We start from the raw sequence: 144,179 nt of genomic DNA, 5'->3' as shown, positions 1-144,179 counted from the left end.
AAATGAGAACGAGAAGGGTAGCCCAGGGTAGTGCAGTTCCCTTACTTGACCTAAGCTTCACTTTCCTCATCTGTAAAGCAGTAATAATACTCTAATAGCCTGCATAGAATGCCCTCTGTATCCATCGGTTCTGCATTCGTGAATTCAACCAACTGGGACAGAAAATAGTGGGAAAAAATGCATCTGTACTGAACATGCTCAGTATGTTATTTTTTTAAGCAATAAACTATAATGACTATTTACATAGCATTTACATTGTGTTAGGTATTATAAGTAATCTAGAGATTATTTAAAGTAGATGAGAGGATGTGTGTAGGTTATTTGCAAATACTATGCCACTTTACATTAGTGACTTGAGCATCTGCAGATTTTGGTATCTGTGGAGGCTGGTGGGGGTGGGTGTGTGTCCTAGAACCAGTCCCCCATGGATACTGAGGGACAACTGTACTTCACTGGATTGTTTGAGGATTAAATTACAAAAAGAATGCTAAATGCTTAGTATACTATCAGGCATAATATATACTATAGTTAGAACTCAACAAATGTGGACTATTATTATTATTATAATGATTACTTATTTTTTCCTTTATATCTGTCCATCCACCATCACAGAAATCAATGGCATCACATCACCTAACTCTCAAGCAAGAAACCAAAATTATCATAGTTACAGTCCTTTGCTTTTATTTTTTCTTCTTCTTTTTTTCAGGTCAACTGTGAGCAGGAACTTTTGCTTGTTTAGACAATCAACTTGTTGTTAAACTACAGCACCAAATTTTGAGTGTCTCGCAAATTAGCCTCCCTTTCTTCCTACAATAACATCCTTACTTTGGGACTAGGTCATATGTGACCTTAGTTATTGCATGGACTTTGTATGATAAATAGTAGACTAAATTCTTAAGTGAAATGGCTAGAATTACAAAGCTTCCCTTGAATGTTATCAAATAACATAATGGTCTACCATCCTTGACATACAAAAATGATAAGCTGTCAGCACGGTATAAATTTTGAGTTGTTTATGGAAGAAGATGTGATGTAATTTTAGTGCTCTGTAGTATTGAATGCTTTATACATATGGGATGCATTATCAAAGCAACTAGCCAGTTATGGAGGCAGCAAACATGGACACAACAACATTTTCATTAAAAAAAAGGCCGGGCGCGGTGGCTCAAGCCTGTAATCCCAGCACTTTGGGAGGCCGAGACGGGTGGATCACAAGGTCAGGAGATTGAGACCATCCTGGCTAACACGGTGAAACCCCGTCTCTACTAAAAAATACAAAAAACTAGCCGGGTGAGGTGGCGGGTGCCTGTAGTCCCAGCTACTCGGGAGGCTGAGGCAGGAGAATGGCGTGAACCTGGGAGGCAGAGTTTGCAGTGAGCTGAGATCCGGCCACTGCACTCCAGCCTGGGCGACAGAGCCAGACTCCGTCTCAAAAAAAAAAAAAAAAAAAAAAGTTGGCCTCAAACCCATAAGCTATGAATCCCCAAGTTATCTGTGTGCATGATTTTCCTGGCTGTTCTCCAGGTCCTATTCCAATTTCTTACTACATTTTTATTATGGGCACATTCCCAACACTCACACTTGGTCTTCTGCCTTATCCATTGCTAATTTCTTCATTGCCTCCTTTTAATCAACCACCTCTTTTCTCTTTATTACTTAGCCTTTCTTGCCTTCACAACTTACTTATTACAAACTAGCATATAAAAGCCTAGGCAGACCAGGCACGGTGACTCACATCTGTAATCCCAGCACTTTGGGAGGCTGAGGCAGGTGGATCATCTGAGGTTAGGAGTTCAAGACCAGCCTGGCCAACATGGCAAAACCCCATCTCTACTACAAATACAAAAAATTAGCTGGGTGTGGTGGTGTGCACCTGTAATCCCAGCCACTTGGGAAGCTGAGGCAGGAGAATGGCATGAACCGGGGAGGCGGAGGTAGCAGTGCACTGAGATCATGTGCCATTGCACTCCAGCCTGGGTGAGAGAGGGAGACTGTGTCTTATGAAAAAAAAAAAAAAAAAGCCTAGGCAGACCTATGAGCCTTCCCTATCCACCCTAGTAGCCGAAGACAAAGGGCATAAACTCGGGAGTTCTAGGGCACCACTCACCACAGGTTCCTCTCCATACTACCATGGCTGATGCTCTCTGGAAAGCACCACCTCCCAGCAGGAGGCCAACCAGCACAAAAATAAAGCACTAAACCACCAAAGCTAAGAATCCCCACAGAGTCCACTTCACCCCCCTGCCACCTCAACTGGAACAGGTGCTAGTATCCATGGCTGAGAGACCAACAGACAGTTCACATCACAGGACTCTGTGATAACTCCCAGTACCAGCCTGGGGCTGGGTAGACTTGCTGGGTGGCTAGACTCAGAAAAGAGATAACAATCATTGCAGCTTGGCTCATAGGAAGCCAGATTCATAGGAAAGGGGGAGAGTACTACATCAAGGGAATGCCCCATGGGACAAAAGAATTTGAACAACAGCCTTCAGCCCTAGACCTTCCCTCTGACAGAGCCTACCCAAATGTAAGGAACCAGAAAACAGTCTGGTAATATGACAAAACAAGGCTCTTTTACACCCTCAAAAAATCACACTAGCTCACCAGCAATGGATCCAAACCAAGAAGAAATCCCTGATTTACCTGAAAAAGAATTTAGGAGGTTAGTTATTAAGCTATTCAGGGAGGCACCAGAGAAAGGTGAAGCCCAATGTGAGGAAATCCAAAAAAAAGATACAAGAAGTGAAGGGAGAAATATTCAAGGAAATAGATAGCATGAAGAAAAAACAATCAAAATTTCAGGAAATATCGAACACACTTATAGAAATGTAAAATGATCTGGAAAGTCTCAGCAATAGAATTGAAAAAGTAGAAGAAAGAAATTCAGAACTCAAAGACAAGGTCTTTGAATTAACCCAATCAAACAAAGACAAAGAAAAAAAGATTAAGAAACTATGAACAAAACCTCCAAGAAGTCTGGGATTCTGTTAAACAACCAAACCTAAGAAAAATCAGTGTTGCTGAGGAAGATGAAAAATGTAAAAGTTTGGAAAACATATTTGGGGAAATGATTGATGAAAACTTTCCTGGCCTTGGTGTAGACCTAGACATCCAAATACAAGAAGCAAAAAGAAAACCTGGAAGATTCATCACAAAAGGATCATTACCTAGGTAACATTATCATTGGTTTATCTAAAGTTAAGATGAAGGAAAGAATCGTAAGAGCTGTGAGACAAAAGCACCAGGTAACCTGTAAAGAAAACCCATCAGATAAACGGCAGATTTCTCAGCAGAAACCCTACAAGCCAGAAGGGTTTGGGGCCCTATCATCAGCCTCCTCAAACAAAACAATTATCAGCCAAAAATTTTGTATCCAGCAAGATTAAGCATCATATATGAAGGAAAGAGACAGCCTTTTTCAGACAAACAAATGCTGAGAGAATTCACCACTACAAAGCCACCATTACAAGAACTGCTAAAAGGAGCTCTAAATCTTGAAACAAGTCCTGGAGACACATCAAAACAAAATCTCTTTAAAGCATAAATCACACAGGACCTATAAAACAAAAATACTATTTAAAAGGCAAAGCCCAAAACAAAAAAAACCAAGGTACACAGGCCACAAATAGCACAGTGAATGCAACATTACCTCACATCTCAATACTAGCATTGAATGTAAATGGCCTAAATGCTCCACTTAAAAGATACAGAGCTGCAGAATGGATAAGAACTCACCAAATGCTGGGCACGGTGGCTCATGCCTGTAATCCCAGCACTTTGGGAGGCCAAGGTGGGCAGATCATGAGGTCAGGAGATCGAGACCATCCTGGCTAACACAGTGAAACCCTGTCTCTACTAAAATACAAAAATCAGCTTGGTGTGGTAGCATACACCTGTAGTTCCAGCTACTCGGGAGGCTGAGGCAGGAGAATCACTTGAACCTGGGAGGCAGAGGTTGCAGTGAGCAGAGATCATGCCACTGCACTCCAGCCTGGGCAACAGAGCAGGATTCCATCTCAAAATAATAATAATAATAATAATAATAATAATAATAATAAATAAAAATAAAAAAGAACTCACCAACCATCTGCTGCCTTCAGGAGACTCATCTAACACATAAGGACTCACATAAACTTAAAGTAAAGGGGTGGAAAAAGGCATTTCACACAAATGAACACCAAAAACAAGTAGGGGCAGCTATTATTATATCAGACAAAACAAACTTTAAAGCAACAGTGGTTAAAAGAGGCAAAGAGGGAGATTATATAATGGTCAAAGTCCTTGTCCAACAGGAAAATAACACAATCCTAAACATATGTGCACCTAACACCAGAGCTCCCAAATTTATAAAGCAATTACTAATAGACCTAATAAATGATATAGACACCAGCACAATAATAGTGGGTACTTCAATACTCCACTGATGGCACTAGACAAGTTGTCAAGAGACAGAAAGTCAACAAAGAAACAATGGATTTAAGCTATACCTTGGAACAAATGAACTTAACAGATATATACAGAACATTTTTTTTTTTTCCTGGGTACCAAATTTCTTTATTTGAAGGAATGGTACAAATCAAAGAACTTAAGTGGATGTTTTGGTACAACTTATAGAAAAGGTAAAGGAAACCCCAACATGCATGCACTGCCTTGGTGACCAGGGAAGTCACCCCATGGCTATGGGGAAATTAGCCCGAGGCTTAGCTTTCATTATCACTGTCTCCCAGGGTGTGCTTGTCAAAGAGATACTCTGCCAAGTCAGATTCGGGTGCTCCCATCTTGCGCAAGTTGGTCACGTGGTCACCCAATTCTTTGATGGCTTTCACCTGCTCATTCAGGTAATGTGTCTCAATGAAGTCACACAAATGGGGGTCATTTTTGTCAGTGGCCAGTTTGTGCAGTTCCAGTAGTGACTGATTCACATTTTTTTCCAAATGTAAAGCATACTTCATTGCATTCAGCCCGCTCTCCCAGTCGTCATAGTCTGGTTTCTTGATATCCTGAAGGAAGACTCGGCCACCTCGTTGGTTCTGCAGCTTCATCAGTTTCTCAGCATGTTCCCTTTCCTCATGAGATTGGTGAAGAAAGTATTTGGCAAAGTTCTTCAAAGCCACATCATCGCGGTCAAAGTAGTAAGACATGGGCAGTTAAATGTAGGAAGCGTAGAGCTCCAGGTTGATCTGGCGGTTGATGGCGGCCTCTGAGTCCTGGTGGTAGTTCTGGCGCACCTGCGAGGTGGACGTGGTCGTCATGGGGGAGGCTAAGGACAGGTGGCGGCAGCGGTGGCTGCGTGGCACTGGAGTGGCGGTGGGGGTCTTGGGGTGGTCCGAGGACGCGGTGAAGAGGTAATGGAGGGCTGGCTATGGGAAGCCTGCCGGGATGGGGGACGAGCCCTGGGTTCCGTCCAAGCACTGTTGAAGCAGGAAACCTCCACGACTCTCCGCCAAGAACGTCTCAGAACATTTCATCCAACAACCTCAGAATACACATTCCATTCAACAGCACATAGAACTTTCTCCAAGATAGACCATATGATAGGCCATAAAACAAGCCTCAATAAATTTAAGAAAATTGAAATTATATCAATCACTCTCTCAGACCACAGTGGAATAAAACTGGAAACCAACTCCAAAAGGAACCTTCGAAACCATGCAAATACATGTAAATTAAATAACCTGCTCCCAAATGAGCATTGGGTCAAAAACGAATGGAAATTTTAAAATTCTTCAAACTGAACGACAATAATGACACAACCTATCAAAATGTCTGGGATACAGCAAAGGTGGTGCTAAGAGGAAAGTTCATAGCCCTAAACGCCTACATCAAAAAGACTGAAAGAGGCCGGGTGCGGTGGCTCAAGCCTGTAATCCCAGCACTTTGGGAGGCCGAGACGGGCGGATCACAAGGTCAGGAGATCGAGACCATACTGGCTAACACTGTGAAACCCCGTCTCTACTAAAAAATACAAAAAAACTAGCCAGGCGAGGTGGCGGGCGCCTGTAGTCCCAGCTACTCCGGAGGCTGAGGCAGGAGAATGGCGTGAACCCGGGAGGCGGAGCTTGCAGTGAGCTGAGATCCGGCCACTGCACTCCAGCCCCGGCGACAGAGTGAGACTCCATCTCAAAAAAAAAAAAAAAAAAAAAAAAAAAAAAAAAAAAGACTGAAAGAGCACAAACTGACATTCTAAGGTCACATCTCAAGGAACTGGAGAAACAAGAACAAACCAAACGCAAACCCAGCAGAAGAAAGGAAATATCCAAGATCAGAGCAGAACTAAACAAAATTGAAACAGACAAACAAACAAATACAAAAGATAAATGAAACAAAAAGCTGGTTCTTTGAAAAGATAAATAAAATTGATAGATCATTAGCTAGATTAACCAAGAAAATAAAAAATGAAGATTAACTGAGAAAAGAAGATAGAAAATCCAAATAACCTCAGTAAGAAATGAAACAGGAGATATTACAACTGACACTGCTGAAATACAAAAGATCATTCCAGGCTACTATGAACACCTTTATGCACATAAACTAGAAAACACAGAAAAGATGGATAAATACCTGGAAAAATATAACCCTCCTAGCTTAAGTCAGGAATAATTAGGTACCCTGAACAGATCAATTACAAGCAGTGAGATTGAAATGGTAATTTAAAAATTACCAACAACAAAAAAGTCTAGGACCAGATGAATTCACAGCAGAATTCTATGAGGCATTCAAAGAAGAATTGGTACCAATCCTTTTGACACTATACCATAAGATAGAGAAAGAAAGAACCCTCCCTAATTCATTCTATGAAGCCAGCATCACCCTAATACCAAAACCAGGAAAGGAAGTAACCAAAAAAGAAAACTACGGACCAATATCCCTGATAAACATAGACGCTAAAATCCTTAACAAAATACTAGCTAATTGAGTCCAACAGTGTAAAAAGATAATACACCATGAGCAAATGGGTTTCATACCAGGGATGCAGGGATGGTTCAACATACACAAGTTAATAAATGTGATACACCACATAAACAGAATTTAAAACAAATCATATGATCATCTCAATAGATGCAGAAAAAGCGTTTGACAAAATCCAGCCTCCCTTTATGATTAAAACTCTCAGGAAATCGGCATACATGGGACATACCTCAATGTAATAAAAGCCGTCTATGACAAACCCATAGCCAACATTATACTGAATGGGGAAAAGTTGAAAGCATTCCCTCTGAGAAATGGAGCAAGACAAGGTTGCTCTCTCTCACCACTCCTCTTCGACATAGTACTGGAAGTCCCAGCCAAAGCAATCAGACAAGAGAAAGAAAGGGCATTCAAATTGGTAAAGAGGAAATCAAACTGTCACTGTTCGTTTACCTTGAAAACCCTAAAGTCTCCTCCAGAAAACTCCTAGAACCAATAAAAGAATTCAGCAAAGTCTCTGGATACAAGATTAATGTACACAAATCAGTAGCTCTCCTATACACCAACAACGACCAAGCGGAGAATCAAATCAGGAACTCAACTCCTTTTACAATAGCTACAAAAACAAAAACAAACAAAAAACTTGGGAATATACTTAACCAAGGAGGCGAAAAACTTCTACAAGGAAAACTACAAAACACTGCTGAAATAAATCATAGATGACACAAACAAATGGAAACACATCCCATGCTCATGGATGGGCAGAATCAATATTGTGAAAATGATCTTACTGCCAAAAGCAATCTACAAATTCAATGCAATCCCCATCAAAATACCATCATCATTCTTCACAGAATTAGAGAAAACAATCCTAAAATTCATATGGAACCAAAAAAGAGCCTGCATAGCTAAAGCAAGACTAAGCAAAAAGAACAAATCTGGAGGCATCACACTACTTGATTTCAAACTATATTAAAAGGCCATCGTCACCAAAATAGCACAGTACTGGTATAAAATGGCACATAGACAAACGGAACAGAATAGAGAACCCAGAAATAATCCCAGATACAGTCAACTGATCTTCGATAAAGCAAACAAAAACATAAAAGTGGGGAAACGGATACCCTTTTCCACAAATGGTAATAATTGGCTAGCCACATGTAGGAGAATGTGGGATAATTAGCTAGCCACATGTAGGAGAATGAAACTGGATCCTCATCTCTCACCTTATACAAAACTCAAGATGGATTAAGAATTTAATCTAAGACAAGAAACTGTAAAATTACAGAAGATAGCATTGAACAAACGCTTCTAGACATTGGCTTAGGCAAGGACTTCATGACCAAGAACACTAAAGCAAATACAATAAAAAAAAGATAATTAGCTGAGACTAATTAAACTAAAGATCTTTTGCACAGCAAAAGGAACATTCAGCAGAGTAAACAGCAACCCACAGAGTGGGAGAAAATATTCACAATCTATACATCTGACAAAGGACTAATATCCACAATCTACAATGAACTCAAACAAATCACTAAGAAAAAAACAATCCTATCAAAAAGTGGGCTAAGGACATGAATAGACAATTATCAAAAGAAGATATACAAATGGCCAACAAACATATGAAAAAATGCTCAACATCACTAATGATCAGGGAAATGCAAATCAAAACTACAATGTGATACCACCTTACTCCTGCAAGAATGGCCATAATAAACACATTAAAAAACAGTAGATGTTGGCATGGATGCAGTGATCAGGGAACACTTCTACACTGCTTGGTGGGAATGTAAACTAGTACAGCCACTACGGAAAACAGTGTGGAGATTCCTCAAAGAACTAAAAGTAGAACTACCCCTTGATCCAGCAATCCCACTATTGGGTATCTACTCAGAGGAAAATAAGTCATTGTATGAAAAAGATACTTGCACACACATGTTTACAGCAGCACAATTTGCAATTGTAAACCAACCCAAACGCCCATCAATCAATGAGTGGATAAAGAAACTGTGATTGATATATATACATATATATATTTCTCAACATATATAAATATATATACATATTTTGCAACACATAAATATATATCTCAACATATATAACTATATTTATCGACATATATAAATATATATATTTATCAACATATAAATATATATATGTTTCTCAATCATATATATGTGATGGAATACTACACAGCCATAAAAAGGAATGAACCAATGGCATTTGCATCCACCTGGATAAGATTGGAGACCATTATTCTAAGTGAAGTAATTTAGCAATGGAAAACCAAATATTGTATGTTCTCACTGATATGTGGGAGCTAAGCTATGAGGATGCAAAGCCATAAGAATGATACAATAGATTTGGGGAACTTGGGGGTAAGGGTGGGAGCGGGGTGAGGGATAAAAGACTACAAATAAGGTGCAATGTATATTGCATGGGTGACGAGTGTACCAAAATCTCACAGATCACCACAAAAGGATTTATGTAACCAAATACCACCTATACCCCAATAACCTATGGAAAATTTTTAAAAAAATAAAATAAATCCCATTTTCTCAATTTCAAGGAATGCCCAATTTTCCCAATTTTAAACTCAACCTAAGAAAAAAATTCCCTGGGGAGGACCAAACTTGATCCACTAGGTAATAACTCTTACTCAACCTCATTGCTTCATGAAATCTCCTTTCTCCCTGCCCCCGCCAATCCCCCTACTCCACCCCAGGCTACGTTCTTGGCACTGATCTTATTCCAAGGACTGGGCCAGGCCCATGGGTACACACACACAAACACACACACACACACAGCCTAGGCATTTACATCAACTGCATCAAAAGAGATAATCCCATATTTTAGGAAATGGAAAGTTATTCTCATAGTGACAAAGGTAAATCACGTAACCTTTGGATTTAATTCACTTACTTCATGACTTACTTATCAGGCTTCAGTTATGTGTGTACCCAGTAGTATGTTAAGGGGCTGAGAAGGATGAGGAGGTGCAAAGAGTACAAAAGAAGAAAACAAAAACCTAGGAAGCTATAGTCCTGCTTTTCAAGGAACTTGAAATCTCTGGTGAAAAAAGGCATGCGGGGGGGGGGGGCGGAGCAAGATGGCTGAATAGGAACAGCTCCAGTCTCCAACTCCTAGCGCGAGCGACACAGAAGACTGGTAATTTCCGCATTTTCAACTAAGGTACTGGGGTCATCTCACTGAGGAGTGCCGGACAATCGGTGCTGGTCAGCTGCTGCAGCCCGACCAGCGAGAGCTGAAGCAGGGTGAGGCATCGCCTCACCTGGGAAGTGCAAGGGGGAAGGGAATCCCTTTTCCTAGCCAGGGGAACTGAGACACACAACACCTGGAAAATCGGGTAACTCCCACCCCAATACTGCGCTTTAAGCAAACGGGCACACCAGGAGATTATATCCCACACCTGGCCGGGAGGGTCCCATGCCCACAGAGCCTCCCTCATTACTAACACAGCAGTCTGTGATCTAACCACAAGTCAGCAGCGAGGCTGGTGGAGGGGCGCCCGCCATTGCTGAGGCTTAAGTAGGTAAACAAAGCTGCTGGAAAGCTCGAACTCGGTGGAGCTCACAGCAGCTCAAGGAAACCTGCCTGTCTCTGTAGACTCCACCTCTGGGGACAGGGCACAGATAAATAACAACAAAAAAGCAGCAGAACCTCTGCAGACACAAACGACTCTGTCTGATAGCTTTGCAGAGAGCAGTGGATCTCCCAACACGGAGGTTGAGATCTGAGAAGGGACAGACTGCCTGCTCAAGTGGGTCCCTGACCCCTGAGTAGCCTAACTGGGAGACATCCCCCACTAGGGGCAGTCTGACACCCCACACCTCACAGGGGGGAGTACACCCCTGAGAGGAAGCTTCCAAAGTAAGAATCAGACAGGTATACTCGCTGTTCTATCTTCTGCAACCTCTGCTGCTGATACCCAGGCAAACAGGGTCTGGAGTGGACCTCAAGCAATCTCCAACAGACCTACAGCTGACGGTCCTGACTGTCAGAAGGAAAACTATCAAACAGGAAGGACACCTATACCAAAACCCCATCAGTACGTCACCATCATCAAAGACCAGAGACAGATAAAACCACAAAGATGGGGAAAAAGCAGGGCAGAAAAGCTGGAAATTCAAAAAATAAGAGCGCATCTCCCCCTGCAAAGGAGCGCAGCCCATCGCCAGGAACGGATCAAAGCTGGTCAGAGAATGACTTTGACGAGATGAGAGAAGAAGGCTTCAGTCCATCAAACTTCTCAGAGCTAAAGGAGGAATTACGTACCCAGCGCAAAGAAACTAAAAATCTTGAAAAAACAGTGGAAGAATTGACAGCTAGACTAATTAATGCAGAGAAGGTCATAAACGAAATGACAGAGATGAAAACCATGACACAAGAAATACGTGACAAATGCACAAGCTTCAGTAACCGACTCGTTCAACTGGAAGAAAGAGTATCAGCGATTGAGGATCAAATGAATGAAATGAAGCGAGAAGAGAAACCAAAAGAAAAAAGAAGAAAAAGAAATGAACAAAGCCTGCAAGAAGTATGGGATTATGTAAAAAGACCAAATCTACGTCTGATTGGGGTGCCTGAAAGTGAGGGGGAAAATGGAACCAAGTTGGAAAACACTCTTCAGGATATCATCCAGGAGAACTTCCCCAACCTAGTAGGGCAGGCCAACATTCAAATTCAGGAAATACAGAGAACGCCACAAAGATACTCCTCAAGAAGAGCAACTCCAAGACACATAATTGCCAGATTCACCAAAGTTGAAATGAAGGAAAAAATCTTAAGGGCAGCCAGAGAGAAAGGTCGGGTTACCCACAAAGGGAAGCCCATCAGACTAACAGCAGATCTCTCGGCAGAAACTCTACAAGCCAGAAGAGAGTGGGGGCCAATATTCAACGTACTTAAACAAAAGAATTTTCAACCCGGAATTTCATATCCAGCCAAACTAAGTTTCATAAGTGAAGGAGAAATAAAATCCTTTACAGATAAGCAAATGCTTAGAGATTTTGTCACCACCAGGCCTGCCTTACAAGAGACCCTGAAGGAAGCCCAAAACATGGAAAGGAACAACCGGTACCAGCCATTGCAAAAACATGCCAAAATGTAAAGACCATCGAGGCTAGGAAGAAACTGCATCAACTAACGAGCAAAATAACCAGTTAATATCATAATGGCAGGATCAAGTTCACACATAACAATATTAACCTTAAATGTAAATGGACTAAATGCTCCAATTAAAAGACACAGACTGGCAAACTGGATAAAGAGTCAAGACCCATCAGTCTGCTGTATTCAGGAGACCCATCTCACATGCAGAGACATACATAGGCTCAAAATAAAGGGATGGAGGAAGATCTACCAAGCAAATGGAGAACAAAAAAAAGCAGGGGTTGCAATCCTAGTCTCTGATAAAACAGACTTTAAACCATCAAAGATCAAAAGAGACAAAGAAGGCCATTACATAATGGTAAAGGGATCAATTCAACAGGAAGAGCTAACTCTCCTAAATATATATGCACCCAATACAGGAGCACCCAGATTCATAAAGCAAGTCCTTAGAGACTTACAAAGAGACTTAGACTCCCATACAATAATAATGGGAGACTTCAACACTCCACTGTCAACATTAGACAGATCAACGAGACAGAAAGTTAACAAGGATATCCAGGAATTGAACTCATCTCTGCAGCAAGTGGACCTAATAGACATCTATAGAACTCTCCACCCCAAATCAACAGAATATACATTCTTCTCAGCACCACATCGCACTTATTCCAAAATTGACCACATAGTTGGAAGTAAAGCACTCCTCAGAAAATGTAAAAGAACAGAAATTATAACAAACTGTCTCTCAGACCACAGTGCAATCAAACTAGAACTCAGGACTAAGAAACTCAATCAAAACCGCTCAACTACGTGGAAACTGAACAACCTGCTCCTGAATGACTACTGGGTACATAATGAAATGAAAGCAGAAATAAAGATGTTCTTTGAAACCAATAAGAACAAAGATACAACATACCAGAATCTCTGGGACACATTTAAAGCAGTGTGTAGAGGGAAATTTATAGCACTAAATGCCCACAGGAGAAAGCAGGAAAGATCTAAAATTGACACTCTAACATCACAATTAAAAGAACTAGAGAGGCAAGAGCAAACACATTCAAAAGCTAGCAGAAGGCGAGAAATAACTAAGATCAGAGCAGAACTGAAGGAGATAGAGACACAAAAAACCCTCCAAAAAATCAATGAATCCAGGAGTTGGTTTTTTGAAAAGATCAACAAAATTGACAGACTGCTAGCAAGACTAATAAAGAAGAAAAGAGAGGAATCAGATGCAATAAAAAATGATAAAGGGGATATCACCACCGACCCCACAGAAATACAAATGACCATCAGAGAATACTATAAACACCTCTACGCAAATCAACTAGAAAATCTAGAAGAAATGGATAATTTCCTGGACACCTACACTCTCCCAAGACTAAACCAGGAAGAAGTTGAATCCCTGAATAGACCAATAGCAGGCTCTGAAATTGAGGCAATAATTAATATCCTACCAACCAAAAAAAGTCCAGGACCAGATGGATTCACAGCTGAATTCTACCAGAGGTACAAGGAGGAGCTGGTACCATTCCTTCTGAAACTATTCCAATCAATAGAAAAAGAGGGAATCCTCCCTAACTCATTTTATGAGGCCAACATCATCCTGATACCAAAGCCTGGCAGAGACACAACAAAAAAAGAGAATTTTAGACCAATATCCCTGATGAACATCGATGCAAAAATCCTCAATAAAATACTGGCAAACCGGATTCAGCAGCACATCAAAAAGCTTATCCACCATGATCAAGTGGGCTTCATCCCTGGGATGCAAGGCTGGTTCAACATTCGCAAATCAATAAACGTAATCCAGCATATAAACAGAACCAAAGACAAGAACCACGTGATTATCTCAATAGATGCAGAAAAGGCTTTTGACAAAATTCAACAGCCCTTCATGCTAAAAACGCTCAAGAGATTCGGTATTGATGGAACGTACCTCAAAATAATAAGAGCTATTTATGACAAACCCACAGCTAATATCATACTGAATGGGCAAAAACTGGAAGCATTCTCTTTGAAAACTGGCACAAGACAGGGATGCCCTCTCTCACCACTCCTTTTCAACATAGTGTTGGAAGTTCTGGCTAGGGCAATCAGGCAAGAGAAAGAAATCAAGGGTATTCACTTAGGAAAAGAAGAAGTCAAATTGTCCCTGTTTGCAGATGACATGATTGTATATTTAGAAAACCCCATTGTCTCAGCCCAAAATCTCCTTAAGCTGATAAGCAACTTCAGCAAAGTCTCAGGATACAAAATTAGTGTGCAAAAATCACAAGCATTCTTATACACCAGTAACAGACAAGCAGAGAGCCAAATCAGGAATGAACTTCCATTCACAATTGCTTCAAAGAGAATAAAATACCTAGGAATCCAACTTACAAGGGATGTAAAGGACCTCTTCAAGGAGAACTACAAACCACTGCTCAATGAAATAAAAGAGGACACAAACAAATGGAAGAACATACCATGCTCATGGATAGGAAGAATCAACATCGTGAAAATGGCCATACTGCCCAAGGTAATTTATAGATTCAATGCCATCCCCATCAAGCTACCAATGAGTTTCTTCACAGAATTGGAAAAAACTGCTTTAAAGTTCATATGGAACCAAAAAAGAGCCCGCATTGCCAAGACAATCCTAAGTCAAAAGGACAAAGCTGGAGGCATCACGCTACCTGACTTCAAACTATACTACAAGGCTACAGTAACCAAAACAGCATGGTACTGGTACCAAAACAGAGATATAGACCAATGGAACAGAACAGAGTCCTCAGAAATAATACCACACATCTACAGCCATCTGATCTTTGACAAACCTGAGAAAAACAAGAAATGGGGAAAGGATTCCCTATTTAATAAATGGTGCTGGGAAAATTGGCTAGCCATAAGTAGAAAGCTGAAACTGGATCCTTTCCTTACTCTTTATATGAAGATTAATTCAAGATGGATTAGAGACTTAAATGTTAGACCTAATACCATAAAAACCCTAGAAGAAAATCTAGGTAGTACCATTCAGGACATAGGCATGGGCAAGGACTTCATGTCTAAAACACCAAAAGCAACGGCAGCAAAAGCCAAAATTGACAAATGGGATCTGATTAGACTAAAGAGCTTCTGCACAGCAAAAGAAACTACCATCAGAGTGAACAGGCAACCTACAGAATGGGAGAAAATTTTTGCAATCTACTCATCTGACAAAGGGCTAATATCCAGAATCTACAAAGAACTCAAACAAATATACAAGAAAAAAACAAACAACCCCATCAAAAAGTGGGCAAAGGATATGAACAGACATTTCTCAAAAGAAGACATTCATACAGCCAACAGACACATGAAAAAATGCTTATCATCACTGGCCATCAGAGAAATGCAAATCAAAACCACAATGAGATACCATCTCACACCAGTTAGAACGGCAATCATTAAAAAGTCAGGAAACAACAGGTGTTGGAGAGGATGTGGAGAAATAGGAACACTTTTACACTGTTGGTGGGATTGTAAACTAGTTCAACCATTGTGGAAAATAGTATGGCAATTCCTCAAGGATCTAGAACTAGATGTACCATATGACCCAGCCATCCCACTACTGGGTATATACCCAAAGGATTATAAATTATTCTACTACAAAGACACATGCACACATATGTTTATTGTGGCACTATTCACAACAGCAAAGACTTGGAATCAACCCAAATGCCCATCTGTGACAGACTGGATTAAGAAAATGTGGCACATATACATCATGGAATACTATGCAGCCATAAAAAAGGATGAGTTTGCATCCTTTGTAGGGACATGGATGCAGCTGGAAACCATCATTCTTAGCAAACTATCACAAGAACAGAAAACCAAACACCGCATGTTCTCACTCATAGGTGGGAACTGAACAATGAGATCACTTGGACTCGGGAAGGGGAACATCACACACTGGGGCCTATCATGGGGAGGGGGGAGGGGGGAGGGATTGCATTGGGGAGTTATACCTGATATAAATGATGAATTGATGGGTGCTGACGAGTTGATGGGTGCAGCACACCAACATGGCACAAGTATACATATGTAACAAACCTGCACGTTATGCACATGTACCCTAGAACTTAAAGTATAATAAAAAAAAAAAAAGAAAAAAGGCATGCATGTGTTATACAACGATGGTAATTGACAGTTAACTTTTATGAGCAGCTCACTATGTGCCAGCCAATGTATACGTTATTATTTTCTAATCCTATATTGTGTATATTAGTTATCCATCACTCCATAACAAATTACCACAAAACTTAGTAACTTAAAACAATAAATATTAATTATCAGTTTCCGTGGATGTGGCATTTGATATAATTTGCTAAGGCTACAGACACCTGAAGGATTGACTGGGGATAGAGAATACACTTCCACAGTGGCTCACTCACACAACTGGCAAGTTGATTATGGCTATTGGCAGGAGGCCTCAGTTTCTCCCCATGTGGGCATCTCTAGAGAGATGCTTAAGTGTCTTCATGACATGGTAGCACATGGTACCACATTCTAAGCAAATTATTGTATGGCTTTTGAATATATTCATTCTAGTGAATATGTAGTATCTCATTGTGGTTTTTTTACCACAATTTTTGTTTTAATGTTTATATATTTAGGGGATACAAGTGCAGATTTCTTTTTTTTTATTATACTTTTTAAGTTCTAGGGTACATGTGTACACGTGCAGGTTTGTTACATATGTATACGTGTGTCACGTTGGTGTGCTGCACCCATTAACTCGTCATTTACATTAGGTATATCTCCTAATGCTATCCCCCCACACTCTCGCCACCCCATGACAGGCCTGGTGTGTTATGTTCCCCATCTTGTGTCCAAGTGTTCTCATTGTTCAAGTCTCATCTATGAGTGAGAACATGTGGTGTTTGGTTTTCTGTCCTTGTGATAGTTTGCTCAGAATGATGGTTTCCAGCTTCATCCATGTCCCTACAAAGGACATGAACTCATCGTTTTTTATGGCTGCATAGTATTCCATGGTGTATATAAGCCACGTTTTCTTAATCCAGTCTATGATTGATGAACATTTGGGTTGGTTCCAAGTCTTTGCTATTGTGAATAGTGCCACAATAAACATACGTGTGCATGCGTCTTTATAGCAGCATGATTTATAATCCTTTGGGTGTATACCCAGTAATGGGATGGCTGGGTCAAATGGTATTTCTAGTTCTAGATCCTTGAGGAATTGCCACACTGTTTTCCACAATGGTTGAACTAGTTTACAGTCCCATCAACAGTGTAAAAGTGTTCCTGTTTCTCCACATCCTCTCCAGCACCTGTTGTTTCCTGACTTTTTAATGATCGCCATTCTAACTGATGTGAGATGGTATCTCATTGTGGTTTTGATTTGCATTTCTCTGATGGCCAGTGATGATAAGCATTTTTTCATGTGTCTGTTGGCTGCATAAATGTCTTCTTTTGAAAAGTGTCTGTTCATATCCTTTGCCCACTTTTTGATGGGGTTGATTTTTTCTTTTTTTTTTTTTTTTTTTGAGACAGAGTCTTGCTCTGTCGCCCGGGCTGGAGTACAGTGGCCAGATCTCAGCTCACTGCAAGCTCCGCCTCCCGGGTTTACCCCATTCTTCTGCCTCAGCCTCCCGAGTAGCTGGGACTACAGGCGCCCGCCATCTCGCCCGGCTAGTTTTTTGTATTTTTTAGTAGAGACGGGGTTTCACCGTGTAGACCAGGATGGTCTCGATCTCCTGACCTCGTGATCCACCCGTCTCGGCCTCCCAAAGTGCTGGGATTACTGGCTTGAGCCACCGCGCCCGGCCGATTTTTTCTTATAAATTTGTTTAAGTTCTTTGTAGATTCTGGATATTAGCCCTTTGTCAGATGGGTAGATTGCAAAAATTTTCTCCCATTCTGTAGGTTGCCTGTTCACTCTGATGATAGTTTCTTTTGCTGTGCAGAAGCTCTTTAGTTTAATTAGATCCAATTTGTCAATTTTGGCTTTTGTTGCCATTGCTTTTGGTGTTTTAGTCATGAAGTCCTTGCCCATGCCTATGTCCTGAGTGGTATTGCCTAAGTTTTCTTCTAGGATTTTTTATGGTTTTAGATCTAACATTTAAGTCTTTAATCCATCTTGAATTAATTTTTGTATAAGGTGTAAGGAAGGGATACAGTTTCAGCTTTCTAAATATGGCTAGCCAGTTTTCCCAGCACCATTTATTAAACAGGGAATCCTTTCCCCATTTCTTGTTTTTTGTCAGGTTTGTCAAAGATCAGATGGTTGTAGACGTGTGGTATTATTTCTGAGGGCTCTGTTCTGTTCCATTGGTCTATATCTTGGTTTTGGTACCAGTACCATGCTGTTTTGGTTACTGTAGCCTTGTAGTATAGTTTGAAGTCAGGTAGCGTGATGCCTCCAGCTTTGTTCTTTTGGCTTAGGATTGTCTTGGCAATGTGGGCTCTTTTTTTGTTCCATGTGAACTTTAAAATAGTTTTTTCCAATTCTGTGAAGAAAGTCATTGGTAGCTTGATGGGGATGGCATTGAATCTATAAATTACCTTGGGCAGTACGGCCATTTTCATGATATCGATTCTTCCTATCCATGAGCATGGAATGTTCTTCCATTTGTTTGTGTCCTCTTTTATTTCATTGAGCAGTGATTTGTAGTTCTCTTTGAAGAGGTCCTTCACATCCCTTGTAAGTTGGATTCCTAGGTATTTTATTCTCTTTGAAGCAATTGTGAATGGGAGTTCACTCATGATTTGGCTCTCTGTTTCTCTGTTATTGGTGTATAGGAATGCTTGTGATTTTTGCACGTTGATTTTTTATCCTGAGACTTTGCTGAAGTTGCTTACCTGCTCAAGAAGGTTTTGGGCTGAGACAATGGGGTTTTCTAAATATACAATCATGTCATCTGCAAACAGGGACAATTTGATTTTCTCTTTTCCTAACTGAATACTCTTTATTTCTTTCTTCTGCCTGATTGCCCTTGCCAGAACTTCCAACACTATGTTGAAAAGGAGTGGTGAGAGAGGGTATCCCTGTCTTGTGCCAGTTTTCAAAGGGAATGCTTCCAGTTTTTGCCCATTCAGTATGATATTAGCTGTGGGTTTGTCATAAATAGCTCCTACTATTTTGAGATACTTTCCATCAATATCTTGTTTATTGAGAGTTTTTGGCATGAAGTCTGTTGAATTTTGTCAAAGGCCTTTTCTGCATCTATTGAGATAATCATGTGGTTTTTGTCTTTGTTTCTGTTTATATGATGGATTACGTTTATTGATTTGCATATGTTGAGCCAGTCTTGCATCCCAAGGATGCAGCCCACTTGATCATGGTGGATAAGCCTTTTGACATGTTGCTGGATTCCGTTTGCCAGTATTTTATTGAGGATTTTTGCATCGATGTTCATCAGGGACATTTGTCTAAAATTCTCTTTTTTTGTTGTGTCTCTGCCAGGCTTTGGTATCAGGATGATGCTGGCCTCATAAAACGAGTTAGGGAGGATTCCCTCTTTTTCTATTGATTGGAATAGTTTCAGAAGGAATGTTACCAGCTCTTCTTTGTACCTCTGGTAGAATTCGGCTGTGAATCCATTTTGTCCTGGACTCTTTTTGTTGGTAGGCTCTTAATTATTGCCTCAATTTCAGATCCTGTTTTTTGTCTATTCAGGGATTCAAATTCTTTCTGGTTTGGTCTTGGGAGGGTGTATGTGTCCAGGAAAATATCCATTTCTTCTAGATTTTCTATTTATTTGCCTAGAGGTGTTTATAGTATTTTCTGATGGTAGTTTGTATTTCTGTGGGGTGGGTGGTGATATCCCCTTAATCACTTTTTATTGTGTTGATTTGATTCTTCTGTCTTTTCTTCTTTATTAGTCTTGCTAGTGATCTATCAATTTTGTTGATCTTTTCAAACAGCCAGCTCCTGGATTCATTGATTTTTTGAAGGGTTTTTTTGTGTCTGTATCTCCTTCAGTTCTGCTCTGATCTTGGTTATTTCTTGTGTTCTGCTAGCTTTTGAATATGTTTGCTCTTGTTTCTCTAGTTCTTTTAATTGTGATGTTAGGGTGTCAAATTTAGATCTTCCTGCTTTGTCTTGTGGGCATTCAGTGCTATAAATTTCCCTCTACACACTGCTTTAAATGTGTCCCAGAGATTCTGGTATGTTTTGTCTTTGTTCTTATTGGTTTCAAAGAACATCTTTATTTCTGCCTTCATTTCGTTATGTACCCAGTAGTCATTGAGGAGCAGGTTGTTCAGTTTCCATGTAGTTGAGTGGTTTTGAGTGAGTTTCTAAATCCTGAGTTCTAGTTTGATTGCACTGTGGTCTGAGAGACAGTTTGTTATAATTTCTGTTCTTTTACATTTGCTGAGGAGTGCTTCCAACTATGTGGTTAATTTTTGAATAAGTGCCATGTGGTGCTGAGAGGAATGTATATTCTGTTGATTTGGGGTGGACAGTTCTGTAGATGTCTATGAGGTCCATTCGGTGCAGAGCTGAGTTTAATTCCTGGATATCCTTGTTAACTTTCTGTATCATTGATCTGTCTAATGTTGACAGTGAGGTGTTAAAGTCTCCCATTATTATTGTGTGGGAGTCTAAGTCTCTTTGTAGGTCTCTAAGGACTTGCTTTATGAATCTGGGTGCTCCAGTATTGGGTGCATATATATTTAGGATAGTTAGCTCTGCTTGTTGAATTGATCCCTTTACCATTATGTAATGGCCTTCTTTGTCTCTTTTGATCTATGTTGGTTTAAAGCCTGTTTTATCAGAGACTAGGATTGCAACCCCTGCTTTTTTTTGTTTTCCATTTGCTTGGTAGATCTTCCTCCATCCCTTTATTTTGAGCCTATGTGTGTCTCTGCCTGTGAGGTGGGTCTCCTGAATACAAGACACTGATGGGTGTTGACTATCCAATTTGCCAGTCTGTGTCTTTTAACTGGAGCATTTAGCCCATTTACATTTAAGGTTAATATTGTTATGTATGAATTTGAACCTGTCATTATGATATACCTGGTTTTTTTGCTTGTTAGTTGATGCAGTTTCTTCCTAGCGTCAATGGTCTTTACAATTTGGCATGTTTTTGCAGTGGCTGGTACTGGTTTTTCCTTTCCATGTTTAGTGCTTACTTCAGTAGCTCTTGTAAGGCAGGCCTGGTGGTGACAAAATCTCTCAGCATTTGCTTGTCTGTAAAGGATTTTATTTCTCCTTCACTTAGGAAGCTTAGTTTGGCTGGATATGAAATTCTGGATTGAAAATTCTGTTCTTTAAGAATGTTGAATATTGGCCCCCACTCTCTTCTGGCTTGTAGAGTTTCTGCCGAGAGATCTGCTGTTAGTCTGATGGGCTTCCCTTTGTGGGTAACCCGATCTTTCTCTCTGGCTGCCCTTAAGATTTTTTCCTTCATTCCAACTTTGGTGAATCTGACAATTGTGTGTCTTGGAGTTTCTCTTCTTGAGGAGTATCTTTGTGGTGTTCTCTGTATTTCCTGAATATGAATGTTGGCCTGCCTGTCTAGGTTGGGGAAGTTCTCCTGGATAACACCCTGAAGAGTGTTTTCCAACTTGATTCCATTCTCCCCGTCACTTTCAGGTACACCAATCAGATGTAGATTTGGTCTTTTCACATAGTCCCATATTTCTTGGAGGCTTTGTTAGTTCCTTTTTACTCTTTTTTCTCTAAACTTCTCTTCTCACTTCATTTCATTCATTTGATCTTCAATCACTGATACCCTTTCTTCCACTTGATCAAATCTGCTACTGAAGATTGTGCATGTGTCACATAGTTTTTGTGCCATGGTTTTCAGCTCCATCAGGTCATTTAAGGTCTTCTGTATGCTGTTTATTCTAGTTAGCCATTCGTCTAATCTTTTTTCAAGGTTTTTAGCTTCTCTTCGATGGGTTCGAATGTCCTCCTTTAGCTCAGAGAAGTTTGTTATTACGGATCATCTGAAGCCTTCTTCTCTCAACTTGTCAAAGTCATTCTCCATCCAGCTTTTTTCCACTGCTGGCGAGAAACTGCATTCCTTTGGAGGAGAAGAGGCACTCTGATTGTTAGAATTTTCAGCTTTTCTGCTCTCATTTCTCCCCATCTTTGTGGTTTTATCAACCTTGTTCTTTGATGATGGTGATGTACAGATGCGGTTTTGGTTTGGATGTCCTTTCTGTTTGTTAGTTTTCCTTCTAACAGTCAGGACCCTCAGCTGTGGGTTTGTTGGAGTTTTCTGGAGGTCCACTCCAGACCCTGTTTTCCTGGGTATCACCAACGGAGGCTGCAGAACAGCAAATATTGCAGGACAGCAAATGTTGCTGCCTGATCCTTCCTCTGGAAGCTTCCTCTCAGAGGGTCATCTGGCCATATGAGGTGTCAGTTGGCCCCTACTGGGAGGTGCCTCCCAGTTAGGCTACTTGGGGGTCAGGGACCCACTTGAGGAGGCAGTCTGTCTGTTCTCAGATTTCAAACTCCATTATGGGAGAACCACTACTCTTTTCAAATCTGTCAGATAGGGAAGTCTGCAGAAGTTTCTGCTGCCTTTTGTTCAGCTATGGCCTGCCCCCAGAGGTGGAATCTACAGAGGCAGGAAGACCTCCTTAAGTTGTGGTGGGTTCCACCCTGTTCAAGATTCCTGGTCACTTTGTTTACCTACTCAATTCTCAGCAATGGCAGACGCCCCACCCCAGCCTCACTGCTGCCTTGCAGTTCGATCTCAGACTGCTGTGTTAGCAGTGAGCGAGGCTCGTGGGTGTGGGACCCTCTGAGCCAGGTGCGGGATATAATCTCCTGGTGTGCCATTTGCTACGACCATTGTAAAAGCTCAGTATTAGGATGGGAGTGTCCCAATTTTGCAGGTACGATCTGTCACAGCTTCCCTTGGCTAGGAAAGGGAATTCTCCAACCCCTTGTGCTTCCCAGGAGGCGATGTCCCACCCTGTTTCGGCTCACGCTCCATGGGCTGCACCCACTGTCCAACAGGCCCCAGTGAGATGAACCCAGTACCTCAGCTGGAAGTGTAGAAATCACCCGTCTTCTGTGTCGCTCATGCTGGGAGCCGTAGACTGGAGCTGTTCCTATTCAGCCATCTTGGAACCTCCCCAGAAGAGGCAAGTATAGATTTCTTACATGCATATATTGTGTAGTGGTGAAGTCTGGGCTTTTAGTGTACCCATCACCCAAATAGTGAATATTGTGCCCAATAGGTAATTTTCCAACCCTAACCCTCCTCCTACCCTCCCACCTTCTGTAGTCTCCAATGTCTAATAGTCCACACTGTATATCCATAGGTACCCTTTGTTTAGCTCCAACTTATAAAAGACAACACGCTGTATTTGATTTTCTGAGCTATTTCACTTAGGATAGTAGCTTCAAGTTCCACCAATGTTGCTGGAAAAGATATAATTTTATTATTTCTTATGGCTGAGTAGTATTCCATGCTATATATAAAATACATTTTCTTAATCCAACCTTCTGTTGATGGACACAGTTTGATTTCATCCTTGTTATTCTGAATAGTACTGCAATAAAGACATTAATGCAGATATCTTTTTGATATAATCATTTCTTTCCATTTGGACATATACACAGTTGTGGGATTGTTGGATTGAATGGTACTTCTATCCTTAGTTCTTTAAGAAATCTCCATACTGTTTTCCATAAAGGTTGTACTAATTTACATCCCTACCAATAACGTATAATTGTTCCCTTTTTTCTACATCTTTGCCAACATTTGTTGTTTTGACGTTTTAGTAATAGCCATTCTGACTGGTGTAAGATGGTATCTTATTGCGGTTTTCAGTTGCATTTCTCTGATGATTAGTGATGTTAAACACGTTTTCTTATGTTCTTTGGCCACTTGTATGTTTTCTTTTGAAAAATGTCTGTTCATATCCTTGCACAATTTTTAATGGGATTATTTGCTTTTATCTTGTTGAGTTATTTGAGTTCCTTGCAGATTATTGATATTAGTCCTCTGTTGTATGCATAATGTGCAAATATTTTCTCCCATTCTGTAAGTTGTCTGTTTACTCTGTTTGTTGTTCCTTTTGTTTTGCAGAGGTTTTTTGTTTAATCAAGTCCCATTTGTCTATTTTTGTTCTTGCTATGTTTGCTTTTGAGGACTTGGTCATAAATTCTTTGCCTAGGCCAATGTCCAGAAGAGTTTTTCCCAGATTTTCTTTGAGGATTTTTATAGTTTCAGGAATTACATTTAGTTCTTTAATCTATCTTCGTTTAATTTTTGTTTATGGCGAGAGGTATGGGTGGTTTCATTCTTTTGCATATGGCTATCCAATTTTCCCAGCACCATTTGTTGAATAGGGTGTCCTTCCCCCAGTGTTTATTTTTGTTGAGCTTGTCAAAGATCAGTTTGTTATAGGTATGTGGCTTTATTTCTGGGTTCTTTATTCTATTCCATTGATTCTTTTTTTTTTTTTTTTCAGACAGAGTCTCGCTTTGTTACCAGGCTGGAGTGCAGTGGAGTGACATCGGCTCACTGTAGCCCCAGCCTCCCAGGCTCAAGCAATTCTCATGCCTCATCCTTGCAAATAGCTGGAATTACAGGTGTGTGCCACCATGCCCAGCTGATTTTTTTTATTTTTATTTTTTGTAGTAGAGACGAGGTTTCACCATGTTGACCAGGCTGGTCTCCAACTTCTGGCCTCAAGTAATCCACCCTCTGCCTTCCAAAGTGCTGGAATTACAGGCGTGCACCACTGCACCCAGCCTATTCCATTGAGGTATGTGTATTTACTTACACCAGTACCACACTACTTTACTACTTTGGTGACTATAGCCTTGTAGTATAATTCAAACTGAGTAATGGATGCCTTGAGCTTTGTTCTTTTTGCTTAGGATTGCTCTGGCTATTCAGGCCCTTTTTTGGTTACATATGAATTTTAGGATTGTTTTTTATAATTCTGTGAAAAATGACATTGGTAATTTGATAGGTATTGCATTGAATCTGTAGATTACTTTGGGGACTATGGTCATTTTAACAATGTTGATTCTTCCAATCCATAAGCATGGGATGTTTTTCCATTTGTGTAATCTACAATTTCTTTCATGAATGTTTTGTAGTTCTCCTTATAAAGATCTTTCACTTCCTTGGTTAAACATATTCCTAGGTTTTTTTTTTTTTTTTTTTTTTTTTTTTTTTTTTTTTTTGTAGCTACTCTAAATAGGATTGCCTTCTTGATATGGTCCTCAGCTAGATTATTATTGTTGTATAGAAACACTACTGATTTCTGTAAGTTAATTTTGTATCCTGAAACTACTGCCTTCATTTATCAAATCTAAAAGCTTTTTTGGAGGAGGCTTTGGGGTTTTCTAGATAGAAGATCATATCATCAGCAAACAGGAATAATTTGACTTCCTCTTTCCAATTTGGATGCCTTTTATTTTTTTCTCTTGCCTGATTCACCTGGTGAAGACTTCCAGCACGAAGTTGAATAAGAGTGGTGCAAGTGGGCATTCTTGTACTGTTCCAGTTAGAGGAAATGCTTTCAATTTTTCTCCACTAAGTGTTATGTTGGCTGTGGGTTTGTCATATATGACCTTATTATGTTAAGGTATGTTTCTTCTATGCCTAGTTTGTTGAGGATTTTTATCATGAAGGGATGTTGAATTTTGTTGAATGCGTTTTCTGTATCTATTGAAATGATCATATAGGTTTTTGTCTTTAATTCTGTTTATGTGATGTATCACATTTATTGATTTGCATACATTGAACCATTCTTGCATTCCTGGGATAAATCCTACCTGATCATGGGGTATTATCTTTTCGATATGCTGTTGGATTTGATTTGCTAATATTTTGTTAAGGGTTTTTGCATCAATGTTCATCAGGGATACTGGTCTATAGTTTTCATTTTTTGTCGTGTCCTTGTCTTGTTTTGGTATCAGGATGATACTGACCTTGTAGAATGAGTTAAGGAAACTTCACTCTTCCTCTATTTTTTGAAATAGCTTCAGGAGAATTAGCAATAGTTCTTCTTTGTATATTTGGCAGAATTTGGCTGTGAATCCATATGGTTCTGGGCTTTTTCTGTTGTTGTTGATAGATTTTTTATTACTGATTCAATCTCACTACTCATTATTGTTCTGTTTGTTCAGGAGTTCTGTTCTAGTTGAATCTCAGAAGATTGTATGTTTCCAGAAATTTACCCACTTCCTCTAGGTATTCTAGTTTGTGGGCATATAGTTGTTCATAATAGCCTCTGATGATCTTTTGTATTTCTGTGGTATCATTTTAATGTCTCATTTTTCATATCCATTTGTTTATTTGGATCTCCTCTCTTCTTTCTTGGTTTAGCTAGTGACTTATCAATTTTGTTTACATTTTCAAATAAGCAACTTTTCATTCATTGAGTTTTTTGGTCTCTATTTCATTTAGTTATGATCTAATCTTCATTATATCTTTTCTTCTGCTAACTTTGGGTTTGGTTTGTTCTTGTTCTAGTTCCTTGAGATGTGACACTAAGTTGTTATTTTGTAATCTTTCTACTTTTTGGATGTAGACATTTAATGCTATAAACTTCCCTCTTAGGATTGCTTTTGCTGTATCCCACAGGTTTTGGTATGTTGTGCTTTCATTTTCATTCATTTCAAATTTTTAAAAAAATTTACATCTTAATTTCTTTCTTTCTTTTTCAGACAAGGTTTCATTCTGTCACCCAGGCTGGAGTGCAGTGGTGCGATCACAGCTCACCACAGACTCAACCTCCTGGGCTCAAGCAATCCTTCTGCCTCAGCCTCCTGGGTAACTGGGACTATAGGTGCACATCACGATGCCCAGCAAATTTTTAAAAATTTTCTGTAGAAATTGGGTCTTACTATGTTGTCCAGGCTGGTTTTGAACTCCCACAGGGCAGTGGGTATTGTCCTGTGTGTGTGTAGGAGAGCCTGGTTTCCCTGCCTGTTCTTGGCTGGGCAGCAGCTGCAGCTGCATCAGTCTGAACTCAGCCTAAGGGCAGGATGTAGCCCAACATTAAACTCAAAATGGTGCCTTGGGTCTGGGACCAGAGAGGGTAGGGCACGTTCCAGGCAAGCAGTGTGGGCAAGAAGCTGTGGGGAAATGCAATCCACTCACATCTCAGTCACACAGCAGCCCACTGCAGGGCAGTGGTATTGTCTTAGATATGTATAGGAAAGCCTAGTTTCCCTGACCCTCCTTGGCTGGGTTCATGTCTCAGTCTCAACGGCAGCCCACAGAAGGGTGGTAGGGACTCTCCCAGAGGTGCGTGAGAGCACTTGGTCTCCCCTCTCCCTTTTTGAAGTAGTGCAACAGCCACAGCCATGTCTGTAGATCCCTGGTATCTAGACTATCAAAATAATGCCTGACTGAGGCTGTTCTAGTCTCAGATGCCTGTAGGATTCCATCTGGATTTCTTTTCTGGAGCAACATCTCTGTGCAATTTTAGGCAGCTCCATATATCAAGCCCGAGGTCCTAAGTTGGTTGGGGTTTTCTTGCATAGCCAAGATCATAAAAGCTCTTTTTGGAGTATGGAGCCCTAGGGATTTCTCTCTTATTGTTTCCCGGCATCGGGGAGCCTCTCGGAGCTCTCAGTCAGTCCCCAAAGCCTCTTCTTACTTACTTCTGGTGCTTCCCATCACTTCTCTGGTGAGTCCTAGCATTCTCTACTAGACAATCTCTTTAAAATATATCTACTTACTCTTCTGGTTCCTCTCCATAAAAGAGGCACATACTACCTGTGTTTAGTCAGCCATCTTCTCATTGTAGTTTTAATTTGCATTTCTCTAATGACTAATGATTTTGAACATCTTTTGAACAGATGGCTAATTTGCCATCTGCATATCTTATTTGGTGAAGTGCACAAATCTTTCATCTATTTGCACCTGGGTTGTTTGCTTTCTTTTATTTAATTTTGAGAATTCTTTTCATATTCTAGATACAAGTCCTATATATGTGATTTGCAAATATTTTCTCCCACAGAAGGATAATCCACTGTGTGGCTTATCTTTTCATTCTCTTAGTAGTATGTTTCGAAGAGGAGTAGATCTTAGTTGCTTTTTTTTTGGGGGGGGGGAGGGTCTCACTCTGTCACTCAGGCTGGAGTGCAGTGGCACAGTCATAGCTCACTGCAGCCTCGAACTCCTGGGCTCACATGATTCTCTCACCTCAGCCTCCTGAGAAACTAGGATGAGAGGTCCATGCCACCACGCCTGGCATATATTTTTATTTTAAGTTGTTTTTAGAGATAGAGTCTGATTGTGTTGCTCAGGCTGGCTGTGAACTCCTGGCCTCAATCAATCCTCCCACCTCAGCCTCCCAAAGAGCTGAGATTACAGGCATGAGCCATCATGCCTGGCCTAGATCTTAGTTTCAATGGAGACCGATTTATTAAGGTTTTCTTTTGGTGTGTGAGTGTGTGTCTTGCTTTTGCTGTTGAATCTAAGAAATTTCAAGGCTACCAAGATTTTCTCCTCTATTTTCTTTTACAAGTTTTATCGTTTTAGCTCTTACATCCAGAACTATGATCTATTTCAAGTTAGTTTTTATATGTGATGTTAGGTTTTTTGTCACTGTTAGTTTTTACTTATTAATATTTCTCTGTGATCTTATCCTATGTGTACATAAAGAGCTTCCTTTTGTTTTTCCAGGTACAACAGCAGGTTCTTTTCTGATTCCTCAAAGTCCTGCATGGGGTGGAGGCAGAGATAGAAGAGAATGTAAACACTGGGTTCCACCTGCTGGAGCTTAAGGGAAGACCCCTTACCCAGATAGGGACTGACTGGAGTGGTGGAAGGGAACAAGGTGAAAGGTAGGGGTCCTGGTGAGAGAAAGCAGGGGGGCCTGAGAAAACAGAGGAAGGTAGTTGAGAAATGTTCTCTTGTATGCTCTTTAAGAAAAGCAAATGCCCCTCCTTTTTTTTTTTTTTTTTGTCCCAGAAAGCACGTCTCTTTATCTAGAATTAGGTCATGTGCCCACTCCTGAAACAGTAGCTATGACCAAGGGATGAGATTTTTTCCAATACTCAGGTCTGGCTTGCATGTGCCATTCCCAGGGCCAGGAGTGGAGTCAGAATCCTCAAATGACATGCTATACATGAGGAGGGCGTCCACACTCAAGTAAAATTTGGATGGATACCAAGAGAAGGGGTTACGTTCCCTTCTCACAATGCCTCATAGTTCAAGCTCATAGTTCAAGTACAATGGGCTTTTAGAGTTTGCCATACTGTTCTCCCACCCCAGCCTCCCTCACCCTGGTCTCTCTGAGGAGGGGTCTTTTACTTCTCTGAATGACCTGTGGTATTGATTTTCTGTATTTTTCAAATTTTCAATCATCCTACTTGTTAATTTACTTTCTGCAGATACTGTCATTGCCCTGCTGTGCTGTCTTCATTCCTCACAGTTCCCTAACACAAAGCTGTGGTGTTATCAGACTTTCACTGAAGGTTTGGGGTCCCAAAGAGGATTATAACATAGCACAAAACTCAAAATTGAACATGGATTATGTCATTATCATTATCCAAAAGTTCCCTGACCAAACTCATTTTAAGGACTGCGGTAATTTAAAAGGATGTCTACAAATTAGTTGATACTTCTTTATTCAAAAGGTGGAGCCTAATTCCCCTCCCCTTGAATGTGGGCTAGGAGTTAGTGACTCACTTTTAACAAATAATGTGTGGCAGAAGTGAAGATATTTGACTTCTGAGGCTAGGTCATACAAAGGATAAAGCTTCTACCTGGCTCATTCTCTTTAGGAGCACCCTGGGGGAAGCCAGCTACCATGGAATGAAGGTACTCAAGCAGCCCTGGGAAAGAACCAAGTGAAAAGAAACTGGGGCCTCCCACCAATACCCAGCATCAACTTGCCAGCCATGCATGCCATCTTGGAAAGATATTCCCTAGTTTCAGCTAAGATTTTAGCAGACTATAACCCCAGCTGACATCTTGATTGCAACCTCATGAGAAGATCCTGAGTCTAGAGGTAACCAAATTCTTGACCCACAGAAACTGTGAGAGATAATAATGCTTATTGTTATTTTAAGCCACAAAGTTTTGGAGTAATTTGCTATGTAGCAACAGATAAGTAATACAGTGAGTCTCTCATGGGCTGTTTTCTTCCGTCTTATCTGCCATCTTGCCTTGATCCTTCCTCTTTTTTCATCTCTTTTTCTTTTTTCCTTGCCAGAGCTCCCCAAACCCAGTCTCTAGAGGGAATGCTCAAAATTACTGTATTTCACTTTGCAGAGTAATTTAAGTCTTCTTGGTTTAAATATCTCCCATCTAGGTTAAACCCAAGGGATTCCATCTTTTCAGACCAAACATATCTGTTAAGGTCTAAAACAGATATTCTGTCTTCCTACCAGGCCCAGTGGCATCAGGTCCAATCAGACCACTGCCAGCTTGCCCTAATAGAAGTATATATAGGCAAAGTACTATAAGAGCAAAGAATAAGAAGCATGTAAGCTGACTTGGGGGCTCATGGAGGAGGTAATATTTGAGCTGAGTTTTTAAGGATATGTAGGAGTTCATTTGGTAGAGAAGTGAATGAAAGTTACACAGAGTAACAGCAAGTAAAAAGGCTCAGAGTTGAGAAAAGTTATAATCAATGCTGAGAACTTTAAATATGTAAGGGTTCTGGGTGATAACATCTATTAGTGAGCTTGGAAGCTGTTGGGGGCTAGATCATATCAGGCATTGAAAGTCACATGCAGGAGACTACAGGCAACATAAATCCCTGATTCACTGACTTAAAAATAAGAACAATAAGGAATTTAGTATTTCAAATAATAAGCACAAGGTGAGACTGCTCCAATGTCTTAATTTAGCAGCTTGATGATGTTATCAAGAACCCAGTTTGCTTCTGTATTTCTATTCTGTTATCCCCAATCTTGTACCCCCATGATTATAAGATGGTTACAGCAGCTCCAGGCATCATGTCCTTAAGATTACACCTGGACAGCCTGGGCAACATGGTAAAACCCCATCTCTCCCAAAAATACAAAAACCTAGCCAGGTGTGGTGGTGTGTGCCTGTAGTCCCAGTTACTCAGGAGGCAGGAGGATTGCTTGAGCCTGGGAGGCAGAGGTTGCACCACCACATTCCAGCCTGGGTAACAGAGTGAGACCCATCTCAAAAACAACAACAACAAAAAGATCACACCTGGAAGTAGAAAGGGGGCCTTCTCTTCTTTCTCTCTCATTATATAAATTTTTTTTTAAGAAATGGGATCTTGCTATATTGCCCAGGCTGGAGTGCGGTGGCTACTGATAGGCACAATCATAACACGCATCTGGAGAAAACTGCAAATATAATTGTAAGGCAAGGCTTTAAAGAGCAGTTAAAAACTTGTTTTGAAATACAGGTTTCTAGAATTTGTTTCAACATGTTGAGTTACAGCAAATGAAATAGAGAAATAGTCTCAATACTTTTTAATTTGCCCTGGTGACTGGAAACCTTAGAACTCAGCCTTATGAGCTGTTAATCAGATAAGCACTGCAGGTTTTCGCAAAGAATCATGCTTGACAAATGCTTGAGGGCATATGGATTTATTGAAGGAAGTATTGTCCAAACCAGACTGACAAAATTTTACAAAGAAAATAGAATTTTAAAATGTTGGGATTAAAATGTAGATATTATTTGAGCATGGTGGTGTGCACCTGTAATCCCAGCTACTCGGGAGGCTGATGCAGGAGAATCACTTGAACCCAGGAGGCAGAGGTTGCAGTGAGCCGAGATGACGCCACTGCATTCCAGCCTGGGGGACAAAGCGAGACCCCTTCTCAAAAAAAAAGGTAGATTTTTTTCTGTTTTGAGATGTAGTTATGAAATGTAAATTAGAGAATGTTTCAATGAACTTTTGAATTATAAGTTAATATAGTTTATAAACCATATGAATTAAGTACTATTTTAAAAATAGATAGGAATTATACTTCCACTCAAAACACCTTGAACTCCTGGCCTCAAGAGATCCTCCTACGTCAGCTTTCTGAGTAACTGGGATTGCAGCTGCATGCCACCACACCCAGCCCCATTATGAAAAATTTTCATTGACTTATATCTGTATTTTTTTTCTTTCAATAACTTTGCTATGAATGTATCTCTTTTTAAGATGAAGAAAACTTTGCCTAGAAATGTCTTCCCTCCTCCCTGGCCATTCTTCGCAACAGCTGATTTCCCTTTCATATTATTAGCTAAAATTGTATCATATGCCCATTTAAACCAATATTTTGTGAGGGTATGGGCCCACCATGATTGACTTAGACAATCGCAGTTTACCTCCTGGGACTGAGGTTGGAGCCTAGCACCCTTCAAGAACATGGTCAAGCATATTCAGTGTGGTTACTTGTCAAGTTAACAAGGTAGAAGAGAGAGCCTACTTCTGGAATAGGCCATCAGTGGGATCTCCCACACCATGCTAAGGAATTTGGACTATATCTCATTGGAATAAGAAACTACTATGGGATCACAGGATGGGCTAAAAAAAATAATAATAAGGAACTTCTGGAATAGGCTGTCAGTGGGATCTGCCACACCATGCTTAGGAATTTGGACTATATCTCGTCAAAATAAGAAACTACTATGGGACCACAAGATGGGCTAAAATAAATAAATAAATAAGGAATTAGTGAAGGATTTAAAATCAGGAAGTAGCATGATGAGATTTCCCAATGGTAACAGAATCAAGGGGCACTCAGGAGGGGCATGGGTCTGGAGGCAGGGCCACCAGTTGGAAGGCTTCATTAGAAGATCTTGGAGAGGATTTTAGGCACTTGAATTAAGCACCCCTAATGACCATTGGATGGAAAAGGAAAAAGAAATTTAGAAAGAAGACATTCTAGGATGATTCCCATACAGGTTCCTGCTCTGGTGAATCACAGGGTATTTTGTCAAAATGGAGAATATGGATGGAGGAGATTTGGGTGGATATGATGAGAGTGGAGAGATAATGCGTTTATTTGGGACAATGGGGTGCCTGAAAGACAGGTGAAGAGAGATGGGTAAACTTGGAAGGGAGACTGTAGACCACAAGACACTCCTTCAAATTCCTTTAGAGGGTAGGGTAGAATGGAGTGTGGAGGCAAGGAGAATCCACAAGGGGAAATGAAGCAAAGCAAACAACTAGCACCTAATATAGGAACTGTTGGGCTGATTTTGCTCAGGGCTGGGCATCAAGCACACCTGGAGAAAATTGCAAATGTAACTGTAAGGCAAGCCTTTAAAGAGCAGTTAAAAACCTGTTTTGAAACATAGGTTTCTACAATTTGTTGCAACATGTTGAGTTACAGCAAATGAAATAGAGAAATAGTCTCAGTGCTTTTTAATTTGCCCTGCTGACTGGAAACCTCAGAACTTAGCCCTATGAGCTGTTAACCAGATAAGCATTGCTGGTTTTTGTAAAGAATTATGCTTGACAAATGCTTGAGGGCATATGGATTTATTGAAGGAAGTATTGTCCAAACCAGACTGACAAAGAAAGTTTTACAAAGAAAATATAATGAAAAGATGTTGGGATTAAAATGTAGGTCTTTTCTGTTTTTTTTTTTTTTTTTTTTTTTTTTTTTTTTTTTTTTGAGACGGAGTCTGGCTCTGTCACCCAGGCTGGAGGGCAGTGGCCGGATCTCAGCTCACTGCAAACTCCGCCTCCCAGGTTCACACCATTCTCCTGCCTCAGCCTCCCGAGTAGCTGGGATTACAGGTGCCCGCCACCTCGCCCGGCTAGTTTTTTGTATTTTTTAGTAGAGACGGGGTTTCACCGTGTTAGCCAGGATGGTCTCGATCTCCTGACCTCGTGATCCACCTGTCTCGGCCTCCCAAAGTGCTGGGATTACAGGCTTGAGCCACCGCGCCCGGCGGTCTTTTCTGTTTTATGATGTAGTTATGAAATCTAAATTAGAGGATGTTTCAATAAACTTTTGAATTATAAGTTAATATAGTTCATAAACCATGGGAATTAAGTACTATTTAAAAAATAGGAATTATACTTCCACTCAAAAACACCTATTTTGTGGAACACTAAAGTTCGAAATATATAGATAGATAGATTAGACTTAGAACTCACAGAAGGCAAATTCAAGAAATTTAAAAAAATTACTCCAAAACATTATGTTAGTTCTTTCCATATTTATTTTGTTCTAGGAACTGAACTGGGTCCTGAAATAATAAAAATATCTGTATAATGTGGTTAATCCCAACTTTATGCAACTATTCTATTCAATGTGATTTCTAGGGGTCCAGATAAAATATAACACTTGAGGCAGAGTGGGAATTGAGGGACAGAGAAAAAAAAACTGAGAACTGAGAATTGAAGAAGAAAGGCAAATTAGGAAGTTCAATCAGGTTAGGAGAGTAGTGGAGCAAAAAAAATGAGTCATAAGAACTGAATATAGAAACTGGACAATGGCTAGATCTTATACGACAATTAGAACTCTGACCCACAACCTCTACAGCAACCAGCCCAGGATAATCAGGACTTGGTCAATGACTCAGTTTCCCTGTTTTTTGCCTCCTCCTTTCTTCAACTCAGCACCCACTAAAGACAGCCAAATATGCCACCTACCCCAAACCAATCGCATAAGAGACACTGCTTTTGTCAGCCCACCTCCAGCTTTCCCATGCTAATACCCTCAAGTCAGAGCATACATGAAACCTTCCCTTTTTGTTCACTGCTAATCTTTCCTGGCCAGGTGCAGCTGCTCATCCCTGTAATCCCAGCACTTTGGGAGGCTGAGACAGGAGGATTGCTTGAGCCCAGAGTTCAAAACCAGACTGGACAACACAGTGAGACTCCATCTCTACAAAGAATTAAAAAATACAAGCCAGGCATGGTGGCACGTGCCTGTAGACAGAGTTCAAGACCAGCCTGGACAACACAGTGAGACTCCATCTCTACAAAGAATTAAAAAATACAAGCCAGGCATGGTGGCACGTGCTGTAGAGCCAGCTACTCAGGAGGTTGAGGTAGGAGGATCACTTGCTCGGGAGGTCGAGGCTGCAGTGAACCATGATGACGCCACTGCACTCCAGCCTGGATGACAACAGAGTGAGACCCTGTAGGTAAGTAAGTAAGTAAGTAGTTTTCCTAATGTCCTGACAGGCTTTGAGTCTGCCAAATGCAAGTGATGGTGACTGACTCCCTTGTCATAGCAAGCTTTGAGTAAATAAAGCATTTGGGTGGTCTTCCCCAATCCCCCCCACATTCATTTATTTGCTTATTAATTATACATCAGTTGTGTTTTATCTGCCAGACAGTGGCCAGTATTGGGAATATGTGGAAGCAGATAGTCCTTGCCTTCAAGGATATTCTGTCTAGTGGGACAGACAGACAGACAGACATATACATATAATTGTAATTCAATGTGCTAAGTGAAACAATAGGCATGTATAAAGAAGGTATAGTAGGTCAAGCAGGACTTTTAGGGGAAGGTGACCCTTAAGAGGAGTGGTAAGGAATGAAGTGGAGGTGATTTGGCTAAGGGCCGGGCCGGTTATTCAAGGCAGGTGGAGGGGCAGAATGAGCAAAACAGGGCGGGTTGCTGGAGCGTGGTAAGGAAGGCAAGTAGCGGCAGAGGACGCCGTAGGGCCGATTGTGCGGCGCAATGCAAGTGCCACGTTGGAAAGAGCTTGGACTTTATGCCTTCCTCCTGGAAATGAGATAACGGCTGGTGTAAGCAAGCAAGAAACACACACACACACTCAACGCGCGCGCGCGTCGTTTCCTTTGTGTTACTGTAAGGTCAAGGAGGGCGGCGACACAGAAACTCATGATGATTGGCATTAGTAGACATTCAGTGAATGAATGAATAGACATAAGGCTTTGGTGTAAACGAATGAATGAATGGACATAAGCACTTTGGTGTAAACGTCATTGTCTTCAATGTATGTTTTTCTCACGGGGCAAGACAATGAGGTCGGGGCATCAGTTTGGGAGGTGATAGGGAAGGTTTAAGGTGGGAGAACTGCCATTCTGGTAGGGAGGGTTAGTGGGCACAAAACCAACAATAGGTTATGGGCAAGGGATGCGCTTCCGTCGCGAACACCCCGAATCCCACCCAACGGAGGTACTCTGTCCCGGGAGCGGCCGTGGAGAAAGCAACCGGCCGAGAGTTCGCGCCCCTGGGAGGGCAGCGAGTGCAGGACCGCCCAGCGCCACTCACCTGTGAGCTCACCGCGGGCCCTGCAGGCGGAGCCTCGGTACGACGCCTTTCCGATTGGGCGCGGCTCAAAGTCCCGGGGCGGGCATTAGAGGCCAACTGGTCTAGGGGATTGGCCACCCTGGCGGACGGACGTGCTGCTGACGGAGCTGGTTCGCCCCTGGTTCGGCTCGTGAAGAGCCGGCCCCTCTCTGTGGGTCTTCTGTCAGTCATTGGCTCCCTGCGGTTTCCTTGGGGACGTGGCGCCGCCGCCGGCCCGGGCCCTCCTTCCGGCTGGGCAAGGGGCCGCGGGCATCAGCTCGGGACTGAACCGAGCGGTGCCGAAGGAACCGGCGGGCCGCTTGATCCCGTGAGTGTGGGCGCGAGAGGGCTGTGGGACCCGGAGGGACGGGGAGAGGAAGCGGGACCCACACCCCGCCACCTGGGGACGACCGGTTCCTAGAGGACAGAGCTGGCCCACGAGAACGCCCCGCTCCCAGGATGCCTGGGTGGGGTCCCCTGGGCCTGAGGAACCAGAGCAGACGGAGTGGGAGCCTGGGGAGGAGGTGGGAGCCGTGGAATTTCCGTGGAGGTCTTGTCTCGTGGGCTCGGTCGGACAGAAGCCTGAAATCAAATCTTTCTAGGCTGCAGACGTAGGAGATGCCTGGGACAAGGAGGCCACCTTCTCAGGGCAAAAGAAAAAGGTGACAGGCGTTGAGACCACCGAAAGGAACCCATGGCTAGGTAAGGCTGTACACTTTCTCTCCGGCTGGGAGCACGGCAGAGGATGGCAGGCAGGTTGGGGGGCCCTGGGAGGCTGTCCCAAGTGAGGTTTGCCCTGGAGCTGCACTTGGACTTTGTATCCTGGTCAGTTGGATGCAGAGATGATCAAAGTTGTATTATTGCGAGGGCTGATAAATAATAGTTTCTAGCCCGTAGCCCGGGGTGGTGGAGTGAGTCGGCTTGCTCAGCTCTGTAAAGTACAAGGTTGTAACATTGATTCAGATTTGCATCTGAGCAAGGCTAGGTGCCATTTGACGAGGTTAAACAAAGAAGTTTTTTGGTTTTTGTTTGCAATGAACTTTAAAAGCAGACAGACCGAGGTCCTTTTGAATCAATATAGAAAGTGAACTTCACAGATGAATACACTTATCCATACATTATAATACCCTGAAGCTTTTAAAAAATATTAATATGGATCTACATGCACCAATAAGGAACAGTTATCAAATAAAGTGGGGGACAGATGTAGAACAGCAGGTATGGTGGACTACCATTTGTTTAAAACCGAGGGAATGGATACACACACACACACGTACACACACAGATATATTACTGTAAATATATCGGTGTATATTATGCTTGTGTATCCGTAGAATATCCCTGGAAAAATACACAGCAATGGCCGGGTGCAGTAGCTCACGCCTGCAATCCCAGCACTTTGGGAGGCCAAGGCAGGTGGATCACCTGAGGTCAGGAATTCAGGACCAGCCTGGCCAAGTAGAAACCCCTCCTCTACTAAAAATAACTAAAAATACGAAAATTAGCCGGGCGTGGTGGTGGGCACCTGTAATCCCAGCTCCTGGGGAGGCTGAGGGAGGAGAATCGCTTAAACCCAGGAGGTGGAGGTTGCAGTGAGCCGAGATTGCACCACTACACTCCAGCCTGGGCAACAGTGCAAGACTCCATCTCAAAAAAAAAAAAAAAAAAAAATTACACAGCAACTGGGTAGCAATGGTTGCCTCTGAGAGAGAGATTGTGGGGTCAGGGCAATAATCACTTTTCACTATACAATATATCCTTTTAAACTGTTTGATTTGTCTTTTGCTATGTGCATATATAATCTGATAAAACATTTAAAAAATCAGTTAAATAAATTTTCTGACCATCCTGTTTCTTGACAGCATTCTTGGTTGGGAATATTGTAGTTGCTGAGATTCTCCAATGTTATGAGGTTGCCCAGGGAGACTGGTGATCTTTTCACTAACATGAGATTAAGTCTTTGAATTGCACTCAAAAGTGCAGTTTGGAAAAAGGGCAGATAAGGCTTTTCTGATTTATATAGTAGAAGCACCATGAACTTCCAAAATTAGAGATGAAAAGAACGTTTAGACTTCTGTTGGCATGGATTTTTGGGGCTTTTATCCAATTTAAAAACGATTTTTAAGTACTCAATTGTAGAAATGTTTCAGACTCATTAATGTTTGTCTAATTTCAGGATCAGTTTTTCCTACCTCTGCCCAGCCTCCTGGTACTTCACTGTACCCACAGTGAGTCCATTTGTCCGTCAGCGGGTAGCATTCCTGGGACTCTTCTTCATATCCTGTCTCCTTTTACTTATGTTAATCATAGACTTTCGACATTGGAGTGCTTCATTACCACGAGATAGGCAATACGAAAGGTGAGTCAGCTTTAGATTTTGGCACTGAAGTCATAAATATTTTCATAAGCCGTTTAACACATTACTAACTTTGACCCTTTTGGGTGATACTGTACTTTTATTAGTAAAATTGCATGCCATTTATTACATAAAGAAGATCTTGAGCCCCATTTTGGCAATGTTCAGTTTGGTAGAGGAATACTGATACTGCATGAAAGGCATCTTTCTATTTTCTTGTTTTGGTGGGCTGAAACTTATTGTGTGTATACATATTTAGGACTGTAATATACCTTTATGAATGGACCCCTTTATCATTATTAAATGATTCTCCTTATCCTTGATTATATACTTTGCTCTGAAATCTACTAGTCTGGTATTACTATAGCTACTCCAGCTTTCTTTTGATTAACATTAGCATGATAGATATTTCTTCTATAGTTTTAGTTTTAGCCTATTGGTGTCTTTATATAAGTGGGCTTCTTGTAGTCAGTGTTTGGTTGAGTCTTGTTTCTTAATCCAGTCTGACTATCTCTGCAGTTAATTGGGGTGTTCAGGCCATTTACATTTAATCTGATTATTTAGTATGTTTAGTTTTAATCTTGCTATTTGTTTTTCATTTGTCACATTCGTTCTTGTTCTTTTTCCTCTTTTTCCCTCTTCTTTTCAGTTGAGTACAGTTTTTATGGTTCCATTTTATCTCTCACGTTGGCTTATTATATATAACTTTTTCTTTTTTTTAGTGGTTAAAGTTTATAGTGTCATCTTTAATTATCACAATCTTCCTTCAAGTAATATTACTCCTCTTCACATCTAGAACAAGAACCTAACAACAGTATTCATTCCTCCCTTCCTTTTGGTCTTTGTGCTATTGTCATATATTTTATTTCTACATGTTATAAGCTCCACAATATATTGTCATTATTTTTGTGTTAAATAGTCAATTATCTTTTGAAGAGATTTTCAATATAAGGGAAAAAAAGGCTTATATATTTAACCATATTGTTGCCTGAAAGGGTCATATAAGCAAAGTGACCCTTGAATGCTGAAGGGACTGAGAAACCAAAGGAGGAGGCAGGCAAATTGTTCATTGGTATTGATTGATTTATTGAGGGAACTTGCAGACAGAAGCATGGTCCTGGGTAGCTGCAAGACAGGTAGATCTGCATACTGTTACTCCCGAGACCCAGGGCTTATATAGTACAGGGAGACGGGATATGCACCCTGTGCAAGACAATTAAAGACAGCCCTCCAGAACAGGCAAGAATGCTGCATGTGCCATATCCTGTCATTTGTGTGCCAACACCAAGGTTGACATGTTCTTACACTAGTAAATAAAGCAGGAATCAAGAGGCATTTACGGGACTGGGGCTAGTCAGAAGTTAACATGGCAGATTAGCATCCAAGATGGAGTCACTTTTGTCTATATTTACCATTTCTGGGCTGCTTCATTCCTTTGTGTAGATCCATGTTTCCATCTGGACCCATATTTCCATATTTGCTTTTACCTCAAGAACATTCTCTAGCATTTCTAGTACAGCAAGTATGTGGGTGATAAATTCTTTCAACTTTTATATGACTGAAAAAGTCCTTATTTTGTTTTCCTTTTGAAAGAAATGTTCATTGGGTATAGAACTCTAGGTTGATCATTTTTTTCCTTTCATTACTTTAAAGATGATGCTTCACTATCTTTTGGCTTGCATTCTTTCTGAGATGTCTGCTGTCCTTTTAATCTTTGTTCTCTCTGTATAGAATGTGTCTTTTTTTCTCTGAATACTTTTAGAATTTTCTGTTTATCACTGGTTTTAAGCAATTTGATTGTGATGTGCTTTGATGTTGTTTTCTACATGATTTTATTTATTTATTTCTTTGTTTTTGAGACTGTCTCGCTCATCTCCCAGTTTGGAGTGCAATAGTGAAATCATAGCCCACTGCAGCCTCAATCTCCTGGGTTCAAGCTATCTTCCTGCCTCAGCCTCCCAAGTAGATGGGACTACAGGCATATGCCATCATACCTGGCTAATTTTTTTTTTATTTTTAGTAGAGGTGAGGTCTCGCAGTGTTGCTTAGGCTGATCTCAAACTGCTGAGCTCAACCTATCCTCCCACCTCGGCCTCCAAAGTGCTGGGATTACAGGCATGGGCCACCATGCCCTGCTTACATGATTCTTGTGCTTGTGATTTGTTGATTCTTGGATCTATGGATTTGTAGTTTTAATCAAATTTGGAAACATTTTGTCCATTACTTCTTCAGATTTTTTTTTGTTCTTCCCTGCTTTTCCTCTGGGGACTCCAGTTACATGTATATTGAGCCATGTGATGTTTTCCCACAGCATACTGATGTTCATTTTTTTTTTTTTTTTCCCAGTCTTTTTTCTCTCTGTTTCATTCAGATTTTTTTTGCTGCTTTCAAACTTGTTAGTAATTTTTTTCTGTAGTGTTTAATCTACTGTTTCATCCAGTGAAAGTCTGACATCTTTTTTCACAGATAGTACATCTGAATTATTGGATATACTTTTAGCTATACCAGTTGCACAGAAGGTCTATATTTCTTTATAGCAGTGATTCATTTTGCTATTTTTTTGAGATTAGTTTTTGATGAAGCTACAAAGTTAAATAATGGCATGTTATGTTCATCATCTTCAACATGATTTTCTTATTTAAAAAATTTTTTTCTTTAGAGACAGTCTCACTCTGTCACCCAGGCTGGAGTACAGTGGTGTGATCATAGCTCACTATAACCTTCAACTCCTGGGTTCAAGCAATCCTCCTGCCTTGGCATCTCAAAATGCTGGGATTACAGATGCGAGCCACTGTGCCTGGCCTTATTTTTAAAATATTTACGTTTTCTTTTTCTTTTTTTTTTCTTTTGAGACAGTCTTACTCTGTTGCCCAGGCTGGAGTGCAGTGGTGCTATCTCGGCTTACTGCATCCTGTCTTCCGGGTTCAAGTGATTCTCCTGCCTCAGCCTCCTGAGTAGCTTGGACTACAGGCACATGCCACCATGCCTGGCTAATTTTTTGTATTTTTAATAGAGACGGGGTTTCACCGTGTTAGCCAGGATAGTCTTGATCTCCTGACCTTGTGATCTGCCCACCTCAGCCTCCCAAAGTACTGGGATGACAGGTGTGAGCCACCATGCCCGGCCTAAATTTTCTTTTTATTGCTTCTCAGATATGTATTAGTTAAGAGGCTTTGGGCTGCAAATAGCAGCCCACATTGACTTAAACAATAAGAATGCTCACATACTTGGAAGTCCAGGGGTAGAGGGACTACAAGTTCAACACTGGCTAACAGGATGAGAGGCTGTGTCTCTCCTGTCTATTTTCCACAGTGTCAGTTTACTTAATGGTTGAAAAACAGCAGACTGCCAGGCATGGTGGCTCATGCCTGTAATCTCAGCACTTTGGGATGTGGAGACAGGTGGATTGCGTAAGCTCAAGAGTTCGAGACCAGCCTGTGTAACATGGCAAAACCCTGTCTCTACAAAAAAAAATACAAAACTTAGCCAGGCATGGTAGCATACACCTGTAGTCCTTGCTTCCCAGGAGGCTGAGGAGGGAGGATCACTGGAGCCTGGGGAGGTAGAGAATGCAGTGAGCTAGGATCACGCCATTGTACACCAGCCTGGGTGACAAAGTGAAACCGTGTCTCAAAAAAAAAAAAAAAAAAAGAAGAAGAAAAACAGCAGACAGTAACAACCAGGGCAACATATACATTCACTCATGTCGCATAGGAGACAGAAAGGCTTTCCATGACTCTCTTCTAAGAATGGAGAAGAGCTTTGCCGGAAACCTCTAACGACCATTTCCTGGAATCTTTTTTGGTCAGAATTGGGAACACATGCCTACTCTCCTTTTTATTTCTGGATTCTGTCCCCAGATTTTCTCATTTCCCTTTCACTTTGGTCATTAATTAATTCATTCATTCAACAAAAATTTCAGCAGCCACTATGTGCAGACGATAATAGGCATCAGACACCAGATACAGAGACTTTGGCACATTTTCTCAAGAAACCTGTGTTTTCAGCCTTGCCTTCTTCTAGCAACCCTATTCATTTGTATTTTTGGCTTTCTTTTCTTTTTTTTTTTTTTCTCTTTTTAAATGTTACTGAAATAGAGATGGAGGTCTCACTATGTTGCCTAGGCTGGTCTTGAACACTTGGGCTCAAGTGATCCTCCTGCTTTGGCCTCCCAGAGTGTTGGGATTACAGGCATGAGCTACCATGCCAGCCTCGACTTCTTCCTCCTTTGAGAAGAGGAAACACTGTTTGGATGATTATAGTAATCAACCTGCCCTTAAGAAATGTACTAAATCCATAATTTGAGTTTGTTTAATGCTTATGGAATTTTCTTGACAGACCTGCACATAGTTTCTCACTTGAAGACAACATGCTCTAATTATGGAATTCCATGTAGGTTAGTTAATATGGCTAAAGACAATTAGGGAGTGAATGGTGAGCTGTATGGCTGGAGAGCTAGATCAAACTGAGTCTGTTAAGTTATTTTAGAGGGTTTAGACATTACCCTCAGGGCAGAAGGAAGGCTTTGAAAGGTTTTGAAGAGTGAAAAGATTGGAACTGCTTTTTAATTTTTTTTTTTTGAAACAGAGTCTCACCCAGGCTGGAGTGTAGTGGCGCTATCTCGGCTCACTACAACCTCCGCCTCTCAGGTTCAAGCAATTCTCCTGCCTCAGCCTCCCAAGTAGCTGGGATTACAGTCATGTAGCACTATGCCCAGCTAGTTTTTGTATTTTTAGTAGAGACGGGGTTTCACCATGTTGGCCAGGCTGGTTTCAAATCGCTGGCCTCAAGTGGTCCACCTGCCTCGGCCTCCCAAAGTGCTGGGGTTACAGGCATGAGCCATCGTACCCAGCTGGAACTGCTTCTTAAAGAAAGCTCACTTTGGTGGGATTGTGGAAAATGAATTGGAGAGGAATAAAAAAGAAAGCAGGGAGAGTAATTGGACTAGAGATGCTCCTTGACTTATGATGGGTTATGTAAATTGAAATATCGTAAGTTGAAAATGCATTTAATACACCTGTCCTAACAAATGTCATAGTTTAGCCTAGCCTACTTTAAAGGTGCTCAGAACATTTACATTACCCTGCTGTTGTGCAAAACCACCTAACAGAAGGCCTATTTTATAATAAAGTGTTGAATGTCTCGTGTAATTTATTGAATACTGTACTAAAAGTGAAAAACAGAATGGTTGTGTGGATACTCATGGTATACTTTCTACTGAATGTGCATCACTTTTGCACCATCATAAAGCTGAAAAATCATAAGTTGAACCATTGTAAGTCAAGGACTGTACCTCAATAGAGAGATGATTGTGGTCTGAACTTGGGTGGCAGCAAGAGGATGGAGAGAGGTAAAAGCTTTTAAATGTATGTGGGAGGCAGAGTGATCTGATAATTCTTGTCTATCATTGTATCCCAGGTGGTCAGTGCCAATAAATACTTGGTGAGTTGAAATAATTGAAACAAATAGACTTGTATTTTTTTCCTTATTGTGAACACATATCCATATTGCTTCTGGAAAGAGAAAGTAGGAGGTTTGCATCAGAACTAGAATTTATTTGATACAAAAAAAGTAAATTTAGAGAGATGGGGTGTTAGTAAGGATAGAATCCAAAACTGTTTTTTTTTTTAAATAAACTTTTTTTAGAGCCATTTTAGTTTTACAGCTCATTTGAGCTGCAGGTGCAGAGATTTACCACATATTCCCTGACCCTACACATGCACAGCAGGGCTGTTTTTGAGAATAATACATGCGTTAGATGTGTGGTTTTTTTTTTGTTTTTTTGTTTTTTTTTGAGACGGAGTTTCGCTCTGTCGCCCAGGCTGGAGTGCAGTGGCGTGATCTGGACTCACTGCGAGCTCCACCTCCCGGGTTCACGCCATTTTCCTGCCTCAGCCTCCGGAGTAGCTGGGACTACAGGTGCCCGCCACCACACCCAGCTAATTTTTTGTATTTTTAGTAGAGACGGGGTTTCACCATGTTAGCCAGGATGGTCTTCATCTCCTGACCTCATGATCCATCCACCTCGGCCTCCCAAAGTGCTGGGATTACAGGCGTGAGCCACTGCGCCCGGCCGAGATGTGTGTTTTAATCAACTGTTTTTCTGGCATGTGCCACATAAGACATGCTCCAATATTTTCTTCAGACTTAATACATATCTTATATCCGTTTATTCATTTATCTGTTTACTTATTCAACAGTTACTGAGTGTCTACACTGTAGTATCAAATAGGGTAGTCACTACCCACAAATGGTTAATTAAATTTAAATTAACATGAAATGAAACAAAATTCAGTTCCTCACTTGGACTGGGCACATTTCAAATGCTCAGTGGCCACATGTGGATATATGGGATGGTGTAGATAGAGAACATTTTCATCATTTCACAGAGTGCTGTTGACAGTGCTAAGTGTGCCACGTTTTAATTTCTGCTGTGGATGCTGGGTAATTGTTAAAATTTATTAATTTTTCAGACAGTCATGTGTTATATAATGATCGAGATATGTTCTGATACATGCATCATTAGGTGATTTTATCATTGTGTAAACATCATAGAATACTTACACAAACCTAGATGGTACAGCCTACTACACACCTAGGCTGTGTGGTGTATATGCTCTTAGCCTGCTAACCTGTACACGTTACTGCACTGAATACTATAGGCAACTGTAACACAATGGTAAGTATTTGTGTATCTAAACATATATAAACATAGAAAAGGTACAGTAAAAATATGGTATAAAAGATAAATTGGGTCTGGTATGGTGGTTCAAGCCTACAGTCCCAGTACTTTGGGAGGCCGAAGTGGGTAGATCTCCTAAGCCCAGGAGTTCCAGACCAGCCTAGGTGACATAGTGAAACCTCATCTCTACAGAAAATTTAGAAATTAGCTGGGTGTAGTGGTGCATGCCTGTAGTCCCAGCTACTTGGGTGGCGGAGGCAGGAGGATCACTTGAGCCCAGGAGGCCAAGGCTTCAGTGAGCCATGATTGCTCTGCTGCACTCCATCCAGGGCAACAGAGCAAGACCCTGTCTCAAAAAATAATAATAAAATAAATTGTACACCTGTATAGGGCACTTACCATGAATGGAGCTCACAGAACTGGAAGGTTCTCAGAGTGAGTGAGTGGTGAGTGTGAAGGCCTGGGACATTACTGTAGACTTTATAAACACTGTACATTTAGGCTACACTAAATTTATTTTAAAGTTATTTAAATTTTTTTCTTTCTTCAATAATAAATTAACCTTAACTTGCTGTAACTTTTCCACTTTCTAAACTTTGAAATTTTTAAAAACTTTTTGACTGTTTTGGACTAACACAACTTAAAACACAAAAATATTGTAAAGCTGTAGGGAAATATTTTCCTTATAATATTCTTATTCTATAAGCTTTTTTCTATTTTTAAAAAATTTTAATTTGTTTTCCTTTTAAAACTTTTTTGTTAGAAATGAAAACAGAAACACACACATTAGCCTAAGCCTGCACAGGGTCAGGATCATCAAGACATCATTAATAGGAATTTTTTCAGTTCCTTTATAATCTTATGGGACCACTGTTGTACATGTGGTTTGCTGTTATCTGAAACGTCATTATGCAGTGCATGACTGTGTAAGAGGAACTTCTAGCATGTATACATAGTGTACAAGACACTATGGTAAACTGTTCTTAAATGTTCTGTTTAATACCTTTCCTTTTTCATATTCATGTTTAATGTTGTTCACTTTTTGGTAGCCTCACTGTTATCTTCATTGTGGGTAAAATTTTGTCTGGTTGAACTGTTGTCTGAAGAATGTCTTTTGTAGCTATTGAAAGGTGGTGCCTTCATGTTCCTTTACCATCTGGAAATAACTGAATGAGAGGTTCTGTGTCAGCAATTGGCTTGGTACTGGCCGTCCATAGGTGTGTCAATTCTGTTTAATTAAAGCAAGTCAAAGAGAGGCATTACTTTTGGTTAGAATGTTCTTTAGCATATACAGATGAAATGATTGGGTTCTTATGTGTAATAGAACAGTTCAGAGATTTTTTTATGGTGAAATTGAAAGCATTTATTCACGTTTAGTTTATGATTTATAGAGTGACTCAAGCCATCCTCCTGCCTCAGCCTTCCTAGTATCTGAGATTATAGCTGCATGCCACCATGCCTGGCTAAATTTTTTTTATTTTTTTTTATTTTTAGAGACAGGGGTCTCACTATGTTGCCCAGGTTGGCCTTGAACGCCTGACCTCAAGCAGTCCTTCCACCTCAACCTCCCAAAGTTCTGGGATTACAGGCATGAGCTACTGTGTCTGTCCCACATTTATTCAGTTACTTGCTTTTTTTTTTTTTGGAAACACGGTCTCACTTTGTCACCCAAGCTGGAGTGCAGTGGTGTGATCATAGCTCACTGCAGCCTCAACCTCCCAGGCTTAAGCAAAATCCTCTTACCTCAGTCCCCCTAGCAGCTGAGACCAAAGGCAAACACCACCGCACCCAACTAATTTTTATATTCTTTGTAGAGATGAGGTTTCGCCATGTTGCTCAGGCTGGTCTCGAACTCCTGAGCTCAAGCAAGCCACCCACCTTGGCCTCCCAAAGTGCTGGCTTACAGGCGTGAGCCACCACACCCAGCCTATTTATTTGATCTTAATGGTGTTTGTAGTGTTTTGAGCAGGACTTTAAATTATAGATGTTCCTGACTGCTCTGATTAATCTTGTTAGGAAGTAAGTAGTAATCTTACAATATACTTTTCTGGGTATGTATTACTATCATCAGTCATGCATAGCTACTTTAACTGTAATATCATTACATTTGGTTCTGAACTTTGAACAGAGTTGAAGAGTATGATGACATTCAGCAAAGAATTAGTAGCCCCATACTCATGGGGGCTACTTCAATTGACTTTTGGCCCATCACTGAGCTCTGTTTGAACTCTAAAGTGGTGTAATTAGTTTTGATTTTGTAAGCTAGGTAATGATTTGCTCAGTGACAGCTCTAATGATGTTAATGCTTTCAGGATAATGGCAGTGAAAAGCCATTGTCTTCCAATTCCACCTTAGGTGATATATTTGTGGGTAACTTTCTTTTCATTGACTCAGCAGTGACTAGAAGGAAATCATGTTTCTTAAACAGAGGGGGTGTGTGTGTGGGTATGGTATTGGGGTGAGTATGTGTGATGGTGAATCAGACCTCTTTGGGAAAGGTGGATGTGAGGGATGCGAAGGTTTTTGAGACTTTTCTCTTGGGCTTTTGGTCCTCTTTAGAGATTGGCTAGTGTGGCATCAGTAAAACAGGAGGGTTCAGCAATGTAAGTAATTGACCATGATGGCTAAGGCCACGACTACAAATTACATATGACAAAAAAAAAAAAAAAAAAAAAAACTATATATGAAAAAATGCAGGAAAGGTCTGGTGATCCATTCATGTTAGGAGCCTAAATAGAGGAAGGCTTCTAGTTGGTTAAAAGTGTAAGAAGCCTGATTAGGTCATAAGAGGTCAGAGTTCCAGAAAAAGGTAATATGGTTACTGCCCAGAGGGGAAAACTGTTCTTTAGTTACTCATTTGTATGCACAATGAGAAAAATGGAGACTTTCCACTGCATAAATGCCATTTAGGCCTATCTTCCACTCTAGTGATCTAAGGTCAGCTGACATTTTAGCCAAAGCACACATAGAGACTTTGAAAGGAAGAGAAAGAAAAGTTGAGTTGCACCAAAACTGGAGCTGTAAAGTTGCTTATTTTGGCAGGAATCAGAGAGGATAACAAGATACTTTGTTTGGAAAGCAATTAAAACTTTCCAAGAAAGAGACCAGTTGATTTTGAGTGGAGCTGTACAAAGACATGGAGGAGTTAACAGACCAACAGCTCCATTTTGTGAGCTCTAGGACCAAACCAATCAATACTATTTGATACATGTTTTGGGCAGAGAAACCTGAGAAACACTGTGACACTGTCAAGGTACTATAGATAAGGTACCTATTCTTGAGAAATTTATGGTCTAAACAGGTACAGCAAGCAAATATGAAAGAAATCGTAGGGGCTTATACTGAAATATAAACAGAGAATATTGATGTCCACATTTTAGAACAGAAGGAAGAGGCCTTTTCAAATCATTGTAGAAATTACCAGTCAGCATTGTTGAGTAGAGGCTTTTTAAGAACTGAGAAGCCATGTCCAAGGAGACAGGAGAGGGGAAGGAGTAGGTAGAGAAGCAGATGGATGTTAAAGAGAAAAGGAAGGTTGTATTAGAGCAGTAGTTCTCAGAGTGTTTAGTGGCCCTTGGAGGGTCTCTGAGACACATTTGGGAGTCTGTGAGGGTGAAACTATTTTTATAATAATACTAAAATGTTATTTTGCCTTTTAAAACTATGGTTCAAACATATAAAATTTACCATTTTTAAGTGTACAGTCAGTAGTATTAAGCATATTTACATTGTTGTGAAACAGATCTCCAGAATTTTTTCATCTTGCAGATCATAACTCTGTACCCATTAATGAATTCTCCTTTTCACTCTCTTTCCAGCCAGCTGCTGGTAACTACCATTAAATTTTCTGTTTCTACTTTAGATGCCTCATATAGGTGGAATCATACAGTACTTGTCTTTTTGTGCCTGGCTTATTTACTTAGCATAATATCCTGAAGATTCATCTGTGTTGTAACATGTGACAGGATCTCCTCCTTTTTTGGGGGGGGGGGAACTACATTTCTTAATTTTTTTTAATTTAATTTTTTTAAATTTATTATACTTTAAGTTCTAGGGTACATGTGCATAACGTGCAGGTTTGTTACATATGTATACTTGTGCCATGTTGGTGTGCTGCACCCATCAACTCGTCAGCACCCATCAGTTCGTCATTTATATCAGGTATAACTCCCAATGCAATCCCTCCCCCCTCCCCCCTCCCCATGATAGGCCCCAGTGTGTGATGTTCCCCTTCCCGAGTCCAAGTGATCTCATTGTTCAGTTCCCACCTATGAGTGAGAACATGCGGTGTTTGGTTTTCTGTTCTTGTGATAGTTTGCTAAGAATGATGGTTTCCAGCTGCATCCATGTCCCTACAAAGGATACAAACTCATCCTTTTTTATGGCTGCATAGTATTCCATGGTGTATATGTGCCACATTTTCTTAATCCAGTCTGTCACAGATGGACATTTGGGTTGATTCCAAGTCTTTGCTATTGTGAATAGTGCCGCAATAAACATACGTGTGCATGTGTCTTTATAGCAGCATGATTTATAATGCTTTGGGTATATACCCAGTAGTGGGATGGCTGGGTCATATGGTACATCTAGTTCTAGATCCTTGAGGAATTGCCATACTGTTTTCCATAATGGTTGAACTAGTTTACAATCCCACCAACAGTGTAAAAGTGTTCCTATTTCTCCACATCCTCTCCAGCACCTGTTGTTGCCTGACTTTTTAATGATTGCCATTCTAACTGGTGTGAGATGGTATCTCATTGTGGTTTTGATTTGCATTTCTCTGATGGCCAGTGATGATGAGCATTTTTTCATGTGTCTGTTGGCTGTGTGAATGTCTTCTTTTGAGAAATGTCTGTTCATATCCTTTGCCCACTTTTTGATGGGGTTGTTTTCTTCTTGTAAATTTGTTTGAGTTCTTTGTAGATTCTGGATATTAGCCCTTTGTCAGATGAGTAGATTGCAAAAATTTTCTCCCATTCTGTAGGTTGCCTGTTCACTCTGATGGTAGTTTCTTTTGCTGTGCAGAAGCTCTTTAGTTTAATTAGATCCCATTTGTCAATTTTGGCTTAAGTTGCCATTGCTTTTGGTGTTTTAGACATGAAGTCCTTGCCCATGCCTATGTCCTGAATGGTATTACCTAGGTTTTCTTCTAGGGTTTTTATGGTATTAGGTCTAACATTTAAGTCTCTAATCCATCTTGAATTAATTTTCATATAAGGAGTAAGGAAAGGATCCAGTTTCAGCTTTCTATTTATGGCTAGCCAATTTTCCCAGCACCATTTATTAAATAGGGAATCCTTTCCCCATTTCTTGTTTTTCTCAGGTTTGTCAAAGATCAGATGGCTGTAGATGTGTGGTATTATTTCTGAGGACTCTATTCTATTCCATTGGTCTATATCTCTGTTTTGGTACCAGTACCATACTGTTTTGGTTACTGTAGCCTTGTAGTATAGTTTGAAGTCAGGTAGCGTGATGCCTCCAGCTTTGTTCTTTTGACTTAGGATTGTCTTGGCAATGCGGGCTCTTTTTTGGTTCCATATGAACTTTAAAGCAGTTTCTTCCAATTCTGTGAAGAAACTCATTGGTAGCTTGATGGGGATGGCATTGAATCTATAAATTACCTTGGGCAGTATGGCCATTTTCACGATATTGATTCTTCCTATCCATGAGCATGGTATGCTCTTCCATTTGTTTGTGTCCTCTTTTATTTCACTGAGCAGTGGTTTGTAGTTCTCCTTGAAGATGTCCTTTACATCCCTTGTAAGTTGGATTCCTAGATATTTTATTCTCTTTGAAGCAATTGTGAATGGAAGTTCATTCATGATTTGGCTTTCTGTTTGTCTGTTACTGGTGTATAAGAATGCTTGTGATTTTTGCACACTAATTTTGTATCCTGAGACTTTGCTAAAGTTTCTTATCAGCTTAAGGAGATTTTGGGCTGAGACAATGGGGTTTTCTAAATATACAATCATGTCATCTGCAAACAGGGACAATTTGACTTCTTCTTTTCCTAACTGAATACCCTTTATTTCTTTCTCTTGCCTGAGCAACTAATCTTTAAGAAACGCTACTTGTTGAATTTTAGTATAGTATCAAAGAAGAATATTCAGGATGATCTGAAAGGGCTGTTTAATACTCCTCCTGTTTCCAACAGTGTGTCTGTGTGAGGCTGGATTTTCACACAAATGCTTCAATTTGTGTGAAAATTGAAAATTTTCAATTTTCAATATTGTTTTGATATATTGTAACAGATTGAATACAGAAGTAAATGCGAGAATCTAGGGTCTTCTGTTAGTTTGACTATTAAACATATTTGCAAAATTATAAAACAATGCCACTCTTCTATTTTTTGTTTTAGAAGATATGCTTATTTTTATAAAAATATATTTATATGTAATGAATTTATTTTATTTAAATGAAATAAGTACTTAACATTTTTATGTTTTATTTTCTAATATAGTAAATATAGATAGATATAACCTATATCTACGAAAGCTCTTTGGGGTTCAATAAGCTTTAAGATTATAAAGGAGTCCTAAAGCCCCCAAATTGAGAACCAGTGCACTAGAGAAAAGTTATTCATTATGCAGAAGGGGATGGGATTCAGAATCTTGCAAGAGACAAGCAGAGTGGGTGGTTTTCAGAGAAGGGAAGCAGGAAGATTCTGTGAAGCATGTGAAATAGAAAGATTGCTGTAATTGGAAATGAAAAGTCACTTTGGAATGGGGGTGGATTATCTTGCCTGTTTCTTTTTTATCTTTGGCCTCTTGTGAGGTCAGTATTTGCAAGAGTTCTGTGACTTGAACCCAGACTTTTGCCCAGCTCTCCTGTGATAGAAGTGAGCTGTTGCTAGTTGATTGGTGGATTCTAGCCCAGTTAAGCCCAGTGATTTGATTAGAATGGGAAGATATGTGGTGAAATGGAATCTTTAGGATTAGAAACTTTGTGTTTTGTAACAGATTTTTACCATCTGCTTCATTTCCCTCAACTCACTACTATTTCAGATCCAGAAAAAAGCTACCTACCCCTACTCTCAGTAATAATTAACAACATTATACTGAAGCTTAGTTACCTGCTCTTCTCTTTTTTAAAAAAAAATGTATTTTGCATTGTAGTATAGGAAAGGTACTCTACTTTTTAATTTCAGAATTATTTCTACATGCTCTTCTTTTTATCAAGTTTGCTTTTCTGCCCAAATAAGGAACTGTGTGGTTTGTCTAACAATGTGAAATCACCAATAAACACTGGCTAGATTGGTTTCAGGAGCATGATGTATGGTTTATTATTCTGATTGGGGCTGGGTTTACTGTGAAGCTAATGATCCCTATACCTTAAAGCCCTTCACTTACATGGGCTTTTTTTCTATTTGTAATGCTGAATCTTGTTTTTAAAAGAAGGCTTTCCAAATTTTGTTAGCTTCAGACATCACAAAAACTGGTTCTGAGGGGTTCTGTGTAAGAGCCTTGCAGATCTAGGAGTTGGCTTTAAAGACAATGTTGGATGAGCAGAGCAGATAACTTTTTTTTTTTTTGAGACGGAGTCACGCTCTGTCACCAGGTGAGAGTGCAGTGGCATGATCTCGGCTCACTGCACCCTCTGCCTCCCAGGTTCAAGCGATTCTCCTGCCTCAGCCTCCTGAGTAGCTGGGATTACAGGCTCCTGCCACCATGCCTGGCTAATTTTTGTATTTTTTGTAGAGATGGGGTTTCACCATGTTGGCCAGGCTGGTCTTGAACTTCTGACCTCAGGAGATCCACCCACCTCAGCCTCCCAAAGTGCTGGGATAACAGGTGTAAGCCACCATGCCCGGCCAAGTGCTCAGAAGTATTTTAATCAACTCTTAGTCTTCTTTATTTTCTGAACTTTTAAGCCTTTTTCCTCAGAGTCATCTACTATTTGCTTTCCCAATGATTATTCTGTTAACAACAGCGGCAGCACAGTTCTGCTATGTGTATGATCTCTGTGAGGGTAGATACCCTTCACTCTCCTTGTCTTACAGATGAGAAAACAGTCTGAGAGGAGTTTATTAACTTGCTTAAGGTCACACAGCATAGAAAGCAATAGAGCTAAGATTCAGACCTTGATGTGTTTCATGGAACACCTTTACTTGTTTCATCTTCCTTATGTCAGCCAGCCAGATATCTTGGAATGAGAATCTGAAAAAATTCCAACACAAAATACTAATGTCCTAGGGGCCAGGAAGAATTATGTTTTTAAAGTGTAATTTATTTTTTAAACTTGGTGGTAGGTACACAGGCATTTGTTTTATTGTTATTCTTTATACCCTATACATGTTTTATGATCATTCTTTTTATATTTATAAAATATTTAGGCCAGGCGCAGTGGCTCACGTCTGTAATCCCAGCACTTTGGGAGGCTGAGGTGGGCGGATCATGAGGTCAGGAAATTGAGACCATCCTGGCTAACACGGTGAAACCCCGTCTCTACTAAAAATACAAAAAATTAGCCGGGCGTGGTGGCGGGCGCCTATAGTCCCAGATACTTGGGAGGCTGAGGCAGGAGAATGGCATGAACCCAGGAGGCAGAGCTTGCAGTGCGTCGAGATTGCGCCACTGTACTCCAGCCTGGAAGACAGAGCAAGACTCCATCTCAAAAAAAAAAAAAAAAAAAAAAGAAAAAATATATATCTATAAGATTGTAGAAAAGAATAATTACTGTTTTTATGAATTACATTTTTAGTTAATGAAATTCTAGCAATATAAATACAAAACAAAAAGCAAAAAAGCAAAACCAAAAAGTCCAATCAAAAATATCACCACTCAGGCCAGGCGCAGTGGCTCATGCCTGTAATCCCAGCACTTTGGGAGGCTGAGGGAGGAGAATCGGTTGAATTTGGGAGGCAGAGGTTGCAGTGAGCTGAGATCGTGCCAGTGTGCTCCAGCCTGGGTGACAGAATAAGACTCTCTCAAAAAACCAAAAAAACAAAACAAAACAAAATCACCTCCCAGAAACACATTACATGAGAAATCGTTCCACAATATTCTGGATGCATCTATACAGAAAGAAAAAAAGTGATTAAGATTGTCTCAGTTATCTAGTGTGTGTAACAAGCTACCCCACAACTTAATGGCATATAACAAAAAAATAGTTATTTATTCAGGCCTACAAGCTCTAATGCTTGAAAAAAGATTGCTACCTCAGCCAGTTTCAGAGCTGCCCCCACACACGGGGACATCTTTTAGTCATCTAATTTCAGTGGCCTCTAGGCAAGCGAACCAGCTATTGTCTCAGGCACATCAGTAAATCTGTCAATATTGCTTCACTTATTGGTTAGGACTGGTAGTCCCATGCGCCTGGCACATGTAGGCACTTAATGAAGATTCCTGAACAAATGAAGTGAGGGTGCCTTTCATGGACCTGACTGCTTAGCACTGATTTCTCTTTTTGCCTGACTTAGGTATTTGGCTCGAGTAGGGGACCTTGAAGCTACTGACACTGAAGACCCAAATCTGAATTATGGACTTGTTGTTGACTGTGGCAGCAGTGGTTCCCGGATTTTTGTTTATTTCTGGCCAAGACATAATGGGAACCCCCATGACTTGCTGGACATCAAACAGATGAGAGACCGCAACAGCCAACCAGTGGTTAAAAAAATCAAGCCAGGTACTCATCACATCAGAATATATTTTGTCAATCTCTTTTAAGGCATGAAAGAGGACAGAAAAGAAGGAGAAAGCAAGCTACCCTTTTCTTCTTGAGAGTCTGGATAACGGGAGGGATGTCTCATTCATTGTCACCCCCTACCTCTCAAATAAATAATGTTTAGGACCTTAAGGAGAACCTTATAGGGTATCAGTTTCCTGAGTCTTATGTGAGCTGCTTTTTAAAGAAACTTTTTTGTTTGTTTGTTTTAACTTAAGGAATCTCTGCAATGGCAGACACTCCAGAACATGCCAGTGATTACCTTCGTCCTCTGCTGAGCTTTGCTGCTGCTCATGTGCCCGTGAAGAAGCACAAGGAGACCCCCCTTTACATCCTCTGCACAGCAGGCATGAGGCTTCTCCCTGAGAGGTGAGATGCAGCATCCAGAAAACACAGGAAAACGGTGGCATGAGAGATGAAAGGCCAGTTTCATGCACTGTCCTCTGTGGTTCCCTGGTCTATATCCCTAAACCCAATTATGACACAGTCATTCATTCCCAACTTCATGTCATTTGCTGCTTTGGGATCAATATCTATCTGGGATGACTATAGTGATTCTTAGTTTGGATTGAGGGTTGGGAGTAGTGGCGATGGTAATAGATTTGGATCATTAGGCACATAGAGAACATAATTAGAGAATGAATTAGGAGGAGGGTCACCTGATGACCTTGATACCTAGGGACTAATTGGAGATCTCTGATAGGAACACTACTTTCTCTGTAACTCTGCCTAGAACCCTGGCGATAACTGGGGAGTCCCTCCTCTTGCTGCTCCTGCAGAGCTCAGTCTCCGTTGCCTTACGCCAGTTTTCTCAGCCCCAGCCAGTCACGTCATTTCCACTTGACCTTGGCAATTCAGCCTGACACCTTGCCACTTGATCCCTCTTCCTGCATTAGAGATAGAGGAAGAGAAGTCTGTATTTAAGCCAGTCTCCTCCTTGTTTGTGATTTCTCTCCTTTGGTACCACCTTGACCTGTCCATACTTATATAGGCCTGAGGTAAGAATGAGCTCCCTGAACTTTTTTTTTAAAATGATTTTTTATTTTATTGTGGTAAGAACACTTAACATGAGATCTACCCTCTAACCAGATTTTTTTTTTTTTTTTTTTTTTGAGACAGGGTCTGCTTTGTTGCCCAGGCTGGAGGGCAGTGGTGTGATCACAGCTCACTGCAACCTCTGCCTCCCAGGTCCAAGTGATCCTCCCACCTCAGCCTCCTAAGTAACTGGGACTACAGGTGGGGACCATCACACCCAGCTAATTTTTGTGGACCCAGGGTTTCACTATGTTGCCCAGGCTGGTTTAGAACTCCTGAGTTCAAGTGATCCGCTTGCCTCACCCTCCCAGAGTGCTGGGATTACAAGCGTCAGCCACCATGCCCAGCCCAACACATTTTTAAGTATGCAATACATTATTGTTGACTATGTGTACAGTGTTGTACAGTGGATCTTCAGTGCTTATTCATCTTGCTTAACTGAAATGTTTGCCTATTTATTTCCTTTAGCATTGTCCTTAGCGTTCATCTGCCTTGTCACATATTGCAGAATGCCCTTTTTTATTTAAAAAAGTCTAAATAGTATTCCACTGTGTGTATATACCATGTTTTCGTTACATATTCATCTGTCAATGAATATTTAGGTTGTTCCCATGTCTTGGTTATTGTAAATAATGCTTCATTGAACATGGGAGGGCTCATATCTCTTTGAGATCCTGATTTTAAATCTTTGGAATAATTAGCCAGAAGTAGGAATGCAGGATCATATGACAGTTTAATTAGTTATTTATTTATTTACTTTTTGAGACAGGGTCTCACTCTGCTGCCCAAGCTGGAGTGCAATGGCATGATCTCGGCTCACTGCAACTTCCACCTCCCAGGCTCAGGTGATTCTCCTACCTCAGCCTCCCGAGTATCTGGGACCACAGGCATGCGCCACCATGCCTGGCTAATTTTTTTTTTTTTGAGACAGAGTCTCGCTCTGTCGCCCGGGCTGGAGTGCAGTGGCCGGATCTCAGCTCACTGCAAGCTCCGCCTCCCGGGTTTACGCTATTCTCCTGCCTCAGCCTCCCGAGTAGCTGGGACTACAGGCGCCGCCACCTCGCGCAGCTAGTTTTTTTTTTTTTTTTGCATTTTTTTTAGTAGAGACGGGGTTTCACCGGGTTAGCCAGGATGTTCTCGATCTCTTGACCTCGTGATCCGCCCGTCTCGGCCTCCCAAAGTGCTGGGATTACAGGCTTGAGCCACCGCACCCGGCAGCCTGGCTAATTTTTTGTATTTTTTTGTAGAGATGGGGTCTTGCCATGTTGCCCTGAATGTTCTTGAAGTCCTGGGCTCAAGCAGTCTGCACGTCTCAGCCTCCCAAAGTGCTGAATTACAGGTGTGAGCCACCGTACCTGGCCTCTATGTTTAATTTTTTGAGGAACCTCTGTACTGTTTTGCAGAGTTGCTGTACCATTTTGCATTCCCACCAACAGTATGCAGAGTTTCCAATTTCTCCACAGCCCTGCCAACACTTGTTGTCTTTTGTTTTTTGGATAACAGCCATCCTGACAAGTGTGAGGTGATATATCATCGGGGTTTTGATTTGCATTTCCCCGATTACTAGGGATGTTGAGCAACTTTTCATATTCCTGTTGGCCATTTCTGTGAATAGAGAAATGTTTACTCAAGTCTTTAGCCCATTTTTACATTGGGTTAATAGGGTTTTTGCTGTTGAGTTGTAGGAGTTTCTTAAATGTTTTAAAGATTAACCCCTTACCAAATGTATAGTTCGCAAATATTTTATCCCATTCTGTAGCTTGCCTTTTTACTCTGTTGATTGTTTCTTTTCCTGTACAGAACTTTTTAGTTTGATATAGTCTTACTTGTTGATGTTTTATTGCCTGTGCTTTTGCTGTCATATCAAAGAGACCATTGTCAACCTTAACTTTAGAATTCATCCTCCTGGAATGTTCATGGTCTCATAGGCATCAGGTGTTTCCTTATTAGCTTAAATATTTTCCCTTGGTCAATAGCAGTGTTTTTTTTTTTTTTTTTTTTTTTTTTTACAACGTTTAAATTTTATAGTTGGCTTTCTTTCCTTAAAACAACAGCAAACAACAAAAACCTCAGCCATACATGTAGGGCTCCACGGCTTATGTCAGACATGCAGACAACATAACATATAGCAGCAATGCTTCTTTCAGTGGACTTTTTTTCACAGTTACTGGTTTACTGACTGGTTTACTGTCGAGAAGCAGATTATTTATATAGCCATTTGTCAACATGAAAGGTTTTTTAGTTCCCTTATTGCCCCATACATTTCAGTCTTTAAAAAATTTTTTGTTTTGTTTTTACTTATTTGTAAAACCAAACTTTAAATATTGTAACTGCAACCTTACCTCCTTAAAGGAAATCTTAAAAATGAACAAAACAAAACAATACAACTTACAACCCTGCTACCCTATCAAAACTGTTTCATTTTGTTGTTTTCCTTCCTCTTTGTTCACATATATGTAATTTCCACAAAGTTGCAATCATACTGTGCATGCAATTAAGAATTTTTATGTGACATGGGTGATATTCATATTGTTCAAAAATTTTAGAAACCCTGGGAAGAATATACATGACACAAGAGCAGGTGCCCCATTACAAAGTCTATGAAAGGCCAAGGAAAGGGGAGGGAGGCCAGAGAAAAAGCTGACTTGGAGGTTAAAAAGGCAGAATTGACCAGCTGAGCTGGGCAGAGGAACCCACTTGGTAGTTTGGCTACCTTCAGTGTGTTTGGAGCAAAGGAGATTGTTGCCTCACCTCCTGGCACTGTTCAGTATTACCTCTGTCAAAGAAGTTTCCATCCAAATAAAACCCACTGTGTAGCTTCACCTTATTTGTCTAAGATGTTAGTTGTCAATGTGGAAACTCTGAATATTAACATTTATTGTATCTTAAGAGTTTTTAAAGAAATTTGCCTTTTTTTTTCTTTTTCTACTTGTTTTCTGGTCACCTCTCTAAATAATACATCTGTTCTGGGCTTATGAAATAATTGCTGCTTCTAAGTCCAAGCTAATTGTTGGCATAGATGTGACTATCAGCACAAAAATCTGTTTTGTGTGATTAATGCTTTGCTAATTTATTAGCATTTGTAAGCAGATTCAAAATAGGGTTGAATCACTTAGACTATATTTTTAATTTATTAGCATTTAGTTTTATTTCTTTGCCAAAGGCCTGGACAAACAGAATTTTTTCTACCTCCCTTTTATTTTGCAGTTTTAAAAAAATCCCTTAAAAATTACAATATAATACAAGGTGGTGTTTAATAAAATAATAATTTTTGTTTTAGGAAATTTCACATGTGTATAAAAGTAAAGAGAACAGTGCAGTAAATCCCCATTTACCCACCACCCAGCTTGAACAATTATCAGCATTTTGCCATTTTAAAAGCATTTTAAATAAAGAAACTATATTGAATTTTAGAAAATGAAAGCTTTATCCTGTCACTGTGTATACGTGAAGAATGATTTGGGTTTTTGTTTTTTTTAGCATAAATGGAATCACATTATACATACTGTTTTGTAAAATGTATTGGACATCTTTTATTTTTTCATGTCTATACATGTAGATATAAGTAGACTTCATTTTTTTTAACATCTGTATAGCATTACATTACATGGCTGTGCCATAAGTTATTTAACCAATCCCTATGATATGGTATTTCCAGTTTTTCATTGTTATAAATAATTTTCATCATTATAAATAATGCAGTATTTTTCTTCTTTATTTTCTTGTCTGATGATTTCCTTGGAATTAATTTCTAAAAGTATGACAGCTGGATCAAAGGTTAAACACATTGAAACATTTTGAAACATGGTCCTGGATTGCCCTTTAGAAAGGTTGTACTAGTAATTTATTTATTTACTTAGTGAAGATGGAGTCTCCCTCTATCATACAGGCTAGAGTGCAGTGGCATGATCTCTGCTCCCTGCAACCTCCACCTCCCGATTCAAGTGATTCTGCTGCCTCAGCCTCCCAAGTGGGATTACACGTGTCTGTGACCATGCCTGGCTAATTTTTGTATTTTTGGTAGAGACGGGTTTCACCATGTTGGCCGGACTGGTCTCAGACTTCTGACCTCAGGTGATCCACCTGCCTCAGCCTCCCAAAGTGCTAGGATTACAGGCATGAGCCACTGCACCTGGCCTGTACTAGTAATTTGCATAGCTAACGGCAACATATGTTGGTGCCCATTCTTCCATATCATTGCCAAAACCAGCGAACCCTATCTTTGAGGATTTTAGAAGCATATCCAGTAGGGACAGAAGAAGACCCATTCTTGGTCCCCATTTGAAATTCTTATTGGAAGAATTTAATATGTATAACAATAAACTTTTGAAGAAACTATACTTGACATTATATTGGAAGATTATTACTTCAAATATAGATCTTCACTTTGAAGTGCTAACAACAGTCTTCATCAAGTAGTACTGACAACTGTCTGAGCCAGTAGAATATTTTTGTAATGAATAATTTTTTAATCCAAGATAATTTATCTTATTTTAACTAACATTTTCTCTAGATTCATATTACTTCTACCTTTGTTTCTTTGCTTTCCTTTGCTTGATAATACTGATTACATGCTTAAAATGTTAGAGGAAAGACAACCCTATAGATACGAAGTTTCAAATGTTTTCCCCAAATTGGAAATGTTGTTATGTCCTCTGGATTTTGATCCTGAGCTAGGGTTTTCAAATGGTAAGATTTTGACAATGAAAACAAAATCAACCCTTGAAATAAGGAAAAGGAGATTAAAAAGTTAATTGTGGCTGGGCAAGGTGGCTCACGCTATAATCCCAGCACTTCAGGAGGCTGAGGCAGGTGAATCACCTGAGGTCAGGAGTTAGAGACCAGCCTGACCAACATGGTGAAACCCCATCTCTACTTAACTAATTAATTAATTTACGAGACCATCCTGGCTAACACGATGAAACTCCATCTCTACTAAAAATACAAAAAATTAGCTGGGCGTGGTGGCACATGCCTGTAGTCCCAGCTACTCAGGAGACAGAGGCAAGAGAATCACTTGAACCAGGGAGGCAGAGGTTGCCTCCCTGGAATTAATTCCTCCCAGGAATTAATTTTGTAAATTAATTCCTTAATTTACGAAATTCGCCAAGGGTGGTGGTGCACGCCTGTAACCCCAGCTATTTGGGAGGCTGAGGCAGGAGAATCACTTGAACCTGGGAGGCAGAGGTTGCAGTGAGCCGAGATCGCACCATTGTACTCCAGCCTGGGCAACAAGAGTGAAACTCCGTCTCAAAAAAAAAAGTTAATTGTTAGCTTATGTAAAGGATTATATTAAAACTTGTGGAACCAACAGTACCTCTTGTGTGGTAATGTGAAGCATTGTTTCTGTGTTGTGTAAGATTTGAGGATGAGATTGTGTTCCTTAATTTAACATCTTTGTTTTACAGGGTGAGGAATAATGTAATTACTTCAATTTTATAGGTTATGCAACTTGGCTGCAGTTTCCTGTGGCGTATTTGTACTCAGCCTGTGAGAGTCATAGAACCATAGTCTCATAGTCTCATCTTTTAACACTCTTTGAATAATAACATCGTATAAGGGGAAAGTATCACTATTACCATGTTGCCTTTTAGGTAGGAGGATATACCTCGAGGCAGTTTAAACTTTTAAAATCAAAGGCGATACCAAAAAGAAGCAGGGCTGGACGAGTAGATGAGGTAGGTGAACAGTGAGGTCACGACAAGGCTAAGTAGAAGGACAAGTTGAGGCAGTTTATGAGAAGAGAGTTTAGTGACTAACTTTGGGATTTTTTGTTCTTTCTTGCAGGAAGCAGTTGGCTATCTTGGCTGACCTAGTGAAAGATTTACCACTGGAGTTTGACTTCCTCTTTTCACAGTCTCAGGCAGAAGTGATCTCTGGGAAGCAGGAAGGTACTGGGCCTTAAGGGGTGCAGCTGGTTCATCTCTAAGCCAACCACGGCACAGCCTCTCTAACGGGTGTTTAGAATTATTCTATATATCTGATTTTAATTTTTCTGCCAATAATTTTCTTGATTCTGCTATATAGTTGATTCGATTATTTGCATATTTTGCATTGGCATCTGTTTTAGAGTGCTCCTTCTGGAAGTCAAAAATGTGTATCTCTTTTTAACTTAGTCCTGTGTTTATAAGAATGTATTAGTATTTAATGATTTCAACTGGATATTTGGTTAGCTAACTATACTTTTGAAAACATATATCGTTCTAGGAGTTGTATTGAGTTTGTCAAAGTCAAATGTAAAGTAAATTATTAAAGTAAGGAGAAACTTTAATTTCAAGGGATGATCAGAATGAGTTACTTTTGTTTTGTTATGCCTTCATTGCAATTACTATGCAGTATTGATAATTCCCTGGAATCTCACACTATTGGGTTTGTACTTTTAGAGTGAGTATGTGTTCTCATGTAGCCAAATGTGGCCAGTTTGATGAATTATATTTCCGTTTCTTATAAACGAGAAGGAGGTCTTATATGTCTTCTAGTTGCAGACATATACATGGGAAAAGATTTACCTTTTAAAATTTCAGTATTGCATTTTTCAGTTGTAAAATTTCTATTTCGATCTTCTTAATATTCTATTTCTTTTCTTTTCTGTTTCTTTGCTGAGACCTTCTATCTTTCCATTCATTGTAAGACTGCTCATATTTCTTGGTTATATGGTTGCTCTAATATCTTTGATAATTCCAATATATGTGTCATCTCAGAGTTGGCATCTTTTGGTTGTCTTTTCTCTTGTAAGTTGAGATTTTCCTGGTTCTTTGTATGCCAAGTATTTTTATATTCTAACCTGGACGTTTTGAATATTACATTATGAGACTCTGGGTCCTATTTCAATCAAAGAGAACATTGTTTTTTTTATTGTTTTAGGAGACAGTTGATCTCGAGTTCTGACCTGCTTTCTGTGGGCCGTGATTCTTTTTTCTTTTTGAGACAGAGTTTCATTCTTGTTGCCAAGGCTGGAGTGCAATGGTGTGACTTCTGCTCACTACATTCTCTGCCTCCCAGGTTCAAGCGATTCTCCTGCCTCACCCTCCCAAGTAGCTTGGATTATAGGCATGTGCCACCACGTCCAGCTAATTTTGTATTTTTAGTAGAGACAGGGTTTCACCATGTTGGTTAGGCTGGTCTCAAACTCCTGACCTCGTGATCCACCCGCCTAAGCCTCCCAAAGTGCTAGGATAACAGGTGTGAGCCACTGTGGCTGGCCCGTGAGATCATTTTTCTTTTCTTTTCCTGTTTTTTTTTTCTTTCTTTCTTTTTTTTTTTTTTTTTTGAGACAGAGTCTCGCTCTGTTGTCCAGGCTGGAGTGCAGTGGCATGGTCCGGCTCACTGCAACCTCTGCCTCCCTGGTTCAAGTGATTCTCTTGCCTCTGTCTCCTGAGTAGCTGGGACTACAGGCATGTGCCACCACGCCCAGCTAATTTTTTGTATTTTTAGTAGAGATGGAGTTTCATCGTGTTAGCCAGGATGGTCTCGATCTCCTGACCTCATGACCCACCCGCCTCAGCCTCCCAAAGTGCTGGAATTACAGGCGTGAGCCACTGCATCTGGCCTGTTAGTTCATTTTTCAAAGCTTTGGCCACTGCTATTTGGATTTGTCTCATATGTCAGCTAGTGGCTAATCTGGAACCTGGGCGGTGACCTAGCCTGTAGTTCAGTTCTCAGAGCTGTTTGTATATTGTTTAGGGTCAGATCCATGTGTTTGTAGCTTGGAGGTGAGCCCAGGGGTTCATACACAACTTTGCTCCCTACTATCTGTGATCCCCCTGACATTTTCTGGTTCCTTGGAGCTCCCTTTCATGATCCTCCTGTCAGAATACCAGGGCTTTAATTTGCCCACTCTCTGCCATGCACTTCTCATGATTGCATCTGCATCCAGGGACAAGTAGTGGGAGGACAGAGGGAGACAAAATAAACAATAGGATTTGCCTCATACTCTTGAAGCTACAGCTTCTCTGGTCAGAGAAAAGAATTCAAAGTCCTCAGAGTTTTAGGTACCTGCTCAACTTCTACTTCTGTTGCTTGAGGTTAGAGAGAACAAAATAAGAAAGAAAGAAAAAAAAAAAGCAGAGATTTCCCCTATTTTCTCTGAACTTTTGCCATTCCTTTTTCTGTTCTTTGGACCAAAAATGAGTTGAAGTTCCTCTATTCACACCTGGTGTTTACTTTCATGTTTCAAGCTGCTCTTGAGTCTAGATGAGGTAATATCTGAGGGGGAAGAAATGGGACACTCACTACTGGCTTGGTAGTAGTTTAAACCCTGGTCTCTTTCCCGGTGTCCTCATTATCATTTACTTTCAGAGTTTGCAGAAAGCTACTCCATGCATTCTATCTAGAGTTTATATTTGTATTCAGTGGGGAGACAAGATTGCCCAGAACTAGAACTCCAAGGTTTACATTTTTTTCTTTTTTTTCAATATCTTCATGACATTCATACGATTTGTATTTCCTAAACATTTGTTACACAATTAATTTCTATTCATTGAGGAAATTTAGAAGATGCAAATAATTTTAAAAGGGAAAAAAAATCACAAGATGAAAGATTTGAAATTCCTACACTGAGAGTATGTAATAAAATACCATGATTACTTTCTCCAAGAAAAAGAGGAAAGAGAAGCCCTAAGGGAGAGGTGTATACATGGCATAGCAGTAGAGAATTAAGTGAGGGCTTTTATATTTCTTACTTAGGGGTTTATGCATGGATTGGAATCAACTTTGTTTTGGGAAGATTCGACCACGAGGATGGTGAGTAATATGTCTTTTTATGACAATTTACCTAAGGGCTGAAGGTTTAAGTTATAACCCATCAGTAGCATGTAAATGCAATTTTTGAGTTTTCTTTCTTCAGACATAAAATGCTTCATTTTCCAGTCCTAATTTGCTTTCTTTTATTTCTCTTTAACTTTTTAATATGGAAAGTTTCAAACATTCACAAAAGTAGAATAATAAAATGAACCTCCATGGACCCATTACCCAGACTCAATATTTACTAATGTTTTGCCATTTCTCCCCCATCTCCTCCCATGTATCAAAGGTTTTTTTTTCTCATTGGATGTTTTAAAAAGCAAACCTCAGACAGGTAATTTTTATTTTCATGTATGTCAGTGTGTATCTACAACAGATAACGAGTTTCAAAATGAACAAAAAATATATCCATAATGCCATTTTTAAACTTAACAGAATTAACAATTTCTAATATCATACAATACTCATCTAATACCCTACCTAGGTAAAGATTTTCCTGATTTTCTCAAGAATGTTTATTTGTAGTGGGCTTGTTCAAATCAGAATCTGAACAAGGGTCATACATTGCATCTGGTTAATATGTCTCTTTAGTCTCTTTTCATCTATAATGCTTGATCTTACCACCTCACTCCCCTGCCTTTAAAACCAAGAAAAAATTGGATCCTCTGGTAGAAAGAATTTGCCACATGCTGGATTTGATTGACTGCATCTTTGTGGGGTTAACGTGTTTTCTTTAACATGTTTCTTATCCCCTCACATGTTCTTTAAACTGGAGGTCAGATATAGATGTTTGATTAGACTCAGATCCAATTCCATCTAAATCACAGAAGGTGCTGTGTGTTTCCTACTACTCACATCAGGAATTTTGTAATGTCTGGTTAACTTACTTTTTGTTATGCTCAGACTGATCAGGTACTGAGGGTTCAAGTATTATCAGCCTGATCTAATTTAGTATTAAAATTCCTTATCTGCCTTTCATGGAATGGTTGTAATAGCCAATTGTGATCATTGCTTAGATATGTTTTTCATTAGAGATTGCAAAATGTTGATATTTCTAATTCTGTCATTCCTTCTGCATTTAACAGCTAGAATTTTTATGTAATGAACTTTGCTTGAAGAACTCTTTGGTTACCCTGACATATAGTTCTTATGGGAAAGAATAAATTCTTGATTATTTTTATTTATCACATTTCTGAATAATGAGTTGGTGTCTAGCAACTTCCAAAGCTAACCAGTGAAAAAAAAGTTTTAATTATTATTATGAACTCATGGATTTTAATATATTAGATGCATCAGAGCCCATCACATTGTTACTATTTTTAGGAGCATCTTTAGGTTGGCTCCTGTATCCTTTTAATATGACCCCAGTACTCTTTTATATTCCCCTTGCTATCTGGTACAGCAATGTATTCCACGGTCATCTTGTATACTTTCTACCCTAGACCTGGCATTGACCTGTTTTTATTTGTTTTTTTTTTTTTTTTTTTTTTGAGACGCTCGCTCTGTCGCCTAGGCTGGAGTGCAGTGGCCGGATCTCAGCTCATGGCAAACTCCGCCTTCCAGGTTTACGCCATTCTCCTTCCTCAGCTTCCCAAGTAGCTGGGACTACAGACGCCAGCCACCTTGCCCGGCTAGATTTTTGTATTTTTAGTAGAGACGGGGTTTCACCGTGTTAGCCAGGATGGTCTCGATCTCCTGACCTCGTGATCCACCCATCTCGGCCTCCCAAAGTGCTGGGATTACAGGCTTGAGCCACCGCGCCCGGCCTTGGCCTGTTTTTAAAAGACCCCTGGTTTCTTTTAGTAAAAGATGGTATTTAGAGATTATTGGTCCAGATACCACAGGTGGTCATTACTCCTGGGATATCATTGCTTCTAGGCCTTTTCAGTGAACAGAGCTAGGAAATACATATTTTTTAGAAACAGAAAAATAAATCGTGAGTTCATAGTCATATTTCTGACTCATATTTAAGATTATAGGGTGTTATTAATTATCTGATTTTTATACCTATATCCTTTTTGTTCTGTTATGCTGAATCTTTGTTCCTAAAGATATTGACATAAACATTTATTTGTTTTATTCCACAATGTATTTCATATATATATATATATATATATATATATTTTTTTTTTTTTTTGAGACACAGTCTTGCTCTATCGCCTAGGCTGGAGTGCAGTGGCATGATCTTGGCTCACTACAACCTCCGCCTGTTGGGTTCAAGAGATTCTTCTGCCTCAGCCTCCCGAGTAGTTGGGATTACAGGCATGTGGCACCATGCCCAGCTAATTTTTGTATTTTTAGTAGAGAAGATTTCACCATGTTGGTCAGGCTGGTCTTGAACTCCTGACCTTGTGATCTGCCCGTCTCGGCCTCCCTTCATAATTTTTAAATAATAAAACCAATAATATTGTTAACAAATAAGACTACTGGGATATAGCTTAAGACATTTGCTTTTGTGCTTAGGCTATATCCCACTAGGGATACGTAGTCAAAATGTCATGTTAAGTAATTTGCAAGAATTATTCTTTGTGCAATATACAGTTGATTCAGTTGGTATACTTGTTTGCTTTCTATTTTTTATTTTGAGACAGGTTCTCTGTCACTGAGGCTAGAGTTCAGTGGCACGATAATAGCTTACTGCAGCCTCAAACTCTTGGGCACAAATGATCCTCTGGCCTCAGCCTCCGGAGTAGCTGGGTCTACAGGTGTGCATCACCATGCCCAGCTAATTTAAAAAAAAAAAAAAACTTTTTTTATGGGAATGTCTCACTATATTGCCCAGGCTGGTCTTGAAGTTCTGGGCTCACGTAATCCTCCCACCTTGGTCTCCCAGAGTGCTGGGATTACAGGTGTGAGCCGTGGTTTCAAATTTTTAAGGGATTGCTGTTTTGGGGGTTCGACTTAATTTTGTTTTTTAATTACTAGAGCCTTTTTGTTCTCTTATTTATTTCAGAATCAGATGCTGAGGCTACCCAGGAATTGGCAGCAGGACGGAGAAGGACAGTAGGGATACTGGATATGGGAGGAGCCTCTCTCCAAATTGCTTATGAAGTTCCTACCTCAACCTCTGTCCTTCCTGCAAAGCAGGTACTTTAGCTTTTAGGGAAATTTAGCTGCTAGGAATGCTAATATTTGAGAAGGAAGGACACTGTCTTTGGACTTAGACCAACCTGCCTGGCTCTAAATATTTGTTCAGATACTTGCTAGCTTGCGTTATCTTGAGTAGGTTACCTCTCTGAGCCTCAGCTTCCTCCTGTGTGAAAAAGGGATAATAATAGTATCTACCTCATAAAGTTGTGAGGATGAAATAATACCACGTTTGTAAAGCATTTAGCAAACTGCCCAGCATATGATAAGTGTTCGATACATTTTAACAATTATAACTATACTAGGTGTCTCCTGCCATTGCCTGAGGATAAACATGATAATGCATTTACATTCTGGAGCACAATGTTTGATACATATCCATTGTTCAATAAATGTTATTCCCTTTCCCCTTACTGGTGATTCCATTCTGGGGCTTCTAATAATCCTTACCCCACTAGAATGTAAAGAATGTCTTTTGAGATTCAGAGGTTCTAAGATGGCCGAATAGGAACAGCTCCAGTCTACAGCTCCCAGTGTGAGTGACACAGAAGACAGGTGATTTCTGCATTTCCAGCTGAGCTTTGAAGAGAGTAGTGCTTCTCCCAGCACGGAGTTTGAGATCTGAGAATGGACAGACTGCCTCCTCAGTGGGTCCCACTGAGTAGCCTAACTGGGAGGCACCTCCCAGTAGGGGCTGACTGACACCTCACACGGCAGGGTGCCCCTCTGAAACGAACTTTCTAGAGGAATCATCAGGCAGCAACACTTGCTGTTCTGCAATATTTGCTGTTCTGCAGCCTCCACTAGTGATACCCAAGCAAACAGGGTCTGGAGTGAACCTCCAGCAAACTCCAACAGACCTGCAGCTGAGGGTCCTGACTGTTAGAGGGAAAACTAACAAACAGAAAGGACATCCACACCAAAACCCCATCTGTATGTCACCATCATCAAAGACCAAAGGTTAATAAAACCACAAAGATGGGGAGAAACCAGAGCAGAAAACCTGAAAATTCTAAAAATCAGAGCGCCTCTTCTCCAAAGGAACGCAGCTCCTCGCCAGCAATGAAACAAAGCTGGATGGAGAATGACTTTGATGAGTTCAGAGAAGAAGGCTTCAAACGATCAAACTTCTCCGAGCTAAAGGAGAATGTTCAAACCCATCACAGGCCGGGCGCGGTGGCTCAAGCCTGTAATCCCAGCACTTTGGGAGGCCGAGACGGGCGGATCACGAGGTCAGGAGATCAAGACTATCCTGGCTAACATGGTGAAACCCCGTCTCTACTAAAAATACAAACAACTAGCCGGGCGACCTGGCGGGCGCCTGTAGTCCCAGCTACTCGGGAGGCTGAGGCAGGAGAATGGCGTGAACCCGGGAGGCGGAGCTTGCAGTGAGCTGAGGTCCGGCCACTGCACTCCAGCCTGGGCGACAGAGCGAGACTCCGTCTCAAAAAAAAAAAAAAAACCATCACAAAGAAGCTAAGAACCTTGAAAAAAGATTAGATGAATGGCTAACTAGAATAGCCAGTGTAGAGAAGACCTTAAATGACCTTATGGAGCTGAAAACCATGGCACAAGAACTACATGATGCATGCACAAGCTTCAGTAGCCAATTTGATCAACTGGAAAAAAGGGTATCAGTGATTGAAGATCAAATGAATGAAATGAAGTGAGAAGAGAAGTTTGGAGAAAAGAGTAAAAAGAAATGAACAAAGCCTACAAGAAATATGGGACTATGTGAAAAGACCAAATCTACATCTGATTGGTGTACCTGAAAGTGATGGGGAGAATGGAATCAAGTTGGAAAACACTCTTCAGGATATTATCCAGGAGAACTTCCTCAACCTAGAAAGGCAGGCCAACATTCAAATCCAGGAAATACAGAGAACACCACAAAGATACTCCTCAAGAAGACCAACTCCAAGACACATAATTGTCAGATTCACCAAAGTTGAAATGAAGGGCAGCCAGAGAGAAAGGTCGGGTTACCCACAAAGGGAAGCCCATCAGACTAACAGCAGATCTTTCGGCAGAAACTACAAGCCAGAAGAGAGTGGGGGCCAATATTCAACATTCTTAAAGAAAAGAATTTTCAACCCAGAATTTCATATCCAGCCAAACTAAGCTTCCTAAGTGAAGGAGAAATAAAATCCTTTACAGACAAGTGAATGCTGAGAGATTTTGTCACCACCAGGTCTGCCTTACAAGAGCTCCTGAAGGAAGCACTAAACATGGAAAGGAAAAACCAGTACCAGTCACTGCAAAAACATGCCAAATTGTAAAGACCATCAGTGCTAGGAAGAAACTGCATCAACTAACAAGCAAAATAACCAGGTAACATCATAATGACAGGTTCAAATTCACACATAACAATATTAGCCTTAAATGTAAATGGGCTAAATGCTCCAGTTAAAAGACACAGACTGGCAAATTGGATAAAGAGTCAACACCCATCAGTGTGCTATATTCAGGAGACCCACCTCACGGGCAGAGACACACATAGGCTCAAAATAAAGGGATGGAGGAAGATCTACCAAGCAAATGGAAAACAAAAAAAAAGCAAGGGTTGCACTCCTAGTCTCTGATAAAAAAGGCTTTAGACCAACAACGATCAAAAGAGACAAGCCCATAACATAATGGTAAAGGGATCAATTCAACAAGCAGAGCTAACTATCCTAAATATATATGTACCCAATACCGGAGCACCCAGATTCATAAAGCAAGTCCTTAGAGACCTACAAAGAGACTTAGACTCCCACACAATAATAATGGAAGACTTCAACACTTCACTGTCAACATTAGACAGATCAACGAGTCAGAAAATTAACAAGGATATCCAGGAATTGAACTCAGCTCTCCACCAAGCAGACCTAATAGACATCTACAGAACTGTCCACCCCAAATCAACAGAATATACATTCCTCTCAGCACCACATGGCACTTATTCAAAAATTGACCACATAGTTGGAAGTAAAGCACTCCTCAGCAAATGTAAAAGAACAGAAATTATAACAAATGGTCTCTCAGACCACAGTGCAATCAAACTAGAACTCAGGAATAAGAAACTTACTCAAAACCGCTCAACTACATGGAAACTGAACAACCTGCTCCTCAATGACTACTGGGTACATAATGAAATGAAGGCAGAAATAAAGATGTTCTTTGAAACCAATGAGAACAAAGACAAAACATACCAGGATCTCTGGAATACATTTAAAGCAGTGTGTAGAGGGAAGTTTATAGCACTAAATGCCCACAAGAGAAAGCAGGAAAGATCTAAAATTGACACCCTAACATCACAATTAAAAGAACTAGAGAAGCAAGAGCAAACACATTCAAAAGCTAGCAGAAGGCGAGAAATAACTAAGATCAGAGCAGAACTGAAGGAGATACAGACACAAAAAAAACCCTTCAAAAAATCAATGAATCCAGGAACTGATTTTTTGAAAAGATCAACAAAATTGATAGACCACTAGCAAGACTGATAAAGAAGAAAAGATAGAAGAATCAAGTAGACATAATAAAAAATCATAAAGGGGATATCACCACTGATCGCACAGAAATACAAACTACCATCACAGAATACTATAAACACCTCTATGCATATCCATTTCTTCTAGAAAATCTAGAAGAAATGGATAAATTCCTGAACACATACACCCTCCCAAGACTAAACCAGGAAGAAGTTGAATCCCTGAATAGACCAATAACAAGCTCTGAAATTGAGGCAATAATTAAGAGCCTACCAACCAAAAAGAATCCAGGACCACACAGATTCACAGCCGAATTCTACCAAGGGCACAAGGAGGAGCTGGTACCATTCCTTCTGAAACTATTCAAATCAATAGAAAAGGGGGGAATCCTCCCTAACTCATTTTATGAGGCCAGCATCATCCTGATACCAAAGCCTGACAGGAACAAAAGAAGAGAATTTTAGACCAATATCTCTGAGGAACATCGATGCAAAAATCCTTGATAAAATACTGGCAAACTGAATCCAGCAGCATGTCAAAAGGCTTATCCACCATGATCAAGTGAGCTTCATCCCTGGGATGCAAGACTGGTTCAATATACGCAAATCAATAAACGTAATCCATCATATAAACAGAAACAAAGAGAAAAACCACATGATTATCTCAATAGATGCAGAAAAAGCCTTCAACAAAATTCAACAGCCTTCATCTTTTTTTTTTTTTTTTTTTTTTTTTGAGATGGAGTCTCGCTCTGTCACCCAAGCTGGAGTGCAGTGGCCAGATCTCAGCTCACTGCAAGCTCCGCCTCCTGGGTTTACGCCATTCTCCTGCCTCAGCCTCCAGAGTAACTGGGACTACAGGCGCCCGCCACATCGTCCGCCTAGTTTTTTTTGTATTTTTTTAGTAGAGACGGGGTTTCACCATGTTAGCCAGGATGGTCTCGATCTCCTGACCTCGTGATCCGCCCGTCTCGGCCTCCCAAAGTGCTGGGATTACAGGCTTGAGCCACCGCGCACGGCCAACAGCCCTTCATCTTAAAAACTCTCAGTAAACTAGGTATTGATGGGACGTATCTCAAAATAATAAGAACTATTTATGACAAACCCACAGCCAATATTATACTGAATGGGCAAAACCAGAAGCATTCCCTTTGAAAACTGGCACAAGACAGGGATGCCTTCTCTCACCACTCCTATTCAACAGTGTTGGAAGTTCTGGCCAGGGCAATCAGGCAGGAGAAAGAAATAAAGGGTATTCGATTAGGAAAAGAGGAAGTCAAATTGTCCCTGTTTGCAGATGACATGATTGTATATTTAGAAAACCCCATTGTCTCAGCCCAAAACCTCCTTAAGCAGTTAAGCAACTTCAGCAAAGTCTCAGGATACAAAATCAATGTGCAAAAATCACAAGCATTCCTATACACCAATAACAGAGAAACAGAGAGCCAAATCATGAGTGAACTGCCATTCACAATTGCTTCAAAGAGAATAAAATACCTAGGAATCCAACTTACAAGGGATGTGAAGGACCTCTTCAAGGAGAACTACAAATCACTGCTCAATGAAATGAAAGAGGACACAAACAAATGGAAGAACATTCCATGCTCATGGATAGGAAGAATCGATATCATGAAAATGGCCGTACTGCCCAAGGTAATTTATAGATTCAATGCCATCCCCATCAAGCTACCAATGACTTTCTTCACAGAATTGGAAAAAACTACTTTAAAGTTCACATAGAACAAAAAAAGAGCCCACATTGCCAAGACAATCCTAAGCCAAAAGAACAAAGCTGGAGGCATCACGCTACCTGACTTCAAACTGTGCTACAAGGCACATTTAATAAATGGTGCTGGGAAAACTGGCTAACCACATGTAGAAAACTGAAACTGGATCCCCTCCTTATGCCTTGTGCTAAAATTAATTCAAGATGGATTAAAGACTTAAATGTTAGACCTAAAACCATAAAAACCCTAGAATAAAACTTAGGCAATAGCATTCAGGACATAGGCATGGGCAAGGACTTCATGACTAAAACACCAAAAGCAATGGCAACAAAAGCCAAAATTGACAAATGGGATCTAATTAAACTAAAGAGCTTCTGCACAGCAAAAGAAACTACCATCAGAGTGAGCAGGCAACCTACAGAATGGGAGAAAATTTTTACAATCTACCCATCTGACAAAGGGCTAATATCCAGAATCTACAAAGAACTTAAACAAATTTACAAGAAAAAATCAAACAACCCCATCAAAAAGTGGGCAAAGGATATGAACAGACATTTCTCAAAAGAAGACATTTATGCAGCCAACAGACACATGAAAAAATGCTCATCATCACTGGCCATCAGAGAAATGCAAATCAAAACCACAATGAGATACCATCTCACACCAGTTAGAATGGCAATCATTAAAAGGTCAGGAAACAACAGGTGCTGGAGAGGATGTTGAGAAACAGGAACACTTTTACACTGTTGGTGGGACTGTAAACTAGTTCAACCATTGTGGAAGACAGTGTGGCGATTCCTCAAGGATCTAGAACTAGAAATACCATTTGACCCCGCCATGCCATTACTGGGTATATACCCAAAGGATTATAAATCATGCTGCTATAAAGACACACGCACACGTATGTTTATTGTGGCACTATTCACAATAGCAAAGACTTGGAACCAACCCAAATGTCTATCAGTGATAGACTGGATTAAGAAAATGTGGCTCATATACACCATGGAATACTATGCAGTCATAAAAAAGGATGAGTTCATGTCCTTTGTAGTGACGTGGATGAAGCTGGAAACCATCATTCTGAGCAAACTGTCACAAGGACAGAAAACCAAACGCTGCATGTTCTGACTCATAGGTGGGAACTGAACAATGAGAACACTGGACTAGGATGGGGAACATCACACACTGGGGTCTGTTGTGGCGGGAGGGATAGCATTAGGAGATATACCTAATGTAAATGATGAGTTAATGGGTGCAGCACACCAACATGGCACATGTATACATATGTAACAAAACTGCATGTTGTGCACATGTACCCTAGAACTTAAAGTATAATAATAAAAAATTTTTTAAAAATGTATTTTGAGGGAGAAGTTTCATTCTACACAGGTACTTTTTGTATACCCGTTATGTACACCTGTTATGTGCACCTGTTTTGTGCAAGGAATAGACAACATTATGTACAAGGAATAGACAAGTTAATTTCACTGTCCCTAAAAACTTATCATTTATCTGTCAGTGGAGACAGCTTGTGATATCTGGGAGACTGTAACAGTGCTTAACTTGATCTAAACCAGGGCTTCTCATCCTTGGCACTCTTGACATTTTGGGTCAGATAATTCTTTGTCATCAGGGGTTATCCCATGCATCATATGATATCTCTTTCCTCTACCAGATGTCAGTAACAACCCTCCCTCTTCCAGTTGTGACAATCAAAAGTGTCTCCAGACATTAGACATTGCCAGATGTGTGGGGCAGAGTGGACATTGCCCATCATTGAGACCATCTGGTTTAAACAGAGAGCTGTGGCAATATGGGGACTGGCAGGGCCAACTTGGTTTGCAAAGTTGAATGGGAGCCATTCTGACTTCATGGAAGGTAAAGTATTTACCTGGGCCTTGGAGGAGAGTAGGCTTTTTTGTTTGCATAGTAGAGGCTGAGAGAAGGCCACCTGCATGGTGGGAACACTATGTACAAAGGCACAGAAAAAGCAGCAGAGAGGCCAGAATGTCCAGGGAATGACGAATAGCCTTTTACAGTATAGGATTTTCAGGTGTGCTAGTAGTTAAGGCTGGGAAGATAAGATTGAGCTAAATCATGAGCAGTATTGAGTGCTATCATAGGGGGACTGGCTTTTATTTCCATAGATAGTGGAAAACCACCAAAGGTTTTTGAGTGAGGCAGTCACATGGGCCTCAGTTTCATCATTTATAAAATAATTAAACGTGAAGGTCCTTGCCAGCTCTGAATTTTGTGACGATGTTAATTGTGTGGCTGTGATCTGATCTGTTTTTTGTAGTGAAAGAATTTTTGTGTCAGTAGGAGAAAGAATATAGGTCACAGAACCTTGAGTGAGTTAGACAAAGTAAGTGGAAACAAAAGGGAGGGGACAGATTTCAGGGGATAGTTTGGAGTGAAAAACCAATGTAATTGAGCGACTGATTGTGGTGATGTGAGTAGGGTGGGAGGATGGCCAGCAGTGCTGAGGATCTATCCTAGATAACCAGAAGACTGAGGAACCCATTCACTGAGAGAACAGCCACAGGGGTAAAGGCAGGGGTGATATTAAGCAAACAGTATTGTCCTGAGAGATCTGGATGAGAACATCTATCTGGTCTTCTAGTTCAGAAGTTGTAAAACTAATGACTTCGATTTTGGGTATGTTGAATTTAAGATACCCAAGGAACATATGTGTCAGAATATCCACAGGACTATTGGAAATGTGAGTTTAGCAGTCAGCAGAGAATTTCATGCTGGGGTTGGAAATGTGGGGGACTAACTAGGTTGTGATACTTTTTAGTCTATATTTGTCAGTATGTATTCAACAGGTAATACAAAGGCATGGTTCTGATACTAAGAAATAGGTGACAAGTGGCACTGGGGCTTCAAATCTTAAATGACTTCTGTGTGTGTGCAGATTTAGAAAGCAACACTGTTACGGAAAGCAACACTGGTACAGAATGCATACTTGTAAGCAACAAATTAGATTTACATATAGCAGGCAGGCATGGTGGCTCATGCCTGTAATTCCAGCACTTTGGGAGCTGAGGCGGGTGGATCACCTGAGGTCAGGAGTTTAAGACCAGCCTGGCCAACATGGTGAAACCCTGTCTCTACTAAAAATACAAAAATTAGCTGGGCATGGTGGTGTGCACCTGTAATCCCAGCTACTCAGGAGGCTGAGGCAGGAGAATCGCTTGAACCTGGGAGGCAGAGGTTGCAGTGAGCCGAGATCATGCCACTGCACTCCAGCCTGGGTGACAGAGTGAGACCCTGTCTCAAAAAAAAAAACCGAAAAAAAAAAATTACATATGGCAATATAATGGCTCTTCAAGATGAATCCTAGCACTTGGTAAAACTGAAAGAAACTATGAGACAATGCACTAGCATTTAAAACATTTTAAATAATCCTGAATGCCTAATATCTTTTTTTGTACAATTCACAAAGTTATATACACTCACAAGGTTGTGTAGCCACCACTATTGAATTCCAGAACATTTTCATCACCCTAAAAAGAAACCTTATATTCACTCCCTACTCATTTCCCATTAGCAGTCACTCCTCATTCTCTTCTCTCCCTACCCCTGACAACTATTCATCCCCTCTCTCCAGTGGATTTGCCTATTCCGGACATTTTGTATAAATGAAATCATACAATATGTGGTGTTTTACGTCTGGCTTCTTTTATTTAGCAAAATGTTTTCAAGGTTCATCCATCTCATGGTATGAGTATTTCATTCCCTTTTGTGGCTGAGTAACATTCCATCGTATGACCAACCATGCTGTATTTTGTTTATCCATTTATCAGCTGATGAACATTTCAGTGGTTTTCCCTTTTGGGGTATTATGCACAGTGCTGCTGTGAACATGTACACATTTTTCTATGTACATAGGTTTTGTTGTTGTTGTTGTTGTTGTTGTTGTTTGTTTTTTGAGATGGGGTTTCGCTCTGTCACTCAGGCTGGAGTGCCATGGCATGATCTCGGCTCACTGCACCCTCTGCCTCCCAGGTTCAAGCGATTCTCCTGCCTCAGCCTCCTGAGTAGCTGGGATTACAGGCACCTGCCACCATGCCTGGCTAATTTTTGTATTTTTAGTAGAGACGGGGTTTCACCATGTTGGCCAGGCTGGTCTCAAACTCCTGACCTCAAGTGATCCACCCTCCTCGGCCTCCCAAAATGTTGGGATTACAGGCGTGAGCCACCACGCCCATTCCAATTTTTGGATCTCTTGGTATATACCTTGGAGTGAAATTGCAGGCACAATGGCATTTTCACAAATTAAAAACAATACATTCAAAACAAGAAGAATCCTCATTTTATAACAATACATATATACAAAAATTATACATAACACATTAGAATGGTTGCCCATGGCAGAGAGTGGGAATGACAGTAAGTATGAAGATAAAAGGGAATAAATAAATAAAGCAAAAGAGAGGCTTTGCCATGATAACGTGGGATGAGCTGGGGAATATGATTAATTCAGCCTCTGCCCTTGAGGTTCAAGAAAAAAATATAGGACCTTTTCACTGGAGGTACAATAAAATTGAACTTTCCCAATCCCAAACCTGTCACAAGGAACCTTAGGGCTTCTTGGATAATTTTAGAAAAGGCCACAGAACCGGGCGCAGTGGCTCACGCCTGTAATCCCAGCACTTTGGGAAGCTGAGGAGGGTGGATCATGAGGTCAAGAGATCAAGACCATCCTGGCCAACATGGTGAAACCCATCTCGACTAAAAATACAAAAATTAGCTGGGCACGGTGGCACGTGCCTGTAGTCCCAGCTAGTCAGGAGGCTGAGGCAGGAGAATTGCTCGAATATCAAGACCATCCTGGCCAACATAGTAAAACCCATCTCGACTAAAAATACAAAAATTAGCTGGGCACAGTGGCACGTGCCTATAGTCCCAGCTAGTCAGGAGGCTGAGGCAGGAGAATTGCTTGAACCCAGGAGGCAGAGGTTGCAGTGAGCTGAGATCGAGGCACTGCACTCCAGCCTGGCAACACAGCAAGACTCTGTCTCAAAAAGAAAAAAAAAGAAAAGAAAAGAAAAAAGAAAAGAAAAGAAAAAGAAAAGTCCACAGAATAGATCTTATGATGATCCACAGAATTCCTTAAATTAATTTTTATTAAAGGATTTTTTCCTAATTATTAAAATAACACATTCCCATTATGGGGAATTAGAAAATACAGAAAAATACATGTGAGAAAATGATATCTGTAGTAATTCTACCCCGTATATAACTACAGATAGTGTTTTGGGTTTCTAATTTCTTATTTAGTTTTTAATTTAGTGTCTAATTTGTACCTTTTGGTGCAGTCTTGTCATTTTGTATCTTTGTTTAAAATAATGCTTTGAAGATGAAAGAATGCTTAAGATGTTTCAAAGAGTAGTCATAGCAATGGTGTATTAGCAATGTCATAGCTTTCTAGAAGGCAACCAAAACTGAAATTCCCTTTTTTCTCTTGGTATTGTATTATAGGAAGAAGCTGCGAAGATCCTGCTGGCTGAGTTCAACCTGGGCTGTGACGTGCAACACACTGAACACGTATATAGGGTTTACGTCACAACTTTTCTGGGTTTCGGAGGCAACTTTGCCCGGCAGCGCTACGAAGACCTTGTTCTGAATGAAACTCTTAACAAAAACAGGTACATTTGACATGGGATCTGAGTTTCTGAAATATAATGTCAGGCTGCAGATATTAGGGAGAAATATTCACATCCTCCTAAGATAGGTAAGTCCCTGCTTCCTCCTTCTTTCTGACTACCCCTGCCAATGGGGTAGCATCTCTTAAAGACCTCTATTAGCAGTCCCACTCTGGGTGAGGGTACGTTCTGATCTTTGTTATTAGGACTAATAAAGTACAGTAGCTTATTGTGATCTCTTGCTGTTTCCCATATTCAGACCTGACATCATGGGAAAAGGGAGATGAATTAAATTGCCAATTATGTACAATATATAGTGTAGCTGCCAGCAGTTCCTTCTGCAGGGAAGTGTTTAAGACATGTTTGTTGAATTACAGTGCAGTTGCATCTTTAGTGGGAGTTCAGTTCTGTAGTATGTCTAAAAGATAAAAAGCAAGCGTAGTTAAAATTTGGTCTCTCATCAAATTCAGAATAGTTAATTTTTCCTTTAGCATTGGACAGATCACAGATTCTTCATCTGAGTACCAGATGAAGTAGTTAGACCATAATGTTGTGGGATTTCTTGTTTAAGTATGTACAATTATTTATTTTATCATTATACACATTGAAGGAAAGCATAAGAGAAAGCAGAGTTCTTTTCCATGATAAAATTTACACAAAATTTTGGAATGAAAACCGGTGTAATTGGGTGATTGTTTGTGGTGGTGTAGGTAGGGCAGGGAGGATGGTCAGCAGTGCTGAGGGTCTAGCCTAGGTAACCAGAAGGATGAGAAACCCAATCACTGAGAGAAGGACCACAGGTGAAAGGGCAGGGCTGATACTAAGCAAACAACACACTTACCTATGTATACTTAACCATTTAGCTAGGAACACTAGCTTGAAGAGGTACTGGTATATCCCGTTTGTAATGATTTATCCACAGCAATCAATTATCTTATATTTACAGCATGTTGAAGAAAATATTGTCCCATAAGGCTTTTTTGTTTTTGTAAGTCTTAGTCTCTAGGAGTTTCAAGGTGCTTTGGGTGAATCCTGGTGCCTTGGATGAATCCTGGTGCCTTGGATGATTGACAAATGCATTAAAATCAAGTGGTGTGTTTGTGTTCTGACAGTACTCCTAAATCTATACAAACATTGCTTGGGTTGAGGTGCTCAGATGTCTCCTGCTGGCACTATGATGTTTGAAGATCATTTGCTGTGAAAGTGTCACACCAGTTTTGGTTTTTCTTCTTCATTAGCTGCTGTGCTTCCTTTTCCATTTTCTTCTTTTATTGTTCTACTGCTTTCTTTTCTGTCTGCTGTTTTCTGCTGCCTCCGTACTACTTCTTGCTAGATTGCATCTTCTTCTTCCCATGCATTGGTATTTTCTTGCCAAGTAGCTAAGTCACCTACTTCAGGTGATTGATGAGTAAAAGGCATATCTTGCATAGCTGCCAGTCTACTAACCTGTTGCCTGAGATGGCAAAATGATCATTTTGTCTTCTCAATAACAATTTTCTGAGTTTTCCTTACAGTTGGTGTCACATCCTTAAAATAGTCGGTTCCAGTTGTTGTAAAGTGTTCTGTTGTACTGCTTCATTCCATTCTTACCCTCAGTCTTTACTCTTGTGGGTACATTCTCATTCTAAGAAGTCTACTCTTCAACATCTGTTTAGGAACTGATGAATAATTAACTGCAATTGGCAAAGTTATTTGGACCCCAACTTAATTTCTGTCCTTGGACAGATCTTCATACTCATCTTTTTGAGGAATGAGAATATGGTTGCTAGGCAAGTATAAACTCGAAATAACTGGAACTGTGTTACAGCCATGGTGGGAATCAAAGCTTTCCACTCTTCTCCCCACTCAGAGGCTCCAGGCTCTGTAGGTGGCTTCCTGGAGCTGGTGCTGTGCCTGTTCTGTTCCAGCACTGCTCATTCAGAGGCAGGTGTGGAGTCCATCACCATTGCCAGCCATTGCAGATGGACCACTGCCGTGGTCCGCTCTTCAGGAATCTCTCCCCACAGCCCTTCCCACCTCATCCCCTACCAGTTGTATTTTTAAACATTAGAACCACACTCCGCATGATAAGGTTCTTTGCACTTTTAAGAGGTGTGTGGGAATGAAGACCAGATGGAGAACAGCAGATTCACGTCTCCAATTTCACTACACACTAGGAAATACACATGTTGACTAAAACGTCGAACAGAATTGATCACCATATTCCTCTCACTTTTTGTTTGTTTGTTTTTGTCATTGTGGCAGATTGCTGGGTCAGAAGACAGGTCTGAGTCCCGACAATCCATTTCTGGATCCCTGCCTGCCGGTGGGACTCACAGATGTGGTGGAGAGGAACAGCCAAGTCTTGCATGTCCGAGGAAGAGGAGACTGGGTGTCTTGTGGGGCAATGCTGAGCCCCCTGCTGGCTCGCTCCAACACCAGCCAGGCCTCACTCAATGGCATCTATCAATCGCCAATTGACTTCAACAACAGCGAGTTCTACGGCTTCTCTGAGTTTTTTTACTGTACAGAGGATGTGTTGCGCATTGGTGGCCGCTATCATGGGCCAACATTTGCCAAGGCTGCTCAGGTAAATTATTAATGATAAACATGGCTTATGCTGGCAGCAGCCATTTATTGAATGCCTCACTCTGTGCCAGGTGCTGTGCAAAGGGCTTTAAATACAGAATCTCACTTGTTCTTTGCAGGAGCCCTTTGACCCTGATTTTACAGATGAGGAAGTGGACTCAGAGAACTTAAGGATCTAGCTATGCTGTACTGCCTTCTAATTAACTAAATTTAGTTTCCATGGATGTCGTATCACCCAAATTATTACCCAGGTGTAAAATTTTTGTGTTGGCTAATGGCTTTTCTTCCAGCTTTCCAATAATCTTATTTAATGTTTATGCCCAAGAAATGTCACCTCCAGTATTTTTCCCCTTGCTAGCTATTCTCTGTTGTAATGTGCTTTTGGAGATGATATCACCCAGAGAGGCAAGTCCATCTTTCTTTTGGTTTGAGGTATTAAGAGGCTAGAGTGGTATGGGTTCCCTGGGAATATCAGATGTTGTAAAAAGCAATGATGATGGAAGTTTGTTTAGATTTAAAATAGAGAAGGAGTAAAAATTTGCTTTGAGCATATATAGGACTTAAGCATCGTATAAGCTTAAATCATTGGTTACCTGGACAGATAAAAGTTTAGCCAGCTTTCTATCATTTTCTGCTTAATTTAGGGCCATCTCTTTGAATTGTTGTGTATCTCTATGTTTTTCATCAGATAAACTAATGGGAGAATCTGTCCTTATATTTCTTTTTTTTTTTTCTTGAGATGGAGTCTTGCTCTGTAGCCCAGGCTGGAGTGCAGTGGCACGATCTCAGATCACTGCAACCTCTGCCTTCCGGGTTCAAGTGATTCTCCTGCCTCAGCCTCCTGAATAGCTGGGATTACAGATGCCCACCGCCATACCTGGCTAATTTTTGTATTTTTAATAGAGATGGGGTTTTGCCATGTTGGCCAGGCTGGTCTCGAACCCCTAGCCTCAGGTGATCTGCCCACCTTGGCCTCCCAAAGTGCTGAAATTACAGGCGTGAATCACCGCACCCAGCCTCTCCTCATATTTCCCTCCCTCCCTTCCTTCCTTATTCCCTGCCTTCCTTTCTTTCTTTCTTACAATTCTCTAGGGTTCTCTTAGTGTAAGGCTTCCAGCAGAATAATATCTGCAGTATCTGTACCATTCTGTTCCCAAAAGACAGTCCTTAAGAAATATTGTGGGATACCTGGTTTGTATTTGCTCCTTTCTCTCCAGCCTCCAGGAAGACCTTCATGCTCCCTTTTTTTCTGGAGCCCAGAGTTCCCTAACTATCCATGGCCTGACTCTCTTATCTCAAAACTTCTTCAAATTCTATTCCCTTGAACACCAAAAGGCTCAAGTTATTGCTTGCCAACATGGCTAGTGGCTTAATATGTTATCTTTTCCAGGTAAAAGAGCGATTCTGTTCCCTTACCTTTTTAACTTTGACTCAAACGTTATCTTCCCAGAGCCACCTTCTGGGACCACTCTATCCAAAATCTATCCAAAATGACAACGCTCCCCATATTACCTGTTGCCCTTTCCTGCTTTATTTTTCCCTGAGCATTTATGTTATCCAGCGTACTGTGTGTGTGTGTGTGTGTGTGTGTGTGTGTGTGTTTATTGTCTGTCTCCTACCACTAGAATGTAAGCTTCCTGAGGACAGGAATTTTTGTGTTTTATTTACTGCATGATTCCCTGACATCTAGAACAGCACCTGACACATAGGAGACATTCAGTAAATGTTAGTTCACTGAACAAACCAAAAGGAATGATTCTTTTGGTGAGAATTACAACACTGAGGGAGGCCAATGACAGGTTTCTAACCATCCTCTTCCATCTGCTCTCCCTGCTCATGTCAGTCCTATGTGGAGTAGGATGAAACTATCTTTGGCTTTTGATGTTGCTATTTGTTAGTCCTAACCTCATCCCCTCTGAAGCCTAAGAGGCTCAGAAACCACATCAGGCTGGCTTGGTGCTAGACATGGGATGATGGAATAAACAGGGGTATGGCACAGTGTTTAGTGAGTGAATATGCCGTTTCTGTTTTCCTTTGTCAGCTAGTAGCCCACAAGTAACTTTAGAAATGGAACAGCTGTGACTGTGGGGAAGGTAGAGAGTTTGCCTCCAAATTTATGTTGAACTATTTCTGTGGTTGATCCAGGATTACTGTGGCATGGCTTGGTCAGTACTAACTCAGAGATTCAAGAATGGCCTCTTTTCATCACATGCAGATGAGCATCGACTCAAGTAAGTCACTTCCCTTTCCTCCTTAGATGTGGCCTTAAAATCTAGATGGCAGATTGTAATGGAGAGAGAGTGAGCAATAATGCAGATTAGATTTCATGTTGAGGGAGCATTTGATTATTCCAGATTTGATTTTCCAAGGGATAGGGGCCAAAATAATGAGCCTATTATAGCAAAGCCAGAGGAAATCAGTGCTTACCAAACAGAGTTCTCATCAAGTGATTTGACATCAAAAGTGATTTTTTTTTTTTTTTTTTTTGAGACAGGGTCTCACTTTGTCGCCCAGGCTGGAGTGCAGTGGCACAATCTTAGCTCACTGCAACCTCCACCTCCTAGGTTCCAGTGATTCTCCTGCCTCAGCCCCCCAAGTAGCTGGGACTATAGGCACGTGCCACCATGCTTGGCCAATTTTTGTATTTTTTGTAGAGACAGGGTTTTGCAGGATTGCCAGGCTGGTCTTGAACTCCTGAGCTCAAGTGATCCGCCTGCCTCACCCTCTCAGAGTGCTAGAATTACAGGCATGAGCCACCGGGCCCGGCCAAAAGTGATGATTTTTTTTAAACTTTGTATTATAGATAATATCAAATATATAGAACAGCAGAGAGAATAGCAACATAAACCCTCATGTAACTATCACAGAGCTTCAGCAAATAACATTTTGCCAGTATGGTTCATTGGTCCTTTCATTTTTAAATATTTTAGTTAAAAATTGTTTAACATTGCCGGGCATGGTTCATGCCTGTAATCCTAGCACTTTGGGAGGCTGAGGCGGGTGGATCACCTGAGGTCAGGAGTTCAAGACCAGCCTGGCCAACATGGCAAAACCCCATCTCCTCTAAAAATACAAAAATTAGCTGGGCATGGTGGCAGGTGCCTGTAATTGCAGCTACTTGGGAGGCTGAGGCAGGGAGAATTGCTTGAGCTCAGGAGGTGGAGGTTGTAGTGAGCCGAGATCATGCCACTGTACTCCAGCCTGGGTGACAGAGGGAGACTCTGTCTCAAAAAAATAATAATAATAGAATAAAAAATAAAAATTGTTTAACATAAATAAAACTAGAAGAGTGTAATCAACTCCTGTGAACCTGTCACCCTGCTTTCCTACTAACAGTTATCGGCTCCTGGCCTATCTTTGTTTTTATCTGTTTTCCCACCCACAATCCCCCTCTTACTACAACTGGGTTGTTTCGAAGCAAATCCCAAACATCATATAATTACATCTGTAGATATTTCAATATGCTCTCTGAAGATAGGGACTCTTAAAGAAAAAGAACACAGCCACAGTATCATTACTGCCTTTGAGGTAAACACAAGATAAGCAGGCTGACTTAGAAATAACCCACTTAGAGGTGAGGAAGGTGAAACGGGAGGAGGTAGGTCTTTTAATAACTGGTGGGAATACACAGTGGCTTATTGCAAAGGAAAGTATTAGAATTCTTTTCTCTTTTTTTAAAATTTAATTATTTTTGTCACACAGATACCAGTGTTTTAAATCAGCTTGGATGTACCAAGTCTTACATGAAGGATTCCACTTTCCCTATGACTACCCAAACCTGCGGACAGCCCAGCTGGTGTATGACCGAGAGGTTCAGTGGACGCTGGGAGCCATTCTATATAAAACACGATTCTTACCACTCAGGTAAAGTAAGACTCACTAATCTGGTATCTTGAACTCAGAGGATATCAGTTGATGCCTCAGAATCAGTTTATTTATTTTAACCAGCTTAGAATAGGTCTTAAATGACCTTCCTCCCTACCTCCTCACAAAAACAAACTCCTTTACTTCCACGTGAGCCACTATTACTACCAGGCATGCTCGAACAGAAAGAAGGTTGAGCATTACTGGTCTGGAGTCTGTTACTCAGCTTTGCTGTTTCAGAAATCCAGCTTTATTTGTTTACCCACAACAAATCAGTCTTTAGGACTGAACTCTTACTAATCACTTCCAAGAAACTGACAAGCTAAAATGTCATTCTTGGGTTACCCTGGAAAACACATCTGACAAAAGAACAGGGGTGGGATGTCTAGAGCAATCTTTCATAACGTAGGGAGGCACTCCAGACACTGTGTCATTGACTTAGAAGGCTTTTTGGTGGGTCAGAATTAGAATAAAGGATGTGAGATGTTTTTAGTGGGGCTACTTTCATCAAACTGGTAGCCTGATGCCTTACCTTTATGTACTGCAAGATATTTGGGACAATTTTTAGGTACTCTGTACCCTGGACTATTTCAGAGAAACTCAGATGAATTTTGTATCTTTGATGTCTATTCCTCTAAACTCAATACCATCAGAAGCCAGGCAGGTGATAGCAGTGAGGGAAGTGGGCTAGGTGGGGGTTGCCCACAACTGGAGCATGTACCCCGGTTAACAGGCTGGTTACTGTCACGCACAAGCACCGTCCCAGCATTTGCCAGTTCTCATCTGTGCAGAAAAGGCATACATCCATATTTTTTATGAAGTCTTTCAGTTTAGAGATTCACATTCTAGAAGAACACTGCAGGTCAAACCAGACAGAACTAGATGTGGGATCTGGACCGCTGAAGAGTGGATTCTGTTCTAGCGAGGTGGACCATTGCACTTGGTTTTCATGTTGCCTTATTTTTGTCATACAGTTGATCAGGTAACAGCTTTATCTAGATATATCCTAGATCCTAGGGAAAACATAGTTCCTTTATTTTTAATTTTTTTTTTTTTTTTTTTTTTTTTTTTTTTTTTTTTTGAGACAGGGTCTTGCTCTGTCGCCCAGGCTGTGTGTGGTGGCAGTGCTGTGTTCATAGCTCATTGCAACCTTGAACTCCTGGGCTCAAGTGATTCTCCCGCCTCAGCCTTCTGAGGAACTGGGAGTACAGGTGCTCGCCACCATGCCCAGCTAATTTTTAAATATTTCTTTTGCAGACATGGGGTCTTGTTATGTTGACCAGGCTGGTTTTGAACTCCTGGCTTCAAGCAATTCTCCTGGCCTGGCCTCCCAAAGTACTTTGACTATAGGCATGTGCCACTGCACTTGGCTGCATACCAACTTTTAAAAAAGGATTTAGACACACTCTGATTTCTTTATTGGATTCAGGGGATCCCCTATTCTCATTAGTACTGTATTTATAACCATATTTTAAGACTTATGTTACAGGTGACCAATCTAGCCTTTCTGTTCATTTTTTGGGCTTTGGTTTCAAAGGCCTTCCCATCTTGGCTTAGATTCTGGAGGGTGTAAGCCTGGAGGTCCCTTCTGGAGGCCATGGGAAGGAAGACACAGAAGGGCTCCTGGGGCGGGGGATGTTCTTCAGTTTTGCCTGCTCTGTGGAGCTGGTGTCATAAAATGTTTATGTGGATGGAATAAACGTGATAACACTACTGGGCCTTTCAAATCAGAGTAAATGTCTCCCTCTGAAACTTAATTTTTTTCCACCTACAAATTCTTATTTCTTCCCTAGGGATCTTCGGCAGGAAGGTGTCCGACAAGCCCATGGTAGCTGGTTCCGTCTCTCCTTTGTATACAACCACTATCTCTTCTTTGCCTGTATCCTGGTGGTGCTACTGGCCATCGTCCTATACCTTTTGCGGCTACGGCGAATTCACCACCGACAAACACGAGCCTCAGCTCCATTGGACTTGCTGTGGCTTGAAGAGGTGGTGCCCATGATGGGAGTACAGGTGGGGCCGTGAGGCTGGACCAGGACTAGAGAAGCTTGAGCACCCCCAAGTTGCTGCTCATTGAATTCCTCCACTTTCTTATATGGCCTCAGATGCTGTGATGCCTGACCTTGTAGATATTTGCCCTTGGAATTTCTACTTCACTTTCTACCATAATTCCTTCTCAGTACCCAGGTCTTCTCTGAGAGAAGCTATAATTTAATCTGTGAGGAACTAAATGACAGGAGATTGGTGCTAATATGGGGGACCAAGCTTTGCCCAAGTGAAGCAGGCTTCGACTCCTTCTTCTGAGAGGTCTGGTGTGTTCCTGAAATCTCACCTTTTCTTCCCTTGCTAAAGCATGAAGTTTGGCATTGGGCACACTGGAAGCCTGGTTGAAATGAAACTTGTAGCATCTGATACAAAGCCAGAGACATTCTAGCAAGTGCAGCAGCCCCTTCTTTCTCTGTAACAGAGATATCATTTATGTGGAGATCCACAGCCTTTAATAGGGATCCAAGATCTTTGCAGTTCAATGGACCACACAGGAATTTCCAGGCACCAAAATGATATTAACTTCCTTGCTTACTTGACAAAGAAGCCATCATGGGTGTGATCCAAGATCGTTGTCATAGTGTTGATGATGTTTTACATGATTTTAAAGGTTAGAACCCCTACTAAATGAATGGTCTGTGGAAGATTTTAGTATCTTATCTGATGTCTGGTATGACAAGGATAGAAAATTTTTCCATTTTTATGTGCCTCACAGGCTGTTTGGGCATTAATTTTGCTTTTTGAGCCTTAAGTGTGTTAGCAGGATGGAGAAACTGTGATGGGGACTGGGAACCTGGATTTGTCTGATTTTAGGTCACTGTTCCCTAGGCCTGTTTTTGTGAGCCCTTAAACAAGAAGATACAAAGAGAGTTCTTTTATTTCACTGCTAAAATCAGTATGTAGTTTGGGGAATGTATTTGAGTTGTTTTTAAAGAAAAGGGGAAGAATCAGGAGAGTGGGCAAAGGCAATAAAATCAAAGTTCTTATTAATTATTTCTGAGAAATAGAAGTTTTCTCAATTTCTGACTCTTGGAATGTCTGAAAGGGAGCAAATTCTAAACTTTGGAATAGACCATCTGTTAATAAGCCATCTAGCAACTTTCAGAACCTCTATTAAGAGACTGCTCAGTCACAAACAGCCCTTCCATTAATGAAGCGAGAGGAAAAGCCATTCACCCACTACCCTTCCAGAGTTTTGCTTCTCCTCCACATTTAGCCATTAAATTGCATGAGGATTTCTCTTCATCGGGGTCCATATGGAATCTTTCTTATGTTTTACCCTTTCCTACATGTAGCCTTGAATGTCCTGTCCACGAATATGCTCCCAGGGGTGGGAGCATTTTCTTTTTTGTCACCTTTGATTTCTGAGATTAGATTAATAGGGGAAAAGGTCCCTGGTTTTGAAGAAAAAAAAGTAGAATTCTTCAAAAATAAATTTCATACTGGGAACAGAAAGGAATTAAATGCTGCATAAAACAGGGAAAAAGAAATTAAGATCATCCTAGAAATAAACTAAGATAAAAATAAGTATACTGACCCTTGGTTGGAATAAGAAGATAACCAGTCTTACATAGTTTTAAAATTAGATAAACATGGACTAAACATGCAAAGACTCTGTTCCTTTTTTTTCCTTGGAGACAGGGCCTCACGCTGTCACCCAGGCTGGAGTGCAGTGGTGCAATATCATGGCTCGCTGCAGCCTCAACCTCCTGGGCTCAAGTAGTCCTCCCACCTCAGACTCCTGAGTAGCTGGGACTACAGGTGTGCGCCACCACACTCAGCTAATTTTTTATTTTTATTTTTTAGAGATGGAGTCTCACTATGTTGTCTAGGCTGGTCTCAAACTCTTGGGCTCAAGCAATCCTCCTGCCTCGGCCTCCCAGAGTGCTGGGATTACAGGCATAAACTACTGCACCTGGCCTCTGTTTCCTTTGGAAATATCTTACCTTTCATTAGGGCTTCTTTCATATCTATTTCCTTTGGTTTTTAAGACTTCTACATTGATTTGATTTTCTTTTATTATCTGTGCTCCATGAACCTTATGAACACTGCTTAATAATGTCAAAATATGTTTTAGCTAGCCATTGCCTACTCAGGTAACATTTTCTTTTGCCCTAATCTTGGTTTCAATATACTATCTGTGGTTTTCTTGTGAGATCTAATCAATGATCTAATCAGAAGCTACTTAACTGGCTAACAATGATCATACTCATGTACTAAAAATGAACTTGAAACAGGGAAGTAGTGATTGGTCTAATTTGAAAGCTCTTAGTATTCTTCATCCTGGCTGTAATAATAGCCATTATTTGTTAAACCTTTGTTGTGTACCAGACACTCTTAAGGATTTTATGTGTATTATTCAAACTGATATTACTCTGTTCTTTTTATAGTTGAGAATCTCAGGATACCTATATTTATCACTTTTTCAATATATATGTATTTCTTATTGTCTTGGAGTGTTTAATGTGTTATATCCTGTTCATTATTTTAATATTATAGGATCTAGGCTTATCTTTATTACCATGAGCAAGGCTTCCAGGAGTTCCACAGTACTGAAGGAAAATTTTATCATATCCCTCAAGAGAACTGAATAGTTACTGTTGGTATTGGCTCCTTTGTTTCTTCTATTCTCCCAATTAATAGATTTTAAATGAAATCTCAATAGCTACTAACAAAAGCCACTTATTCCTTGCTGAGGGCCAATTACTTAAATATATTGCTTCCTTATAATAAAATAATTTGCTTATAGGAGCAGAAATCTATCTTGCCATACCCTTTGGTTTTTAAAGATTTCTCTTCTATTTGCATTTCTGCACTTTGGTGGTTCTCCCATGAAGATAATTATGGTGTCATAAAATTCACATTCCACTGGTTCCTTTGAATCTTACCAACCACTCTTGTTTTAACAGAGACAATGAACCTGAACTGTTTTCGTACTCTTGTTATTACTGAGACAGGTCACAAATATCAAAATAGGAGTCAGTGGCTTGTAGTGATGCTTTTTAGTCTTGTGACAGCACAATCCATCACTTTCCCCAAAATTCTTGTCACAAGAACATAATGAAAATATGTAAAATACCCATTTATGTGGCATTTCATTCACTTAAGTTGCAGTTAACTCTAAGCCAAATTATACCATTTTTTCTCTCTGTACTTTAGCTCCTTGAATTTCCTTAATCTGGGAAACTTTTGTTCCCACACGAAGGAACAAATTCAGGGGATACAAGTGCAGGTTTGTTACATGAGTATGTTGAGTGATGCTGACGTTTGGGGTACAGATCCCATCACCAGGTGGTGAGTATAGTACCTAACAGATAGTTCTTCAACCCGTGCCCTCCTCTTTCCCTCCCTGCTCTGTTAGTCCACAGTGTCTATTCTGGTCTGGGAAATTTTCATTACTTTCCACCAATCTTCTATTTATTCTCCAAATGTCTTTCAAAGTATCCTGCCCCACCCCCTCCTCATCCTAAGAGATTCCTTTAACTTCAAGATCATGGCCCGTGATTGCTGAAAAATGTCTACCATGCACTTGCTAATGGTCTTTTTAGACATTAACATTTATTATCACATCCATATTTAAATTTTTGAAATAATTTATACTTCTCACTGGTATCATCTAAACAGATGCTTCTCACAGTTTTATGTTCTGCTTTTTGTCAGGGATGAAAGACAAGTGAGTGGTATCACTTAAGGGAAAGAACAGTAGGCTTAACGAATAGCAGACCTGGATTCTAGTTCTGGCTTTGTCATTTACTAGCTCTGGTACCTCAGGCCAGTCACTTGCCATCTCTGGTTTGGTTCTCATCTATCAAACAAAGTGGCTAGACAAGATTAGAAACTAAAGGCAGAAGACAAGGTAAAAAAATCTTGATTTTGGGAAGAGCATTTTGTCCTTTGGTTTAGAAGACCAGGCTGCCCAAAAGAGCCTCCTATTTTATCCATAACCCCTGATGATAAGGTTGGTGGGAATGGAGTTTCTAATAGCAATCACAATAAATTTCAGAAGAGTTTCAAAGCTGGGATTTTAAAGGTCTTCTGGTCAACCCCCTTGATTTATATGGGTGATGAAACTGAGGCCTAGAGCAGTTGTAATATGTGCAAAGTCATAGTGACTGGCCTTCTAGGCCCCGGGTTTCTGTGTAACACAGATACGCCAACTACTTTGTCAGCTACAATGAAATGCTCATTAACAGAATATTTCTGCAAGTATAAACAGAATCTATTCTTTATAAAACAGCTGGCCACCACTAACCATGCCCAATCTTTATGATTGCTTCTGACATTCATTTATGACTGCTTTGCTCACATTTAGGAATCAACTTTGAAAAAAATACTTTGTTAGAGATAGTGCCAAGTTTTCACTACATCTATTCTAGTTCCTGTATTTCTTTTTGTACTTTTAAATTTTATACATCTTTTTATAACAATTTTATACAATTTCCTTTACTACAACATCCAAGCAATTCATTAGATGACTACAGCCTAGATGAAGGTTAAATGCCTATTACATCTGCCTCATTAAAGAACTTCATTGTAATTCTTGGGCAGTTTCCAGACTCTGTTACAGAAACAGAGGGCTGTTTCTTTTTGTTGTCTTTGAACTTTTCAAATTAATTCAAAACTAGTATCTAATTGTCCTTTTTGCTGTGGTATGTAGTGTAATGTTGATTGGGAATAAGAATTATGGTACAAATAGCAGATGTTTCAAATTCTCCCATATTAGTCTCTTAGGGATGCTAGCGCCAGAGTCCAGCCCCTGGGGCAATAGGCTCTGTCAAACTTGTGAGAATTTTGCTGGTGTTACAAAAAATATTGCTGTTAAAAACTACGACTCAAAACCAAAAGTTGTGATTAATAACAACAGGATTATTAGCAATAATATTTTGATTAATATATAGAATAGCAAGCAGTAAATATACCTCAAATTGAAAACTTTTAGGTTGTGTTCTTGGCTCACTCTCTCATAACCCTGGATCTAAGTTGGAAAGCTGTGACACCCTGTTTGGGTGTCCCATCTACCCTGTTTTCTGTTTCCGCAGATGGTTTGTTCAAGCTTCATTTTAAGCCTACTCTGTCTACTTTATCTTACTTATATCCTAACAGACTTCTCTTGTGTTAGTACACATTTCTCTTTTGCTCTAATATTTCATGATTTTCCAGTTTGTCAGTACTGTTATTAGAGGGACAGGGAAGGAACAACACACCAGTTGACCATTTTGTTTTTCTGAAAATGTGAGCAATAAGGAGATCCTTTTATTAATAAAACTGAATCATTACTCATACTACAAGGGCTTTCACTTTTAAAATGTAATCTATCATTCCTTCCATGTTTATGAACACCAAAGTTGAAAAATTTTCTGAATCACAGGCTATGTATAGCCACATATGCATGACTTCAGGCTAGCATAAAGACATGTCTGCTTCTGAGCCTCTTCTTTTAAAGTAGGGCAGCCACTGTATACCCTCTGGTGGCCCACTCCTTCTCCACTCCAAGGCAGCCCTGGTCCTTTCCTAAGCGGCCCCTCCTACAGAGCACTTGCTGCTGGTGAAGACTGCCCCTTATTAGCTTCTGCAAGAAGGGATCCCAGACACACACTTTGGTTTCTAGTATTTCAGTTACTATGTTGTATTTGAAATTCTCATTCCACAGTTCCCCTTTAGTTGAAGTCCTGAAGTACATGCCATGTCTCCCCCTTTATTTCTACCTTGATCAATGGCCTCTGCGGAGTGTGGTGAAAGACATCTTTTCATTATGATCCACAACTAGACACTGCACACTTTAAAAAACCAAAGGCTGCCTGTAGTACATTGCTTTGGGGAGCTGTTAAGACTCTATGTTTTTCTACTGCTTCACATCAAACAATAATTTTCTTGAATTTTGAATTCTTAAAATTCTCACTGACAAACATTTTAAGTCAGTGTTGAGGAAAATGTGTGATGCGTGTTAGAGAGGTAATGCATTGTCCCTTATGCAGGGACATGAGTATATGTGTTACATATGCTGACATATAACCCACCATTTATCCCAGGACCACAAGGGTAGCTGTAGATGAATCGGTTATCCTAAAATCATGATCATCAGTGTTGTTCTCTGCAACCAACATTGCTTTATGGAGTTGCTAATCATTACCCCTGCTACAACAGAATTTGTCAGTCTAAGTTATAGACAAAAAATTCTAGATTGATTAAGAAAGCCATGTGTTTTAATTTCCTTTATGTTTTAAAAACAATGGGCATAAGTGCAGAGAGACCTTTGAAAATATTAAGGGAGATCTATTTAATCCTATAGGTACGTGACTTTTTTTTTTGAAAAAGGTATTTGGGACATCAATCTGTAATTATCAATTTTCCATTCATGCATTCACTAATTCAATATCTGATATGTGACTGGGAGTGCTGGGAATAACATAAACAAAAAAAAATAACTAAGATAATTATCATTCACGGGAAGCTCACACATGGCATAATACAGGTATATAGCTAAATGCAACCAGTTGTTTTTCCAAATATATTCATCATCTGTAATAAAAGAAAAATGAAGTAAAACATCTGAAACCTTAACTTACAAGTTGCTACTTCCTTGGAGGGAACTGTAGAAGCATTAATATATGGTTCTTTGGGTTGGGTCATACTGCCCTCTGCTGACTCAGTTATTAACTAAGGAGAACCTGGGTTTGAGGATCAGGAGAGGATAGTGTGGGAACTTGCCTCAGAAATACAGTTCCCTTTCTTTGAAGGATTCTATCCAGAAGACACCATATCCTACTAACATACTAAGGATCAACAGAGCAGATCAAATGATAAGGTGGGGTGGATATTAGAAGGGAATGGGAATAAGCTAGTAAGAACTTTCTAAGGTAACTAGGCTATTAGGACCTAAGCCGGTGGTCCCTAGACTTTTCTGCACGTTTGAATCACCTGGGGAACTTCAAAAATATGCCTTTTACTGCCTCCAGGGATTGTGACTTAATTGGTCTTAGATGAGGCTTGGGTTTTGGGATTTTTCTAAGATTCAAATAAGAGAAGTTGGGAATTTCTTCTAGGCAATAGCATAAGCCCACCCAGGGTCCAGGATTTATGAAAAATTGACAAACTGTTTTGCTAAGAATCACCTGTGTTAGTCTGCTTGCGTTGCTATAAGGAAATACCTGACAATTTTTATAAAGAAAAGAGATTTATTTGGCTCACAGTTCTGCATAGAACTGTATAGGAAGTATGGCGCTGGCATCTGCTTCTGGTGAGACCCTCAGGAAGCTTACAATCATGGCGGAAGGGGAAGGGGAGCCAGTGTGTCGCATGGTGAGAGACAGCAAGAGAGAGAGAAGGAAGTTCCAGGCTCTTTTGAACAACCAGCTGTTGCGTAAACAACCAGAGTGAGAACTCACTCATTACTATGGGGATGGCATGAAGTCATGCATAAGGGGTCAGCCCCCATGAACCAAATACCTCCCACTAGGCCCACCTCTAACACTGAATGTCACACTTTGAACATGAGATTTGGAGGGGACAAAACATCCAAACCATATCACTACCTGAGAATGGTACACTACAGGTCACACAGAAACTTCCAGAGTACTGCAGTTGAAAGAGAACTGAGATCACCTAATTCAGAGATTAAAAATGGAAAACGTTAGGTCATTTATGGCTCTCAGACATGTTAAGCCTGCATAACATTTTTTAAAATCTTGAAATTAGTTCCCAACACTTAATTGAAAACTTTCACAGAAAAATATAGATATGTGGCTTCTTTAAAAAAAAAAAAAGAATATTTGGTACCTTAAACACTGTAAAATTAACATTTATATCTGAATCCAGCATCTCTTTTTGCTTTGTAAATGAGGTCAAGGATGAAATCCAGATGTTCTCCCTTTGTATTTATCTTGTCACTGTATGGAATCTAGGTATATCCAAGGAAAACTAAATTTAAGATAAACTTATTTTCCTTATTTCAAAAAGCACAACAAAAACCCAGAAATCTAACAACCCTGGACCTGTAGAGCAGCAGCAACAGACCAAAGCTCAGTAGTTTAGTCTGAGCTGGGGCACCTGCTCACCAGTGTTACTGTCTCCACCAGCCTGACCCCAGAGCATTTGATTTGTCTACCCTACTCTTGCCTTCTACAGAACTAAAACTAACTTCCTGCAACTTTTACCCATTGCTGCCAGGTCTGCAGCACAATGGAAGCTCATTCCCTCTTTTACATGAGACAGCTTCAACTTCTCAAGGACAGGAATCTTGCTCTCTCCCCAGATGTTCTCTTCTCCAGTTAAATATCCCCAGTTCCTTCAACTATTCCCTGTGTGATAGGAGTTCTGGACTCATCACCATTCTGGTCTCTTCTTCTGGATACACACTTAGTGGCCATCAATATCTTGCTTAAATTTAGTACCCAGAGTGAAATGCAACATGTTAGGGGTATTCTGGCTATGGCTGTGACACTTCTACTGATAAAACCTGAAGTACCACTAATTTTTCTGTGTTATATAATAACAATATGAATACTAGTTGGTTCATATTGAACCTGAGGACAACTGAAATCCTCAACACTTTTTTATATGAAATGATATAAGGCCAGGTTTCTTCAGCCCAAACTTCTACAACTTATTTAATTTGAATGAGTATGTTATATTTCTAATCTGTTTAATTTCTTCTCGATGGCGTCACTCTGGGACTGTTTTCAGTTGCCACTGTCATCTATTATATTAGCAATATTGGGTTGCTCCATCCTCAAATCAGATGTTCCTGATACCTTCATCCAAATCACTGATTTTAAAAATAAAGTTAAATAAGACACAGCCCTATGAAATATCAATAGAGACCAAAATCACATTAATTCAGCAGTCAACAATTTGTTTAAATATCTGAATAGATGTCCATGTACTACACCATCAAGGCCATATTTTTCTTATTACATTTTTCTTATTACAAAGTTGTTAGGAAACCCTCTCAGGAACCAATTTATACTGTCAATTCCATTCCTCTCTCTGACCTTGTAATGTTAACATCCTTATCAAAAGAGGAACTAGCTGGGAGCGGTGGCCCATGCCTGGAATCTCAGCACTTTGGGAGGCCGAGGTGTATCAGGGGAACCCACCCTGATAGTTAACGTGGGTTCTTTTCTATTTCCCTAAGTGTCTAGGCTGGTTTGAGAAATAAAGGGAAAGAGTACAGAAGAGAGAAATTTTAAAGCTGGATGTCTGGGGGAGACATCACATGTCAGCAGGTTCCATGATGCTCCCCACGCCATAAAACCAGCAAGTTTTTATTAGTGATTTTCAAAAGGCGAGGGAGTGCATGAATAGGGTGTGGATCACAGAGATCACATGCTTCACAAGGTAATAAAATATCACAAAGCAAGTGGAGGCAGGGCGAGATCACAGGACCACAGGATGGGGCGAAATTAAAATTGCTAATGAAGTTTCGGCATGCACTGTCATTGATAACATCTTATCAGGAGACAGGGTTTGAGAGCAGACAACCTGTCTGACCAAAATTTATTAGGTGGGAATTTCCTCATCCTGATAAGCCTGGGATGACTACAGGAGACTGGGGCTTATCTCATCCCTTGACCATAAAAGACGGCCGCCTCCCAGGTGGCTGTTTATAGACCTACCCTCAGGGCGCATTCTCTTTCTCGGGGATGTTCCTTGCTGAGAAAAAGAATTCAGCGATATTTCTCCTATGTGCCTTTGAAAGAAGAGAAATATGGCTCTGTTCTGTCGGCTCACTGGCAGTCAGAGTCCAAAGTCTTATCTCCCTTGTTCCCTGAACATTGCTGTTATCCTGTTCTTTTTTTCAAGGTGCCCAGATTTCATACTGTTCAAACACACATGCTCTACAAACAATTTGTGCAGTTAACGCAATCATCACAGGGTCCTGAGGCAATATACATCCTACTCAGCTTATGAAGATGATGGGATTAAGAGATTAAAGTAAAGACAGGCATAGGAAATCACAAAGGTATTGACTGGGGAAGTGATAAGTGTCCACGAAATCTTCACAATTGATGTTCAGAGACTGCAGTAAAGACAGGCGTAAGAAATTATAAAAGTATTAATTTGGGGAACTAATAAACGTCCATGAAATCTTCACAATTTATGTTCTTCTGCCGCAGCTTCAGCCGGTCCCTCCGTTTGGGGTCCCTGACTTCCAGCAACAGAGGTGGGCAGATTACCTGAGGTCAGGAGTTTAAGACCAGCCTGGCCAACATGGTGAAACCCCTTCTCTACTAAAAATACAAAATTAGCCAGGCATAGTGACTTGTGCCTGTAGTCCCAGCTACTTGGGAGGCTGAGGCACGAGAATCGCTTGAACCTGGGAGGTGGAAGTTGCAGAGTGAGCTGAGATCACACCACCGCACTCCAGCCTGGGCAACAAGAGTGAAACTGTCTCGAAAAAAAAAAAAAAAAAAAAAAAAAAGGGAACTATTTGGCGATTACCTCCTTTTCCAAGTACTTACAAACCATTTTGCTACATATACACATTAAGCTTGTCAAAATCTGCAATTTCCCCATTTCTGAAAATCAGGATATTAGAAGACATTAGCTTTTTTTTTTTTTGCTGAAGACCAGCTGGCTTACTTTGGGTATGTCCATCCTATCCTTTCAATCTTCACCTAATGGAAGTAAACTTAAGATCATAAAGAAATTCTATTTAGGCAGAATTAAGGACTCAGGAGAACAAGGAGACAGAAATCATCCATGTAGAACGAAGAGCTTGCCAACACTGAAAAACCTGACACAAAGCCTGTTAGGCAGTAAATGGCAGACATTTCTTTCTCTACATTAACACCAATTTTCAACATGAAAAGCAGATTTAAAGGGAACCTTTAGGGTAACCACACTTAATGCATTCTTGATCCAGTGACTATCTCAAAACAGGAAAAGATTTTTAAGTAAGTTGACCATTTGGAAACCACTGGGTATGTCAACGTCATCTCGTAGAAAAGCCCAAGTTCTCATGATCTCTGAAGAGTTCTCAAAAGCAGTCACAGTCCCAAGAAGCTGGTCCTCTAAGAATCATTTTGGGACTCTTCGGAGTTCACTCATCAGCCAAAGAGCACCAGTGAGCAAAGCCAAGGAGCCTGACTGGTGAGTGGCGGCCAGAGGAGTTGGGACGTACATCAGCAGCGTGCTGATGCCCAAGCCCACCTATCACAAAGAAAAGAAGGCAATAGGAAAGGCAGTAACTGAAAGTCCACATTGAAAATGACCAGGCATGGATAACCACGCACAAACCTCCACATCCTCCTATCAGAGCACTTAAAATACACACATTTTTAATTTCACAAGCAAATATGCTTACAATGAAAGAAATTCGAACAAAATTGATAAACCTAAAATTCCCCTTAATTATCCTTCATTCCATCCCAGTTCCCCAGAGTAGTCACTGTTACCAGTTTCTGCACACTTGTACTTTAATACATTTATAGAGAAATATATAGTTTTATGCTTTTAAAAAACATATTGTTTTGTCACTTGCTTTTTTCCACTTAGCAATATACAGTATGTATTGAGATCTTATTAAACTGCTGTGCAGTATCGCATAGTATGGATATACCATAGTTTTGTTTTGTTTTGTTTTGTCTTGAGACACAATTTCACTCTGTCTGCCAGGCTGGAGTGCAATGCTATGATCTTGGCTCACTGCAACCTCTACCTCCAGGGCTCAAGCAATTCTCCTGCCTCAGCCTCCTGAGTAGTTAGGATCACACGTGTGTGCCACCACACCCAGCTAATTTTTGTATTGTTTAGTTGAGATGGAGTTTCGCCATGTCAGGAGGCTGGTCTCGAACTCCTGACCTCAGGTAATCCACCCACCCCTCAGCCTTTCCCAAAGTGCTGGGATTACAGGCGTGAGCCACTGTGCCCAGCCCATAGTTTTTTAACTGTTTAGGTTGTTTCCAATTTTTCACTACCACAATTCTATGATGAATTTTCTCATATAAAAGGTCTTTGTGCATTGTGCATTGGACTGTTTCTAGGACAGACACTAATAAGTCCATTTGCTGGGCCAAAGAATTATCCATTTAACTTTTAAAAGATATTGCCAGCCTGGGTGACAGAGTGAGACTCCGTCTCCAAAAAAAAAAAAAAAAGATATTGCCAAATTGCCCTCTGGAAAAACCTGTACTAACTCATGCTCTCACCAAGAATATCTGAAGGTATCCATTTTCCTATGCCCATGGCAATACCTGATTTTTTTTCATTTTTTCCAATTTGATGGGCACAAAATGGTACTTATTTTTTAAATTTGCTCCTCTGATTATGAGTGAAGCTGAACAGCTTTTCATGTTTACTGGCCATTAATCATTCTTTTTGTGGTAATTGTGTATTGATGTCCTTTACTTATTTTCCAGTTATTAATTTTTAAATTTATTATAAATATGGAAAATATTTTCTTCTAGTCTGTCACCTTTCTTTTTTTTTTTTTTTTTAACAGGGTCTCACTCTGTTGTCTAGGCTAGGGTGCAGCGGTGCGATCTTGACTCACTGCAGCCTCAACCTCCCTGGCTCAGGTGATCCTCCCATCTCAGCCTCCCGAGTAGTTTGGACTACAGGCACACACCACCATGCCCATCTAATTTTTGTATTTTTTTGTAGAGATGGGGTTTTGCCATGGTGCCCAGGCTGGTCTCAAATTCCTGGCTCAAGTGATATGCCCACCTAGCCTCCCAAAGTGCTGGGATTACAGCCATAAGCCACTGTGCCCGGCCCCTTTTTTAACTTTGTATTGGGGATACTGTCAGAACAAAAAGAAGTGGTTATACCTGTGTATATGCCAAAGCCAGCAGAGTCACTGCTGCCATCTTGGTCCTTCTAGGAAGGGGAATTCTCCGAGAGAGGAAGTAGAGCACTGTAATGGCAGTGACTGAAGTGATTCCCTGCAGGAAAGAAAGATTCTATCACATTCTAGATAGAAGTGCCAGGTTTCTACTCACCTTACATGTATTTCCTCTAGAACCACTCAGCAACCATGAAGTACTTTCCTGTACTAGTCACAGAGAACCTCCCTGCAGTCCCACCCTGATTACTTCTCCACAGGCTGTCTCTTCCACCGTCCTCTTCTGCTTGCCACTTAAACATTGGTATCACCTAGGGCTCCACCTAAGATGTTGTATGTACCACTTCATACACCCTCACTCTCAGTGATCTCATCCACTTGCCAATATGGGTGTCCTCTCATTTTTAAGTCACTCTTTGCGTCCTTATCCCTAACCGTATCTCTAATCCTATATTCTTAAAGCAGGGCTGACCCCAGCACATGAGGGTTATTATTTTCCTGGACTGTGAGTGGAGAAAGTGCTGGTGCTGCCAGCTGGTGCTAAAAAAGACCTAAAGTCTCATTTTCATTCCTATCTCTTCAGAACAAGGGTCCAGGACTGGCAATAATGGTCCCCTTCCTCTCCCACAGTATCAGCGAGAATGTTTTCTATCATATTTCTACATTTATCTCACATCATTTCCTTTTCAGAGCTGTCCACAATGACAATTTCAACCAGGCTTTACTTATGCTAAGATACTGTGTGCAGGTGGGGACTCAGCCCACACCAGGTAACATGCTTCAGCCCAGCCCCCACTGGACAACTGAGTCCTCTGGCCCCCTCTCTCTGGATGTGCTGCTCTCATCTCACACTCAACATGCCTGCATCTGATGACATCCTCCCACCTCTAGCTTCACACTCATTCCGATGGCCCCATCCCTATAGGTCATGTTTTAGGCATGCTACAGAAGACACTTTGGAATTTCACTTGATCTTTCTTCACCTTCATTCCTGACAGCCAATCTTATTAACTCTCTTCCTTTATTTATTTATTTATTGTAGAGATGAGGTCTCCCTGTGTTGCCCAGGCTGGTCTTGAACTCTTGGGCTCAAGCAATCCTCTTGCCTTAGCCTCCCAAAGGGCTGGGATTACAGGCATGAGCCACTGTGCCCACTGCTCTTATTTTTAAATTAAATTTAATTGTTTAAGAGACAGGCTCTCACTCTCTCCCAGGCTAGAGTGCAGTAACGTGATCACAGCTCGCTGCAGTCTCAAACTCCTGGGCTCAAGCAATCCTCTCGCCTCAACCGCCCAAAGTGCTAGGATTATAGGTGTGAGCCACCGTGCCCAGCCTCTATTCCTTTAAATTCTCTCTCAATTGCATCATTCTTCTCAAGTCCCACTCCCACCATGTAGGCCCCATCTCCATCACTCTCCCTGGCATCGCATGGCAGCACTATGCTTCTCACAGTCTCCTTAGTGCTCATCTTTCCCCGCTCCAATTCATCACACACAGGCCTCCAAGCCAATCTTTAAATGGCCCATAGCAGAACCTCAAAACATATTAGCTTAAACAGAATGAAAAGTACTAGTGAAGCTCCTGGCTCCTTGAGTTTCTGGTTTAGCTCCGAGAGCTATGTGCTTAGCAACTATGGTCTCTGCATTCTCTTCTCTACTCAACCACATTTCTGCTGAAATGACTTTCTAGGTATGTGCAGGATTGAGGGAGGTTATCACTTGCCAAGTGGTAAAAGGCACATTCGAACTTTAAGAAGCTGGCAATGTCCTGAAAACTAGAATTTGGCTGGGGTAGGGGGTCAGGGGGACAGGGGTGAGTAATGAGGACAAAGACATAAGATTAGAGAAATGGTCCTAAAATTTCTCCCAAAGAGAGCAGAAAGTATAGTTCCTGCTCTACCCTGTCAGTGTTGCCATCAGTGCTTCACTGACACCCCAAAGCCCATGATAGGCTCCCGTGCTCTCTGGCAGGTAACCACCAGCTACACTTACCAGAATCCGGTGATCAAACTGCACCATGGTGGGATTCTCAAAAACATTCCTCAGGATGGGGGAGAAGGTAAAGAGGTCCTCTGGGATCCAGGATTCTCCCATTTTGGGAAAGGAGTTGTAAACAAGCCCAGCATCTAGCCCTGCCACAAAAGCCCCTGTATTCCAAGGTAAATGGCATTTATTAAAATGAGAGGAAGAAGAGACCAAATACTAGTTCTGACATAGAAAAAGTCTGTTATCCCTAAGTTAAACTAAGGGAACAGTCAGAGAACAATAGAAAGATCTACAACGGGTTCTCCAACAGGGAAGACACATCACAATCACCATGGAAACTCCAAATCTCTGCATCCTTACCTGCTCCCACCCTAAGATTCTGCTTCCTCTAGAGAAGTGCAGTAGAGGCGTGGGGGGAAGGAGAGAGGCTTACTATCTTAGAAAAATTCCCTTAGTGATTTTGATGCCCTCTTCACCCCGCCACTGAGTGCTACTGATTTATTTTAGAAATGCTCTCCCACAGATGTCTGCATGACTGACTCCCTTACTCCCCCAGCTTCCACTCAGATGTCACCTTACCAAAGAGATTTCGCTTGATGATCCTATATAAAATGGTACTCCCCTAGCGCACTTTCTGTCTCCTGACCCTAATTTATTTTTCTTCACGGCACTAAATATCATCTAACACATTATGTTTCTATTGTGCATTATCTGTCTTCCCCAAATGCTCAATAAATGTTTGTTGACTGAACATGGAAGTGAGAAAAATCCCAAAACTTATAAACTAAATCCTAGATAAACAAATAAAGAGGGTATTCATGAATTAATGGATGTCTGATCTATTATTTATTATCAAAGAAAATCCAGAAATGTTTGGGTCACACTCCCTTTTCTCTTTCTTTTTTTTTTTTTGAGACGGAGTCTGGCTCTGTCCCCCAGGCTGGAGTGCAGTGTCACGATCTCGGCTCACTGCAACCTCTGCCACCAGGGTTCATGCGATTCTCCTGCCTCAGCCTCCTGAGTAGCTGGGACTATAGGTGCCCGCCCTTTGGTAGAGACAAGTTTTCACCACATTGACCAGGCTGGTCTCGAGCTCCCAACCTCAGGTGATCCGGCTGCCTCGGCCTCCCAAAGTGCTGGGATTACAGGCATGAGCCACCGCGCCCGGCCTTTCTTTCTTTTTTTGAGTCAAGGTCTTGCTCTGTCACCCAGGCTGGAGTGTAGCAGTGCAATCTCGGCTCACTGCAGCCTCGACCTCCTGGGCTCAAGCAATCCTCCCGCTTCAGCCCCGAGTAGCTGAGACTACCGGCACACAACACCACACACGGCTAATTTTTGTATTTTTTGTAGAGATGAGGTTTTACCATGTTCCCCAGGCTGGTCTTGAACTCCCCGGCTCAAGCAATCCACCTGCCTCAGCATCCCAAAGTGCTGGAATTACAGGTGTGAGCTACCATGCCCAACCCACTCCATATTTTTTTAAAACGTCCCTTATGAAGTAAAAATTCATGCTCTTTGCCAAAAATAAAAGTGTTGAGTGGCTCATTGGTTTGAATCAGTATATTTTTATTCCAGAGCAGTGCTGTCAATAGAACTTTCTGTGAGAGTGGAAGTATTCTACATTTGTGCCATCCAATATACTAGCCCCTAGCCACATGTGCCTATGGAGCATCTGAAATATTGCTAGTGTGACTGAAGAACTACATTTTAAATTTTATTTAACCTTAATTAATTTAAGTTTCAATATCCACATGAGGCTACGGACTCCTCTACTGGATAGTGCAGTTCTCAAATGAGAGTAGCAGAGGTGGAAGTGTGGTTTAAAGAACGAAAAAGGCCAGGCGTGGTAGCTCACACTTGTAATCCCAGGACTTTGGGAGACTAAGGCGGGTGGATTATCTGAGGTCAGAAGTTGGAGGCCAGCCTGGTCAACATGGTGAAATCCCCTCTCTACTGAAAGTATAAAAATTAGCTGTGCGTGGTGTGGTGCACCTGTAATCCCAGCTACTCGGGAGGCTGAAGCACGAGAATTGCTTGGACTCGGGAGGCAGAGGTTGCAGTGAGCTGAGATCACGCCACTGCACTCCAACCTGGGCAACAGAGTGAGACTCGGTCTCAAAAAAAACAATGAAAAAAATCCTGTGTTGGTCTCTCTGTGCCAATGAACTCTCCACCTGCAACCATCTCTGAGGGCAAGCCTTTTGTCTGACCCATCTTGATGTAATGTGATGATAACAATAATGTTTATATAATAGTAACAGCTAACACTTATGTAGCCTTTGCTACATGCTAACAACTATTCTACACATTTCACATTTAGCAGTCGTACTGTTGTCATAATCTCATTTTACACATAAGGTCTCTAAGGCCCAGAGAGGTTACAGAGCTTGCAAAGGTCATATAGTTCACAGGTAGTGAAGCCAGGATCTGAACCTAAGCCATCTGGATCTAGGTAGATGTTCAATATTTTTGTTCAATTGACAGTAAAGTAGAATTTTTGGAAGAGAGAAAAGAACAGGAAACAGAGGGTGAAGATAGTGGGAATGAGAGAAACAGATGTGAAAAGGAAATATAAAGATGCAGGAGGATGAGGCAAAGCATTAGGCAAGAGGTCCCAGCTTAGAGCGCGATGCAAACAGGTCATCTTTGATGAGCTGAGTCCTACCTGAAAGAGCCGTAAGGAACACCAGACCTGCTGTTCCATGAGCAAATCGTCTCAACCGTAGGAGTGGACGGGTTTCAGGCAACTAAACAAGAAAAAACATCATTCAGTTAAACTGGGTTTCAGGAACAATGAGAGGCAGCAAAGATCTCCAAGGCCAAACCCAAGTGACAAATTAAGATCAGATCTTCTCTGACCCCTAGACTAAGTTAAGTACTCCTGGCAGATATTCTGTTCCAACATGCACTGTATTTTATTATAATTACACATCACCATCTGTTTTCCCTTCTACCCCACAAGTTTTGTGAAGGCAGGAACTGCCATCTTTGTTACTACAGCAATCTTAGCCTAGTGATTGGCACATAGGTACTCGTTACGTATCTGTTCAAAAACTGAATGATTTACATTATTCAGGAAGCAATGCTTCATCATGGTTGAAAGGATGTAGCTTAAGATCAGGACTGGATTTTCATGTGTGTGATATTAGTGCTTAGCAAATATAGTCAGAATCGGAATTGCATAAAATGCTTAGAGATTCCTGCATTTAGTGTTTTTGATAAAATGTTTTTATTCTTATTACCACCAACTTCTAATACTAATCAGTGAATCATCAAATATGAATAAGAACTTTATAAACAGGTTACTATAAAGACACAAAGAAGTTACGTCAGAATGCTACCCTCAAATGGCTTACACTCTACTATATGAAAAGAGGTATCATTACTAACATATTATATTATCAACACTGTCCAATAGAACTTTCTGTGATGATGGAAAAGTTCTATCATCTACCTAAGAAGAGCTTGAAACATGGCTAGTATGACTGAAAATTAAATTAAAAATTAATTTTATTTAAATATAAAGTTTAAGTAAACAAAAAGCTTATGTAAATAAAGTTAATTTTATTTAATTAAAAATTTTTTTTTCTCGCTTTGTCACTCAGACTGGAGTGCAGTGGTGCAATCTTGGCTCACTGCAACTTCCACCTCCCAGGCTCAAGTGATTCGCCTGCCTCAGCCTCCCAAGTAACTGGGATTACAGGCGCGTGCCACTGTTACCTAGCTAATTTTTTAACTTTTAGTAGAGATGGGGTTTCACCATGTTGGCCAGGCTGGTCTCGAACTCCTGACCTCAAATGATCCACCCATCTCAGCCTCCCAAAGTGCTGGGATTACAGGCGTGAGCCACCGTGCCCAGCCTTAATTAATTAAAATTTAAATAGCCATATGTAGTTAGTAGCTACTGTGTTGGACAGCATAGCACTATATGGCTCATTGGCTAGCATCTCAAATCCTTTTTGTAATTAGGTGAATCTAAACAAACAGAAAAACAATTAATTGATAAAGTCATCAGTAACCTTTAAGAGTACAATTTCAGCAGCAAGAGTGTGTGGGTTTATGTGTAAGTGTGGGTAAATGTGAGAGTGTGTATGTATTGGGTTGGGTGAGGAAGATAATTACAGGGATTGAAAAGAAGGAATAGATTGTCAGGAAGCAACAGCTATAGATGCAGGCAAAATGAATCCATTAAAATGAATTCATTTTAGAAGTTTGAATTAAAATGAATTCATTTTAGAAGTTTGGCTTTGACGGGCACGGTGGCTCACACCTGTAATCCCAGCACTTTGGGAAGCTAAGGCGGGTGGATCAGCTGAGGTCAGGAGTTCAAGAGCAGCCCAGTCAACATGGCAAAACCCCGTCTCTACTAAAAATACAAAAAAATTAGCCAGGCATGGTGGTGTGCACCTGTAGTCCCAGTTACTCAGGAGGCTGAGGCAGGAGAATTGCTTGAACCCGGGAGGTGGAGGTTGCAGGAGCCGAGGTCACACCACTGCACTCCAGCCTGGGCAACACAGCAAGACTCCATCTCAAATAAATAAATAAAGAAACAAATAAAAAAAAAGAAGTTTGGCTTTGAAAGTCAGGAGACTTTCAAATAATTCCTTATTTTTCAGATGTGGAATTACTCGGTGGTTGTCTACTATATCAATATTTCAACCCAATTTGGCTTCTCTGTGGGAATGACTGCCAAGACAACATGTCCAGTCCTTACTGGAATCTAGCTACTGGCTCCAAGTACCTAACGGATGATTCGACTCAAGAGTCCTGCTGTCATCTCAAACTTTTCTCCAGGAACAGCTTACTCAGGTCAACCCATGATTTCAATACCTAATATAAGATTCTTTTTTTTTTTTTTTTGAGATGGAGTTTCGCTCTTGTTGCCCAGGCTGGAATGCAATGGTGCCATCTTGGCTCACTGCAACCTCTACCTTCCGGATTCAAGCAATTCTCCTACCTCAGCCTCTCAAGTAGCTGGAATTACAGGCATGCGCCACCACACCTGGCTAATTTTGTATTTTTAGTAGAGATGGGTTTCTCCATGTTGGTCAGACTAGTCTCGAACTCCTGACCTCAGGTGATATGCCTGCTTCTGCCTCCCAAAGTGCTGCGATTACAGGCGGGAGCCACTGCCCCTGGCCAAGACTCATTTAAAAAAAATTTCTAGGCAAAAAAAATGTCCTATAAGGGTATGGTGTCTTGAGACCTCTATTATTAATGAAGGTCTCAAAAATATGTCATACTTTGCTTTGAAATCAAAGCATGAAATGAAAAGCTAGTATTTTCCTTTAATCAGCAGACAGAAAAATACTTCAGACAAAATCACTAAGGTTTACTATATTATTAGACTTAACTGGCAGGTCCCCATTTAACAAACAATACAACATGGCTCTTGTCCACACCAGAAGTTCAGAAACACCTCTGTTCTGATCTTCCTCACTTTGCCATCCACCATCCCCTGTGGGAGTCAGACGTAAAGCGACTGGGATATTTCTTGTTGTTGGTACTCCCTCCCAATCTATTTTTCAATTGGTTTCACCTTTCCCAATAGAAAATGTTGACAAAATATTCAGCTCCTATATGATCCAGCAATTCTACTTCTAGATATATATATCCAAAAGAATTGAAAGCAGGGTCTTGAAGACATATTTGCACACAACTCTTACCTTGTGCAGAGGGAGCAGCAGTGAGAGCGAGGTCCATAAGCTGGCACAATAAAGAACCAGGGCTGATCCCAGGTGGGCAGCGAGGCGGTACTGACTGACCCGAGGGATGTCATGGGAGTCTGATTTTTCTTCTAGTCCGCTTTTCACCATATACCATCCCAAGAGACCCTAGAACCCCCAAGGGATGGAGCAAACAAAACAAGGTTAAATGATCTGTTCAACTTTTTTTTTTTTTTTGAGAGAGTCTCGCTCTGTCACCAGGCTGGAGTGCAGTGGTGTGATCTCGGCTCACTGCAACCTCCGCCTCCCGGGTTCAAGGGATTCTCCTGCCTCAGCCTCCTGAGTAGCTGGGATTACAGGCGCCTGTCACCACGCCCGGCTAATTTTTGTATTTTTAGTAGAGATGGGGTTTCACCATGTTGGCCAGATGGTGTCGATCTCTTGACCTCGTGATCCGCCCGCCTGGGCCTCCCAAAGTGCTGGGATTACAGGCGTGAGCCACCATGCCCGGCCTAATCTAATCTGTTCAACTTTATGGAAGAAGTGAGCTATCAGGAGTACTCTCTAACCCACCCCTCCTCTTTCCATACCCTCCCCAATATGCAGTGTCCCAGGATTCATGACTTACCCACAATTCTTCACATATCACCATTAATACTTAACTACTATTTAGATCTGAAGTGTCCAATCTTTTGGCTTCCCTGGGCCACACTGGAAAAAGAATTGTCTTGGGCCATGCATAAAATACACTAACACTAACAATAGCTGATGAGCTTTAAGAAAAAAAAAAAAGTCCATGGATATATCTCATAAAACTAGATTGAATGTTCTGGAGAAACTTTAAGGTAAATGCTTAAAAACATCTACTATCAAGTTAGGTTGGAATAAGACAATTATAAAAGTTTCAGGGGAAAATCATAAAAATCAATAAGGTTTTGCATGCAGATTGCTTTGCAAATATCTAAGTTCCCACTCCTCTTTAAGCAAAAGCACAGTTTACGGGGATATAAGAAACCTGCAGTTGAAAGCCAATCTGGGGACGCATAGTCAAAGAAAAGGCCTTGATTTTTTAAAAGCTGGTAATGAACGTACAGATTTAAGTTTAAAAGTTTATGGTATGTATCATATTCTATGATTCTCTGCTTTAACTGGCTTTTTCAATTAACCAAACAAGTGTCAGTTCCAATCATATGAGATAAGACAGCCCTTTCACCCCCACTTGCCCAGCTCAGTAGAATCAGGTCAAAGAGGTGGATTCTGCCACTTCTAAATATATACTCTTCTGGAAATCTTTTTGGGCATTTCTCTCCCCTTTCAAGATTACCCTGGATATTCTAATTACCTTGATTTCATCTGCATGAGACATTGAAAGATGAAGACATACACAGTGTGATTCACTGGCCCACTTTCTTCTCCCATACCTCATCTGACATCTTCAATTTCTGCCTCCCAAATAGTCTGTTTTCAGCGTTGGCTTGTTTTTGTAATTCTAAAATGTTAACTTTCATTTTGTTCTACCTGCCTTTCTCTTGTTACTATTAGACTTTGATTAACATTTAACGATTACCTGTTTCTGCTGCCTCTATTTCTTCTCTCTCATCTCCCTCCTTAATCCCTTTTTTTTTTTTTTTTTGAGACAGAGTCTTGCTCTGTTGCCCAGGCTGGAGTGCAGTGGTGCAACCTCCGCCTCCCGGGTTCAAGCAATTCTCCTGCCTCAGCCTCCCAAGTAGCTGGGACTACAGGCCCACACCAACATGCCCAGCTAATTTTGGTATTTTAGGTAGAGACAGGGTTTCAATATGTTGGCCAGGCTGGTCTGAAACTCCTGACCTCAAGTGATCTAGCCATCTCAGCTTCCCAAAATGTTGGGATTACAGATGTAAGCCACTGCGCCCGGCCTTAATCCCTTCTAATTGGCTCACTTTCTTACCATTTCTGAGTTAAATTAACCAATTAGCTTCCTCCTGATTAAATTTTGATGATGTTTCTTTGATGCTCTGATAATCTCCTTTAGGATCTCTATACCTTGACCCAAATACTCCTGTGTCTTCTCTCTTAATTCCTGGCTCAGTTTCACCCAACTTTTTTTTTTTTTTCATCATCCTAGCAGTACTAACCTGCTAATTGTGGGAATCTTTCCTTAAGAGGCGCTCAACTTACATGATTTTAATTGCCATTTATATCTGAATCTCTCTCAGCTACATGGGTATTCTATAATCTTTCATCCCACAAAGTGTTTCTCTCTTTTGGAATTTTCCTGTATGCTTCTGTAGCATTCTAGCACAGGGATCCCACTTTCTTACAGCAGACAAGTTAGAAAAAGGGAAGAGACAAGAACCTAGGGAGGCACCCATGATGGGAAACAAACTACTTGCAGCACATGAAAATATACTACTGAGTGCTTACTGATTCCAGGCACAAAGCTAAGTACTTTAAATATGGATTATCTCATTTAATATTTACACAACTGGGCCGAGCGCAGTGGCTCAAGCCTGTAATCCCAGCACTTTGGAGGCCAAGATGGGCGGATCACGAGGTCAGGAGTTCAAGACCATCCTGGCTAACACGGTGAAACCCCGTCTCTACTAAAAAAAAAAAATACAAAAAACTAGCCAGGTGGGGTGGCGGGAGCCTGTAGTCCCAGCTACTCAGGAGGCTGAGGCAGGAGAATGGTGTAAATCCAGGAGGCGGAACTTGCAGTGAGCTGAGATCCGGCCACTGCATTCCAGCCTGGGCGACAGAGCGAGACTGTGTCTGAAAAAAAAAAAATATTTACACAACTGTACATGGTGGCACTGTTATTATCCCCATTTACAGGTAAAGAAATCATAGCTTTCAGAGGCTAGGTAATTTACCTTACTAAGTGTCAGAGCTGGGGCTTGAAGCTAGGCCTGTGACACTAAAACGCATGCTCTTACCTACTCTATTAAAGCGACTCAGATTATTTCCTTAAAAATAATGCCAACTAGGGGCATGCGCGGTGGCTCACACCTGTAATCTCAGCACTTTGGGAGGCCAAGGCAGGCAGATCATGAGGTCAGGAAATCGAGACCATCCTGGCTAACATGGTGAAACCCCGTCTCTACTGAAAATACAAAAAATTAGCGAGGTGTAGTGGCGGGTGCCTGTAGTCCCAGCTACCGGGAGGCTGAGGCAGGAGAATGGCGTGAACCCGGGAGGCAGAGCTGCACTTCAGCCTGGGCGACAGAGCGAGACTCTGTCGCAAAAAAAAATAAAAATAAAAATGCCAATTAGGAAGTTCCTGGGAGCATGTTTGGTTTCTCAACCTCGAATAAATCTTACCTGGAAGCAGACGAGGCCACAGAGGGCAAGAACACGTCCTTTCATGCCACGGCTGAGCCAGCCCTTTCTCCAAAAGTAGGCAGCAGGCAGGATGTACGCAAGGCCTACAAGGCGACCCCACATTCGGTGTGAGTACTCCATGTACCAGATGAACTTGAATTCTGTCAGTGTCATGTCATGATTCAAGCTGAGTGGAACGGAAAGTCAAAAAAGAAGGAGGAAACATCCTTCTGATTTTTATTTTCTTATGGAACGCAAAAACTTTTTTCTCAGTCCTGCAACTTGGTAGGTCTGCTCTCTTCCGCATCAACGACCTCAGGATAACTTTGGATTTGGAGGCTTAGAAGAGAAGCTGACTAAACATAACTGAACCAAAGATCATGAAATAATCTAACCATTCTGAAGGGTTTAAGTGCAAAAGATCAAATGGGCCTACTGGGATGTTTACCTAATGTTCTCTCATACTTACATTTTAAATTCTGGAAATTGCTGGTATCTTTGGAATTCTGCTTCCCATTCCTCTTGGCTTGTAGGTGGCTTCATCTCCTTTATTAAATGCCAATCTACCATCGAGAGGCCAGACTCTGTCAACCTTAGGATAGGAAAGAAATGTTGGGGTGTATGTGTAAGGCTGGATTACTCACAAAAGGTTTACAGCAACAAGTGGATCTGAACTTAACCTCGTTAAAGGCAAACACAATTGTTTCCTCTTTTGAGACATTTCTCTCTTACTGCTTAGAATTTTGTCAGAAACAGCTGCTATCAGGTACAAATTTATTTACCCTTATATTCTCTCAATCCTTTTCTTTCTTTTTTATTTTTTTTCCCAATTCTTTCTTTCACTAGCATTCCTTGACAGGCAAACTCAACCCCTACAGCCAAAGCAATCTGTTCTAAATGCATAACCAACATTCCTTATCCAGGGAAAAGAGATCTGTTACATGTATACCGGTTTAGATTCTTGGGTGAATTTAAAGACAATACAATTCAAATTTGTTGCACTTGCTCATAACAACCTATATAACACTTAAGGTATTTTGAAATAAGGGACATGGAATGTGAAGAGAATCTGAGGAAGACATATTTGATTAAAACCAGAAACTTTTTCACCAAAAGGAGTTAGGATTCCTAAAGTAAAAGGCTGATTTTCGGCCTGAGGCAAGAAATGTTCAAGATGAGCTTGGAACATCTTGTCATACTAGAAAGGAAGGAAGCTATCAAAGGTAATTAGGGCCCTGCCAAAAAGTCACTAGAGCCAATTTCAGGAGATGCCTACTGACTAAAGATGGGACAATCTGAGCAAATCACTAACACCATCATCACAATGAACTGAAACATTATCAAGTGTGTTTGAACCTATGATCTCATAATAAGCCTTAAAAATCCAAACGCTTTATTTGTTGCCTTTGGAGGATTTGGGGGACCAATTTATTATTTTGAAAATTGGTAAATAAAGGGAAAGAAGAATTAAGTATTTATCCTGCCTTTCCTATACAAATTATACCTTGGGATATCCAGATAGATGATGAGGGAGAGCCTTTTAGAGTTGAGCTAATAAAATGTTACAATTGTACTATGCTAATGAAACAATGGATCTAGGCGATGGCAATTAATAGCTGTTAACATCTATAATACACACCAGATATTCATGAATGTTCTATTCACCTACTGAAGTATTTTGCTCCCTCATCCCCAATTTGAATGATCAAACAACTACTCATTCACAGGAAATAGAGGGGATAGAGGAACATGTTAAATATCACATGGTTATGCAATCAGCAAAATCTAGACTGTGCATAACCATAGGACAAATGACTCGAGTTTCCTCAGCAACTAAAAGAGGGGGAAAGGGAGGAATATCTAAATCTATAGTCTCTTTAAAGATTTAAATAAACCTAAGAAACATGAACCAATTGTGATGCACAGAACTTCTTTGGGTTTAATTCAAACAAACTGTAAAAAAAGTTTTGAGACAAACTTGGACTCTGATTGAAAGACAAAAGATACATAAACAATGCACAGGTACCAGTTAAGACATAAACCAGTCTTTATAGAAGGCTCCTACTAATAGAACACTTAAATGTTCTATAGCAGGGCAAGCCACCAGACATGTTCCTTCTTTAAGGCCTCGGTTTCTCCATCTGTACAATAAGGGAGCTAGACTAGATGCTCTGTAAAATTTCTTTCTCCAACTGGGGGCGGTGGCTCATGCCTGTAATCCTGGCACTTTGGGAGGCCAAGGTGGGCAGATCACCTGAGGTCAGGAGTTCGAGATCAGCCTGGCCAACATGGTAAAACCCTGTCACTACTAAAAATACAAAAAATTAGCCGGATACAGTGGCATGCGCCTAGTCCCAGCTACTTGGGAGGCTGAGGCAGGAGAATAGCTTGAACTCAGGAGGCGGAAGTTGCAGTCAGCCGGGATCACACCACTGCACTCCAGCCTGGCCGACAAAGCGAGACTCTGTCTCAAAAAAAAAAAAAAAATTCCTTTCTCCTCAGTCAACCTGTGCTTCTACTTATGATCAAAATACCTGACTCACTATGAGCAAATTACTCACCTAGTTACTCCACCAAGAATAACTGCTCCAGCCACTGTTCCACTGCAGACCAGGAGCCATCGGCCCACCACCCGCTCGGCAGCCTTTGAGGGAAGAGACACTGTACCCCTTCCAGATTGCAAAGCTACTTCAGAGATGGTGCTGTATTGCCCTGGCCTCAAAGGGCACCTGATGCAATCACACTAAAGATCAAGATAGACAAATTACAACTGGATAAACAGGGAATGGCTGCTACCCACACTCAACCCCATTCTGATTAGGGTGAAGTACCATAGCATCCCCACAGCTATGTCTTGGTAAGTCATCATCTCTTATCTGGATTACTGCATCAACCTTCCAGCTGGTTTTCCAATTGGTTTCAAATCTAGCCTCACTCAAATCTATCCCCAACTATATGAATTTTCTCGTCTCTGAATACTTCCCTCAGACTTCACTCTACTTACAGATATGGAATATTTTCTTTCACCTCTAGGTCTTTAAACATTTCTTTCTGGCTTGTACACTTCCTTTTGCCTGATTAATAATACCTACTGCAGATCTCTGCTTACATGTCACCTCCTCTGGGCTTGTTCCCATGCTCTTCAAGGTCTGCAATAGGTCACTCCCACAGCACACTGGACAGCCCTTAATACACTGTAATGTATAGTCAAGCATCACTTAACAACAGGGGCATATGTTCTGCCAAATGCATTCTTAAGCAATGTCATCATTGTGTGAACCTCATAGAATGTACTTACACAAATCTAAAGGCTGGGTGTGGTGACTCACACCTGTAATCCCAGCACTTTGGGAGGCCAAGGCAGGGAGATCACTTGGGTCAGGAGTTTAAGACCAGCCTGGCCAAAATGGTGAAACCCCATCTCTACCAAAAATACAAAAATTAGCTGGGCATGGTGGTGTACGCTTGTAATCCCAGCTACTTGAGAGGCTGAAATGGCAGAATCACTTGAACCTGGGAGGCGGAGGTTGCAGTGAGCCAAGGTCTCACCACTGCACTCCGGCCTATGCGTTGACACGAGACTCCACCTCTCAAAAAAAAAAAAAAAAAAAAAAAAGAAGTACTTCGAGAAATCTAGATGGTACAGCCTACTACACTCCTGAGGTATATGGTATGACTTATTGCTCTTAGGCTATAAATCTGTATGGCAGGTTACATACCGAATACTGTAACACAATGGTATTTGTTTATCTAAATATAGAACAATTATAGTAAAAATATGGTATAAAATATTTAAAAATGGGGCCAGGTGCAAAGGCTCATGCCTACAATCCCATGGCTTTGGGAGGCCAAGGTGAGAGGATCACTTGGGCCAGTAGTTCAAGACCAGCCTGGGCAATATAGCAAGACCCCCCATCTCTATTTTTTTTAAAAATTAGGCACAGTGTCACACACTTGTAGTCTTAGCAACTTAAGTGACTGAGGCAAGAGAAGGCTTGAGCCCAGGATTTCCAAGTTGGAGGCTGCAGTGAGTTATAATCATGCTAGTGCACTCCAGCCTGGGTGACAAAGCAAAACCCTGTCTCTAAAAAAGAAATTTAGAGAAAAAGATTTTTTTTTTTTTTTTTTTTTTTTTTTTTGAGACGGAGTCTTGCTCTGCCACCCAGGCTGGAGTGCAGTGGCCGGATCTCAGCTCACTGCAAGCTCCGCCTCCCGGGTTCACGCCATTCTCCTGTCTCAGCCTCCCGAGTAGCTGGGACTACAGGCGCCCGCCTCATCGCCCGGCTAGTTTTTTGTATTTTTTAGTAGAGACGGGGTTTCACCGTATTAGCCAGGATGGTCTCGATCTCCTGACCTCATGATCCGCCCGTCTCGGCCTCCCAAAGTGCTGGGATTACAGGCTTGAGCCACCGCGCCCGGCCGAAAAAGATTTTTTTTTAAAAGGTACACTTGGAAAGGCAGCTCTGTTATAATCTTACAGAACCATGACTGTATCTGTGGCCTATTGTTGACCAAAATGTTGTTATGCAGCACATTGCTCTACCTTCAGGTTCATCTGTTTGTATCTCCCACTGAACTATGAGCTTTGGGGTAGCAGTGTCCGGTCAGTCTTGCTCTCTCCCTTCTGCTACCTTTGTTTCTAACACTATTCCTTTATATAATGAGACCATGATAAGGATTTCACAAACGAATAAACTGACTTCCTCCAGGGTAGGAGTCTTATAATATTTATCTTTCTTTTTCCAGTTCCTAATATATAATAACCACTCAATAATTACTAGTTAAGCAAATGCATGCCCTCTTCTGACTATACCCCTATGAGTCCAAAGATCCATGCTCGGTTTCCTACTTCTGATTAACTGAGTCACCTTTAGAAAAGTAACTTTAAGCCTCAATTTCCTTCTCTGTAGAATGCAGTTATACTTCCTCACCTACTTGGAACTTTTTAAGCAAAAATAAACTATACGGGTAAAAATTACTAGGCTTTTACCATGTGCTAAAGGCCTGATGTATATTAAAGAAAGTAATCCTCATAACAAACCTTAAAGTAGGTATTGTTATCCCCATTTTACAGATAAGGAAATTGATGAACAGAAAGTTTAATTAACTTGGCCAATACCACACAGCAGGTCAATGGTCCAGATCTGAACCTAGGGGCTCTGAACACAAGGAAATGCGTTGTGAGTAAACTGTAAGGAGCTCTGGAAACGTGATGTGGGGCTCTCCATCATCTTTATCCCGACCCTTTCACTCCATCCCTGCTCACGCGACTCGGAGTCCGCTGCAGTGCGATACCTGTGCTCTAGGCGCTGCCCTAGGAGCCAGGAGCTGCAGACACTGCATCCCCTTCAAGGCCCTAAAGGGCGGAAAGAGCAGTCGCTGCATACTGATGACAGTGCACGGCCACCTCTTCCACAACCCAGAGCTCTGTGGTCTCCTTTCTCCGCGACGGAAAAGAGAAGCACTTCCGGGTCGGGCAGCGGGAACCCCGCCTTCTCTGGGGACGGGAGTGAACAGAAGTGCGCCTGCGTTGCGACTTCGCTTTCGCGGGGGCTGCTGGGGCGTAGGCGTCGGGGACGCGCGCAGGGGCGCGCGCAGCTGTTGACGCGCTTCTTTGCTCGTGCGCGCAGGAGCCCAAACTCCAAGTGGAAACTGCAGGCGCACGAGGGAAGAACGCGTGGAGCATGAAGAGGCAGGGGGCTTCCTCTGAGCGGAAACGGACGCGGATTCCGTCCGGGAAGGCCGGTGCGGAAGGTGGCGGGGGAGGGGACGGTCGGCCGACTCGGCTTCTCGGGGCGGGCCGGCGGGAGTCGTGGTCAGTGGTGATTTCTTCTGGAGTCGTTTCCTCAGCTCCTTCCAGCCCCTTGGGTGGCATCATCTATTTTTGAAGCGTTAAAGGTGTGGAAACGGAGGGCGTGACGAGGGGCAGGTAGCGAGATTGGCTCGGCTTTGGAGCCAAGGTTCGAGTCCCGGGGTCCCCACATAACGGCCGGGTGACCCTGTGCAAGTTGGTTAACTTCAGCTTCACGTTTTTTCCGTTGCCCAAACGGGGATGCTAGTACCCCCCGCACCAGCAGCCAGTACTCCGCTGGGTTAGTTAATTGTCGAGCGCGGAGCCCAGTTCCTAACCTGCAGTTACCTGTAGCTGCCACGGCGGGGACGAGGCTTGGTCCCCAAAGCCACGCAGCTACCAAGTGGCCGAGCTTGTGGCTGCTCCAAGTCCCGAGTTCTTCCAGAGTGCCAGGGTAGGATGGCACGGCAGGTGTCAGAGAATTTGGCAAGTCCCTCTTCTCTTCCTCCGTGAACTCTTGGTTCCTCCAAACGATGACCTCAGGACTCCTTTACCTTCCTAAAAGTTATTGAGATCCTCAAAGATCTTTATGTGGATTACATCTATCGATTTTGATTGTATTAGAAATTAAAACAAATTTTTCTTTGGGAGGCCAAGGCGGACAGATCACCTGAGGTCAGGAATTCTAGACCAGCCTGGCCACCATGGCGAAACCCCATCTCTACTAAAAATACAAAAATTAGCCGGGCGTGGTGGCAGGCGCCTGTAATCCCAGCTACTCGGGAGGCTGAGGCAGGAGAATCACTTGAACCCAGGAGGCGGAGGTTGCAGTGAAGCGAGATCGCACCACTGCACTCCAGCCTGGGCGACACAGCGAGACTCCGTCTCAAAAAATAAAAATAAAAATAAATTAAAAATTTAAAATATTGATCGATCGATTGATTAAAAAATAACCACAGTAAGCCCATTACACGTTGACATAACATATTTTATGAAAAAAGAAATGTTCCTAAACAAATCACAAAAGAGTGGGAATATTTTATATTTTTGCAAGTTTCTTCAATATATCTTAATGGAAGACAGCTGGATTCTCATACCCGCTTCTTCATTCAGTCTAACATGTCAAGTAGCCTCTTGCAGTGAGCTGAGATTGCGCCAATGCACTCCATCTTGGGTGACAGAGTAAGACTCTGTCTCAAAAAAGAAAATGCTTCTCACTTGTGAGAGAATTAAAGTGAAAAAGGCGAATAAAGTCTTAGTATTATTATGAAAATGGTTGTCACCCTACAGACGCTGAAAAGTCTCAGAGGCCCCCAAAGCTACCTGGAGTACTACACTTTGAGAACTGCTGCTGCTTCTCCTTTGATCTCTATAACTTTGTTGCTTGAGACAACTGCCTTGCTCTGCCTTCTGTCATAGCCTTTTTTAAACATCTCTTCATCTTCTCCTGCCTAGGGTCCTTTCTTATGTGAGGCAAATAGTCGCCCGGCAGCATCAGCATCGGCCAGTGCCACTGATCTGACACCTGGTCTGGGAGCTATCAGGAAACTCATAGAGTTAATGCAGAGCTGTTGGTTAAGAGCATAGATTGACACTTAATCCTTTTTGAGTTTGAGACCGATCATCTTTTTTGTTTTTGTTTTGTTTTTTGAGACGGAGTCGCTCTTGGCGCCCAGGCCGGCATGCAGTGGCCTGATCTCGGCTCACTGCAACCTCCGCCTCCCAGGTTCAAGCATTTCTCCTGCCTCAGTCTCCTGAGTAGCTGGGATTACAGGCGCCTGCCACCACGCCTGGCTAATTTGTGTACTTTTAGTAGAGATGGGGTTTTGCCATGTTGTCCAGGCTGGTCTCGAAATCCTGACCTCAGGTGATCCGCCTGCCTCGGCCTCCCAAAGTACTGGGATTATGGGCGTGAGCCCCCACGTCCGGCAGGGACTGATAGTCTTAAGTAAGGCATAAGGCAGTTGCAGTCTGATGTTAGCAGATGATAGGTTTTTGTTTTATTTCTTTTTCAAAGTAAAAATTGCTTTTTTAAATTATAAAAGCAATATTGGGTAGAAAAAATAAAGCAAGAAAAGTAAAAAGAAAATGAAAATAATTTCAAATCACGCCCCACCAGAAGTGGCCATTACCAGTATGTGAAGAACATTTATTAAATGTCATTGCATGAAGTGTGCATTGTTTTGTTCATTTTTTTAAATTATGTGCTCCTGGAAAAAAACTCAAAACTCTGTTTACATCACACTTTGTAATATAAGTACATTAATTTTGTTGTAATTATTCAGCTTTTAGTAAATATTTGATTATCGTGTACCATGGTAGATACTGTGCTTGGTGTGGGTGATGATAAAGATTTCTCACATGAAGACCTTACTTAGCCCAGACGTGGTGGCTCATGCCTGTAATCCCAGCACTTTGGGAGGCCGAGGCTGGCAGATCGCTTGAGTGTAGGAGGTTGAGATCAGCATGGGCAACATGGCAAAACCCCCTCTCTACAAAAAATACAAAATTAACCGAGTGTTGTGGCACATACCTGTAGTCCTAGCTACTGAGGAGGCTGAGGCACAAGAATTGCTTGAGCCCAGAGGTGGAAGTTGCAGTGAGCCGAGATCACGCCACTGCACTCTAGCTTGGGCGACAGAGCAAGACTCTGTATAAAAAAAAAAAAAAAAAAAAAGTTAGGAACTCTAAGTCGAGTAAAAGTGATCAGATATTTATCTGCATAAATAATAAAAGGTAGAAAGTAATTCATATTTTAAGAAGGAACAATTAGGGTTTCATAACTCATGAAGAGTTAAATGAGTTCAAAAGAGAGACATAAAATTTTCTACTTCGGGACAGAGAAAAAAATCGTGGAATTGTTCCTTGGAAAATTTTATTCAAAGATGGAGCCAGAAGGAACTCTGGGTTGCGGAGAAGGCATTGAGGAGCCAGCGGTGGGGACTGGAGAGGTCTGGAAGCATAAGAAGGAATGAGACAGTACCGTTCTGTCACCCAGGCTGGAGTGCAGTGGTGCAATCTTGACTCACTGCAACCTCCACCTCCTGGATTCAAGCGATTCTCATGCTTCAGCCTCCCAAGTAGCCGGGATTACAGGCGGATGCCACGATGCCTGGCTAATTTTTCTATTTTTAGTAGAGATGGGGTTTTACCATGTTGGCCAGGCTGGTCTCCAATTCCTGACCTCATGTGATCCACCCGCCTTGGCCTCCCAAAATGCTGGGATTACAGGCATGAGCCAGAACACCCAGCCAGATAAGTAATACTTTTTGATTTTTTTTTTTTTTTTTTTGAGACGGAGTCTGGCTCTGTCGCCCAGGCTGGAGTGCAGTGGCCGGATCTCAGCTCACTGCAAGCTCCGCCTTCCGGGTTCACGCTATTCTCCTGCCTCAGCCTCCGGAGTAGCTGGGACTACAGGCGCCCGCCACCTCGCCCGGCTAGTTTTTTGTATTTTTTAATAGAGACGGGGTTTCACCGTGTTAGCCAGGATGGTCTCGATCTCCTGACCTCGTGATCCGCCCATCTCGGCCTCCCAAAGTGCTGGGACTACATGGAGTCTTGGTCTGTCGCCCAGGTTGGAGTACAGTGGTGCGATCTCGGCTCACTGCAAGCTCCACCTCCCGGGTTCAGCCATTCTCCTGCCTCAGCCTCTGGATTATCTGGGACTACAGGCACCTGCCACCGTGCCCGGCTAATTTTTTGTATTTTCAGTAGAGACGGGGTTTCACCATGTTAGCCAGGATGGTCTTGATCTTCCGACCTCATGATCCACCGTCCTAGGCCTCCCAAAGTGCTGGGATTACAGGCATAAGCCACCGTGCTCGGCCTACTTTTTGGTTCTTGAGACTACATACTTTACATGAATTATCTCATTTAATCCTCACTACTCTGAGGTAGGTTGTTTTATAGGAAACTTAAGTAACTTATCTAGGATCTCACAATAAATAGTTGGTGGGATGTGGATTTGAAGTCTGTCCTGCTTTTAAACCTATATTCCTTATAAAGACGTTTAAATATATTTTGCAGACATTGAGAAACATTGTAAGAATCTTAGCTGGAATGTGATGATGAGGTCTATGTTTTAGGAAGATTGATTTGGTATTCAATATACATTTTCCTCAGTATAAGTTTTTATACATCTGTCAGTGAGCCTATTTCAGTCTACAGGCATCAATTCAATAATTAATGTGATATTTTATTGCATTCATGGGCCCTAGTGTACTTACCTATTTGCCTATTATTGGACATTTGCATTTTAGCAGCAAAATGTAAACCCTTTGTGGTAAATTGGTCTGGATGGATAGAGCGTTTATGAACTCTTACCGTTCTCCATGTATTTTAGGAGCAGCAAATGGATTTCTCATGGAAGTTTGTGTTGATTCAGTGGAGTCAGCTGTGAATGCAGAAAGAGGAGGTAAGAGAAATTAGAGAATGAATGACAGTTGGCTTCCTTTTTAAGAGTCCTTATTTTTTAGTGACACACACTGAAATATTGAAAATAAAATAACATGATGTCTGGGATTTGCTTCAAAGTAATCTGAGGTTGAGAGAGGAAGGTAAGACTATAAAAAAATAGTTGCATCACATCAGGAGGACATAACGTGTTGGTTTTTTCTGTTTTTGTGATATTAAAGGGAGTTCAGGTATTGCCAGCCTAATCTATCCTTAAGGTTTTCTGTCAGCTTTTCACTAATAAATTTAGCAACCCATATTTTAGTAGTGGTTGCAAAATGGTGACATTATTTTTCACTTATGAACTAGAATACTTCTGTAAAGAACTTTCCCCTCATCATGTGTTTGGTTATGCTGAAGTATAGTTTGTATAAGAAAGGCAGAATAAATGCTTGCTTCTTTTCCCTTATTTATTATAATAATTCTTAGAATAATGAATTTGTTCTCTATCTTCCCTTGAATTGTTTTGTCATTATGAATCTAGATTTAAATATGTTTTATGTGTTTTAATCCATTGTAGTTATTCTGCTTATTGATGAACAAAATGTTCTATCTGTGGCTAGTGAGAGCTTCTTTAAGCTGGTTCCTGAGATCTTTTGATGTGACCTTGGTAGCCTAATAATTCTTTTGGTTTCAGCATTTTCTTATTCTTGAAATTATCTTGGTTTTGGCTACTCAAAAGTAGCTTTGTGTTTTTTAAAGTGTACAATAATAAAGACCCTTTTGGGAAAGATTATGTTATTTTCTTATCAACAAAGACTCAGTATTCCTCTGTAGTCAGTTTTAAGAAACATCTTTATTTTATGTTAGTTTCCTGTACGTAGAGAGGCAACCCTATAATACAAAATTTTAAGAGAACTAGCTTAACTGTAGTTAACTCTTCAATTTGAGTATGAGTAACACAATGTGGCTGCAGAGTATAGCTGAGTTAAAAACAGAGTTTTACTCTAGTTTTATAGTCTGATTTCTCTGAGATGATTTCTAAGACTGTTCTGTATTTGGAAAAAAATACATATCAACAGGTTGCTGTTTAATAAGAGCTTATTTTTTTTTAAATGTGCTGAGCAATGCGTTTATATTACAGGTGCTGATCGGATTGAATTATGTTCTGGTTTATCAGAGGGGGGAACTACACCCAGCATGGGTAAGTGTCCATTTTTCCCAGATTTTCTGGTTGGAGTTCATGGAACCTGGAAGCAACTGGTAAGTAGTTTTGTTGGGTCCTCTACTAATGTCATGTAAACTATGCTATGGATGTTGTATCAGAAATGTTTATGGTGGTAAAAAACAAAATCAAAGATTTGATCACACATATTTCTTTCTCACATCAGAAAGTTGAAAGGTAGGTAAGTAATTGTTAATACTGGTTCAGCTGCTCTGCAGTAACATCAAGGATTAGGCTTTTATAAAATCTTTACATGCCGGCATCCTCAGTATATTGAAATCCCCTCCTGGTCTTTGTACTATTGTTGTCATACATTTTACTCATACACATATCAAAAACTCCATGCTATGTTGTTAGTTTTGTTTGAAGAGTCAATTATCTTTTATTAAATAAGAGATGTAAATAATAAGAAAACGATCATATATTTACCCATATGAAATTACGATTTCTGGTATTCTTCATTCCTTTATGTAGATCCCGTATTTCTATCTGGTTTCTTTTTCTTTCTGCCTGAAGTACTTTCTTTAACTTTTTTTGTTAAAAAGTATGCTAGTGATGCATTCTTTCAACTTTTATATGTCTAAAATAGCTTTTTCTTTTATTTTTGAAAGGTATTTTTGCTGGGTATAGAATTCTAGATTGACAGTTTTTTTCTTTGAAGATGTTTTTCCATTGTTGTCTTGCTTGTATTGTTTCTGACAAAAAATCTATCATCCATATCTTTATTTTTCTCTATGTAATATGTCTCTTTTTATACCTACTTTTCAGATTTTTTCTTTATTACTGGTTTTGAACAATTTTCTTATGGTGTACCTGAGTATAGTTTTTTTCATGTTTCTTCAACCTGTGCATTTATGCTTTTCATTACATTTGCAAAATTTTCAGCTTGCAGCTTTCAGCTTGTTCTCCACTGCGTCCTTCATAGACTTCAGCTATGCTTACATTAGACTACTTGAAATTGTCCCAAAAGTCACTGATGAACTTCTCTATTTTAAAAAGTCTTTCTGTGTTTCATTTTGCATGGTTCCTATTGTTTTGTCCTTGAGCTTACTGACCTTTTCTTCTGCACTATCTAATCTGCTATTAGGCTTGCCTAGTATGTTTTCATCTCATACATTGTAGTTTTCATCTCTAGAAATTTGAGTCTTTTTATGTCTCTGATGTCTCTTAACTTTTTTGAACATATGGAATAAAGTTACAATAGCTGTTATAATGACCTTGTTTGCCAATTCTAACATCTGTATCAGTTCTGGGTTTGTTTCATTTGATTTGTCATCTAATAATATATCTTATTTTCCTGCCTGGTAATTTTTTATTGGATGCAAGACATTGTGAATTTTACTTTATTGGTTACTAGCCATTTTTGAATTCGTACAAATGTTCCAAAACAGTTTGGTCCTTTTGGGTCTTGCTTTTAAGATTTGCTGGGCAAGTCTGGAGCAGTGTTAATACAGAGCTAATTATTCCTTACTACCGAGTCAGGATTCTTCTGTGAATTCTACCCAGTGCCTATGAATTTTGAAATTTTCCTCTGGCTGGTGGAATAGGCATTATTCACAGCTTGATATGAATGACAGGCACATCATTTCTAATCCTTTTTATTGGTTCTGTCCCAGGCCTTGAGTAGTTTCTTTGCATGCATGCACCAGTCAGTACTCAGCTGAATATTAAAGGAGGTTCTCTGCAGACCTCCAGAGTTATCTATCTGTCTTCCTTCCTTTCTTCTTTTGTTCCTTCCTTTCTTTTCTTTCCTTCTCTCTTTCTCTTTTCTTTCCTTCTCTCCTTCTCTTTTCTTTCTTTCCTTCCTTTCTTTTTTTTCTTTCTTTTGACAGGGTCTCACCTGTTCTCCAGGCTTGACTGAAGTGGGGTGACCATAACTCCCTACAGCCTCAAACTCCTGGGCTCAAGCAATCATCCTGCCTCAGCCTCTCAAGTAGCTAGTATTACAGGCATGTGCTACCAGGTCCAGCTAAATTTGTTTGTTTGTTTGGTGGAGATGGGGTCTCACCATTTTACCCAGACTGGTCTTGAACTCCTTGCCTCAGGCAATCTTCCTGTCTCAGCCTCCCAAAGCACTGCGATTACAGGCATGAGCCACCATGCCGAGCCTATCTTTTTTTTTAAAAGTCCTTTTTTTAAATCACTGTGGTAGTCTTTGCTACTCCAGTGTTATCTTTCTGTCCTCCTGGTACTGTCTCCTATAAACTCTAGCTACTTCAGTCTTCCTGAACTCTCAGCTTTGTCTCCTTAACTCAGGGAATTGTTTGGCTCTGTGTGGGTCCCCCATCCCTGTGCTTTGGCCTAGAAACTCTCAAGGCAGTACATTGGGTCAATCAGAATTGACTTACTAACTTCATTGTTTACCATTTTCAAGGATCATTGCCCTTCACTGCTTAATGTCCATTGTCTTACAAACCATTGTTTCGTGTATTTCGTCTAGTTTTTTCTTTATTATTATTATTATAGGTGGGAGGATAAATCCAGTCACTGTTACCCTGTCTTGGCCAAAAGCAGAAGTCCCTATATGAATTGTGGTCTCCTAAGTTATGCTACTCTGAGGTTGATAATAGCATTATTTAATGTAAAAGATTTGTATATGCAACAGCCCTTTGGAATCTTCACACTAAAAGAGGGCATTCCTGGCCATTCTAAAATCCCTAGAGCATGTCTGTAAATTTGAGTACAGTCTGTTTTTGTAACACCAATTATGATTCCTTGCTTGGTATTGGACAACTGCTATCCTATGCAAAATTGGGGTTCTTTTAGCAAGAAAAAAGAAGGAAATTCATACTGGGTAAACAACTCATGGAGCCTGTCATAGCCTTATACTATTGATGGTTTATGAGCTAGCCACATATTATGGCGTATTTAGGTACTTTTATGCATAGATCTCTGCATAAAATCACAGATAAGTAGAACTTTGCTCCCTTTCACATATCTCGTTAAAAAAAAAAAAAAAAAGTTTTGCTAAATGTCTTTGCCCATTAAAGGAATATGAACTTTGAAGCTATTTAACCATCTCCCTAGTAGGTTTTAAATAGAGCTGTAATAAATTAGAAAGAAGAAATTGGATCTTGGGGAATTATGTACTGGCAGAACATTGAGCCTGGTAGTTATTACACTTTCAAATGTCACATACCAGTAAAAGGGTTCTGAGTCATAAGGATTTTTGTTGAGTCAACTGATAAGTGTTTTTAAATTGTAGCATCTTCTGTTTTCTAAATTGTTCTGTTTAACCAGTTGCTATTACTTACCTTCTACCACATATACATTTTTGTTCTCAGTGTCCTCCTTCCTTTTAGAGCCATCTTTCTCTGGTTTCCTTAAACTCCATCCTTTTCTTTTGGATGTAATATACAAGAGCAGATGTAAATGACCAATAATATATCATTGGCTTCCTTGAGCTTTTAGCTCACATTTAAATTTTAGTCTGCTTTCTTTTCTTGTAGGTGTCCTTCAAGTAGTGAAGCAGAGTGTTCAGATCCCAGTTTTTGTGATGATTCGGCCACGTGGAGGGGATTTTTTGTATTCAGATCGTGAAATTGAGGTGATGAAGGCTGACATTCGTCTTGCCAAGCTTTATGGTGCTGATGGTTTGGTATTTGGGGCATTGACTGAAGATGGACACATTGACAAAGAACTGTGTATGTCCCTTATGGGTAAGAATTTGTATCTAAGACCTAAAAGCCTCTAATGATAATTGTATTTTTGCTCACAATATAAAAAAAATCCACAAAACCAATTTTGCAGTCATAGCTGCAGGCACTTACACTAACATAAGTATTTCAAATAGTAGTTCCTTAGATGTTTGGGGTGGGGTGTATGTGTGGCAAAACCTTCTTAACTCTCCTCAATTGCTATAGATTAGGTTATGCTACTGTTCCCATAGAATAAAAATTTAAGGGAAATTTACCATGGTTCCTTTAATCACTGCACCAAGAACTTCAAAAGCTATTAAAGTTGGTGAGGATGGACCACCAAGTTGGAAGATGTGAAGAGGACAGAAGCAAACTACCTGTATTACTAGACCAAAGTATTTATCGAATGACCTCAGAGAGGCAAGTAATGGATGTAATGCTGCTCTTATAGTTGTCAGATTAAATGATTTCCATTTGGTGCTAAGGCATGACCATTTTTTATATAAAAATCAGAGAATTGTGGAAAGATACGACTTTTGAATTTGTAAGGCTACCATTTTATTATGTTAGTTTACTGTTTTGTTAGGCGAAGAAAGTACTAAAAAGTTTCAGCTAACATGAAGAATTCTATATATAGTAATCAGTGATGACATCTTCATTCATGTTGTTATATGACTCTCTTTTTATAGCTATTTGCCGCCCTCTGCCAGTCACTTTCCACCGAGGTGAGTCATTTTCATTTTAGAAGTTCTGTTGAACAGTGTTAGTTTTCTGATTTCAACAACTGCCACACCTTTTTATGGAACACAATTCTGTAGTGTTCCAAGGTTACCAATTGGTTTTTTAGATCCTGGGACTAAAAGTTATAAAAGTAGAGATGTGCAATTTCTAGAAAATTTGAAGCCTTAGGTATGAAAAGTTGTTAAAAGTGGGTGTTGGTGGTGGTGAGATACAATAGAGAGAAGGAGAGAGTAAGTATTGCCTTCAAGTGTGTACACCTATCACACAGCATTCCAAGCAAGAATCCTGAGACTTATTTTAACTAAGGTTGTATTAGGTCATGTGCAACCCCAAAAGAATAAGTCGTTGTGGCGGGTGAAATGAAAGGTACTGTCTATCTTAAGCCAGGCAAAACCATCCCTGGGGCTAGCAGTAAGGTGAGGTTTCACAGATACAGACTTCCTAAGGGGAGAGAAAGTTGGGTATCTAGAGAAGAATTGGATCTTATTAGGAAGGGAGAAAGGAGAACAGATGCTGTCTAGTGTTGACTATCTAGTCAATGAACAGATGTCCACTATAATGGACAAAATTATTTTTCATTATAGCTTGTCTGTACCACAATGATTTTTTAATGTGATGGTTTCTTATAAAGAAATATTTCCAGCTGGGCACGGTGGCTCAAGCCTGTAATCCCAGCACTTTGGGAAGCCGAGGCAGGCGGATCACAAGGTCAGGAGATTGAGACCATCCTGGCTAACACGGTGAAACTCCGTCTCTACTAAAAAATACAAAAAAGTCGCTGGGCGAGGTGGCGGGCGCCTGTAGTCCCAGCTACTCGGGAGGCTGAGGCAGGAGAATGGCATAAACCCAGGAGGCGGAGCTTGCAGTGAGCCGAGATCTGGCCCCTGCACTCCAGCCTGGGCGACAGAGCGAGACTCCGTCTCAAAAAAAAAAAAAAAAAATCCTATAAAAAATCAGGTAGTTTTTGTTTTGTTTTTTTTTTTTGAGACGGAATCTCGCTCTGTCGCACAGGCTGAGTGCAGTGGGCCGATCTCGGCTCACTGCAACCTCTGCCTCCTGGGTTCATGCAGTCTGCCTCGGCCTCCCAAGTTGCTGGGATTACAGGCATCTGCCACCATGCCCAGATAATTTTTGTATTTTTAGTAGAGACAGGGTTTCACCATCTTGGCCAGGCCACTCTTGAACTCCTGACCTTGTGATCCACCCACCTTGGCCTCCCAAAGTGCTGGGGTTACAGGCGTGAGCCACCACTCCTGGCCAAAAAATCAGGTAGTTATAATTTCTATACTCTTTGGCTACACCTTGGTAAAATGGAAGAACAAGTGTCTGTTTTGCCTTCAGAGAGCACTGCCATTGCACGTGAAAAGAAGTCTACAGTCATAAACAATTTTTTTACTTCAAATTTCTGTTCTTTTATTTATTCCAAAAGGTTTAACAAAAATATTTTCATATTTTCAAAATTTGTAGAGTTTTGGGGTTCCACATTTTTCTACTAATGTATTTAATGAGATAGCATAATATTGTTATAGTGGTGAGAAGGTGCTGCCACCAAAACAAGGAAATCCTCTGTGGTAGATTTAGTTGCCTACATACACTAAAGGGTGAAATGAAGGGGCCTGTCCCAGAGGACCACTACCACCTAATCCACTGCAGGAGAACTTCAATATCATGTAACAGTGTGAGAACCAAAGCAGAAGGAGGTTTTCTGTTTTCAGTTTCCCGATACCACTTTACTCTTTGAGGGCTCTGAGGAGGGGAGAAGTTTCTTAGAAAGTAGGATGGGGCCAGGCACAGTGGCTCACCCCTATAATCCCAGCACTTTGGGAGGCTGGGGCGGGCGGATCACAAGGTTAGGAGATTGAGACCATCCCGGCCAACATGGTGAAACCCCGTCTCTACTAAAAATACAAAAATTAGCTGGGCGTGGTGGTGCGTGCCTGTAATCCCAGCTACTCGGGAGGCTGAGGCAGGAGAATCACTTGAACCCAGGGAGTCGGAGGTTGCAGTGAACTGAGACCACGCCACTGCACTCCAGCCTGGGCGACAGAGCAAGACTCCATCTTAAAAAAAAAAGTAGGATGGAAGTGAAACTTCATATAGTCTGTTGAAAACAACGATCCTTATGCTATGAACCTTGAGTATGTGGGGTTAATAGATTAGTCTAAAATATTACTTAGTAATGAGAATGTGAGCCAAAGCCTTTTCTAGAACTGGTGAGTATAGTGTTTCATTCTACCTAGTCCAATTTTTCTGATGCCTTAGAACAGTTTCCCAAATCTGACTCACCTGCCTATCACATTTAAAATTTTACCATATGTGAGTGCTACCTGTGCACATTTATTTAATGATTTTCTTTAAATAAAATCTTAAGTATGTACCCATAAAAAAGAACAAGATCATGTCCTTTGCAGAGCCTTGAATGGAGCTGGAGACCATTATCCTTAGCAAACTAATACAAGAACAGAAAACCAAATACCACATGTTCTCACTTAGAAGTGGGAGCTAAATGATGAGAACACATAGACACATAGAGGGGAACAACACACGCTGGGACCGTTCGGAGGGTGGGGGGTGGGAGGACGGAGAGGATTAGGAAAAAAAACTAATGAGTACTAGGCTTAATACCTTGGTGATGAAATCATCTGCACAACAAACTCCCAAGACATGGGTTTACCTGTGTAACGAACCTGCACTTGTACCCCGAACTTAAAAAAAAGTTAAAAAAAAAAACTTAAGTAAATTTAATTTAAATAGAAACTTATAACTACTATAAATGGAAAACGTTTCATTTCTTATCTGTATTTAAGTAAATACACTATATAAATGTGTACCATTATTAAAATGATTATGCACAGTGGTGGTATGTAGACTATGGTGTGCTGATGAACTGGCTTTTAGAAAAAAGAGCTGATTTGTAACATTTTTAAATTTCTGTGGTTTAAATACTCTACCTTCACTAATTTTTTTTATTATCATTAATTAAATTTTTATTTTTCTTTTGAGACAAGGTCTTGCTCTGTCGTCCAGGCTGGGGCACAATGGTGCAATCAGCTCACTACAGCCTCGACCCCTTAGGCTCAGGTGATCCTCCCATCTCAACCTTTCGAGTAGCTGGGATTGTAGGTGGACACCACCATGCCCAGCTAATTTTTGTATTGTACATATGGGGTCTTGCGCTATTGCCCAGGCTGGTCTCAAACTCCTGGGCTCAAGTGATCTCCCCACCTCGGCCTCTCAAAATGCCAAGATTATAAGCATGAGCCATTGTACCTGGCCCTACCTTCACTAATTTCAGACTGCCAGTGGATTAACAATCTGACTTGCAGAGTTCTTGAGTGTTTAATAATTGACCTTTGTAAGCCAGTACAAGCTAGGTCCAGCACGCCACTGCATGTATACTACATTTTGGGAAACGCTGCATTAGAGATACCTGTTCAAAATTCACATCAATTTTATTTATTTCAGCCTTTGACATGGTTCATGATCCAATGGCAGCTCTGGAGACCCTCTTAACCTTGGGATTTGAACGAGTATTGACCAGTGGATGTGACAGTTCAGCATTAGAAGGGCTACCCCTAATAAAGCGACTCATAGAGCAGGTACATGGACTTTATCTTTTTTTCCCCTAAGACTCTGTTGTGGTTACTCCTGACATTCTGCTGTTTAGCCAATTTGTGAGACTATATGTTACTGACTTTGTGGTCACTCTGTAGGAAAGAGCAAGCAGGCAATAATGTATATAATTCTTATTTCTTTCACACAAGTCTTTTTGATAACCAAGGCTTTCAAGATCAAATTATATATAGATAGTGTCTAAAGATCTGATCTAACTTGGATAAACACAGCAAATTTTACCTTTTCTTTGCCATTGGCATTGCAGTTTTTTTTTTTTTGTTTTTGTTTTTGTTTTTTTTAGTTTAGATACAAGGTCTTGCTTGTTGCCCAGGCTGGTCTCGAACTCTTGGGCTCAAGCCATCTGCCCTCCTTGCCCTCCCAGAGTGCTGGGATTACAAGCATGAGCCACTGCGCCCAGCCAGCATTGCAGTTTTAAGCCACATCTTTTCATTGTCAGCCCGTGTATATTCGGGGGATCCCATGTAAAATTATCTGGAGGTAAATTCCAAAACTAAAATTATAATCTTACTTCTTCTCATCTGCCAGTATAGGAGGAAATATATGTTTCTATTTTATGAGTTTTCCTGGTGAGCTAGCATCATTTGTAGAGCACGCAGAAGGTGACTTTGCAATTATAGTGTGTCTGTGCTTTTCTGACATCAGTCCAGAGGCATTATAAGTGACTGAGTACAGACTTTGGGATGAGAGAGTTGAGCATTTGAGACTCAGGTTTGATACTTGCTATGTGATGTTGAGTAGGTTACTAGTCTTTAAGCCTCTCTTTCCCCCTGTGTGAAACTGAGATGAGTTTAATACTAATTTTAGAGTTTCTCAGAAGATTGCTAAAGATGAGATGTGTAAGAGGCTTAGTACAGTGGTTGGCATACAGTAGGTCTTAATAATGTTAGGTTCTATTAGTACTGCTATTAATAATATTAATGTTCCTGTGTAGACATCTGGTTATTTTCACTTTTCTATAGCCATGAAAATAATTTTCAGAAATTTCTCCTAAAGATCTGATGTGACTTTGCTGTTCTGGGATGTAATGGTTTGACAAACATTTATTAAATATATATTAGATGCAGGACATTTGTACTGTGGGTGTAACCAAGAGCTAAGTGTCTGTGTGTAGTCACTGTCCTTACAATTTAGTGCAGAACAGGCACTTCTAATAGAGCAGAAAATTTTAATAGCGCTCTATTTTTAAAAGGTACTGTAGGAGTACATGGGAGAGGAATTAACCCCAAATTTGGGGAAATGAAGGTTAGCAATAATTAGAGGAAGCTTCCCAGAAGAAAAGACATCCAGACTGCCGTGTTTTACTCATTTGAAGGATGTTTGGGAGTTATCTGTGTAAAAGTTGGGGGCAGTGGGAGTGAGGGTGAAGGGAGTGTTGGCGGAATTGTTCCATGCAAAATAAATAGTATAAGCAAGGGCTGTAAACAAAAGCAAGCATAACTTAAAACACTGAGGAATGACCAGAATATTGAATGTGGACAGAATGATATCCAGAGCCTTGAAAACCTTATTAAAGTTTTTATTTTTATGGTACAGCGGGGAGGCCTGAAGTGTTTTAAAACAGAAGAGTTGATGAATCGGGTTTCCAGTTTTAAAAGGTTACTCACTAAGGAGTAGAAAATAAGATATCGCCATAGTAATGTATTGCATTTCAAAATGTGTGTGTGTGTATCTGTTATTTGTATGTTAATCATTGGTTAGTAGGAAGAGCTACTCAAATATTCTCATACATTAACTTTACTGAAGTAACTACCTAGTAGTGTAACATACTAGTTAAAGCATAGGCTTTGTGATTAGACAGGTCTGTGTTTAAACCCTGGCTTCAATGCTTGTTAATAGTGACCATGGATACATTACCTAGCCATCCTAAACCTCAGCTTGCTCTTCTGCAAAGTTAGAATAATAATAGCACCTACCTCCTAGAATGGCTGTAAGGGATTTCTTCAGGTTATAGCACTTAGAAATTGTTCTATATTATTAAATCTGACACTTAGTGATTGCTCTGTATTATTAAACCACTTTGATAGCCTTAGATAAGCATATACTTCTAAATAATCTTGTGGGGAAGGCAAAAAGAAGTGGTAGAATTCATTTCTTTAAAAATATTACTTCTCTATGTTTTGGAAAGCCTTGATTTGGAAGAAACAGGCAACTGTGACCTCCATTCTGAAGTGAGTTCAGCTTTTTAGATAATCAATGTTTTGTTTTATGGATGCTTTATTCACGCCATTTGAGAATATGAAACATTCTTGTTCCATTTATTTCTCTAACAATTTTTAAATTACATGAAATAGCCACTCCCCTCTTTCAGTCTTTTTTGTTACCTTGCTTTATTTTTTCTTTGTTGTACTTATTGTTACCTGGAATTTTATTGTATAAATGTCCCTGTGCATTGTCTCATCTTCCTTGAGTGTGTAAGCTCCATGAGAGCAGGAACTTTCTCTTACTCACCATGTCAGGGAGGAAAAACTTTCCTTCTGTCCTCAGGATTTGTTATTTGGGGGCCTGCAAATTAAACTGACTAAAGACAGATTAGCAGGAGTAAAAACAGATTTTATCACATACATAAGTACATATATATGTAAGTACATACAGAGGTTCACAAAGAAATATGACTCAGAATTGGGGGCTTATATACCATCTTAATAGGTGAAGGGGAGGGAGAAAATGGCACTTATTGGGGGGAAAAATGACTTTTTGGAAAGATAACTTTCTAGAGACAAATTTACTATGCTGGACATCTTATCCAAGATCCCAAAGAAATAGAGAAGATCTAGTAAAAATTAAACATTAATAGTAATTTTTAAAATTTAATATATTCTGACTTATGTTTCTATTCTCGCTGCCTTATTATCCCATTCAAGAGAAAAATATTAAAATTTACTTGTTTTTTTTTTTTTTTTCTTTTTTCAGGCAAAAGGCAGGATTGTGGTAATGCCAGGTATTTATTTATCTATCAATTCACTAGCATAACACTGAACTGTAGTGAAGGAAGAGCAAAGGAGGCAGGAAAATGTGAGAGAGAGTATTAGTACATTGCATATTAGTATATGATCTTCAAAGAGAAGAATATATAGTTTGATTAAAATGCTTAAGACTGGGAGATCTGTGCTAGAATTTAAAAGTTTAGATAAGAGGGAAAATATTCTAATAGGGATTAGCTCAAAGAGGAGTGAATAAGGAAGTAGGTAGAGATTGAGGTTTCTCCATATTTGCTCCCTCATTATATAGAATTCTATAAATTTGGATGTTCGTCTCTGGTGAGGCACATCAAATTTGATGCTAATCAAATTTTGTTTAGGACAAATGTCCTAGTGAACAGGGTTTAAGCAAAGGTTTAGGCAACATCCTTAGGTAAAATATAATACTCTCTCAGTTCCTAAAAATTTCTGATTGCCAAATTATTTCTTGTAACCAGAATTTAATCATACGATCCTGATGATAACCATAAGATCAGTTAAGTTCATAATGGCTAACTAGAAATGAACAGTTGGAGCAGTTTTTAAAGAATTAGATGTACAACCTAGAAGAGTGAGACCAATGTAAAGACAATCTTAATTTTTTTATTAAGTTTCTCAAACATATAAAAAAAGTAGAAAATAGCATAATGAATACTCATATGCTCAGTCCCTAGATTTAACATTTTGCCAAATTTGTCTCATCTTTTTTCTATCCTGAGGTATTTTATTAAAGTTAAATTGAAAGCATCATGACATTTTACATATCTCTAAAAAGGGTGGGATGTTACCATAATGACAATTCCATTGTCACACCTATCACAATAAACATTTGATACTCAACTTTCTCCAGTTGTCCCCGCAATGGTTTTTATAGCTGATATGTTCAAACTAGGATCCAGTCAAGGAACAAGCATTACATTTTTGGTTATCTTTTGTTTGTTTGATGAGGTCTTGCTATATTGGCCAGGCTGCACTTGAACTCTTAGCCTTAAGCGATCCTCCTGCCTCAGCCACCCAAGTAGCTGGAACTACAGTTGCATACTGCCATTCCCAGTTCTATTATCTTTTAAAATGTCTTTAATATAGATGGTTTTTCCTTTTACTTTTCTTGCTTTAAAAATTTTACAAAGTTTGGGCTGGGCCCGGTGGCTCACACCTATAATCTCAGCACTTTGGGAGTCTGAGGCAGTCAGATCACCTGAGGTCAAGAGTTTGAGACCAGCCTGGCCAACATGGTGAAATCCTGTCTCTACTAAAAATACAAAAATTAGCCAGGCGTGGTGGCATGTGCCTGTAATCCCAGCTACTTGGGAGGCTGAGGCATGAGCATCACTTGAACCAAGGAGGCGGAGGTTGCAGTGAGCTGAGATTGCACCGCTGCACTCCAGCCTGGGTGACACAGCAAGACTCCATCTCAAAATACAATAAAAAGTTAGGATCATTTACCCTGTAAAATGTCCTGCTTTCTGGATTTATCAGATTATTTCCTCTTGATATTGTTTAACTTGTTCCTCATGCCTTTGTATATCCTGTAAACTAATAGTTAAATCATAAGGGTTGAATAGAGTGCTTAAACATTTTTGGTAAGAATACTTTATGGGTGATTCTGCGTGTTACGTCATATGACATCACATCAGAAGGTATTCAGTCTCTCATCATCTCACTACTAGTGATATCAAGACTAACCTAGACGGCCGGGCGCGGTGGCTCAAGCCTGTAATCCCAGCACTTTGGGAGGCCGAGGCGGGCGGATCACGAGGTCAGGAGATCAAGACCATCCTGGCTAACACGGTGAAACCCCGTCTCTACTAAAAAGTACAAAAAACTAGCCGGGCGAGGTGGCGGGCGCCTGTAGTCCCAGCTACTCGGGAGGCTGAGGCAGGAGAATGGCGTCAACCCGGGAGGCGGAGCTTGCAGTGAGCTGAGATCCGGCCACTGCACTCCAGCTTGGGCGACAGAGCGAGACTCCGTCTCAAAAAAAAAAAAAAAAAAAAAAGACTAACCTAGACAAAGAGTAACTTTTAAAAAGAGGCTGTGAACCTGGGCAATATAGTGAGACACCATCTTTACCAAATTGTAAAAAAATTAGTTGGGCATGGTGGCGTGCTCCTGAAATCCCAGCTAGTCTAGAGGCTGAGGTGGGAGGATTTCTTGAGCCCTGAGGTCAAGGCTGCAGTGAGCTATGATCGCACCACTGCGCTCCAGCCTGGGCAACAGAGTGAGACCCTGTGTCAAAAAAAAAAAAAAGAAAGGCCATATAAGGGGTATTGTCAAATATTTAGGAAGGCTTTTGACCTGTAACAAGTCGTTGAAACATGAGCAAAGAGAAAGTAAATATTATCTGTCAAATTGTGGTCCTTTTTGGTTAATCAAGGAATGTTAAAGAGATTTTCTGAGTGTGATGCTTTTCCATTTAGCACTAAATATATATAGTCTTGACAACTAATACTTAGACAGTTGTTTACATTAAGAGTACCTTTGTTTAATATGCAATTGTTATCGGCTATGTGCAAGGCATTACTTGGGATGCAAAGCTACATAAGAAACCACTTTCTCAAGAAGCTGACTCAGGTCAAAAGATGTTAAATACAAAAATATTTGTGATTAATTTCTTTAACAAACCTTATCAGGCAAATGTTAATTATATGACAGTCATATATATTATATGCTAATTGTGTGATAGATATGGAAACAGAAATAAAGTAATCCTACTTGAGGAGCTCACAGAATAGACTTATAAACAAATGTATTACAATTTCATGTGAATAAGTACCAGCAAGTCAAAACTCCTAGGTAAGTCATTCTGAATGCCTAATAAGTATTCATCATTGAGAAATATAAAGAGGTAATTGCCCTCTAGGAACTTTCATAATGAAGCCTACAACATATTTAGACCCTGGTTTCTTCATCTATAAAGAGAAGAATATTAAACTAGTTCTGTGGGATCCTGTTTAACCATAGAGCTGTGTTAGTTTGAGTCTGGAAAGATGTATTATTTATGTACTCAAGTTGCTGATAACTGAGCAACATGTGTTTCAGTAGCCAAATGTTTTGTTATTTGTTAGAAGGAATAGAAGGAAATAATATATTTGTCTCTTAATCCTTACAATAAGCTTGTGAGGTAGGCAGTATTATCCCTCTTTTATTGGCAAAAAAGTTGAGGTCAGTGGATTTAAGTAATTTGTCTAAGATCACGTAGCTGTGAAGAGCTACAGTGATAAAGCCAAGATTTCAGTCTAAATCTACTCAGCCTGTATGTTTTCTATTTCTTTCTTTTTTTTCTGAGACAGGGTCTCACTGTGTCTCCCAGGCTGTGGTGCAGTGGTGCAGTCTCAGCTTACTGCAGCCTCCGCCTCCCAGGTTCAAGCTATCCTCCTACCTCGGCCTCTTGAATAGCAGGGTCTACAGGCACCCGCCACCACGTCCAGCTAATTTTTGTATGTTTTTGTAGAGACGGGGTTTCACCATGTTGCCCAGGCTAGTCTCAAACTCTTGAACTCAAGTGATCCTCCTGCCTCGGCCTCCCAAAGTGTTGGGATTACAGGTGTGAGCCACTACACCTAGCCTTTTTTCTGTTTCTTAAGCCTCAGTGATATTACTGTACCACTAAGGAAAAAAAGACAAGTTAATGAGTCTGAAAGAGTGTGTAAAGATAGGTTATTTCAACATCTTTAATGGCTTGAGATACAAAGTACATAGTTTTAAAATATTGAGTACATCCTATAGGGAGATAAGGATATAAAGATGAATAAACTAATTTCATATTTATGATATACTGGTATCAGTTCAGAATGTGATTCTTTATAAATATTTAAAAGATAGTTCATCAAAACAAGTGTCATAAAACATCTGGTGGTACAGTTTTAATAAAGTAGAATCAGATTCTTCTGTAATATGAAGTATAAAGCTGATATCGTAACTAATAACCTGTATAATACTTTGCGTTATTCCTGTTTCCAATGAAGTCAATGTAGTCTTTACATCCAGGGCTAGAGACAGAACCTTAGAGGTTCTCATTTAGGCACATCTCTGAGGTTGTGCTTTTGTAGATTTTTTTTCCTCAAACCTATCCTTACCTTTCTTTTTAATTTGATTTTGCTTTAATTGAGGGGCAAGCAGGGATAGCATTGTTGTATTAGCCAATGGACAGATAAGATTCTATCATACATGTTCTATAACCTCAATGATACTTCCCCAGAGTCTGTAGCCTATGTATCTTTTATCACTTTTCTAATCTCATTCTAGCTTGGTAGGGAGAGACTAATTTTTGCATCAATGAGAAATTTAATTCCTTAAATTTTATGCAAAATTCTATTTTACTTAATGTGTTACTTATTCTTTCCAACAGGAGGTGGTATAACAGACAGAAATCTACAAAGGATCCTTGAGGGTTCAGGTGCTACAGAATTCCACTGTTCTGCTCGGTCTACTAGAGACTCAGGAATGAAGTTTCGGTAAAAATGTATTCTACGATTCAAATAAGAAGGATGAGATTAATTTTTACTTTCTCCCAAACAAAAAAACTTTAGATGGGGGCATGATTAATCAATGGAATGTTGTGACTACTACATAAGTATTATAGTTGTTTTTGTAGTTGAAGAACATTTCTAAAATGGTTCATGTCCTGTCTTAAATAAACAGGCTCTTTGAACATAGGTTCACCTATGCCTTGCTGAACTTTGACCAGTTAATAGTAAACAAATTCCACAGTTGAGCTTCAAATGAGTCAGATATGCACATGTGCCCACTCGCCTAGGATTTCCTGTAGCAAAGTTAATAACTATGGTATAAGGATGGAAGAGTCATAGTCATTTTTCTCCCTCCTACTTTTAGTGCTTAGTCTTCCCTCACATTTGTTCTCTGTTTTCAGTTATTTTGAAATTATATTACCATTAAGAAATTGTGACTATTATGTGGGTTTTTTTAAATACTTAAGAGGACTCTTACAATTTAATAGTAGTTGAATGTTTCTGTTTATAAATTGGGAAAAACACAATGTAAAAGAAGTAAGATGGCTGGGCAAAGTGGCTTAGGCCTGTGATCTCAGCACTTTGGGAGGCCAAGGAAGGCAGATCACTTGAGGTCAGGAGTTCGAGACCAGCCTGGCCAGCATGGCAAAACCCCATCTCTACTAAAAATACAAAAAAATTAGCTGAGCGTGGTGATACGCACCTGTAATTAAAAAAAAAAAGAAGAAGAAGAAACAAGAGCCTTAGAACTTAACAATTCCTGATATAAAATCAAGTATACTGTCTGGTGGATTCAGCTGCTGGATATTTCAAGTAATTAATTGATGAAAATTATGGAATATAGTAGTCCAGCATACTTGACTTACCCTTGTATCATGAAGTAGTCTATAAAATGAAGCGGCAGTAGGAGGGCTCATGTAATAACATATAATTATCTGTTCCTTTATTATTTCTGTCACAGAAATTCATCTGTTGCCATGGGAGCCTCACTTTCTTGCTCGGAATATTCCCTAAAGGTAACAGATGTGACCAAAGTAAGGACTTTGAATGCTATTGCAAAGAATATCCTGGTTTAGCCAGACCTCTCTGAGAGACATGGATATCACAGGATGAAGGTAGAAGTATAATCTGCAATTCTCTGTGACACAGCTTTAACCACCTTTTCCGGCCAGGACAGTTGCAATCTTTGTTTTAAGTTTCACATGGCCATGGAGAACGTGCCCAAGAAGAAAAAGAATTTGAAACAGAGATACAGTCACTTCCTTTGCTTAGTCTTACCAGCGATTGTCATCGTGGTTAAAGCTGGTCTATGCTTCTTCCACAGACAGAAGCTTAGTCTTGTTTTCAGTGGAATTAATTGATAAACTGGAAAAATTTAACTGCATGGTGTGAATTCAGAGTGTGACTTAAGAGTCAATTCATAGCAGTATTTTGCTTTTTCATTTGTAAAATAAAAATGTCCACTCTTATAGTGTAGTCTCTTATTCTTGCACTAAATACAGTTGGTAGCCTACAAGTATGAAAGGAAAAATGTTGTCTCATTTTTTTCTTCACTTTCTCTTTTTATTATGTACTGATTGGATATGCTGCTTTGGGCAAGATGTTAAGGGTACAAAGTAAAATGGTGCAGTGTGAAAATTCCCAGACTTGGGAAGCAGGATATCAAAGTTCCTAGACTTACGAAGACAGACGTGAACCCTGACATTCAACAGGTCACTTCTTCTGTAAACAGAAAGAAATGGCTTAACTCTAAGATCCAACTGACAATTTTCAAAGACCTATAGTAAAAACTAGAGTGAGGTTAGGAAAGTTATCAAAGCAGCAGTTTCTTTCTGCTGAAGTCACAGATGGGAGAGACAGATTCTAGTGATGAAATATTTTTCCTATGACCAGGTCCAAATGGTAAAGTTCATCAGTACCTCTATCTGTCACTTTCATATTTATAATGCCGTTTTACACAAACAACACACGGTAATAGTACTGTTGTTCCTATCTTAGGAGTGTAACTGAAGCATAAAGAGCTTCCCCTTGGTCAGGAAGCCTTTGAATAACATGCACAGATTGTGTACTAATGAATGTTTATATGAAGAGTCTTGCCTTTATTTATTATTTATTTATTTTTGAGACAGAGTCTCACTCTGTCATCCAGGTTGGAGTGCAGTGGCCCAATCTTGGCTCCCTGCAACCTCTGCCTCCCGGATTCAAGTGACTCTCCTACCTCAGCCTCCTGAGTAGCTGGGATTACAGGTGTGCGCCACCACTCGCTACTAATTTTTTATATTTTTAGTAGAGATGGGGTTTCGCCATGTTGACCAGGTTGGTCTGGAATTCCTGGCCTCATGATCTACCTGGCTCAGCCTCCCAAAGTGCTGGGATTACAGGCTTGAACCACTATACCCAGCCTAGATTTTAGGGACTTTGATCTTTCAGGATTTCAGCATTTAGGATTATGGCATTCAGGATTGTGTCTTTGGGGATTATGATCCAAACCCCTCTTTATGTGTAAAGCACAGATGTACATACAGTCCATAACAAATATACAGTGTATCTATGGTATTAAAATTTCAGGAGAGAGGAGTGTTTAGGGAAAAGGGGTGACCAAAAAATCTCCTTAGACATAATGGTCAAGAAACATTGAACTAGGATAAGGTACTGACAGGAGAGAAAGTCATGGTTAAAGGCATAGTCATAGTTAAAGCGAAAGCAGTAAAAATGTGATATAAAATGGATTTAATGTGAACTTATATTGCTTAAAATGTGTCATATTAAGGAATACATCATATGAACATTATCCAGAAGTACAAAAATAATACAGGTGTTTTAAGAAATCCAAATATTTAGGCCGGGCGCGGTGGCTCAAGCCTGTAATCCCAGCACTTTGGGAGGCCGAGACGGGCGGATCACGAGGTCAGGAGATCGAGACCATCCTGGCTAACATGGTGAAACCCCGTCTCTACTAAAAAAATACAAAAAATCTAGCCGGGCGAGGTGGCGGGCGCCTGTAGTCCCAGCTACTCGGGAGGCTGAGGCAGGAGAATGGCGTAAACCCGGGAGGCGGAGCTTGCAGTGAGCTGAGATCCGGCCACTGCACTCCAGCCCGGGCGACAGAGCGAGACTCCGTCTCAAAAAAAAAAAAAAAAAAAAAAAGAAATCCAAATATTTAAATAGGATGGTATTTACATCTTTTCCTGCCTTACAAATAATTATTTATATTAAATGTATATTAATGTTTGGACTTTTTTGGTATAATGAGGACAGTGGCTGGAGAGAGGAAAATGTGGAAGAAGCCTAGAGAGGAAATATATTCTTCTGTCTTTGGAAAAATACCAGTTAAGATTACAACATAGCACTGGCAAGTACAGCTAATCCCCAAACAATGAAGGCATTAGGAGTATTGACCCCCTTATACAGTCTAAAACTTATATACAACTTTTGACTCCCCCAAAACTTAAATCTTGTGAAGTCATGCACAACATCTGGACAGTTTTCTCTAGCAGGAATTTGTTTTGAGCTTGATGACTTTCATGGGTTTTTCTGTTAACCATAGTGACATCGTCAGTAATGTAATACCTTCGGATTTTCATGATGTTCTATCAGGGTTCTCTTCCATAGTGTTGACGATCCTTTTCATAGAGGACCATGTGTAAGGATCCTTAAAGATAATGTTGAGATTGAATTAGAGTACACTGAGCTGGTGTCTGCTGCAGAAGTGATTGCTTGCTTGGTGGGTGTCGGGGAGACCCCTCACTCCCCACATTTGGTTATAAAAGTGCTCTGTGTTGGAGCACCCAAATTCATAAAGCAAGTCCTTAGAGACTTACAAAGAGACTCAGACTCCCATACAATAATAATGGGAGACTTCAACACTCCACTGTCAACATTAGACAGATCAACGAGACAGAAAGTTAACAAAGATATCCAGGAATTGAACTCATCTCTGCACCAAGTGGACCTAATAGACATCTATAGAACTCTCCACCCCAAATCAACAGAATATACATTCTTCTCAGCACCACATCACACTTATTCCAAAATTGACCACGTAATTGGAAGTAAAGCACTCCTTAGCAAATGTAAAAGAACAGAAATTATAACAAACTGTCTCTCAGACCACAGTGCAATCAAACTAGAACTCAGGACTAAGAAACTCAATCAAAACTGCTCAACTACATGGAAACTGAACAACCTGCTCCTGAATGACTACTGGGTACATAACGAAATGAAGGCAGAAATAAAGATGTTCTTTGAAACCAATGAGAACAAAGATACAACATACCAGAATCTGTGGGACACATTTAAAGCAGTGTGTAGAGGGAAATTTATAGCACTAAATGTCCACAAGAGAAAGCAGGAAAGATCTAAAATTGACACTCTAACATCGCAATTAAAAGAACTGGAGAAGCAAGAGCAAACACATTCAAAAGCTAGCAGAAGGCAAGAAATAACTAAGATCAGAGCAGAACTGAAGGAGATAGAGACACAAAAAACCCTCCAAAAAATCAATGAATCCAGGAGTTGGTTTTTTGAAAAAATCAACAAAATTGACAGACCGCTAGCAAGACTAATAAAGAAGAAAAGAGAGAAGAATCAAATAGACGCAATAAAAAATGATAAAGGGGATATCACCACGGACCCCACAGAAATACAAACTACCATCAGAGAATACTATAAACACCTCTACGCAAATCAACTAGAAAATCTAGAAGAAATGGATAATTTCCTGGACACTTACACTCTCCCAAGACTAAACCAGGAAGAAGTTGAATCCCTGAATAGACCAATAGCAGGCTCTGAAATTGAGGCAATAATTAATATCCTACCAACCAAAAAAAGTCCAGGACCAGATGGATTCACAGCTGAATTCTACCAGAGGTACAAGGAGGAGCTGGTACCATTCCTTCTGAAACTATTCCAATCAATTGAAAAAGAGGGAATCCTCCCTAACTCATTTTATGAGGCCAACATCATCCTGATACCAAAGCCTGGCAGAGACACAACAAAAAAAGAAAATTTTAGACCAATATCCCTGATGAACATCGATGCAAAAATCCTCAATAAAATACTGGCAAACCAGATTCAGCAGCACATCAAAAAGCTTATCCACCATGATCAAGTGGGCTTCATCCCTGGGATGCAAGGCTGGTTCAACATTCACAAATCAATAAACGTAATCCAGCATATAAACAGAACCAAAGACAAGAACCACATGATTATCTCAATAGATGCAGAAAAGGCTTTTGACAAAATTCAACAGCCCTTCATGCTAAAAACGCTCAATAAATTCGGTATTGATGGAACGTACCTCAAAGTAATAAGAGCTATTTATGACAAACCCACAGCCAATATCATACTGAATGGGCAAAAACTGTAAAAATTCCCTTTGAAAACTGGCACAAGACAGGAATGCCCTCTCTCACCACTCCTATTCAACATAGTGTTGGAAGTTCTGGCTAGGGCAATCAGGCAAGAGAAAGAAATAAAGGGTATCCAGTTAGGAAAAGAAGAAGTCAAATTGTCCCTGTTTGCAGATGACATGATTGTATATTTAGAAAACCCCATTGTCTCAGCCCAAAATCTCCTTGAGCTGATAAGCAACTTCAAAGTCTCAGGATACAAAATTAATGTGCAAAAATCACAAGCATTCTTATACACCAGTAACAGACAAACAGAGAGCCAAATCATGAATGAACTTCCATTCACAATTGCTTCAAAGAGAATAAAATACCTAGGAATCCAACTTACAAGGGATGTAAAGGACCTCTTCAAGGAGAACTACAAACCACTGCTCAGTGAAATAAAAGAGGACACTAACAAATGGAAGAACATACCATGCTCATGGATAGGAAGAATCAATATCGTGAAAATGGCCATACTGCCCAAGGTTATTTATAGATTCAATGCCATCCCCATCAAGCTACCAATGAGTTTCTTCACAGAACTGGAAAAAACGGCTTTAAAGTTCATATGGAACCAAAAAAGAGCCCGCATTGCCAAGACAATCCTAAGTCAAAAGAACAAAGCTGGAGGCATCACACTACCTGACTTCAAACTATACTACAAGGCTACAGTAACCAAAACAGCATGGTACTGGTACCAAAACAGAGATATAGACCAGTGGAACAGAACAGAGGACTCAGAAATAATACCACACATCTACAGCCATCTGATCTTTGACAAACCTGAGAGAAACAAGAAATGGGGAAAGGATTCCCTATTTAATAAATGGTGCTGGGAAAATTGGCTAGCCATAAGTAGAAAGCTGAAACTGGATCCTTTCCTTACTCCTTATACGAAGATTAATTCAAGATGGATTAGAGACTTAAATGTTAGACCTAATACCATAAAAACCCTAGAAGAAAACCTAGGTAGTACCATTCAGGACATAGGCATGGGCAAGGACTTCATGTCTAAAACACCAAAAGCAATGGCAACAAAAGCCAAAATTGACAAATGGGATCTAATTAAACTAAAGAGCTTCTGCACAGCAAAAGAAACTACCAACCTACAGAATGGGAGAAAATTTTTGCAATCTACTCATC

General features: G+C 40.5%; 3 protein-coding genes and 1 pseudogene across 10 annotated transcripts; 2 read left to right on the top strand and 2 right to left on the bottom strand.

The window, feature by feature from the left end:
* Positions 1–4,527: 4,527 nt before the first annotated feature.
* Positions 4,528–9,839, bottom strand: LOC115900312 (annotated as a pseudogene). Its single transcript, XR_004059962.1, has 2 exons — positions 9,835–9,839; positions 4,528–5,456 (listed from the first exon to the last, which is right to left on the bottom strand). The product of XR_004059962.1 is annotated as a ferritin heavy chain pseudogene (transcript).
* A 26,437-nt stretch (positions 9,840–36,276) lies between these two features.
* On the top strand, positions 36,277–93,614 carry ENTPD7 (ectonucleoside triphosphate diphosphohydrolase 7). 3 transcript variants are annotated; one of them, XM_010356074.2, is made up of 13 exons: positions 36,277–36,491; positions 36,766–36,865; positions 38,340–38,522; positions 54,620–54,825; positions 55,083–55,233; positions 61,687–61,790; positions 64,585–64,641; positions 67,595–67,728; positions 78,412–78,578; positions 80,820–81,144; positions 83,289–83,374; positions 84,846–85,007; positions 86,801–93,614. In XM_010356074.2, the coding sequence occupies exons 2-13, from the start codon at positions 36,858–36,860 to the stop codon at positions 87,030–87,032; spliced, it is 1,815 nt and encodes a 604-aa protein (XP_010354376.1). In that variant the 5' UTR covers positions 36,277–36,491; positions 36,766–36,857; the 3' UTR covers positions 87,033–93,614. The 3 variants fall into 3 exon arrangements, with proteins under 3 accessions (XP_010354376.1, XP_030796901.1, XP_030796902.1); XM_030941041.1 differs by lacking the exon at positions 64,585–64,641; XM_030941042.1 differs by lacking the exon at positions 38,340–38,522 and having other exon boundaries at positions 36,362–36,491.
* LOC104656462 (cytochrome c oxidase assembly protein COX15 homolog) lies at positions 78,859–116,298 on the bottom strand. 4 transcript variants are annotated; one of them, XM_030941044.1, is made up of 9 exons: positions 116,087–116,298; positions 113,353–113,534; positions 111,261–111,383; positions 110,792–110,978; positions 107,489–107,656; positions 104,488–104,569; positions 101,829–101,983; positions 99,824–99,937; positions 78,859–78,993 (listed from the first exon to the last, which is right to left on the bottom strand). In XM_030941044.1, exons 1-9 carry the CDS (start codon positions 116,174–116,176, stop codon positions 78,928–78,930), a joined length of 1,167 nt encoding a protein of 388 aa, XP_030796904.1. In that variant the 5' UTR covers positions 116,177–116,298; the 3' UTR covers positions 78,859–78,927. The 4 variants fall into 4 exon arrangements, with proteins under 4 accessions (XP_030796904.1, XP_010354378.1, XP_010354377.1 ...); XM_010356076.2 differs by lacking the exon at positions 78,859–78,993 and adding an exon at positions 94,209–95,852; XM_010356075.1 differs by lacking the exon at positions 78,859–78,993 and adding an exon at positions 97,601–98,204.
* A 35-nt stretch (positions 116,299–116,333) lies between these two features.
* Positions 116,334–139,109, top strand: CUTC (cutC copper transporter). 2 transcript variants are annotated; one of them, XM_010356078.2, is made up of 9 exons: positions 116,334–116,536; positions 120,925–120,996; positions 122,119–122,178; positions 125,649–125,843; positions 126,527–126,562; positions 130,044–130,177; positions 133,125–133,152; positions 137,520–137,625; positions 138,602–139,109. In XM_010356078.2, exons 1-9 carry the CDS (start codon positions 116,476–116,478, stop codon positions 138,714–138,716), a joined length of 807 nt encoding a protein of 268 aa, XP_010354380.1. In that variant the 5' UTR covers positions 116,334–116,475; the 3' UTR covers positions 138,717–139,109. The 2 variants fall into 2 exon arrangements, with proteins under 2 accessions (XP_010354380.1, XP_010354379.1); XM_010356077.2 differs by having other exon boundaries at positions 116,336–116,536; positions 125,649–125,858.
* Positions 139,110–144,179: the final 5,070 nt, after the last annotated feature.

The sequence above is a fragment of the Rhinopithecus roxellana genome, chromosome 11 (assembly GCF_007565055.1).
Source record: "Rhinopithecus roxellana isolate Shanxi Qingling chromosome 11, ASM756505v1, whole genome shotgun sequence".
In the NCBI taxonomy this organism is placed as follows: domain Eukaryota; kingdom Metazoa; phylum Chordata; class Mammalia; order Primates; family Cercopithecidae; genus Rhinopithecus; species Rhinopithecus roxellana.
Note: the sequence above shows the minus strand (reverse complement) of the source record. Positions and strands in the feature narration are given on the sequence as shown.

What these genes read in the sequence shown, in the direction of transcription:
- ENTPD7 (XM_010356074.2), top strand. An exon ending in ATGAGGCTTCTCCCTGAGAG is followed by an intron (nt 55,234 to 61,686) that starts GTGAGATGCAGC and finishes TCTTTCTTGCAG; the next exon opens with GAAGCAGTTGGCTATCTTGG. An exon ending in ACACGATTCTTACCACTCAG is followed by an intron (nt 85,008 to 86,800) that starts GTAAAGTAAGAC and finishes TTTCTTCCCTAG; the next exon opens with GGATCTTCGGCAGGAAGGTG.
- CUTC (XM_010356077.2), top strand. Translation starts at nt 116,476, where the DNA reads ATGAAGAGGCAGGGGGCTTCCTCTGAGCGGAAACGGACGCGGATTCCG. An exon ending in GGGAACTACACCCAGCATGG is followed by an intron (nt 122,179 to 125,648) that starts GTAAGTGTCCAT and finishes CTTTTCTTGTAG; the next exon opens with GTGTCCTTCAAGTAGTGAAG. An exon ending in CAGGATTGTGGTAATGCCAG is followed by an intron (nt 133,153 to 137,519) that starts GTATTTATTTAT and finishes TCTTTCCAACAG; the next exon opens with GAGGTGGTATAACAGACAGA.
- LOC104656462 (XM_010356075.1), bottom strand. Translation starts at nt 116,176, where the DNA reads ATGCAGCGACTGCTCTTTCCGCCCTTTAGGGCCTTGAAGGGGATGCAG. An exon ending in GGGCAGCGCCTAGAGCACAG is followed by an intron (nt 113,535 to 116,086) that starts GTATCGCACTGC and finishes CTTGATCTTTAG; the next exon opens with TGTGATTGCATCAGGTGCCC. An exon ending in TGCTGCTCCCTCTGCACAAG is followed by an intron (nt 104,570 to 107,488) that starts GTAAGAGTTGTG and finishes TTTCTTGTTTAG; the next exon opens with TTGCCTGAAACCCGTCCACT.